General features: G+C 34.5%; 6 protein-coding genes and 3 non-coding genes across 9 annotated transcripts; 1 reads left to right on the forward strand and 8 right to left on the reverse strand.

Annotated features, from left to right (window-relative positions):
• Positions 1–4,972: 4,972 nt before the first annotated feature.
• LOC142981089 (uncharacterized) lies at positions 4,973–10,132 on the forward strand. Its single transcript, XM_076126771.1, has 2 exons — positions 4,973–5,098; positions 8,819–10,132. The coding sequence occupies exons 1-2, from the start codon at positions 5,034–5,036 to the stop codon at positions 9,093–9,095; spliced, it is 342 nt and encodes a 113-aa protein (XP_075982886.1). The 5' UTR covers positions 4,973–5,033; the 3' UTR covers positions 9,096–10,132.
• Positions 10,133–10,147: 15 nt separating this feature from the next.
• Positions 10,148–36,049, reverse strand: Gcn2 (eukaryotic translation initiation factor 2 alpha kinase Gcn2). The gene is made up of 29 exons (XM_076126770.1): positions 35,850–36,049; positions 35,021–35,187; positions 32,755–32,890; positions 31,638–31,754; positions 31,191–31,327; positions 30,710–30,855; positions 29,804–30,314; positions 29,273–29,395; positions 28,625–28,751; positions 27,697–27,819; positions 27,048–27,181; positions 26,608–26,714; positions 23,764–23,902; positions 23,114–23,332; positions 22,396–22,547; positions 22,028–22,071; positions 21,516–21,745; positions 20,805–21,066; positions 20,209–20,360; positions 19,702–19,835; positions 19,230–19,409; positions 18,432–18,655; positions 17,283–17,425; positions 16,735–16,903; positions 16,166–16,386; positions 15,682–15,767; positions 15,174–15,295; positions 14,202–14,383; positions 10,148–12,078 (listed from the first exon to the last, which is right to left on the reverse strand). The coding sequence occupies exons 1-29, from the start codon at positions 35,901–35,903 to the stop codon at positions 11,931–11,933; spliced, it is 4,689 nt and encodes a 1,562-aa protein (XP_075982885.1). The 5' UTR covers positions 35,904–36,049; the 3' UTR covers positions 10,148–11,930.
• A 262-nt stretch (positions 36,050–36,311) lies between these two features.
• On the reverse strand, positions 36,312–39,022 carry LOC142981173 (uncharacterized). The gene is made up of 5 exons (XM_076126881.1): positions 38,872–39,022; positions 38,277–38,400; positions 37,619–37,889; positions 36,949–37,071; positions 36,312–36,486 (listed from the first exon to the last, which is right to left on the reverse strand). The coding sequence occupies exons 1-5, from the start codon at positions 38,942–38,944 to the stop codon at positions 36,367–36,369; spliced, it is 711 nt and encodes a 236-aa protein (XP_075982996.1). The 5' UTR covers positions 38,945–39,022; the 3' UTR covers positions 36,312–36,366.
• A 562-nt stretch (positions 39,023–39,584) lies between these two features.
• On the reverse strand, positions 39,585–42,798 carry LOC142981116 (uncharacterized). Its single transcript, XM_076126800.1, has 5 exons — positions 42,657–42,798; positions 41,967–42,090; positions 40,737–41,001; positions 40,294–40,413; positions 39,585–39,746 (listed from the first exon to the last, which is right to left on the reverse strand). The coding sequence occupies exons 1-5, from the start codon at positions 42,721–42,723 to the stop codon at positions 39,621–39,623; spliced, it is 702 nt and encodes a 233-aa protein (XP_075982915.1). The 5' UTR covers positions 42,724–42,798; the 3' UTR covers positions 39,585–39,620.
• A 16,724-nt stretch (positions 42,799–59,522) lies between these two features.
• On the reverse strand, positions 59,523–62,566 carry LOC142981198 (carboxylic ester hydrolase-like). Its single transcript, XM_076126914.1, has 3 exons — positions 62,339–62,566; positions 60,785–62,061; positions 59,523–59,749 (listed from the first exon to the last, which is right to left on the reverse strand). Exons 1-3 carry the CDS (start codon positions 62,516–62,518, stop codon positions 59,542–59,544), a joined length of 1,665 nt encoding a protein of 554 aa, XP_075983029.1. The 5' UTR covers positions 62,519–62,566; the 3' UTR covers positions 59,523–59,541.
• A 7,845-nt stretch (positions 62,567–70,411) lies between these two features.
• Positions 70,412–75,507, reverse strand: LOC142981223 (uncharacterized). The gene is made up of 2 exons (XM_076126969.1): positions 72,555–75,507; positions 70,412–70,718 (listed from the first exon to the last, which is right to left on the reverse strand). The coding sequence occupies exons 1-2, from the start codon at positions 72,685–72,687 to the stop codon at positions 70,516–70,518; spliced, it is 336 nt and encodes a 111-aa protein (XP_075983084.1). The 5' UTR covers positions 72,688–75,507; the 3' UTR covers positions 70,412–70,515.
• Positions 75,508–97,203: 21,696 nt separating this feature from the next.
• TRNAE-UUC (transfer RNA glutamic acid (anticodon UUC)) lies at positions 97,204–97,275 on the reverse strand. The gene has a single exon. It is a non-coding gene; the product is annotated as a tRNA-Glu (tRNA).
• A 546-nt stretch (positions 97,276–97,821) lies between these two features.
• On the reverse strand, positions 97,822–97,893 carry TRNAE-UUC (transfer RNA glutamic acid (anticodon UUC)). Its single transcript has one exon. It is a non-coding gene; the product is annotated as a tRNA-Glu (tRNA).
• A 1,445-nt stretch (positions 97,894–99,338) lies between these two features.
• Positions 99,339–99,410, reverse strand: TRNAE-UUC (transfer RNA glutamic acid (anticodon UUC)). The gene has a single exon. It is a non-coding gene; the product is annotated as a tRNA-Glu (tRNA).
• Positions 99,411–136,933: the final 37,523 nt, after the last annotated feature.

The following is a 136,933-nucleotide window of genomic DNA, read 5'->3' on the forward strand; positions in this document are numbered from 1 at the left end:
GTATTGATATATTATATAATACTATCTACGAAACAATTGTGAGATTATAACATAGAAAAATATAGGAATTAACGCGTTTTACCTTAAAATACTTGCGTTTCGGCACAGGTTACACTGGTTGTGTAGTCCAGTCATTTAAGGGTTTATGTGCGGAAAAAATCTAGAAAGATGATTTTATGTGGACATTTTTTTTATGGCGGATTAGATTAGAAGTCACAAGTTAGACTAACTGGTACTATTTCAAGCCCAATAACATTTTGCCCAAACATGCAACAACATTTTTGACCGATTTTATCACTCAGAATTACAATAAATAAAATCATTGCCGTAGTTCAGAAATTATAAACATTATCACAGAAACAAAAACTTAAATTAAACGAAAACAAACCTCAAAATAAATGCAAAATACACCACGAATTTATACAAAAATATTATTTTAAAATTTCGCTGTTTTTCATCGACTGCGGTGGAAAAAGTTAAACGTATTTTGATGAGGTTTCCATTGTAACGGATGCAGTTGGTGCATTTCGTGAAAAATAGTTCTGCGGTAGACTGTTAGCAAGCAGTATTTTTTAAAATGCAAGTGATGGCTTCAAGATATTAATTAAGTAGTTTATTAATATAGAATAAGTAATAATATTGAAACGGTTGCTTAAGTTTTTTTTTAGGCTAGGTTAGGTAATCAATATTTATCCAGTAGTCACGAAACTGGCAAATTGTATGGATTAACATATTAAATAAATAAATAATGCTTAGGTATTCTTTATTACAAGTTATCTTTATAATTTCTCTCGTTTTTTTGAGCGTGATGTTTAATAGCTCACAGCCCCTCACTCGCTCTCTTGCCTATAAAAACGCGATTAAAGCGTTTTATACTATACATATCACATACATTTATCCTATACTTATGTATATAAAACATGATGACCAATTCTAAAATTCAATAACTTATACTTAATTCATACCTAAAAAATGTGTAATAACGCATCCCCAATAAGATGATTTCGTTTGTCTGTCTATCCAGCTATTCATAATTTCACCATGTTACTTCAATACTTCGCACCAATTTAGTTCAATACCCGTGTTCAACAAAGGTATGACCCAAACCCCAAACATATAGGGTACATGACAACGGGAGGCAATCTCACATAAACGCACGGACCTTTCGGGACTTTACGTTGGCAGTTAATTGACGGAAAGATTCTAATTGGAAATGGGTGTTTGGAAAGAGTTGTTACTTTTATGAAGTGAATGTGTTGACCAATTTATAGAAGTGATGAAGTTATTTAAAACTTTTGGACAAAATTATATCTCTTTATTAAAATTCCCAAGTATATTCCCACCCACGTTTGGTCATTAAAAGTGTTAGTCCTATTTTATAGGAGACGTGCCTATTGCCATTTACATAACACGTTACTAAGCTTTGGTCTACTATTAAAATACATTGTAACATAAATTAGTAAAGACCAATAGTATTTTGCCTGACTCAGGAATCTTACCAGAGATCTCATGGTCAGAAGTCCGATTCTCACCTGACCGCGCCACAGACGCAATAAATTTTAATTTTGGGTGTAAAATCTATATCTAGCGTTAGTTCCCGTAAAATATTAGATAATGAACATGCAACGCGAAAGTTTAAAAGCTATTAACCAGTAATTTAACATCCCGGGAACAAATTTATTGGTGATGTCCGATAAAACGATAAATCTTAATTAATTCGTGTTCAATCGACAGTGGCGTGTGGTAACGCCGATATAATAATTAAACTATTCATAATAATTATTATTTGGTTTGAAATAATTATTGGCCACAAATATTTGTGTGACAATTATTTTATTAGTTAATTAAGCGGTCGTTTTAATTATTTCGTTTGTGTATCTCTATTCTTTTTACTAACCCCCGGTTTCTGAGGTACATTTAGCGGTAGTTTATCTATTCAATAGTGTCAAAACTCAAATACACATAAGCGCTATTGAATACATAAACTACCGTTAAATTTACTCAGAAACCTGGGGTGAGACCTTTGGTCAACCAAGTAGGTATCGAAGTGTTTTATATTTATGAAAACTAATCAGCAGCCTAGGGTACTCTACAACAGTTATTTTAAATTGATTTTACACGTTACCGAATGTAGTAAATTGCGATACGAATTATATTTTTTATAACTTTTAAGCTTTTGCGTTGCATGTTTACCATCTAATATTACACGAATATTATGACTGTCAGTCAGCCTGTAACCTGCACTTAAACGTCAGGCAATCCAAGGAAAATAATATATGTATGATCATTTTATTATCATTAAACTATTTCAGGAAACTGAACTAATGTATGGATATTCCTGTTCCGTTGCTGTATATTGCTATAACTTATTGTATCATTGCTATGTGTGTATTGTAGGCGTTAAGCTAATTAACTACTACTTAGGTAGTCTACTCTCATATTTTTAAGGATAGGTAGCTATTATATTATTTGATCCGCAAATTTTAACAAAACATAACATACATTTATTATTACGCATATACAAGTCGTATATAGGACAAATAGCCAATTAAAACCGCATTAGTCTTATTATTTGTTTTAAAACATTCCCACCTAGTTTAAATAATAAAATCAATTAGTGGAAAGGTTAATTATATACTAAATAAATACCTATGAATTGCTTGATTTTGTTTACAAAAGATAAGTTAATGACAATACCTATCTAGATTATAGAGTTTTTGCCCTAAATATTACCGAGTACTACTATTTAATTAAGGCCAATGAGAATTTGTGTCTATATAGAGGATAATCTGCGAAATCAGTAAACGTATAAAAATGAATTGATAAAAGTGGATCCCTATTTCCCTTGGCCACGCCATCACGCGTGAACGGCTGGACCGATTTCACTATTTTTTTTTTTAATATTCCTTAAAGAACGAGGATGGTTCTAGAAAAAAATTAAAAACAGAAAAAAAAGATTTATGAAATATTTGTTTGTTTATTAAAAAAATGCTGTTAGGTGATACGAAGATTGCAGGGATCAGCTAGTAATCTATATTTATATCTACTTACATTCTTCTTCTTCTTATCGTATGGTTAGTGGTCAACCTAGTGTCAAAGTAGTTCAAGCCGCCCGAAGGCTTGACATGGCTTAACGACTGTTATCTTAGTAGACGACAGCCGGGACCGACTTTTTACGTGCCCTCTGAAGCACGGAGACGCCCAGTTCAAATACCACTATGCGGTCACCCATCTATAGAGTGACCGCGCCAAGGGTTGCTTAACCCACAGATCGTTTACCGACCGGTGAGCGCAACTGGCTATGGGCGCCTACTTACATTAAGATAGACATTGAATCTCTGCAGCAGCTAAGATTGATAAGGTTCTTTCGCTGGAAGTCTACGACACTTAATGCCATGGTGGCGATATCCCGACCACCTTATCTACTGAGCTATACTAATGTTACATAGAAGTTACAAATGTGGTGTAACTTTGTGAATGAGAAATTATAAATTGGCAATGTTATTTTAATGAAAGTGTTCATTAAATTGTAATTAAGTGATTAATTGTGTGTGAGTATTAATTTTGAGTTTTGTTCAAACAATATGCTGAATTCTAGGCTTTGATAAAATCGCCCTGCCATTTTTTTATCATAATTGTATTATAATAAAAGTTGACGGAAAGATTTTTTGCTTATAAAGCTTCTAGCTGCATCAATGCCCTTTATTGATAATAGTCTATATTTTTCCTAGAGCGTTAATCTATTACTGTGCTATTTTTAGATAAATCGGTTCAGGTAACAGACATCGTAACAGACAGACAAAGAGACAAGCTTAGTAATTTATCCCTTTAACAATATTCTGTAGTGTTTATTAAGAATTTTCGCAAGCAAGACATAATTTTATACAATATATATTAGTTCATGATAATAACACTCGCTACAATCCCTACCAATTTCTTTTGCTCCATTCACATCCATACATCTTTTCATACAGGACCAAAAGCCAATTACTTACTTTAGTAAAATACTTAGTAAATGACAACAAACTATCCTAATCCTGTGAAACTATCACGGTTAAGTTCAAAACTGATCCAATAAATTGGCCAGCGATCAAATATTGGTGAATTAGAGGCCCGGGACCCAAAACTTTGGATTGCTAATCAAACAACGTTAGCATCTGTAATCCTCTTAGTACTGGCTAGTGGCTACAGATTTTGTAGGTCTTAAGAGAGGCCTTTTAATATGATAGAATCACATGTGTGAGGGAATTCTTGGCTAGTTTATAATTTTTTCTTTATAAATATGTGTGGAGGAACGAGGTGATCGTGTTCCTCCAACACAAAGGGAGGATCCTCCGACCAGGCGAGGTGATCGTGCCTGGTGGGCCTAGGCTGCCCGACTGTTGTAGTCGGGAGCTTGGATATATAGCCAGTTGCAATGCAAACTTCGCAAGCGCGATTCAGGACTTGTGACGTCAGTCACACTGCTCGGGGTGGTGGTTGTACGCTGGTCCCAGTAGATGTCGCTGTATGTAGCGATCCGCTACATATGTATTTGGAAGTATAAGAGTATGTTTATCAGTTTTCTAGTAGAAGTACAAGCTGTGCTTTGGAATCAGATGATGTGTGTAAGTTGTCCAAGTATAACATATTATTTATATTTTTTAACGCGGACTGATGATAGGCAAACATTTTTAATTTAAAGATTTACTTTAAAATGTTATGAATAAATACTTAGTTCTTCTCACTTATTCTAATTAAAAGCACATCGATTTTTGTTATTGCAATGAAAGAAAAAACGAATCGAATGCTTGTATTAGGTATGTGTTCACGTCAATTTCGCAATGGAAATCAAACTCCAGACCTCTCAATCCACAACTCCTTAACAATCTTGCTACGAGCTAACAAATTTTCCCCAGTAATAAATCACGGCCGTCGTCCGTACATGATAAGAGCTCTCCTAATTATCTCATCGCGTTTAATGACAGTTGCTCAGTGCAATAGCGCAGTGCGGCACTGACCGTCGTAGTGTGAGTTCGATATCTGAGTGTGACATGGACCCGGAGAGACAACCATTGTTGGGACATGCGTCTGATGCAGGAAGATGCAGGAGGCTGAGGTATTTAGTTTTTGAAAATTGTTTTTTTTTTCGATATTTTGAGATTTTTCGCTCATATAAACCTTGTCTTTAGGACAATTTTACAAAGACAATAAGTTGAGTTGTTTGAGCCGATATTGAGTTTTGCGCTTAGCAACAAATTTGGCGAATCGTTTTTGTATATAAGAAGATACATAATAATATATAAATTAAAAGAGTTCAAAATAATTAGTATCTTGCAGCTTAAATAATTAATAGTTAAGTAGTAGTAAAGGTTTGTAGGTACTTTTTTAGGCAAGAGCAAAAGACCTCTAATACTTATTTTTCATTATTGTTTAAAAAACTTGTTAGAATGCATTTTTTAATACCTCGACGGAATAATATAATAATAATTATTTAATTATTTTAATGATTAGAGTTATTGTTATGCTTTTTTGTGAAAATTGAGATTTTGGTACTTAACTCTCTTTAAGACTTAAGTCTAACCCGGTCTGACAATATAATTTTTTTATTGTATTTTCCTGAAATTTTACCAATCATTAATATTACGATTAATTTACATTACGCATCTAAACCTAATAAAAACTTAATAGACTGTTTTTGTAACTCATTACTGTCCCACTGCAGGGCAAGGGTCTCCTCCCGTAACGAGGGAAGGGGTTAGCCCTTGAGTCCACCACGCTGGCCTAGTTTGGGTTGGGGAATTCACTGTTAGATAAAAAAAAAATATTCAATATTAAGTCTAGACCGCCTTATCGCATAACAACTAGCAATGTCATAGGCAGAGGTGTCAAACTTCATCATGTATAAATAAGTTATATGAATAGACTGTGTCCTTTAAATTATATGCAAATGATTACAAAAATAGATAACTTAACAGGTATTTTGAGACACGTGAGTTTCGAATTTGAATTATCAAAAAATATGCAAATTAGTAATAGAATCACGTTTTTCGGACGGTCTGTTGGGTCGTGGTTGTAGGTGAATGTGGTTTCTTTGGTTAAAATACCGGATAGGACTAAAATATACTATTATTCAAATTCTCAAATCCTTAAATTAGTTAAGACGAAAAAAATATTTATTATGACATGGCATGTGGTACAAAAATTCATATTTGTGCGTAATTTGATAATTTGATAGTAAAAACAAGTGTGTAAGACACTTGTTTTTACTATCAAATTATCATCAGGTCCATTTTAAAGTTATTTTAATAATAAAAAGTAAAGTCTCCTCGCCGCGACGCGACGGTTTGTCTGTCTGTTCGCGGTAATCTCAAGATCTACTGAACGGATTCTCATACTATTTTCACCAATAAGTAGAACGATTCCAAGGAAAAGCTTAAATGTATAATTTGCTAAGTTTTTGTGCAAAAAAAACTTTATAACGTAAGCGCAGACGAGGCGAGCCACTAGTATCTACATGATTGTATAAGACACTACCTAAGTATATTCGGACGGTACATACCTACATAATAATATAAAAATAGCACAGACACTAGACGAAGTGATAAAAAAATCTGTAAAAGAAGTAGGTAGGTCAAAAACATTAGACTCGATCGCCAGTTTGACATTTATTGATCTTAAGAGTCAAAAACAAAAAATAAATAAAGACTTTGATCCGTCTTGTAGGTATGATTACATTTTACGATATTAAAATAGCTGCGGTAGATCGCCGATGAAAAATGTGCCGGCTTCTATTCGCAGATCGATTTAGTTAGTGTTTAAAACACCTATAATAGTCAATAGTAATGAGCGGACTATTTTTAACATACGTATTAATTAACAACATGTTTCGCCATTAACAATGTTAGCCCAAGTAATAGGGGCGAGTCTGTTGCTATTTAGGTACCGGGCACGACATCACATTTCGGACTACTAATTAGAAATATTTTAACATAAATTAGAAAAGACAGAGAAATAGTAATAGTACTTTGACTTACCCGGGAATAGAACCCAGTTGTGAGCAGCAGGTAGTCCACACAGGGAATCAATTTTGTTAAATGTTCATCATTTTGTTCCCACGCAGTTACATGATAGTTAGCAATACATGCAAATTCCGTACAATATTTATCAAACAATCGTTGTCTCCTAATTGTATTATCAATGACCCGAAATTAACCCAAACATGCTCGAATTAAATTAAACGATAACTGTTCTAAGGAAACCTCGAAAATTCTATTTGTAACAACGCATTTATTCATTGAAACACAAGATAATTATTATCTTTGCCGGATACTAATCATTCAAAAAGAGATCCATTGTATGGATGTATTTAGTTGCTTGATAACACATTTTGTTAAGGAAGACATTGTTCGCTCATAAAATTCCCTATTTTTTCCGTGATGCGAAGTACCATCTTGATTCTATCTTAACCAGTAGCATTATAAAGGGAAAATAAAATCAGACAATGCGATACGCCTCTCGTTAAATAAAAGGACTTTCGTATAAGCTATAAGCTCCAAAATGGTTATATGTATTCACTATCGCTCCATAATATCGCCTCTGGTTTTCGAGGCTGTGGTTACGCTAAAGACTGAAAGCAATAGGCAATACATATAAAAATCTAAATAAATTTGAACATCTCTTCTCCACTGCTGGGCGCTGGTCACTTCCGAGATAGATACAGGGGTGAAAGTTAGGTAAATTACTGAGAACTCTGAAATATAAAGAAACTACGATGTTTTGCTAAATCATTAACCACCGGTTTCTAAAGTACATACATTTAGTGGTAGTTTATCTATTCAATAGCGTTTAAACTCATATAAAAAAAACTGTTTGAACAGATAAACGACCGCTAAATTTGCCTTACAAACCGGGCATAAGCAAGGGCTAATAAATAACCTTAAAAAGTTATATAAGTAAGTACTTTAACTGTCCTTGAGATTTCCAGTTTGTTGCGAACAGGCAGACGCGCCGAGGGATTTAATTTTGGTATATTAAGTAGTGATGGTTATCAATGATACGGATGTCTATTAAAGTTAGAATACTCTAATTAACATAACCTCTTATCTTAAAATCACAGCTGCAATTTGATCTGCGTCATACTATTATATTTTATTTTTTATTGATAAGGAAATAGATATTCAGACGTCATCAGTGTCCTTAAAAGTAATATAATAGTTGAATGAATGATGATTGATGTAGATCTTATTATATATTTATTTTCTTCCGTTATATCCAAATTGTTAAACACAATAACTTGATTAAATACAGTCGTTATGATAAATTCATCATTGGGACCGAATTACTGCTTTGTGGTACCTATCTCAAAACTGTCCGACAGCTTGACTTCTATGGGCTATGGGCTATAATTATCACCTTTGTACTCAATTTAAATTGACAGCGGCAAATACCTAGATTCTACCATTTTTTTAGGTACGAAACTGATTTAAAATAACGCCCGCGACGTGCACCCGTGCGTGTATAGGTACGTACGTGCACATGCGAAGGTACACGCGGACGGTTGCCCTGGGACCGCAACGATGCCCATGCGAGTATCCGCAACGCCGTCCGCTTTACGCAGTTTCCAGCCTTATTTGTTCTTTATGACCTTTAGAATGTAAATACGAAGCAAGAGATATAATCAATTGCTTAAATTTGATAATCTTTTTTGATAACCTACGCAAACGACTACACTGACTAAAGATCATACTACAAAATATAACAATTTTAGCGTTTTTTACTCCAAAAATACCAACGACGTATTTACTACACAATTCTTACCACAATTTTCTTTCCTCAGGCCTTTAACCCACGAAGAAGTCCTCAACGTCCGTCAAGAGGTCACTTGGCGCCGCGCCCGGTTCTTCCTAGTCCTCATGTTCTGGGCTCTCCTGGCGATGTTCCTCTCCATCATCGCCTGCATCCTGGTGACAGCTCCAAGATGTGGTTCCATAGATAGAGGCCTGGAGCAGAGCCCTAGCGTACCTCCAGTCCATATAACCTTCGCGCCCTTGATCTCTAGGCTAAGTGATCCAGTGATATCGAAAATTAATGGTGAAAGGGTTTATGCTATTTAAGCAGTGAGAACTTCGGAACAGGAATGACTGATGGGAAGCTTATGCCCTGCAATGGGTAAAAAATGCTATGTAAGGAGAATATAAGCCCAGTTGGGCCTGATGAGAATTGGAGAATTGTATGGAGCAAGAGTCAATGAAGACTGATGGAAGATCTGAAGAATCGGTGTCAGAAATTTGGCGGTGCTTTAATTCGGTTTTGTGCCGGTAGCTACAAAATGAGGGGTGGCTTTCAGAAAACTTGCGTCCTAAAAAGTGTGTGTAAAAATATTAAATTACATGGCAAGTATTTCGGATTAATGCTTTGTTACCTTAAATAAGACTGTGTTTTTGTATAATTCTCAGATTTGTAATTAAGAGAAGCTTGAAGAAGTGCTTGGTTAATTGGTCAAAATATACATTTTTGAATCATTACAGTTGATTCTGTTTTATTTATTTTGTAAACTTTTATGTCAATAAATATTAAATTTATACCTTAATTATCGCTCAACAGGAAATTAACCAAATCAACCATACTAAAATTAACAGTTCAAGATACATGACAAAAATAACTCATTATCTCTATTTAAATAAACAACACTGTTACCTAGCAAATAATTGTTCCAAATATATTATCTTAAGTGATTCTTGACCCGTTTATGTAATTAACTTCTTACTCATTGTATCATTCAGTAGTTTAGTGGGTCTAAATACTGATCATATTGTGATGCTCGTGGTGGGTTCGATACTTATGTCAGACAAAATCTATGCAAATAATAATGGGAATGCATGTTTGTCTGTTTTTATATTTCTACTCGCGTCAAAACGGCTGAGCCCATAGGAAAGAGAGTGTTAGTTCATACTTCTGACATAACCAGGGTTACTTTGTTTAATAAAAAAATGATGCTGGCAACGCCGTGGATTAGAGTGTATAAATAAAAAGTAATTTACCGTATATAAAGATCTGGCTGATAAGCTATCAGTAACTTAAGTGATGAGATGTAGATAAGAATGTATTCAATAAATATTTAAATGTTAAGACTGACTGAAATGAAAATAAAACAAAAATTACAACATAAGTATTTTTTATTTACAATTATTGTACAAAACTGTATTAAATGGCCTCAGACACATATTTTAGCTTCATAAACAATTTCTTTAGAAATATATGACGATAGTAACTTTACTTAGTAATTACATATTTTTTCTTAACTTTATTAGCAGTTAACACATAGTAAAGGAAGACTAAAACAATCACTTTTTATAATTATTATATTTTAAGTACTTAATAGACCGTTAATTTTCTTATAGATTATAACAGCTTTCTTAGGACTGGATTTTATGCGGATAATAGACCACAGATTAGGACATTTATAATCATTCAAATATCGTTTTGAATTATAAAGTTAAAGGAGGATTCTATTAGAAGACTGCAAACTGCAGACTGAAACGAAACTTATAATTTCGTAAAAGTATTGTTTTTAACTTTTTCTACTACTTTAGGAAAGAAAAGGAAAGATGAAAATGTTAATCGAAATACATCTAAATAACGAAATGGTAAGTAATTAATTTTCTATCCATTTTAATGAGAATAAATTACTGAATCTTCATTAATACTGTATATTAGGTGAAATGACACGAAATTATTATATTTTCATAACAAAATATATATTTTGGAAGAAACATTTCTCACTATAAATTAACTTTCCTATTTGACAGTACATAACACAAACGATGATAAATGGATGAACGACTGTAAATAATGTAATATATTAATTATTATTTATTCTTTCATACATTTATTATTAACCTTCCCTCAATCTGGGAGTAGACTCTCCCAGCAGTGGGACAGTAGTGAGTTAAATAAATTTATAACTGTTAACACACTTTTTAATATTAAACAACATCATTACCTACGTTTTTCAACAATCAATATTTATGAAATGAGAGTAATATTTAATGAAATTAAAATATTAAAAACATGAATAACGTATACTTTACGTATATAAGTAGTAGTTCAAGAAAACCAGTAACAGCACTAGATAGCTAAACAATGGAATTTGGCAAATATTTCATTTATTTTATCCACTGGATAGTTCATCTGTAACTTGCGATATCGGCAGTATTATCTTCATAACGGAGAATCTATTTTACATCTTATTGGCAGTGGCTCCATATTTTTGCGAAATGAATATGATTAAATATTTAACTAAAATGTGTCTTAAAACAAGATAGTACTAGTAGTTTTTTTAGCAGTTTGTCTTTTATACAAGTCTTCTCCTTCTTCTTCTTCTTCTTATTATACAAGTGATAATTATATTCACCACTATTTTTTGTTATTACATAACTCTTAGCGTAACGCGATTTTCTATCACTTTCAACTATCGGCTACAAATTTTGTATGAAAACCTGATTAGCGCTCTAGCAAGGATAGTAGAAAATACATTTTACGAGACGGTCATATCTGAATGAAGATGCATCGCATAAAATTGGTTCTGTAAGGATAGAAAATACCTTATGATCGGTAGTTGGATACACCGACCGCGCTAGAGGCAGAAAACAAATGAACTCTCGATACTTAACAGTAGCTCGATTCTCTACTACTACCGACAACCGAACTGTCATCGAGAAATTTTGTATGAAAATCTGATCAGCGCCTCTGACATGTCGTAGGAAACATTTTGGCAGTACATTCTAAATGACAAAATTTCGATAGGTAGCCGGTTGTTGGTAGTCGATAGTGGTAAAGAATCGAGGTACAGTACACACTGTAGAAAATAGCGTTACAGATACAGAAACCTTTTCTTACAATTGTCTATCTAATGTATAATTAAATAAATTATAATATACCTGAAGGGGTCAAGTGATGAGTCGACATAGTGAATCAGGTATAGAATATAACGCGTACAGTGTAGTTTCCTCTGACGATCGACTTTGACTGCTTTGACGAGCGAGGGACGCGAGCTCCTTGTGGGCATCGTCTAGTATGTTTTGGCGTTTTGGAAACCTGGAAAAATCGTTCGTGTATTAATTAAAGCCGTGCGGACGAGTCAAATCAGCTGTTGTCTATGAAATGTAATAAAATATAGGATAGAAGTACAAGCAAAGGCGTTAAACTCTCGTATTTTCGTTGGGATCAAATGAGAACCTGAAAAAAATTAGCATTTCAGATGAACGTTCTACCAGAACAAGTTATTAAATCACTAGTCACCGTATCTTAATAATCTTGCACTTCATTTATTTTATACTAGCTGACCCGCGCAACTTCGCTTGCGTCACATAAGAGAGAATGGCTCATAATTTTCCCCGTTTTTGTAACATTTTTCGTTGCTACTCCGCTCCGGCTATGGCCGTAGCGTGATGTTTTAGCCTAAAACCCTTCTCGATAAATGGTATATTACAAAAAGGTTTTTTTTTCGAACCAGTATTTCCTGAGATTAGCGCGTTCAAACAAGCAAACTCTTCAGCTTTATAATATAAGTATAGATGTGAGAAGCGCCTTAATTAATTGCAAAATTGAATGAAGACGTCCCTGCAATACTAAATTATTATATACTTCGAAGTTATTTCGAAAACCAAACAGAAGTTTGTATTGAACAAAATGTTTACTACAAACTGTAATTTTGATAATTACTTTAGTAAATTAATCACCGTTTTGTTTTGTATTTTGCGTACAAAATGTCAATGCACATTTGCCCTTTGAGCAACAAGACATTTCTTGATGTGTTTATTTATAATTTGTTTATCACTCTTTATCTTGTATTGGTTCTTGAACTAAGTCTGGGGTTAGGTTGGCAAGTTTGTAATATGTTTATATACAGGGTGGTATTTAAAAAAATACAAAGCAGAATTATTTACTTTGTTTAGAACTTCGTTGAATTGTTAAAATGCAAACATTTGTTTCGTGTGGGAACTGTACCAGTACCGTAACCGCACAGGGTAGTATTTGTCCATCGTACTGTTAATAATTTATCCTGTGTCAAAATTATTCGATTGTTTGAAAGTGCCCTGTGAAGCCCTGTGAACACACCAGAGCGGTCACTCGTCGCACCATAGAATGAGGCACAGTCATTGAATATTAAATAATAATAATTATTATTTCATTACGTGTGGCTCTAAAATTGCTATATTTAAAGCCATTGATATGGCTTTATTAGAAAAAACTTTAAACGACGTTTGTGAATTAAAACAATCAATTTTAAATTGATAGTTAATAAATTCATCCTGTATACAAAGGGCAACTGATAAGAACGTGCAAATGGTCAAACGGGACGTTTCCACGAGACCGTTACACTTTTATTAGATAAAAGAAATGTCGACTAAAACAACTGGGTGTTTGAGTTAAAAGTAGGTACTAATTTATTAATATAGAAAAGATAGAAAAACAGTGATTTTAAAAATTGACGTATTAAGCGTCTTAACGCTTAGTAAGAAACTTGAATAAATATATGCATAGAAATTGATATTTTCGTCATACTTGCCTGTATTGTGACATTTTATTTTGACAAATAATCATTATAATGAATGCAACATTAAAAGGGGTTTTCTTAAATCTTACATACATATTCAAATGTAACTATTATACACGTTATAGTAAAATGTAGCCATTCTAATAGCATCAGGAGAGACAACCGAACAAATAGAATGTGATCCATTATCTATTCTTGCTGGAGCAGCTGTTGTACCCCCGGTTTCTGAGATACATAACTGCACGTTTGGCGCAGTGGTTTAAGCGGTCACCTCGTCGCAACAACCGTGGCGCCGCGTGTGGTGGGTTCGAACCCCACCCGGGACAAATCTTTGTGTGATGAGCACGAGTATTTGTTCTGAGCCTGGATGTTAATGTATCTATATAAGTATGTATTTAGAAGTATATAAGTATGTTTATCAGTTATTTGATTACCATAGTACAAGCTCTGCTTAGTTTGGAATCAAATGACCGTGTGTGAGTTGTCCATTAATATTTATTTATTATTATTTATTTAGCGGTAGTTTATCTATTCAATTGTGTTTTTTTATAGGAGTTTAAGCGCTATTCAATACTTTTCAAGCGGGTTAAGACTAGTCTGATCCTGGAAGCGTCGTAAAGTCCATAGTCCAGTGAAAATACTGAGAATTATTGAGACTTACAGGTCCTGCACGGAGCGGAAGGCTCGCTCCAGGTCGTCGGTGTCGAGCGGCGCGGACAGCGCGGCGGCCAGCGCTCGCACGGCGGGCGCGTCGCACGCCAGCGCCAGCACCACCACGCGCACGCGCCCCAGCACCGCCTGCAGGCCCAGACCTACCAGCATCGATGTTATTTGCGTATTGATCTGAAAAGAAAACGTTATACTACATGTTTCAATGAATTATCAACACCTGTGGGAAAGTAAAAGGACCGTGTAATAGCTTCGCTACACGAAAAACGCGTATTATACTACATCTTCCAATGAATTATAAACATTGGTGTGAATGGAAAGGGACCGTGTATTAGCTTCGGCGTGAAACGGGCGAACCCAAGACTAATAGTTTAGGTCATGCGCTTTAAACACAGATTTTGCGTAATGCTATCATCACTTAAAACAAATGTCGTGAAATCTTGGACGCGAATGAGAACTCCCCACAGAATGATCACATACATACATGAAGTTATAGAGGGAAATGCACTGCAGTTGCTCGGAAAGGTCGAGATCGCATGCCCAAATGTCTCTATTCTTTGATGGGACTGATTCATGGGTCGAAACATCCGTAACCTAAATTAATGTTATAACATCTATACTAATATTATAAAGCTGAAGAGTTTGATTGTTTGTTTGTTTGAACGCGCTAATCTCAGGAACTACTGGTCCGATTTGAAAAATTCTTTCATTGTTGGATAGTCCATTTATCGAGGAAGGCTATAGGCTATATGTCATCACGCTACGACCAATATGAGCATAGTATCAATAAAAAATGTTACAAAATCGGGGAAAATTTTGACCCATTCTATCTTATGTGACGCAAGCGAAGTTGCGCGGGTCAGCTAGTAAAACATATTACACGTTTTACATAAAACGCTGTATATGGCGTTATGACTTACAACCCATACTACAAAGTAATAAGGTTCAATTTACTTCAACGTACCTGATTCTCACAGTGTCGTTTAGAGTTCTTCGTCATTCGGTCACTTGCAGTGATGAAAGTGACGGAGGTGATGCAACTGTTTGATTTCTCGCTCTCACACCAACTTAGTGAGCGATTTGCACCTGCATAATAAGAAATAAATGTGGCCATTTGGTGTGCATTTGCTGTGTGGTATCATTAGTTCAGCAATGAAGATTAAAAAATATATACAGCGTAAAGTTTACGCAATGTACATTAAAACACCCAGAATTAATCGTTGACAAAGTTAGTCCCATGTAATAGGGGCGAGTTTAATATCATATAACTGACACGTAACCATAATCCAGTCTAGTTCAGAGGAATTCTTTAATATAAATTAGAACATACCAATAGCAAAGTGCTATCTCTACTCGACCCAGGACTCGATTCGAACTTGAGACTTAGTGATCACCATTTGTTTTCACTATCACCACAGAGGCAGTTATAGTTTCTTTACATTAAAAATACTAAAAAATATAAATTAACTTACTTTCAGGGCTTCTGATGGTATCCGGATTGAGTTTTTGTTTGATGAAGTCTAGTACATCTATGTATGGCACCTTGTGTTCACGTAACCTAGAACAAACGACTTTATAGTGAAAGATGGGACTAAGCCGGTGGTTAGAAAGCATTCTAACTTGATTCATTTTGAGTTAGTTATTTTACTGGCTATAAAAAACTACAGGCTTTAATATTACTGTTCGCTAGATGGCGTTAGTTGTCCGAGTTTAGAACACTAGTTACTACTAGATTTAAAGTATTTAATTCGGTAGAGAAATAAGTTCAATTCTATCTTACGTATCGCAGGTTCAAACCATCAGGATATTGCTTGGTATGCATGAGACGTGAATGCCTGGTAAATCTTTTTATTGATCATAGATGTCACTAGTTGTATTAACTTGTTCTAAACACTTGCTCACAGATGGCATTAGTTGCACTACTTTCTTACATCTAAACACAGATGGCACTATTACCTTAGTCCATCCCAACACACGATGCGGACGCCAGCATCGTCTTGCAACAACACAAGCCCGGCTTTAGTCAGTTCGTGAGCGTCTGAGCTAGTAGATGTCCATGAACAGCAGTTGTAACCGGCGGCCCATAGATCTCGGGCGAGGTTCGCTCTACGGGCGGCTGCGAGCCCGTCCCGCCCGGTACCCGCTGTACCCCATAGGCATACGCAGATTAGCGTTGACTGAAATGAAGAGAGAGATATAAAATACGGTCGAGAGATTTTCTACACTCGGGTCTATTGACTAGCGAGCGTTTGACATCTAAAATTACTTAAAGAAATTGTTATAGCTAAATATGCTCGAAGTGAAATTTTTTTCGATAACTTGTTTTATTAAACACATTGTAAATTACTATGATCGAAAACGACTTGAATACAAAATATGAGCAAAATAATCTATTTTGATATTTTAAGAAAATCACTGCCAATATAAATTCCAAATAATCAATATAATTGTGCAATATGCCGTACTATTTATCGTCTACAGTTGGTTATAAGGCGAGCTTCAAAAATAAACTGGAATATTTTTACCTCTGGATTCTTGATAGGTTGTTGTGTCTCATTGTCCATCTTCTTCAAGATGGCCGCCATTCTTTCTAGTGACATGGAGAACCCGACGGAACATGTGCGCAGTTCACAGTTGTCGTGGTCTTTCTCTGTGCGAGCTATCTTCCAGAACTCTTCGACTAATGCGTCATATCTGTAAAATATAAATAAAATAATTTATTTAAAATGTTTGTTTTGTATGTATTTGAGCAACTAGGGAATTTAAAAGGGATCTAATGTATGGAAAACATTTGGGCAACACCAAAATTATATAAAGCATAAATTGTTTTTTTTTTTAGAAAAGCCATTACCGGTACTTTGAACAAATTAAAATTTTATACGCCATAGGCTAGTTTTACTTACAGAATTGTACATTAAAAAAATTGTCCGCTAACATTTTTATAACGATAAATATATATTTAGTTCCTGTTTTTTTATGGTTGTTAAAAATAACAGACTAACTCAAGTAATCATACCTATTACAACCCATGTATATATTTTTTAAATTTTTGATTTAAACACAATTTTCTCACCTGCCTCCAGCCGCGATAATATCCCCAGCTCTATGCTTAGCAGTGGGTCTATGATCCGTGTTCCTTACAACCGACATCTGCCAGAATACGCCATTGTGTTGTGTTGCGTTGTATGCCAGGAACGGCGCTACTGTCATTGGACACTGCAACAAAATATTATTGATATAAGACAGGGAATTATGTTTCTGAGATATTAGGTATTACTTGTTTGCTGAGCATGATGTGCTTGGTTTGATTCAAAGATCGAGTATTGTTAAGATCATGATACAGTACAGTATAGCTCTGGCATGGCTTCGATACAGTTTTTTATTTATCATTTACATATTATTATTCGTTTTGTATTTTTATATTAATGTATTTTATTGTTTTAATGGGCTTAAAATATTGAATAGCTAGTTTTGTAAACTATACATCACTATACTGTGTACAAGTAACTACATACGTAAATATAGAAAGTTTGATGCTTCGTGGTTTATCACTTACGAGTATAGTAAAGTTAAATTAGTTGCACTACAAGAGCACTTTACTTTACGGTAAACAATCAGTAGGTTGGAACCTTTAGCGGGAACATTACAAAGATGGGTGGCCGCTTAATTGTATTTGAGTTAATCATCTACGTCAAAGACACGTAAAAAGGTTGACAACGAGCCACCCGATAAATAAAAAAAACGAAAATACTTAATTTAAGTGCAAAATATTGAAAAACTCAAGTATAATTCTTACCTCACACCCAAGCGCCTTAGCATTTCTCACGAGCGCCTCGAAGCTCATAATATGCATAGACAACGCTTTGCTCCACTTAGCTTGCTTCACTAGCGGAGTGACGAGCTCTCTGACTCCGTGCACGGACACGTCCGCCTCCATCAGACGTAGCAAGTTTGATACGTCACGGTTTGTTACGCATAGTGACGTTAAGTAACAATTAACGGGGATATTTCATAGATGGATGACCGCTTGGTTGTGTCTGAGCTAAGTGTCTCCGTGCTTCGGAGGGCACGTAAAAAGTGGACCCCGGTTCTTGGTAAGTAAAGTAACTGATATTAAGGCATATTAAAAGCCTTCGGACGTATTGAATATGTTTGACACTAGACTGACTACTGACCATACGATAAGTACTAAAATATTGAAAAACTCAAGTATAATTCTTACCTCACAACCAAGCGCCTTAGCATTTCTAACGAGCGCCTCCAAGCTCATAATATGCATAGACAACGCTTTGCTCCACTTAGCTTGCTTCACTAGCGGAGTGACGAGCTCTCTGACTTCGTGCACGGACACGTCCGCCTCCATCAGACGTAGCAAGTTTGATACGTCACGGTTTGTTACGCATAGTGAAGTTAAATGAGTTTGTAGTTGGAGACTTGTGATGCGACCTGTAAAATAGATTTTTTATGACTATGTTTAAAATAAAAAATAACGACTGACAGTAGATGGAAATGAACTGAATAGATAGAAAGATATACTCGCAAATGAATATAATTTAGACCCACATAATATTATAAACCTCTCAACTTAAGACAACTTTTAAGTATCATACAGTCTTTGTCACTTTGACGGATATCGTAACGACAGAAACACTGTCAACTGTCAAAGTTTAATAAGCTACTTCAAGATTTTTTCACCAGTTGAAGTTTCAACTATGATATAAAATATTATCAGTTTGCGAAGTTAAGATGACAGACTTCCGTCCCTCAGAGAAAAGGCAAAGCCTTCGCTCATGTAACCTCGCCGATCATGAACCGTTCCATCGGGATATCAGAGTGATGGAATAGACAGAGTACCTTTATATTGTGCACACACCTCACACAACAAAGAAACTGCACAATAGCCTAGTTTCAACTAACTGCCTTAACCAAAAATTAGTTTAGACAGACATTATTACTATCGCAGTAAAACTGACTTGCGTAACCAAATATCAGCTAAAAAGACATTATTAAATGCACTTACCTAAGCTAACATCAACAAGTACAGGATACATGTCCGTATGTCTGTCCAGCGGTACTCCGCAGCACACTAACAAAGTCTTCAGCAGCTCCGTGTGGTTTAACTGTATGCTCACTTTCAGGTTGCTCTCCATTGCGGCTCTACTTGCTATTACTAGCAGTTCCGCGTCTGACCATAGGGAATCTATAGGAAAATATATTTTAGTCGATGACTGTTCATTGTAAAAGAAAGTTTTGTAATGAGTTAGAGATTTGGTTTGCACTATTTAAAACAAGGTGTCAAATTTACAAATGCTACAAAATTTTACGGCCTCTGTTGCACAGTGGTTAAGGTGGTCGCCACGCCACTACCGGTGTGGTGGGAGGTCGTGGGTTCGATTCCCACACGAAACTAATGTTTATATGATACTTGTGGTTGTATTTTGTGTCCGTTGGTATATGTCCGTAAAAATCACAAAATAACATAGATAACTCACCAGTTTTAGGCGTAACTATATCAAACGCGCACTCCACAATCTCCCTCGGATGGAAACCTTGCACGTGCTTCTCTCTATACACTCTGTCGACTACGTAGCGACGCATGTATTTTGTACCGGTGTACGCTGTGTGTCTGAGAACAGAGAACAAAATTATAATTATAAAACTTATTTACTCCTGGATCATTTTTTACATACATAACCACTTCTCCCATTTCATCTCTTCACTAATATATTCTTTTTTTTTTTACATTTCCTTGGTTGAATATTACCGTGACATAGCACAGCAGTATAACAATCATCTTTTTATTTTCAAAGTATTTTCTATAAGACATGATTCCTGCTGTTGCATGAAACATTGTAATACTGAAAAACTAAAAGGGCTAGTTTCACAGATTAAAATAAATGTAAGCCTAGGAAAAAACTGTCAAAATTCCGCCTGATAAACTATCTGATACTTATCAAGAAGTGGTGAAACTATTCTTAAATGTTATAGAATATACGCACCTTGCGAAAGGAAGTCGTAAATCATGTGGCAGGTGACATACGGAGCCCGAAGCTGTCATCACTTTGACCGCATTAGGGTATTGTTCCCAACGCTTAGCGCGTGGTATTAGTAATGGCGGGGAGAATTCTATAGCACCGTGGCTGCGGAATACCTGAAGAAAATGATTTGCACTACATAAAATAAAATAAATAAATATATTCAACTAATTACTAAACAACGAGTCCTTTTCTGGAATCAGAGAAGGATAAGGTGTCCCTGTGGTGAGGTGATCCTGTCTAAGCGCTAAACTGGGTGATAAGACTCTTAAGCAAGGAAGCGTTTGCTAATGACTTATGAGTATTTGACGACCTAATATAGACTTATACACTAATAGCTATCGTCATACAGACAATTAAACACACGCACGCAACGTACACGGACTCACCCGTGCTTGATCTTACACGCACGCCTCTTAAAACCTATACAAAATACGCTTTCTACGGATATAACCTATATATGACTATAATAAAACTATATAAAAAACAATAACTATAATACATATACGTATAACTTTCAAAAAACCCTTCTTATAGAGCTAAATTCAAAATGACCATACCTTAAGCACAGCCTGCTTAACTTCTCCCAAAAGCACAGCATTCTTATTCATATCATTATGGTAGGTATAGTCTTCAGCAGCAGACAGTCTCTGGTCGAGGCAGGCGGCCACCAGTCGCTGGTAGCCCCGCGCCCCGCGGTCGCTAAGCGTGTGCGACAGCAGGCCAGAGAGAGCTCCCTCTGGGACCGCGCGAGGTACGTGCTCTGAGGCTAGGAGGTCCGCGCAGGTCGGTCGGAGGGATGGCTCGTGGTTTAGTAGCCATCTGAATAAGAGAATTTATTCAGTCATATTAAACGTGTGATATTTCATAAGTTGTATTTTTTTTTATTTATATAATCACGCTTGTTATATTCAAAGTGTAGGCACAAGTATATGCACCGCCCATGGTTAGCCATTCACAATGTTAAAGAGGGCAACCTATTACCTATTACCAAAAATTTGTAGATATTTAAAGTTATTACTTTCATTCGTATTGGTCATTTAATTAAATTATGGGAGGCTTATAGATCTGTTACATAGTAATAAATGAAATTCCGACACTAAGGATTAATATTTTGACAGTTTTCTTTTAAGTCGTAACTGCTGAAATGATTTCAATGAAGACCATGATCAAGCACAGGTAACTTAAGAGACTGGATAAGGGAATAAAAGTTTGTGCCTACATGTGACGCAGCTTGAGTCTAGTATAATATTTATATTTAAAATACTCACTTAATAACATGAATCTGTTTCCCATTCTCCTCCTTCTCAAACCCTTTCGGCAGTAATATCTCCTTACTTCTCAGATTAGTTAGCACAAGCATTCGTTCCATGCCCGTATCGACCGGGTGGAACATTTCAAATAGAATTATACCTAAAGAATATATGTCGACTTTCTGATTGTATAGGACTTTTGTACCAGCTTGTAAGAGCTCTGGGGCTACGTAGAGTGCTGTACCAATCTGGGGAAAAAAAGAATAATTAAATTATAAGGGTTTTTGTTAAGCCTTTACTGTGTTATTGTTGATTTTTATTGACCTTGAGCCCTCCACGCTTTTCCTAGGGTGAGGACTTTGTAGTTTTCATACCTTCATGAACTGTTGAATAGGCATGGTACAACACAATGTTTTCTCCACCAAACAAATAATAATTTCTACTTCTATATTTCGTAAATGTGCTACCTAGGCTTGAAACCCTCGACTATTTTTATACAGTGTTTATTTATGAGGAGTAGTGATTTATACCTGACCAGTCAGCGAGCCGCCAATTTCTTCTTGTTTTGTTTTTTCTGCAATAATGAAAAGTTAATGAAAAAATTACTTAATTTTATTATTTACTAGTGTTTATATTACTTTATTAGACAGAATTTCTCGCGATCAATATTTGAAGGGAACGATATCCTATTGATTACCCGACGTTTTGATCGAGTTACGCCGGTCTTTGTCACGGCCAGATTGATGTAAGCTGTAAGTGTCTGTGTTTTTACGACTAATTTGATCTTTACTATGTAAATAATGTACCGTGGCTAAATATTAATCACTTGCAGCAACTGCGTATATTTGTACTATGTGTACAGATCGCAATAGATATAAAATTTTAATCGAAATCTTACCATCTACAGGTAGCGCAGTGAACGCTTTAGTAGCAAGTCCAAAGTCTCCAATCTTGACGTGGTCGTTGGAGTCCAAGAATATGTTGACCGGCTTCAGATCTCGGTGGATCATACCACGCTGGTGGACGTGGGCTAGGCCTTCTACTATTTCTCTGAAAATAATAATATGTCGTGTTTTAGATGAAAGTTGAATTCAAGACATAGGATAAAATAGTTACGCAGCTACTTTTTAATTTGTGATTAGAAATTTTTCAATAAATTCGCCTTGTTTATCGTTTGGTGGTATCGGTGGCGGTGGTCCGAATGTGTATGCCTATGATAAGGGCACCTACTATACTTCAACAGAAACGAAATTTCGCACGACATTTCGGCTGATTCTTACCACGATTTTATTAATTTCCAAATATCGTTTTCATAAAAATTTAATCTTCTAAACCTAGTTTAATTTGCGAAAGAACGAAACTATACAACTATTTAGACACATGATAGTTATTGAAATTGTAACGAAACTTCGGAATAACGAAACATAGTAGAGGCCAAGGCCTTTATTCGATTCATGGGGAGAGTAAAAAAAATTATGAGTTGTGGTACTATATTGTGGGACCTCTCCGTAAAATCCCAGATCTTCGCATTTAGACATTTCCTAGTCTGAACTGCTTTCAGACAGAAGATGCGCATACGACACTCGTTCCATATATTCAAAAACAAAATCTAATACCTGAAAAGTCTCCAAGCTCTATAACTCTCATGGTAAAGCCCAGCATCTATCGCCTGACGCAGCGTGTGTTTTTCACAGAACTCCATCTGTATATACAACACTTGTTGCAGCCGCTCGCTCCGGATGACCGCAGCATCCACTACGTCTTCTGAAGGTATCGTCTGTGACGCGTTCGAGTCCACTTCGAATTCTATGCCGCTGCTGGATTCGTCTTCTGGGCTAATAAAGAAATTGGTAAGTGGATTTTATTGAAAGGACGGTGTTAATATTTTGGTGTAAAAAGCTATGTATGGTATATTTTAGATAAGTACTTTTTAGTTTTTCATTTAGGAGGAGACCCTTGCCCTGCAGTAGGACAGTAATGGGTTAAAAAACGAAGCTGCATAAAAGTTGCTCCAACACCAATTTCTAAATGTAAGTCCCAACAAAAATAGTCTTTATCAAACTTGGCCAAACCTGAATTCATTTATAAGTGTTCTTCTTTTAATAGAAAATATTTTCCCACCAACAAAAACGTGATCAGACGAGATAATAAATATAAAAAGGGCAGACCAGCAGACATAAGAATACACATAAAAATCTTATATTAAGGCCGCGTATACGTATACATCCGTGCACGCAGTTAATAGATCGTTAAAATAAATACGTACTTCATAATAGTGAACCATGGATCCTGTTCATCATCTTCATCATCGTCTTCGCTGTCAGAAGTTGAGTTGGTCTTCTGCACCGGACCCTCGGACATTGACCATTCCACTTTTACTTCTTGGCCTAATTTGGCTACAATACCTGTTGTGAATGACAAATTGCTAAAGAGACCCGTAAAGGAAAGGGATAGCGCTACACAGATTGTTAATGCTATCTCTTTCTCCCTAGATATTTTGGATTTGATTCAAATCATGCATATTTTAATATGACCAAAATAAGTCCTTTTTTGCTTTCTACATTTATATGTACGGAGTTTTTCACACCATGACTGCAGCGGTGACGAGAGCCGCGGCCAAGACATTATATTTACATTAAGTGTATGAAGATTTTTGAAGATCAAGTATAAAAGTAGAGAATTTACGCATGCAAGTCAATGAAATCATTGATGAATATACGATACAGTGGCGAAGGCTCCCTATAACCCGATTCCTTCCGGCTTTACCTTCGAAACACTCCTAAAAATGCGTCACATAAATGTGATTTCTAATTTCTAAACTCTCAAAAAAAAATCGTTTATTTAAATTAAATTCTATATTTATTACGACATTCATAATATTTCCAATACGACTAATTTAAAATAAAAAAAATGAAAAAACGCCTGTTTTATTTGTCGTAGCAAAAGTTGTTTTACCGAAATTGCCGTCAAACAACTCGACGGCGCGCGCAGGAATCGCGTAAAGGGAAAAAGATGTCGATGACGTCACGCGGACGTACTTTTCTATGGCGCGTTTTACCGGCGAGGTAACCCGGAATTCATCGGCTTATTGGGCGACTAGTAGGTACAATAGGCGCAGCGGCGCGGGCGGCGCGGCAACTAGGGAATGTGTGAGTGAGATGCAATGATATTTAATGAGAGAGACAATGAATGCAATTGTTATTTGTTGTGATGACATTTTAGATTTAGTTTTGTTTTGTTTTCATTTTGCGCGCAATTTTAGGTTATTTTGGATTATTTTGTTTATTATATTTGGATGAGTTAAAGTGTGTTAAATTATTGATGAATGTTATTATTTTGTGTAAAATCGTGGTGATTGTGTGAATGTACTGGTCGTATCTTACGTGTATTTGTAAGTATTACTTTCATTGTTATTGTTTGTGTATTGCGATCATGGACAACAAGTAGGTAGAAGTAGAAGCAATAAATATTGTTAAATTGGTTATGAATCAGTAAATTAATGTTGTAGAGTGTAGACATTGTTTTCAAAATGCTCCTAGTGCCAACATGTAGGTACTAATTATCTACCAAAATAAATAATACAGAATGCAAAGGACATGATAAGTATTTTAAACATTCCCTTAAGTTATTCTCTACGATATAACTTTATTAATTTATCAATGGCTTATTGGTACCTAGCTGTAAAGTGTTTTTATTATTTCTCAGATTGTTTCTAGTAGATAGCATTTGGAGTCAATCAAAGTTGTATTTAAATACTAAGACACTTACCTATTAAACACGAAATTTGAAGTAATACTATTACGGTAGTACTATTACTTATTCTGTGGTAATAGGATAGAATCATTCCTCATTAATAATTTCGGTCATAGGTACTTTATAGTTCTTACCTACTAAAGTAGTTTGGTAGATCGGATCGCAATACAACGATTTATTCTGTTAACGTATGGTTAGTGGTCAACCTAGTGTCAAATTTGTTCAAGCCGCCATCGCGTCGGTCACCCACCTATGGAATGACCGCACCAAGAGTTGCTTAATTTTAGCTTAAGCAGTTTTAGCTCCGGCTTGCCTTTTAACAAAACTCACCCTTCGCCACTGATACGATACAACACAATATAGTTTTCACACAAAAGATCCCAACAGTAATAAAACAACAAACAGAAGAGTATAAAATAATTAAACCATTTATCAACATGAAACACAAATAACCTGCTGTATCTTCCATCGAGTCGAAGTCTTCATCGTCCCAAGAAAGCAATTGAAGAAAAATATTTAGTTAAATTATAATTAGGTACAATAATATATTATTATATTTTATTATATCGATTAAGTACATTTATTTTGTTTTAAAATTTGCTGGTAACCATAATTATTTTACTCAATTTTTTATCTCTCTTACCCCCGGTTTCTTAAGCACATTTAACGGTAGTTTATCTCTTCAATAGCGTCAAAACCTATTAAAAAAACCGTATTGAATAGATAAACTACCGCTAAATGTACTCATAAACCGGTGGTCAGTGTCAACTTTCCATGTAAAACTCTGAGGGCTCGTAAATAGAAGGGCTATAGAATATCTAATATCTTGTAATGGCACCTATCAAGGAAGCAATCACGTAAGAAAACCTGTGATCCATACTAACATTATAAATGCGAAAGTAACTCTGTCTGTCTGTCTGTCTGTCTGCTACTCAATCACGCCTAAACTACTGAACCAATTTGCATGAAATTTGGTATGGAGATATTTTGATACCCGAGAAAGGACATAGGCTACTTTTTACCCCGGGAAAATAACGCATTTCCCGGGAAAATTGAAACTGAAAATGAATAATCAATATTATAATGACATTGAATTAACAAAATTCCGTTGTCATGGCAACTGTTTTAATGGCGGATATGCCTTAGCGCGACTTCGTTATATTAAGAGATATAAATAATTTTGAGAATATTTTTCGTGAAAAAAAAGCATATTTTATATCATCACGCTACGACCAATAGGAGCAGAGTAAAAGTAAAAAGTGTTATAAAAACGTGGAAAATTCTGACCCATTCTCTCTTATGTGACGCAAGCGATGTTGCGCGGGTCAGCTAGTGTTCTTATAAAATTAATATTTACCTTGTAAACTATCTCCTGGCCGTTTGGCAATCGGAGCTTTGCTCTCAACACTGCTATCGACTTCGTCTTGTTGTTCGATAGTAGACTCGATCCATGCGTTGTAGTATCTGTTACATATAACGTCCTTATAAGCATTCGCTCTCTAAAAATCTTTACACATTATTTTCAAATACCTAAGGTAATTAAAAGTGTATTATGAGATCATTTAAATGAAAATATGAAGAAAAAAATGTCGCTATACATTGCCTCCTGAGCGCCTCAAAATGTAATATTAAAATTAAAATAAATTTAAGCCGTTTATATCCCACTGCTGGGCAAAGGTCTCCTCTCGTAATGAGGGAGGGGTTAGGCCTAGAATCCACCACGCTAGCCTAGTGCGGTTTGGGGTATATTTATTTGAATTGCGGTTGATTATCTAATACATATACTCAATTATTTACCTGACAACATTCTCATGGTTCAATCTGGAGAGTAGTTTGACTTCCCTAGTGATCTTCTTGTTCAACTGCACGCTCTCGGGGTTAAGCTTGATGCGTTTGATCGCGTAGAAACCACCGTCTAACTTGTTCTTAACCTGCAATGTACTGTTCATGATGTAACAGGGATACAAAGGGCGTTTTTGTGTTACATAACCGTAGTAGAGGAATACTAATTAAAACAAATTAAGTCTGATAATAGAATAAATGATAATTACAAAAAACATTTTTTGTTTTCTCAAAAAACTTAACTCAATGTATAAGTTTTGGATACGTGAAGAAAAGACTGACGAAAAGATGAAAAACTGAGTAAATAAGTTTACATTTCTTTTTTCGTTAATCGTAGATGGACACGATTTAGTAAAATATTTAGAATTTAAAAGTCAAAAATAATATACATAATAATAAAATAAACGGTAAATGTAATGTCCATGACAAATCCTGATTGAAGAAAACCCCGAATCTATTGATCATATTTGCTTTGATTACTTTGAAGTTAAAAAACTATCGACATTCACTCACAAACAAAAGTGATTCCAGCTTATCATATGTCATTTTCGCCTGTCTGCGTAGCAAAAGTCACGAGTAATAACTAGTATAAAATAAGAAATACCTTTAGCACATCACCGAAGGCGCCTTTACCGAGCCACGTGAGTACTTCAAACTCGGCGTGTAGACGTGAATGACCGTTAGTCACTGGACTCGTGTGTTGAATCTTTTTAACAGCTTCGTCGTCCTATAGGTAACAAACATACAAATATTTACTGTAGGTTATATCATTACAAATTACAAAGAGGCGTCCATAGCCAGTTGCACTCACCGGTCGGCAAACCATCTGTGGGTTAAGCAACCATTGGCGCGGTCACTCCATAGATGGGTGACCGCATAGTGGTATTTGAACTGGGTGTCTCCGTACTTCGGAGGGCACGTTAAAAGTCGGTCCCGGTTGTTGTCTACTAAGACAACAGTCGTTAAGCCACGTCAAAGGAATCTCGGGCGGCTTGAACAACTTTGACACTAGGTTAACCACTAACCATACGACAAACAAACAAACAAACATCATTACAAAGATAAGCTACTTGTTGAATAAATCATTGTTTTTAACGATACTGATCATAACCGTACCACATTGCACTGTACGTTAACATGTACCTTTTTCACGTCAAAACGGCTGAACTAACTGCGATAATATTTTACAGGGTAACAAATCCATTCTATATTTTTTGATTATTACATTACACTTGAAAAATTCCCGTTGCATGTTTATGATATAATAGCATACGGGAATTAATGCGAACTTGCGAACAGAGTAACTTGCGCCGAAACGTCAGGCATTCATGGTAAAATGCGTGTTCGCATTATATTTTATTCAACATCATGCATTATATACTCAGAGATATACGCAATGGGCGATGAAATACACTGGTGTTTCACAATTTTTAGTGTAAGTGTCATATAATATGTGGCGAGTAATATATAAAACTACAAGTTTATTATATAATAGGATCCTACAGAATAAACATAATCTTAAAATATCTTACCTCCGATCCACTACCGCCATCTTCCTTCTCTTTGCCGCCAATAACTTTGGCGGGAGCATCGACTAAGAACACGTGGTTTATTAGTTGTTCAGCCGTCCATTGAGTATGTTCGTCTTCTGTTAGACATCTGAAACGAAAATAGGTCTCTTTTCAAAATAATTACGTAACACATCACTTAAATTAACTCCGTGTTTGTCAAAGTTGTTCAAGCCGCCCAAAGGCGTCTGACGTGGCTTAACGACTGTTATTTTAATTGACAACAACCGGACCGACTTTCTACGTGTCCTCCAAAGCACAAAGAAGCTCAGTTTAAACACCAGTAGGCGGTCACCTATCTATCGAATGACCGCGCCAAGGTTAGCTTAACCCACAGATCGTTTACCGACCGGTGAGCGCAACTGGCTATGGCCGCCTAAACATCATCATTTAAAGTTAAAACTGAAAATACACCCATTTCGATATTTTCAATTTTTGTCCCACGTAACAAGGGGACTATAGCTATAGTCTCTGACTGGCTCTCCGGCTTCCCTGGGCTACTATCGAGAATAAAAAAAAATACTGCCCGACCCGGGAATCGAATCGTGTACACTATTATCCAGATATCAGAGCAGTCAATATAACGTCATTATAATATAAAAGGGTCAATACCTTGCAAAGAAATCTTTAGCAGTGGTGGGAAGATCCGGTGGTACATCCAAGTATGTTCGTTCCAATGATAGTAGTGATAATAGCAGCTGTCCTGTCGCGTATATATCTTGAGACGACGTTTGTCTGAAATATAAACATAAATAGTTATAGCAAATTTAAACTACAGCAACTTGTATTAAAATTACAACAAAAAATCTAATACGGTGTATTTTTTCTTGACATATCGGCCATGTCTTTCATCTTCATCATGGCTATCAAATAAAAGTAGTATCAACCAGGTCAACTTTTAATTTTTAATGTGTTAGACCCGTTTTCGAATAATAAATAGGTTCATATACTTTATGATGAAGATCATAAAACTGTACAAGAGAAAATTAATATTTTTATAAAAATATCTGTACAATCATAGTAGTTTCTGCAAGGATATACGCAATTTATTTTACTAACAGATAGTAGATAAAAAATTATAGTTAGTTTATAAGTATAGATAGTAGATAAGTGATAGAAAATAAATTCACATACCTATCTTACCTGTCACAAAACGATTCACCATCGAGCATTTCAGTCATCCTCATATCCAATCCGACGCCAACAAGCTTGACACTGCCGAAATCGTCCAGAAACACATTTTCACTCCTAACATCTCTATGAGCAAGACCAACAGAATGCAACTCTTTTAACGCTGAAAACAACCCTATACCCACATGCCTTAGTAGTTTTAAACCTTCGTACTGATCGCTGAAACCACTGACACGCTTTTTTATACATTTTAAAGAACTCCCTAGAACAAAATTTCTGAATAAACATATGTATTGTTTTGTTGCTTTTCTTGTCACTTCTTTGCATGTCTCCATTGCTATATATGGGATGAGTACGGAGTGGTTTATTCGAGACATTGTTTTCAAGTCGTTTTGTATGGATGTTAGTTGGCGGGTGCGCGTTTGAAAGTCGCAAGCGGGGGGTATGACCCATTTTTTTGCGATTAATCGTTCCCCTTCGTCGTCTATCGCTAGGTAGGTTGTTGAACCGTTTGACGAGTGGCCTGAAACAAAAAAAATGCTACTGTATTTTATAATACTAACTTCTCTGCCGCCTATGTTTGTCTATCTGTTCTCAAACCTCTTAAAGGACTTTCTTGAGGTTCTTTGCTTTAGATATGGTGGTTTGTACACATTACACAATAGTTTTTAGCACATGATTAATTATTTCAAGTTTTGAGTTATCAAAAAAGATTGTTCACCTAAAATTTACATCCTTGACATAAATTTTAAAAGACTACAAACAAACAACAAAAGTATTGATCCAAAAATAAATGCTATACTCGTGACGTCATATTCCAGTATTGCTATACTAAAAATTGATTTTTAACATTTTATAGAGGGTAGCTGATTTGAAACATGTAATTGTTGGTTTAGAACATAGAAAAGAAACACTTACCTAAACAATTTCCTATATAAACTTTCCTATTATTTCTTTGGGTGACTCTTATGATTTGAACTCCTTTGTTTTTACACGTGCACGGTACTTCCACTGTGCGGGTCCGGGTTACTTTCTTGGCTGGTGACATTTTATCATCGGCGTAACTGAAAATAATAACAGATATTTTTATGTAACTATTTATTTAGTAGCATTTGCCCCAGACTTTGTCCACTTAAAAGAATTTTGCGGGATAAGATGTAACCTATGACTTAATCTAGGTTATAAACAGGTTAAGTAGTTTCGGCCTCATTAAGTAACATAAAAAAAACAGTCGAATGGAGGACCTGCTCCTTTTTTAAGTCGGTTAAAATAACTTGAAGGTGTTTGAAAAGGTCAAAATAGACTCAATTGCAGCATACTTTTTTCAAAAATTCAACACCTAAGCGACTAAAGTTGGGGTAAGAGGTTGAAATTTTGTCAGTTAATTATTTTTACTTACTAGACTAGTTCAGGTGCGTCTCCCTGCCCATCAAGACAGTCATTGTCCTGACTGATGCTCGCTCTATGTGAACGTTGTCTGCCCGCACACCGCAGTATCTCTTGTCGCCTTTGTATCTCGTCCTTCATTTTTTGACGCTGGCAACATAGATAAGCATTAACTAAGGATTTGACTAGGAGAATGATGTTCTACAATAGAACTCAAGGAATTGAGGAGAGTAAATATTTAAGTTCTTCCACCTCAAAGCAGTCTAAACTGAATCCTGGGTGGCAATGTTTTAGGAATAGTTACAGTGCCACTATCATTAAATGGCATATAGGTACAGGTTTGATTCCAAAGGGAATTTACAGGGTCTTTCAAGCCAAGAGACATTTTGATCATGATGTAGGTACTATTAATTGAATAAAATAAATAGATTGTATTACAATTCATGGTTTGTTTTATTACCTCTTCATTTTCTTTAACTTTCATATCATGTAGTTTAAGCTGTTCTTGTTCAGTTTTTTGCTTAACCATCTCTTCGTAGAAGGACAGCGTTGGCTTGTTGTGGTCGTGGAGAAATTGCTGTAACATTATCCATACTAATATTATAAATGCGAAAGTAACTCTGTCCGTCTGTCTGTCTGCTACTCAATCACGCCTAAACTACTGAACCAATTTGTACGAAATTTGGTATGGAGATATTTTGATACCCGAGAAAGGACATAAGCTATATATCATCACGCTACGACCAAAAGGAGCAGAGTACCAGTAATTAATGTTACAAAAACGGGGAAGAATTTCACCCATTCTCTTTTATTGGACGCAAGTGAAGTTGCGCGGGTCAGCTAGTTTTAAATATATTCTTAGTAACTATTCAAATATTCAGTACTTATTCACCGATAGGGTAGTTGATTACCAGTAAAATCAGCCAATTTTATGAAATGTCAACAAGATTTAGTTTTAAAAATACTAACTCTTATGTCACTATGTCTTATTTTTGTTGACGTCAAATCGGTGCTCAATAAATTTAAATTTCAGCATCTAACGAAAAACTTTACATAGCATGAGCAATTTCGCTGAATCTTTTACGAAAAGTCACTGGACTTTTTACTGCTACTAAAAATACTTTTAATATAAATTTGTTATCAGTCGGGTTGCTAATGTGATTATCATATAAGTACATGCTTTTAGTCATATTGGCCACCTTTCATAAGTGCTATCATATTTATCTAATGCTGTTTACATATTATTATGGCTTAACTAGCGTGAGAGATATCAAACAACACAGATAAACGATTTGGGATACCATTGGTCAAGTCCTAAATACGCTAAGTGGGTTTTTTATCGTTTAATCAAATACTAATAACGTTTTTGTTTAATTTCTTATGTAAAATCTGTGACTGGGCAATTTTGCGAAGGGTTTTAACTCATTAAGGGCTGATATTATATCACCTCGCTACGACAAATAGGAGCGTAGTACCAGTAAAAAGTGTTAAAAAAAAACGGGGAAAATTATGATCCATTCTCTCTTATGTGACGCAAGCGAAGTTGCGCGGGTCAGCTATTTATCATTTGAAATTACCTGTGCATGCTGAGCCAGTTGGAATATACAGACTTCGCCGCAAAGCTTAGTGGCCATCTCTTCTAATTCACCAAGTAACCGAGTCCCATTGTCAGTTGAGATGCCATGCATCTTGTGTATGGCGAGGCTTGGTGGCCTGAAAATAGAATAAACATATGTTGTTCAATTTCACCTTCTGTAACATGAGATTAACATTGTAAGTTGCGAAATGTGGTTGTCTTTACTTCTATACTAATATTATAAAGAGGAAATGTTTGATTTTTTGTTTGTTTGTTTGCATTGAATAGGCTCCGAAACTACTGGACCGATTTAAAAAAAAATTCACCGTTGGCAAGCTACACTATTCCTGAGTAACATAGGCTACTTCTTATCCCGGAGTTCTCGAGGGATCAGGATATTTCATACGCCTCTGCCTTCAGCATCTATACATTCAGTTATAACAGGCGTGGTGGTGGGTAAGAAAGGTGGTAGATAACAAGACAATAACAATTTATTAATGGAAGGAATAATTATCGAAAACACTAGTTGTACAGTCACATGTCTGTCACCTCCGGTTCTTGAGGTACATTTAGCAGAAGTTTATCTATAATCCATTCTATAACATTTAAAAAAACGCTATTGAATAGATCTACCTAGAACATCTAGAACTAGAATATCTAAAACTACCACTAAATGTACTCAAAAACCGGGCACAAATAAATAGTATGGGCGCGTTCCCACTATGTCGTAACAATTAATTTATCGTTGGACGACTGTCGTCTCTGGCTGTTCCCATTATAACGATTGTTTGTTGACTGTTTAATTTTTTTATCGTTTAGTGACTGTCGTATCTAGCCGTCTTAAAATGTCGTAGACGACAGTAAGTCGTGTCGTTCTATATGTGAACACTTTCATTTAAACATATTATTATAAGGCACGACACTTAAAACTACACGATTATCTGTCGTCACGACATAGTGGGAACGCGCCCTGAGTTGACTCTTATGCCCAAACTATGTAAGCATTAAAACTATCAGATAAAAAATATTATCAGTACATATATTATTGACAGTATGATTATTAAGGTAATTCGCAGCAACTGTTTTTACATAATTATTTACAAACTAACTACAACTATTTATATTTCCCATAGAAATAATGTGACAGTATTACATCATTACACCTAAACAGATTTTTTTGGTAAAGATTGCATTATAGAATTAGTTTTGAGATTATTTTTACCGACACTGACAAGATATTGAAGTATTTATTTTGTCTTATAGAGATATAAATTGTTTTGTTTGGTACTGTCTGTTCTTTACTTATCTTAATGAATGTTTTTGGTGTGCAACAAACTCGTGATAGAAATATACATACATACGAAATAAAAATCGATTTTTTTTCCTATAGGAGTATGCAGAGACCAGAGTACATCGGTCGGTATGATCCATACAACCTTCACTCTTCATTAACATCTATACATTTTGTAATATAGGACATTTTCAGTTATTTGTAGTAGTTTATATGTACAAAAAACTTGTTTTGTATTTAAAATCTTAATACCAATATTTTAAATTAATTAGCAGTGATAGCCGAGTGGTTTAAGTTGGCACCTCCCACGCAAGTGGTCGCAGGTTCGAATCCGAGGCAACACACCAATGACTTTTCGAAGTTATGTGTGTATTAGAAATAATTATCACTTGCTCTAACGGTGAAGGAAAACATCGTGAGGAAACCTTGCATGCCTAAAATTTGTTTAATACATTTATTGAGGGCATGCAAAGTCCCCAACCCGCACTTGGCCAGCGTGGTGGACTCAAGGCCTAACCCCTCCTCCTCGTTCGGGAGGAGACCCTTGCCCTGCAGTGGGACAGATATGGGTTATTAAAAAAAAAAAAAAACTTATATAGGTATTGTAATATTACTTGTGAGTTGTGACTAATTTATTAATACTAAAAACTTCATGCATGTTATATGCAAAATTGAAATTTTGCACATAAACAAGCTGGTACTAGGTATTTTTCATTGAAAATTATATTTGTATCATATAAATAATAATAAGATTACAGTCTTATTAGATCTGATCTTTTGGAACAATTTCAGCCAAGTTGATTACTTTGACTCCTAGCATGATCAGTGCATAAAGATAGCTTAAATAATCACATTTACCTGAAAACTCCTGTGTGAAATGGGTCCTACAGTAATACATTTCGGTAGTTCGTATATTGCAAGTTTAAAGGAACATTAAAACGATATGTACCTTTAATTTTAGTTATGAGCCACTTACTTGTTTGGATAACTCGCACAGCATTTAAAATGCAACGTAACTGAGCAGTGGACTCCTTTGATATCCGAGTTGTGTAGCGGGTGCAATGTCAACATGATGTCTAACGGTCTCCATATCTTCCAAGCTACAGTTTCACGGTTGTCAATCACAGCATCACCGTAAATTGCCTGTAATTGTAAAAAAGTATTAATAACTAGAGGAATTTGTTGTGAGGCATATTTCAGTGAAGGATTATTGTTCAAGAACATAATAGAGAGCCTTGTATCCAAGGTTAGCTGCTAGCAGAGGTCCGCAAAATTCAGAATTTAGAGCGTTATCAAGCTGATGGTGGCCAACTTAATTTAAAAATTCAAAGAATTATTTATTATTATCTTAGATAAACTGTGCATGCTAAGGCTCTGTAAACTATATACTGGACTATGTGCAGAGAGAGCCAGAAACTGGCTTTTTCCTTGTATATTTATTTTAATACAATAACTATGTACCTACCAACAATCTTATCAGGAAAATATAATACTGATACTGAATAAATTAAAAAGAGCGTTTTTTTTTCTTTATTAAGCCCATGATTGCTAAATAAAATCCAAAAAGAAAAAGAAAAATAAAAAATAACCAAACTTTTTAGCAAACACTTTTTGGTAAAAGCCTGAATAACATCACCTTGGCCTAATTAGAATTCCCGCCACGACGTAATTATAAAAAAAATATAAAGAACTTATTTTAAGGCAAATGAATCATATTCCTTAGATTTTTTTTGTTTATTTCAATATTATTATATATGTGATTATCACGTTGCATTGTTGTTATTTACAAAATAAATACAACTAACCTGCAGCGCTGCTAATTCGTTGTCTTGTCGTTCCTCGTTCGTTTCATCGCCCATTTTGCTCTCATATAATTAACATACTATGAAATAAAATGCGCGTTTATCACAGTAACAAAGAAATAGAACACTGATATTTGCTGTTTGAGCAAATAATTTTCATTACATCGAGAAAATCTGATACCGCTGGAATAAGCAAAACAATGTATGACGTTGATGACATTTGTCAAAAACGGCTTACGATTTGGCTGCCACTTTGTCTTTCGTTCAGGAACTAATAGTGAGATCAATTATTTTCTTGGAAAAAGAACTGTTCATTTTGTATTATAAGTACTTATATTTATATACCATATGACTTTTCAATGTTTTTTTATCGGTAGCCAATTTACACCAGTTTAGTTTTAAATACATTACTTGTCGTTGAGCAATAGAAGAAAACAGGATTCTTGATAGAAAAATAAATCAACATTAAGTTTTTTTGATTATATTTTTATGTCTCACATTTTTTTATTATAATTTTCAGTTAACAATTATTGATACAGATTCGTGGAAATTCAATCTTTGTTGTTACAATGTCGGTTAATATCGAAACAAAAGTTTCTTGCCATGTCCGAATTCCAGCTCCGTTGCTGCCGCAATTTATCTGGAATTACAAAAAAAAAATATTTTTATTATTATATAAATAAATCGCTCAATGGTCTGTTAGATTATAGGTATAAACTGTTTATACCAACTGTTACTGATGATGATTAAAGTAATTTGTGCGTAATCATGGTTTGTTAAGCGTTTTTATTTCCATGGAACTAAAACGAAAAGACACCATCACTGTCTCAAAGGTGATTAATTTTTGGCAAAGGTCTCCAGGATGGGGGATTTTGCAACCCTCCAAAACCTGTGTTAAAGAACTATGAGGCACATTGCAATGAACGTGATTACGAGTGTGTTAGTTATTTTATTCCTTTTTTACACACATATTATTTACTTCGCACAGTCACTAGTATATTGTGTTCGAAATATATAGTATTAGACTATATCATAATATAGGGGTCTCTCTCCATATTGCTTCCATTCTATTAATAAGAATAAGACATACTTATTAACTTACATTTCGTCCTAAAACTTGTGTAATATGATTGCTGGGACTATAAACCATCCTGATGTTAGCTCCAGTTGTACCTCGCAGATTTGCTGACACAGTTATGTTTTGACTAAGGATGTCTTTTTCAATCTAAAATAGACATGGAACTGTTACTAATGTATCACGTTTATAAAATCAATTCTCAGATTAAACAGCAGTGGACCATGAAGATGATAATTAAAACGATATATTTTTACTACCCAAAGTTACGGCCCAGCTACATTAATCTCGGTCACTTAGACCGGTGTGTATTTCCTATATCTATTCATATTGTAAGCGTAGGTACTGTATGGTCAGTATATAAATAAATGTAACCCATTAATGTCCCACTGCTGGGCTAGGGTCTCCTCCCATAATGAGGGAGGGGTTAGGCCTTGAGTCCACCACGCTGGCCAAGTGCGGGTTGGGGACTTTGCATGCCCTCAATAAATGTATTCAACAAATTTTAGGCATGCAAGGTTTCCTCATGATGTTTTCCTTCACCGTTGGAGCATGTGATAATTATTTCTAATACACATAACTTCGAAAAGTCATTGGTGTGTTGCCTCGGGTTCGAGCCTGCAACCACTTGCGTGTGAAGTGTCAACTTATAAGTACCATTCGGCTATCACTGCTGTAGTTACATAAAAATACTAACAACAAACATCCAGTCCGCGTTGTTGCAGAGAATTTCTCCAGTATACCGTTGTTCACCAATGCCTTCCAGATTCGCCAAGACATCATATCCGAAGTTGACATTTCGGAAATTTAGAACTCCTGACACCGTTCCTCTGGGGTATACCACTCCACCTTCTGTACGTCTTCCAACCGAGTTACCAACGTTGCTTACGTCTAACTTCTGGATTGAGACTAGAAAACCATTTGTGTAGTTCACTGAGCCCTTTACAGCTAAGTCGGCGACAAGCAGACTGAAAAGATAGAAATTCGATGATAGTGATGATGCGTGAAAAACAACGCGTTTATAATATAATATACATAATTACCTCATGACAGCTCATGGTCAAGTTATTCCAAACTAAGTAAAGCTTGTACTATGTTAAGAATACAACGCATAAACATTTTTACTTTTATGCTAAATGTAGATAAATTTTCATATAAACTCATAGCAGATTAATAAAATTTATTTGTCTTGGGTGGGATTCGAACCCATCATACGCGCCAGTTATTGACAAAGACGAAAACCTTAAGGCAGCATTAGAGCAGCTGTACAATTCTTCTGCCATCCTACCTTCCATCGTAAATACAGCAGCGGAATAAATCTTTACAAAATAAAATAATATCATGGAACAACTTACTCTACATTCTGATTAATATCGGACAACTTCAGAGAACTCCATTCTCTTCGTTCCAGCTCGTAGGCGAACTCTTGTATGACATTTGTAAAGTATCCGACACCATCAACCAACTTCGCACGCGTCACTGAAAAGTTATACAAAAAAATATTTATTTATTAGTCGATATGGTTAGTACCGATAGCCTATTACTTTATTATTAGCCTGGCGAGGTGAGGATGTTTAAGCGAATCCTGACAATACGAGCTTTATTTTTTCTTTTTTTTACCCCATATCTGTCCCAGTGCAGGGCAAGGGTCTACTCCCAAACGAGGGGGAGAGGTTCGGCCTTGAGTCCACCAAGTGCGTGGACTTATAGCATTAAAAATATACAATGTCTTGTTCTAACAGTGAGAAAAAACATCGTGAAGAAACCTTCTTTGTTCTAACCAGTGCATAGTACCTAACCCGCAAGTTGACAAAGTTGTCTCCAGGCGGAACCCTTCTAACATTCCGAGAGAATATCAAATCTAGCAGTGAAACAGTTATGGTTTTAGTTCTCTATATTATATTAATGTCTTATATCAGTAGAAAATTAGTAAATTCATCATACACTTACCCCATTGATCAGCAGTCAATTGTGCCGTAACTTTAGCTAAGCAAAAACAAAACACCAATATAAATCTCAACATTTTGAGTCCGGTAAAACACGCGAAGATTATAAATAATTGCAATTATGTAAAAGCAAAGAATTAATTTCGTAAACGATAAGATAGTATAATGAGATTGATTATATTGATAAATTACATGCAATGTGATGTCTATAAGTGTATGAGATTGGAGATTGTTCGTCTCGGTGATTGAACTGATATCGAACTGGTCACCTTGGATAAGGTATCAAAGGTCATCAATGACTTTAGAAGATCAGTGTATAATATCACGCGTGTTTCACCAGAAGGTGTAGATAGAGCTGTATGTAATACCCAAGTTGCACTGTTAATACTATTGTGCCATGCCATAGCCTATTGCCATATACCAGGCACGTTGCTATAAGTATTCCAAGTTTTATATAAACTAATTCAACATCATTATCAACCTAGCCTTTCTTCCAACTATGTTTGAGTTTGCTCACAGTCTGAATGCTGAATACCAGTATTTTATGTGAAGCGTCTGCCTATTTTACCGACCTAGACTACGAAGCCAGCTTCCTATCGGACCTCCACAAACCAGAAATTAGTAAGACACACAGCGGCAGTCTTTCAGTTTCCTTATGAACCTTGTACTTTAAATCTCAAGTCACATTAGTTTACACAAAATGAAACAAAGATAAGGTTCTATTGATAGTTTTATTATTATCAGTTCATCCCTTTAAGCCACTAAAGCACAGTCGAAGCATATATCGGGGAACGGAACCTCCTTGGCTGCTACATACGCTATAGGCTGTAATATGTCTTCCCAAGCTTTGATCGCGGCCGATGACATGGTTGGGTCGAACTGTAAAATACAAGAAATACAAAATTTTCATCTCTGTTCGTCCTATCTATAGAAGAACGAAGGAAATATAGTCAAATAACTTGGTAGAGAGCCTTATTCCCAAGGAGGGTGGACGACAGGCAGATGGCTGCTCGTAAAAATACCACCACATCTTTCTTCAGCATGTTTTTGAGAACGAAAACATGTTGTGCCGACCCTTTTTAACGTGGGATATGGACAAGACAAGACTAAATTGAGAGCCTTGGTAAGCACGATTTATATAAATTTTAGTTTATAATTCTTTGTATTTCCAAAATTAAGTAGTTGTATCAAACAGGCCATCGCCAACTGCATCGGGTCACTGTAGTTATAAATTCTGAATTCTAGGGAATGACTTAGTTTAGCTCTAATTTTTTAGTTTTACGCATACTTAGGTACTCTTAACCGCTCTGATAACTCAGAGGGATGGTTGATGCAACACGATTGCTGTTCGGTTAATCTCGACAAGAGATGAAGATCTATTTACCTCTACTATAGCAGCACGAAAAAAAATAGCATATACAATTACCAGCGTAGTGAAGGCATCCGATGCATGGTCCATGGGCGAGAAACTTGGGAGATTCCTATTGATTGGCACCTCCCCAATCACTGTCACGGTCATGTCGTCGCCGTCAACCAGTTTTACTATCTGAAATAAATGGTATCAACGAATGTATTTCATTATTAGTATATGCAGATCGAATCTTATAAGCGTGTCTATCTGTTCAGCTACGATATATCCCTTTTCATAAAATATTGCAAGGATATAGTCGTACACATTAACAAAGACGACCTTAACAATACCTACCCAGGTTTTGTTTTTTAAGTCTCTAACTGAAAAAGAAAATGGAACTTTAAAGATTAGTCCAAGAAGTAAAATATTTTTATGTGATTAATAAAATAGAAATTACCTAAAAACAGAGACAAGTATTTACCTGCCATAACGGGTTAAAAATAAAAATATGTACTTACATTAAACCTGAACGTAACAGTATTGTGGATATGAGTAGCAGTGTAATATCGGTCGCCATCTTTCAATTCAGCATGCACATTGTACCCTATAGTCACATTATGCAGTCTCAAAGTCCCTCGGACCAGCGCCTGAGCTTTCTGTTCACTGTTCAACAAGACCTGCTGCCCTACAGAGTCTCTTAAAATATCCACTCCCTGGACAGAAGCGAGGAAACCATCTTTGTAATGAATATCCCCTTTCGCCACCCAGTCTATGATAATTTGACTGAAAATAAAAATGACTTGTTAAGAACTGTATTTATTTTTGTTATTACTAATAACAAAAATAAATAAAAGAAGGTAAAAAACGTACAGAAATAGTACCTCGATTCTCTACCACTATCGACTACCGACAACCGGCTAGCTATCGAAATTTTGACATTTAGAATGTACTGCTAAAATGTTTCCTACGACACCCGTCAGAGGCGCTGATCAGATTTTCATACAAAATTTCTCGATGACAGTTCGGTTGTCGGTAGTCGATAGTAGTAGAGAATCCAGGCAAGGCATGTACATTTTTTTACTTGTCTTGCACCCTAAGCTTCGTGATCGGCATGCGCATAAACTTATTTAAAAAATGACTGAAAGAATAGGCTTTTGGATTTTCTGAATTTGTTATTTTTTTCTGTTATAGAAAGCGAGTGATATGGGAAAACTTACCAATGACTTTTTAAAGTTGTGTGCATTACAAATAAATGTAACTTTCTTTTGACAGGAAAAGACGACAAAAGCCGTTTTCCCATGGCGTGAAGCAATTGCGAAAGATCACCATTTGCTGCACCTGCTTTTCCTTGATTCAGGAATGAAAGCTAACACGCATTTTACTTTCAAATGCCTAACTTTTCGGTGCAGGTTACATTACATTAGCCGTGGTCGTGGAATTGTTTTATGCATATATCTCTACTAGCTGACCCGCGCAACTTCGCTTGTGCCACATAAGAGAGAATGTGTCATAATTTTCTCCGTTTTTGTAACATTTTTCACTGGTACTCTGCTCCTATTGGTCGTAGCGTGATGATATATAGCCTATAGCCTTTCTCAATAAATAGGCTATCTAACACTGAAATATTTTTTCGAATCGGACCAGTAGATCCCGAGATTAGCGCGTTTAAACAAACAAACTCTTCAGCTTTGTAATATTAGTATAGATTATAATATTAGTATAGATTACTGCAGAATAGTGAAACTTACTCAATCGGAACAGTGACATCAGGCACTTTAAGATTACACCAAGGCTTGTCTTCTAGACTATTGACTATCTTGTTGATAACAGGTACGATGTAACCTGCAGGTTCTAGGACTTGGACCCGCGTGACTGTAAATAGAAACACACATAATAACACATCGATCGATCTCGATCCATCTCGGTCTGTTGGTTAAGCAACCCTTATCGCGGTCATTCCATAGATGGGTCACCGCATAGCGGTATTTAAAATGAGCGTCTCCCTAGTTCGGAGGATACGTTCTAAATGTCGGTCCCAGTTGTAGTCCATTAACATAACAGTTCCGAACGGGCGGCTTTAACTACTTTGGCATTAGGCTTGACCACTAACCGTACGATAAAAAGGCAAGAAATATTCTCAAGTGAATAGTTAATGATATGATTTCGATCTAAGCTTGGCTTGTTTTAGTCTCCCAATGCCGATCTATGGCCTTTCTCATTTTTCTTCAAAATAGCGGCTTCGACGGCAAATCCTGTATGTGTATTACGTATGTCAGTTAACAACAAGTTTAAATTGATGGTCAATATTAAGCATATAGCTGCTTTGACGTAACGTGTTAATTGCTAGAATCTAAGTGAGAAAACAATGTACAACATAGTTGCTTTCACATAGTTGTCGACTGAGATACATAAAAACCCACGAGACTGGTAAAACTTACCTACATTGGCTGTATTACACAAAACGTAACTCACAAAAAGTAAAATTAAAACACATTGCAACTTCATTTTCAATCTTTCAAAATACAAAGAAATTAATTAATTCATCAACACAGCCATATGAATAATATCACTGAATTATTTTAGGTAATATTGATAACTTGTCAAGAGATATCAATGATAAATGATTATTTCATTAAGGTGCGTAAACATTTGCAATTAGCATTTATTTACAACATGAGCTACAACCGCAAAAAAGTATAATTTTCGGAATAAGAAAAATCGCTCTTTTGGTGACTGGTCTTATTCACGCAAAATTTCATCAAAATTTGTTCACCCGTTTAGCCGTAAAGCCTCCATGTACAGACAAACAAACTATAGCATTTATAATGAACAGTTTTATCAGTAACATCCGGCAAAAAATAGGCTCTTAAAACCGTTTTCTAGTTGACATCTTTATATATATAATTCTTCTGTACGTGTGTATGTCACTGAACTTCTCTTAAACGACTGGACCGATTTTGATGAATTTTTTTGTGTGTGTTTAAGGGGATTTGAGAATGGTTTAGATTCACAATTTTGCCCGCTGGACAAAGTTATTTTATTTAATTTTTATGGCAAAACAACGTTTGCGAGGTCAGCTAGTAATTATATATTTTGCTTGATGATTGATGAGAGTGATGAGAGCTTGGTGACGCTCAGCTCAACGCTAAGGTTGCTTTGCGTAACTAGCTAACATTTTTAATTAATTAACCTTTTGCCACAAGATGGTCGGCGGCAACGGGGAAGGCCCAAACGGAGATGGCGGGACGACTTCGACGCGTTTCTGGAAGGTTGGCCGGAAGCAGCAAGCGACCGAGGGGACTGGAAGTCTAGGGGAGAGGCCTTTGCTCAGCAGTGGGACACAGAAATAGGCTAGATAAAATAAACCTTTTAGTAGCCGTATAATAAACGTAATCAAGCAATACATTTAAAACGGGACTAAATAAAGGCGATCCATTCAGATTATTCTGTCAAATTCTTCAGTCCCTCTTCCAAACTGTCACATGTCACATTTGGGCTCAGGTCAGCTGTCAAAATGTGTCGATTCCCGTGAACCTCTGTCAAGTAAACCGTGTTAAGTTAGAAGTTGGATCAAGTTATAAACTTGGTCATAACTTGGTGTTTATTTCCCTCAGGGTTAAGTAGGTGTCGCGGTATGTGTAGATTGTATCGTCTTGAGTTGAATTTGTTTGATTATGTACGGAATCTTTTGTCTTTGAAATTGATTGTGCGTTATAATTAAAACTGTTTAAAAGTTTAGTTGGCTCTAAAGTTTCTTTATAATAAGATTAAGAAGCAATAAAATATCACACTTTTTTTTTAAATTCTACATTAGCAGGTGTCCTGCGCAACTTTGTTCGTGTACAAAAATACATATTTGATAAAATTGCATTATCAAAACTACGTTGAGCGTCGTTACTTTCATTAAATTTTAATGATGCTGATTAAGTCGTTACGTCAGAGCATCAACGTATTTACACAGTGGCTATCATGATAGCACTTTGTCTGACCCGGGAATCGGACCCGGGTCTTCGAGAGCAGCAGTCGTAAATCGAATAAAAAGTATGAACGTTTTGAGAACCAAGTTACTCCCAGCGCCTATGATTTAAACCAAACAGTCTGTCACACCTGAGCCACTCGGAATTCTAATGAAGTTTTTGTTAACCCGCCCTGATGGAAGGACTTAAACGTCGGTAATACCTTCTAAGATTTTAATCGTTTCGTTTTAATTGAGTTGTTTGTTTGGCTATTTGGGGATACGTGTAACATTTGCGTGTAATTATGGAAAATAAAAGATTTAGAAGACAAAGTTTCTGTTTGACCCCGCGTCTTCAACAATTTTCATGCTGAATTGCATCAAAATCGGTTTGACAGTTTTGCTGAAAAGCGGAATAGACGTACTCATTTAGCATTTTTTATAAATATATTCTCTGCATTAAATTTCATCGCCCACCGGTGCAACGACGGACAATCTATTAAAAAAATAAATCTCAAATAATAATATCGTTTTCTAATTTCCAAATTACCATTGCAATTTATTTACCACTTTCAAAACAATTTCTCTTGCATTCTCCTCCATTTTATTATTATGAGGCAATTAAAATTTTATTCCCTCATCAATGAAACGTCCCCAAAAGTTTGGAACCTCCCATTTTGCTGTAGCATATAATAAAATCAGAAATCAACGGCCTAAACAAGCAATGTCCCTACACTTATCGTCACAAATTAAATGCTTGACTATAACATTTTAATGTTTTTAATTTAGGGCTTGTTTTCCAGTGAAATAGGATAAAATATACGCTATGTATAGCTTCAGAAAGTACAACATTTTTTTTTTAATCTTTGAAATATTTAGCTGAGGCTCCAAAACTTTATAATCAACATTTTTTTAATGAAGCAAACTATTCTTTTTTAAAGTATAGTAAATAAAACAAAAACGAGATTGGTTAATCCTTAGGAATCGCGATGGAATAGTCGTGAGATCTAAAGTCTCAGATTTCCTACAAAGATTACTTGAAGGTCAGCTTACAACTACGTTAGTGTTGCTTGCAAACATCAAGTAAACCAAAGTAAAATGTATGTTCAGGCTAGTTTCTGTAATGTACAATACGATTGCTTGCATTTTGCTTTTACAAACAAAAAAGCCATAGAATGATGTTGAGCAATATGCCTCTTGGCACCAAAATAACGTCAGTTGCCATATAACAGTCCAACTTAATGGGCCTAAGGGCTATTGATTCATTAATGAATCAGTTATACCAATCGATATTTTATCTCCCAATACTGTAGTTTCAGCTTTATAAGTATTTCTCTACAAGTACATGTTTACTACTTATTTTTACGAGCGTTTAAAAAGCTCTATAAGGCGCTTGGAATACAAATTGATGATATAAAACAGTGGGCGGTGGATGTGTTGATGTGAATTGAAAATGTTTTCACTAAAACAGCGTTTAGTGAATTGAAATTTGTGCGTTTTGATAGCTTTAGTGTGTTTTAAGAAGAGTTTTACTGGTTATTTGATTAGTTAATTGAAGTTTACGATTTTCTTGAAAAAGGTTATATGTTTTACTTATCCTATTTCTTTTTGTGTTGTTTTGCTGTTGAACCAAAGTAATGAAGATGTCAAGTAATGACTCCATTTGTACTAAGATTTTCTGTTGTCAAATATTTTTTGGAAAAAAAGCTGAAGCTGAAGCTGAAGACCACGCTAATGTGAGTTTCAGCTGGTTTTCAATGCATTGACATGCCTCAAAATCCTACGTATTCCTTAATAACTCAATATACAGGGTGTGGCGTAAATAATGGATAATCCTTTACCAGCGGATGGGCGACCACCCAACTGATCTAAATATCAAAATTTACCTCTGGCACAAGTATCATAGTTTTTGAGATTTTGGCCATTTTGTGTGTTTTTTAAAAAAGCGATTTACGCTCGTTCTTTTTGATGCTGTGATCACAATTTAAGGCTTTTTTTAAATCCGTTTTTTGCAAATAAATCCTGAATAGATGTGCTATTGAATCTACAATCTTGTTTTGTTGTTACTACTTGTTTTTTATTTAAATTATGCATTCAAAGTTGAATTTTATAATCTTTCACAACTTTTGTGCAACTTTGAGCACTTGTGGTGGAAAAAAAATGTATGGTGGCTTTACTGCCCACGCCATAAATAATTTTTAAATTTTATTAGAATTCTAAATTGGTATAACATGCAGCATTAATACCGATTATTGTCAACATATTACAACGAACTTAAATTATTAACACTTTTGCCGGTCGACTAATTTTATTTTATCAGCGCGTTTAAGCTAAGTTTGCTTTCAAATATTCACGTCTATAGGGTTATTACACTATTAAAGATTATTTAGATGATAAAAAAGCTTGGAACTGTGCTGCTTCTACCAAGTCTATTTCAAAATAATGTATTACAATTTGATGAAAAATGATTGTTTTGTCAACAGAGTAGTTTTCTTTAGATTTCTAATTATCTTTATTATTTAAATAGTATTTATGTTTTGTATTTCTTTTTTTTTTCAACACTGCACACAAGTGCTCAAAGTTGCACAAAAGTGTTGAAAAATTATAAAATTTAACTTTGAATGCATAGTTTAAATAAAAGACAAGTAGTAATAACAAAACAAGATATTAGGTTCCATAGCACATCAATTTAGGATTTATTTGCAAAAAATATTGGCCATTATGTGTGTTTAAGAAAGCGATTTACTCTCGTACTTTTTGGTGCTGTGATCACAAATTGACACTTTTTTTAAATCTGTGTTTTGCAATTAAATCCTGAATAGATGTGCTATTGAATCTAGAACGCGCTAAGCGTGAAAAAATTAAATTAGTCGACCGGCAAAAGTGTTAATAATTTAAGTTCTTTGTAATATTTTGACAATAGTCGGTATTAATGCTGCATGTTATACCAATTTAGAATTCTAATAAAATTTAGAAATTATTTATGGCGTGGGCAGTAAAGCCACCATACATTTTTTTTCCACCACAAGTGCTCAAAGTTGCACAAATGTTGTGAAAGATTATAAAATTCAACTTTGAATGCATAATTTAAATAAAAAATAAGTAGTAATAACAAAACAAGATTTTAGATTCAATAGCACATCTATTCAGGATTTATTTGCAAAAAACGGATTTAAAAAAAGCCTTAAATTGTGATCACAGCATTTAAGAGAACGAGCTTAAATCGCTTTCTTAAATAACACACAAAATGGCCAAAATCTCAAAAACTATGATACTTGTGCCAGAGGTAAATTTTGATATTTAGATCAGTTGGGTTGTCGCCCATCCGCTGGTAAAGGATTATCCATTATTTACGCCACACCCTGTATAATTATGTAATTGACAAGTAATTTGTTCCAATTCCTAGAGCATAATTATAATTTTATATTAACTTTACCCGATATTTTTCTTTTTATTATTTACATCTTCAAATAAAACTGTTAACGAGTTTCACTTAAAACGTTTGCTCTTATAAAAAGGTGCCATAATAATATTATACTTTGCATTTTAAAAGGGTGCTTAACATAATACACTGACCCTTCCACGTCAATTGGTACACTGTCGACCAAAATGAGAGGCGATTTATTGCACCAATCGACTGACGAGATTTTTCCATGGAAAATTGATTAGAAAAACTAACTTCTTTACTCGGAACTAACGAGTAACGAGCTTTTAACTTAAAATAACGCTTGGAAAAATAGTACCTTAGGAATACGCTAGGAACAATGATTTTTTTATACAAAACTAGCTGACCCGCGCAACTTCGCTTGCGTCACCTAAGAGAATGGGTCAAAATTTTCCCCGTTTTTGTAACATTTTTTGTTGCTACTCCGCTCCTAATGACCGTAGCGTGATGTTATATAGCCTATAGCCTTCCTCGATAAATGGACTATCTAACACTGAAAGAATTTTTCAAATCGGACCAGTAGTTCCTGAGATTATCGCGTTCAAACAAACAAACAAACAAACAAACAAACAAACTCTTCAGCTTTATTATATTATATAGTATAGATTAGTATAGATTTCTTGAGAGTTTAACGGCTGTCATTGTCAGTAATAGAAAATCGCTTCTTAGAACTTCTAGCGTACCTTCTTAATTAGAAGAATATAATCGCTTGTTATTTGAAAGATAGTGCAAAATTATGAGGATAATCTTAAATTACCGAAGTCTAGTATTTTTATATCTATCCATTCAGACCACTACCACTAACTGTACTAAATTTTTTGTACATCACAATAGAGTACACTCTATATCTCGTACGAACAAAACAAACTCGTTCAAACTGTGAATATGAAAAAACAAAAAGGTCTCTTCACTGTTTCCCATATATTTGGTCGACAGTATACTATAACGGTGCCAAAAGCCTAACCGGTGACTGTACCGTGATTTATACGGGTCAACGTGAAAATTTTGACGTTGAAAAAGGACCTTTAGAAAAATTGCGCGTAACGCTCAAATGTGTGGATACTGGATATAAATAATATTTTGTTTGTTCCAATAAGTTCGAGATGAAGATTAAGGGCCGAAGAGTTTGCTGAAATGCTGAAATACAATTGAATATACTGTCACATTTTCAATAGCATCTTTACCAATAAAAACAGTGAATTTTCTTCTGTATATTATCTGGGAAGTAGTGTTACAATTACTGTGTATTGTTTGCTGCTGAATAGCAATCCGTAGTTTTACATCTTCTTACAAAAAGTAAGATTGACAATGTGACTGTAGGTATAAATATTTTTCTGATGCTGGCTGTCTGCTAATTAGTCACAGCTATTATAAGTTACTTCTTATACTAGGATATATTTATCGATTGTAATTGATGCTATATCATCTTCAGCAGTTTTTTATCACCAAAAAGCTGCTAAACTAATGTTGTTAAAATTTTGGACGAATATTTAAATTTAGCCTATACTCAAGTAGGTGTAGGTAAACTGAATAGATTTGAATTTGGACACAATATTTGCTTATTCTTTTTTATAAATTTCGAGCAGAAACCCAGTAAACCACATTTATTTCAAACTCAAACAATCACAGCCTAAATAAAAGCCGTATCTTCGTCAGAATGACCACACATTGACTAGGCCACAGATGCACAATGATGGCCCCAAGCATTGTCCATGAATATTGATGCCTAACTCACTGTGGACTAAATTCCGGTCCAATCGTCACTTTAACTCGTAGTGGAGTAAACTGTATTATAACTGGCGCCTATTTGATTTTAGCACTCTCGGTTAAGTATCGACTAACTTATCAGATGGAACTTTGGTAGTTTTTTTCATATTATATTTGCCGTCCAGTTATCTATTGGATAAGTTATACAGGACTCATATGTAAGCCGTGAAACTGGCCCTTAACTAAACAATACTGTTTTTTTTTGTCATAGCCTGCTGCCAAATCTCTCTATCCGTACATAATCAACTATATAAATGAAAAAGCGTTAGCGAAAAACTTGAATAACACTCAATTTTAAGTTACACCAGTTATTTATTATTTTGATTTGCATTATTTAAATACTTTTGAGCATTACTTAAAATTGAGTGTCGTTTACTCTCCGCCGTAAGTTTGTCTGAAGTATATCTTTCTAGTGCGTCTTCTCCCGTTTTTAACTACTCATACGCACATTCATAAAATAGGGGTAAACCACGACAAACACTTCGAAAACAACCTAGTATGTGTATGAAAAGGTAATGAAAAAAATACATCATTACTTCCCATTTCATTCTCATTCAGAGGCTTACAAGCGTGATATTTTAAGCAGCTGATTTTCATTCAATATTAAATGAAACTGCATTTATTGCAAAGTAGTTATGAACATATTAAGAACGTGAAGCCTTTGATGCCTTGAAACAGCGGTTGTAAACCATTTCGTCTTGGAAACCATTCTATTTTTTTTTTGCAACATCGACAACCTTGAGAATATTATGAAAAAAATAAGGAACCGTCTTTCTTTTCTCAAAGCCATACTTTGTGGAATGCTGAAGAAACCTAAGTATGTGTGACCTGTCGAAAGATGACGATGAAGACTGTTTCCACAATTCAGAAGCATAATAGATCAAATTAACTAAAACTGATAAATAGGACGTGAACGACAAATAAAATTTGGAAATAAAAATTGTTACAGAAAAATGAGAGACAATATTTTGAAGGCTAAATTGGATTTCAAGTTAAGAATTTATCATGAAATAATAAATTATTGGAGGACTTAACAGCCACCAGGTTTAATCATCAATTTCATCTGTATGTTTAGAACTAACCACACTGTAGTTCGTGGTCTACAGTTTGAGCTCCGCAGCCTTAAAGACTACTTTTCATTAAGGCACTGGAAAACTTTTTCTTAATAAAACATTAATGTTTTTTTTTCTTGAGTGCCGGCTGCACTTGCTCTCTTTGAAACGAGGGGAGAACTGTTTAACCTGTATGTATGTTTTTTAATTGAAGAGTGTTTGCGTAGAAAGGGTAAAATGTTAATTGGTCGTTTGTTTTGTATTATTTTACCTGTTACTGTCTTTGCCACGAGATTTGGTATGTGAAAGGGGTCTGTGGTGCAAAGAGATTTAAAAGTCGTTCAAAAGATATCGCTGGTTCGATATAAATGTTTTGATGATCCTTTTCCTTCAAGTCCTTAAGATTGGTATTAATATTGGTTATTAGTTATAGTGTAATTCTGACTTAGTAGCAGTATATAGTTTACTTCACGGTCCAAGTGAGTGATTTTCTAAGAGACTTATTGCTTTCACAAACTAAAAGGTGTTTTGTTTTGGATTCGAACACAAACTTGTCTAAATTGCTTGACCCTTTGGATTTAATGCCCATAGAATATCTTACGAAGGCAGAAAAGGCGAATTGAATTTAGAGGCTGATGGATTTTTTGTTGTACTAAAAGCATCTCTTATGAAGAATATTATGAAAGATTAATCTTGCTTGGTTAGAATTAAAATAACAATCGGCAAAAAATAGGTAACCTTAAATAATAAATGGACATAGGTGGCCTACTAACTAGCCTTCCAAAAACCAGTACCTAGACTAGACATTTTCTGAGTTTAGACTTTTCGATTATAAATAATTATTTTTGCCGAAAATAATGAGTCCAACTTACCAAAACTCCTGCAGCATAAAGCAATTACGCCTAATGGTCTCAGTCATCCATCTAACCCCTCAGAAATTCAGAAAACACTAGGAGTAGTGCGAAGTGAAATAAAATAAAAGCTAGCGGAGTTGGTGCAATGCGAACGTCTAGACGCCCCTGACATCTGCTGCGAAAGTTTCTGAGGGAGCCAGTTAAGGGTGCTGGATTTGACACTGATATTTACAAGATTTTTGCTTATTTCTTTCCTAAAAAAGATATCAAAACAAATTAGAGATGCGTTTTAAAATGTGAGTGTTAACAATTCGGTTTTTCGAGTTAACTAGCGAACTTAAAGTTAACTAGAGACTTTGTCTCCCTTCAAGAATCGTTTTGAAGATCTCGAGAAAATGCATTGCTGGTTTTTCCAACATCTTTAGAACAAGTGATAATTTCGTATTGTCTGTCTAAAATTCTAATAAAAGTCTTTGTGTTGGGACCTCGAGCAGCTCCACCAAAGTAGGAGCATATTTCCACACACGGTTTCCATTGCTTCTAATACAAATAATACTAAATATAATTATATTTCCTACAATGACGTACATACTAAATTTTAGTATAACTAGCATCTATTTCTTCGTCCTCATCACGAACATCCCCGCCACCACGGGCATTCAATAACTAATAAATATTCACACAGCACGACAGAGCGACTTTTAATTGAAACGCGCCGATTATCCGCATATTCGGCTCACTGTCGCATATTCATCACGATTTTAATAAAGCCCCCGATATCCCACTCTGTTTTCTGTCTGCTATAAAGCTTTTAAAATGCTGTACATTTTTAAACAAAGGGACGGGAAGTAGAGGTTTAATCATCGATGTTTAATAAATAATTATAATATTTATATTATGAACACTAATCTATATGATAAGTTATATATTAAAATATTGTGTTTATTATAATAGCAATCTATTTAAATGAAAAAGTGCTATGTAGAACGTGTTATTTTGAGACTATCAGAATGGACATTGTGTGTCTACGCAGTTTTAAATATTGAGTTTCAAACCTTTAATCTTCATATCATGTTAAGTTGTGGATCGATTTTTTGATTCTAAGATTACATTTTTTGAGAAATAATTACTTTATGTGTTTTGCGGATTATGTTTGGAGTACTTAGTCAATTATCTCAAAACTGTTTCCCAAGTAAAGAAAAATGATGATGAAAATATTGCACGTGTCTCAAATAACATTTAAGTAACAAAATTGTATCACGTAAAACTTCTTCTTCTTATAAGAAGAAGAAGACGTAAAACTGAAATATCGTTATATTATGGACAAGCAGGAAATAAATAGGTTTACATAGTAAAACGTATACTTGCTTCCCCTCATCTCAAACTACCCCTCATATGACAAAGCGCTATAATATAAGATTTAATTTTCAATAAACTTTTCTTTGAACCCTTAACCAATACCCTTTGAGCACAACTTCGAAACGGTTTTAATATCGAGAATTCAACGAAATTAATATACCTTGTACAGAATTAATAAGAAATTGATTAGACCTGACATTATTAAATAAGGCAGGTGATATTGTATAACATAATATTATTAATATAAAAGTAGATTTCCCTCGTGTCGCTTGAATTATAAAATTAAAATTGAGTATGTTAGAGTCCCCTTGCGGTTTGAAGTGAATTTGCTACGTTTTATAAATTCTTGTATAAATATTGTGGATGGTTGGTACTCGTACTTGTCTCCCGCTTTTTGACTTGAAAATTGTTTTTGTAACATGTATTGTACTTAAATACGATATTACGGTTGTGATTCTTGAGGGATTTGTTTCACATTTCACTAGAACTCAAATTATTTTTTTAATTACACATAGCCCAAAAATACGTTTTAGGTAGATATTTTTTTAGTAAATTTTACATAATATATTATGTTTTATTTTAATTTTAACTTAGCTATGGGTTTGGAATAATAACTATCACATTTTTTTTAAAGACGTGCATAATAATAAGCTCTTTGGTCTCTGCCTACTCTTATAATAAAAAGGCTTCATATTATGTTGTAAATTAATTTTATTTAGATAATAATGAATTGTGCATAGTTATAATAATTCAAGTAATTTCTAAATGAGTTCTATATAAGACCCTTAGCCACGCAATAACACATTTCCATAATAAAGTAAAATACCTAAAAATACTAAAGCAATTCATCAATAAACCCAATAAACTCGTGAAACCCAACAATTACCCATAATAATTTCAAATTACATGGTTGACAATGATCATGAAAAAAGGTCGCATACTCCGGCGGCCATCTTTGTTGTATTTGACAGTTGATTAAATTGAAAGGTATTCGAGTGCTATTGGGCCCTCAATCAGGGACCATTGTGTATTGGTATTATTTAATTTTGAAAAGCCATTGTTATTATGATTTCTGTGTGAAGTGTTTGGTAATAATTGGATTATTTTTCGAGTGGGGTTTTTGAATTAAGTGTGCTAGTTTTTTATAAAGTTAACTTGGTTTTTGTGGGTTTAGTTAACAGAGTGATTGTTTGTAAGCGGTGCTATAAAATATTAAGATAATAATATGACAATATTTATTTGACGTAGGTATATGTGTTTTTTAAATTCATAAAGCGTAATAGTAGATGTATTTTTTACAAATACATATTATGTTGGCTTAGTTGTGTTGAACCTGCAAATTAAGACATATTATTATGAAACCAGCTCTTACTTTTACAAAAAAACATTAAGCCAAGCTTTTGCTTTCTACACCAGCACAAAGCAACCCAAAAAATAACCCCCAAAAACACAATTTTAATCTAAAAATGCCCCCTGAAAATTAAATTAACCTTCCACAGGCGAGCGTCTGTTAAAAATGCTTTTCTCAAGGCGCTATTTCCGAAGTGTTTAATCCTTATCTGTAATAGTATTCGGTAAACAACATTAAACAATGTTTACCGCCCGGCGTCGCTTCATGGCGCAGATTACGAGGGTAGCAGATTAAAAAGAATACAGCACGCCCCTTGTGCGACGGTTGGTGAGTTTGTTCCGTTTAGAACTTTGACGCATAGAGGGGAACTATTTTATGTTTTCTTTTTCTGTTAGAGAGGTTAAGCTAATGGTCATATTTTCAAGCTTTTGTATTCCAGGTTGCAAGAGATTGAACATATCCAGCGTCGGGTCTCAGAAACAATGATAGAGGTGTCGAAATTTTTCACCTAAGATTAAATTATTGTGGCCTGTGAGGATCACAGTTCTAAGCTCTGTAGAGGACCAAGACCGAAGGAGTAAGTGCTAAAACATAGGAGTCAAATACTAAAGTAAACGTGTTATGTTATTGATTCATGGTATTTTCATAATGCGTTCTTGAACTTAAACTATGAGAAAATTCAAACTAAATTCTCATCCATTGAAAATTTTGTTTAGAAGAAAGTGTAAAACTATTTCACTTTCTTAACCTAAAGTCCCAAATGAAACAACCCCCAGTCTTAAGGGGCGATACGATCGAAGGTGCCAGGGGTGTTTTAATAAACGGAAAACTGATTTATAGCAACCAAATAGGAATTTTCCGGTGGCATACCGCTATGTTGTGATATTGATAATTGCACAGTCATCCGAACTAACGTTTTGGGGGAAAGAAAACGATTTTTTAAAGAGATTTATGATCCAAAAGTTTTAAAAAGAATTTTTAGATAAACTTTGACTTTTCGTGTCGTATTTTGGTTCAAAATAATTTGGTGGGAACACTTTAATTTTTATTTTAATGAGAATTAAAATTTTGAGCGATTTTCAAATTGATTATATTCAGGCATTCTACGAACATTATATTTTTATAATAGAAAGACACATTTGTTATCAACTAGTTTGTCTGTGATAATCTATTTTACTGTGAAAAAGGGTTTTATCGGAAAATGAGGAAGAGCACATTTAACTGATTTAAAACAACATATAACACTTAACAAACTTACTATAGCACTGACAAATATATATCTATTATACATTTTTTTTAGAATTTATCAATGTATAATGTATATCTACCTAATTTAAATTGTAAAACGCATTCCAGTGATTTTCTCGTACGCAGTTTCTATGTATACTGAATACGAATATGCAGCCAGCTATACACGGCGGAACGTCTCGACCGAGTTTGCATTGCGATTGCGATACGCTGCAGGAATGCACTACAGTCACTACCACCTACAGGGTGGCGTAAATACTGAGATTGTTTTACGAACGTTTTATTCGAAGAGGACGGTAATCACTGCATTGTTTGACTGTTTAAACCATTAAGCAATTTTCGTGGTCCCAGAAGAAGTAAAAAAATCAACTCTGACATAACACAACAAAGATTTTTTAGAGTATAAAATATGTCATTGTTCAACTGTGAAAGACGCGTCACGATGAAACCTTTTATTTCATTGAAACTCTGTGAATATTTTGAAGTTAAGTACTCGCAATTTAAGAAAATTTGTGTTTACTGAATAAACTAAAATCAGGAAGAAAAATCACATGAAACAATGCAACATGCAAAGGACATAGGTTAATTTTGTATATGATTCTAACGACTGTAAACACGGGATAAAGCTTGTACGATAAAATAAGATTTTTGCGACTGAAACCATGGGTTATAACCAGTACGATATAATCATAACAGGAAAACAATAACAAGTCAATATACCTGTTACCATTCTAACCCACAAACCAAATTGATTTCGGTTACAATTCCAAGTAGCGAGACAAACGTTGTATTATTGGAATATTAATTAAATGCTTGGATTCCCATGAAACAGGTGTGACGTCATAGCTAAGTGATCCGTAATGTTAATATACCAAGTTATGACATTGAACTACTTTGATTGTAATTGGCAGTCAATAAATGTTTTGGTTTTCAGGTTAGATGGAAGTATTCTGTTGCTTTTTCGAACGCAAGATTTTTAAGCCCGAAATACCTTTTCAATTCTTGCATATTTTATGTAATAATGTAATTCGCTACTGCATCAAAACCTTAACCTATGTCTTTTCCCGAAGTTCAGTAACAGAATTCCATCGTTTGTTGTTTCCGGACATTCATTCAAGGCGTTCAGAGCATCACCATCGTCGTCAATGAATGCAGGTTGTTTTCATAGTTCTTGAGTATACATTGAGTCAAACCAAATATACTAAGACCAGCCCTAGCCCGCGATTGCGTTCGCGACAAAAGATTGTCCAGCGTAAAAGGAAGTAAGATTTTATTCAATTTTAAATCTTCACGCACCCTGTATACCAGAAGGAAGTACATCTGTATTGGATGTCGAACGACGCAGCTTCAGATGACGGCGGCGCATACCGATCGTGTTTGATGACGTCACTTCCTACTATCACGTAATTAACTGACGATATCAACTAGGGTTATGTTTTGTACTATAAAAACTAAGCTTAGTGTTTGGTTAAAATATTTTAAAGGATTAGTTGGATTTTGAGACCTGGAACTTAATTTTATATAGTCTGTACTGTTAAAGACCGAGAGATTGATATTTAAAATTTACTGCCAAAATAGTTCTTACCCGGTATAGGCGCTAAACAGATCTTCGTGTAAAATTTCTCGATAGCTAGCCGGTTGTCGGTAGTCGATAGTAGTAGAAAATCGAGCTATTGGAGCAGCAAAATAATACATACATAAAATCACACCATTTTTCCATGGAGGTAGGCATAGTCCAAGACCAATGAGCGCCACATACGATCCTTACAAACTTGACATTCGTATTATTGTCATACACTACCGCCAGTTACGAGTACTACATACCAGGAACTACTATGTTTTACATGTTATTAAACAGTGCGTATGTTTCAATTATATTATTTACAATGGCTAATGCAGCATTAGGATGGCATTTGGGGCAATAACAGCGAATTCTCATAATAATGTAATTTGATTATACTTGATTTTCCCGTAAAACATAATAATATTTTGAAAACAAATGCATATACTTAGTGCTGAAGATATCTTGTTAAATGTCTGGATTAGTTGAATTGAGACAAAACGATTAATAAGATAGGAGAAGAATAAAAAAATTAAACATTACTTGATAATCGAGGACTTCCACGACGTTGAATCTGAAAATTTTCACCAATAACGCAATACAAAGGAAAAATACAAAAGAAAATCTATTATTAACTTACAATAACATAGACAGCGAGATACAGAGTATCAAAACACGATTCCCATGGGACTTGTGACTTCGACGTTTATAAATTGACGCGACTTCTCTCCGTCACCTGGGTTGCGGAACACAAGTATACATTCATAGTCTTTGCTGAACGATTTTGAATCGTATGAGTGGGTATTAAGGTGTATTTTATGTTCAAATGTTTGGTGTTAAATTTGTTCTTTGTGTGTTTCATATTTAGAAAGTTTTTAGTTGAAGATTTTTGAGATTTGAAGGTATTATGAAGACTAGATGTTTGAGTTAAAAAACAGCTCTTGTAAGGGTCTCTTGAGTACTTTTTAATACTGGTTATAGAGTCATTATATAATTAATTCTAAGTCTTTAATGTAGGTAACCTAATAATTGTTGAATTATGTCCATAATATTTTTGTAAACCAATAATAATACGTTCGTTACTCGTTTTACATATACATACATTATGTTTGTGTCCGACGTTAATAGAATTGAAAATTCTTTGAATTATTCTTCGTATCCTGTTATTAAAAAGGGTGTAGAGGTATAGTGCAATTCGTCCCCTTCCCAAACCAATAATAGGTACCAATATTTTTCTTTTTGATTATCGGTAACTACTTCCCCTAACAGTGAACCCGGCTGTAGAGTTTATCATACCTGTAAAAAATGAAGTGCAAAATATTTTGGGTAAGCACCCCGTTGGGAATTTGGGCAAAAATTTCAATAGCACGTGCATCATTCGGAATCGTTCAAATATTTGCACAAGGCGAGGGGAGACTGCTTCGGAGGTGTCAGTCACACCGTGTGTGGTGACACAAGAGATAAGCAATGGCGATATATTAGGTCGGGGAAAAAGTCTTTTCGCATTATAGTATGTATGAACTTGTAATAAAATCTTTTCTCTACACAAAAATGCTCGATATTTGGATACTTCACGCGCTCACTGAAAGAAACCTAATGAGCCGTGTACTCATTTGTGATTCTTGAAGCCAAAGAGATTTTATTACAAGTTCATACATACTTTAATGCGAAAAGACTTTTCCCCGACCTAATATTTAAGAACGGTATATTATTATGCATTAGACTTTGATTAAGGCTAAAGTCGTTTTATAAGTAGTGGGTAATCGTATGAAACTTTTTTATGTTTCTGCTGAAACTACTACCTCAATTCAGTAAAAGTAGGAGAACAAGAATTCAGTAACAGATAACTAGTCCTTTGAAAAAGTGATATAAATCTCCGTGTTGGTAAATCAGACAATCATTCAACTCTGGTAATTTAATGTTATTATTGATACCATTAGTGGTTTCTACTTAATCATGATGAGTTCCATACCATGTTTCTGACATTCGTCTCAAGGAAGCTGCTTACATACATCGCGATGTCTTATAAACTAGACCAACCACAAACCGGCACTTGGACAGGGGTTAATATTGGTAGAAAAATGTAAGGTTTAGAATTTTTTTTTTATTCAGAAGCATCGATTCGAAGGGGAAAGTTCCAAACAGTTCGGGCGTTGAAAAATGGTGATCGTAAACCTTTGATATTAGAATTTTACAAATATTTTTTCAACGATTTTCTCTGAAGGGTAGATACAAAGGTTCAGCTGATAGGCAATTTGTTACGGAGCAGCCTGTCATGTGGTTTTGAATGCAAATGTTTTGAGTTCGATTCCCGTGAGTGCTTTGAAAAGTTAAGTACTGTCAAGGGTAGGATGAGATTTGATGTTTTAGAGATTTAACTGTCAATTTGTTTACAATATTTACTTTTGGGGGTCTTTGTTATAACAGTAGGATTATGTGGGATTTAAGTCTTGGGGTAGATAATTGTTTCATACTTTATCATCAAAATTTATAATCAAAGATAGAAATAGATATTTTATAATGTGTCCACGGTGAAATAATTTCTACATTTAAGAATCTGATTCAATGGTCTCATCATATTTATCAAACAGGTTTTTAATAAAGCGATTCAACAATTCTTTGATAAAAGCCTTAAACTCTCATATTAAGGCCGATAAACCAAACTTACCAGTCTTGCAAATTAGGAATAAATAAAGAGCAACAAAGTTTGATATACTTATACTCTATTTATTTACTTTTTAGTCTTCTTAACACTCTCACCAACAGGCAGTGGGTTCCAATAATACTTGTTATAAATCCTGTCCCAGAACAAATACCGTTTTGCAAACAAGTCCTTCTTCATTCTGAGCTTGTGACCTATCTCTAAGTAGTTTTGTTCCTCTGTCGTGTAGTTCAGCCATTTGACGTCTAATATCAAGCTTTCGTAGGCTGTTGGGTTTCTGTAATAAGAAAATAAATAATAATAATAGTTTTTTTCATATGAGACCATAGTAAAACGATTGGATATGCCATAGCATACGGCTGGTCAATAGTTTGAAAGGTATCTAATTAACTTAGAAAAATCATTAATGTGTATGGACTTTTCGAAGATAATAATAATAATACAAATTAGAAAAGACCAATGGCGCTTTTTGTCCGATCCGAAAATCGAACCTGAAACGTCGTGATCAGCAGTCGGATACTCTACTATCCGCGCTATTATAGGCACTCTTGTTTTAAAAATGAAACAAAAACCACCGTGATGGAATTTTGTGGACTCGAAAATATATGTTTATCGAATGCATATTTCGCAGTTTACAATGTTAGTTCCATGGCCAATGTAATAGACTGCGAGCTTATTATAGCGCTATACGCCGAACTAGTAACTACCTACTACAATTTTGAATATTCCAATTTAAATTGGCAAAAAATCCATTATAACTTTATTCTACCCGGGGACCAAACTAGTTCTCTAGTAGTCGTATGCACTGCCGATTGGCCCATAGGCAATCAATGGGGAAAACATTGTAATTACATAATGACTATTGTCTTGATGATAATAGTGAGCTATTAGGATGATCGCTACTTCTAATTGATTTCATTGTGACATAGAGCTCTGTTGAATACGTTTTTCCTGTTACAATGTTTCAAGTTTGTAGCCCTTGATGCATTTTTTTCGTAATTCACGGCTATAAATGCTTCTTAGTTCTGTTAAATTATTCCCTTTAGTATAAAATAGCCATGATTATATTTCTTTAAACAAGTTTTTTATGTATTATTAGCTTATGCTACCTGCGACTTCGTTCGTGTGCAAAGAGTTTTCGAAATCGAAATTATCTTCTGTATATTAGTATCTGTATATTAATTTGATGTGTGGAGTGAACAACGATAATGGCTTACTGCAACTCACGTTAATTATATCGAATTATAATCAATGAAATCAATGGCAGTGGTCACTAGAACAATAAGTATCAACTATAAAATAAGTTACTTACTCATACTTAGCAAAGTCAGTCCACATTGTCGTCATTCGGTCTCTGGTATCCATATCCTTTCTACTAGTAGTATGATCGAAGAAATCTAACAAATAAGCAGTCTGATCTCTATGAGTAGCTCCTTTCAATCTGTCCATATAATTGTGCTTCATATTCAACTTTCCAACGTAAGTGAATTCGTATACAAACACCGGCCTGTTGGACTTCAAAGAATGCAATTTCGCCGATTTCATTATAGCATACTTGAACATTGAATCCGAGAAATAATCCACATATTCTTTCAAAGTATTGTGACTCACTTCTTCTCCTTTGAAATAAGTTTTCTTTATTTCACTTATAAATTCATCTCTTGATTGCACACTATCGAATTTCAAATCAGCTGGTAGAAAATCAGCAAAATTGTCGTTCATCATATCACTCCACTCGTTAAAAAGAAGTGTCCTACTTATACCTTCCATGTTAGAGAATCCCGTCAATATAGGAATTTTCTTATAATCCCCTCTCTGAAGAATCGTCAAAGGCGACTCTGTCAGAAACGGCTCAGTATTTTCAATAACTTTCTCTATACACGGTGCTAAGCCGAACGTCGAGTTCGGCAAGAAGAAATTCTTGCTTTTAATAGCCAAACCTTTGATATCTGCGTTCAGTAAAAACTCAGTCAAATCTTTAATATCTCCCGTATTGTTAAAGCCAAGAGATATTGCTAAATTCTTGGCTGTTTTAATCGGATGTCTGTTTATTGCGAAGGGAGATAAGGCAGACCCACTTTCTAGTATAAGTTTGTCGATCAAACCATCCGTTGTTTTTGATAGAGTGAGTAGTTCAGCCATAGTGGCCCCGACACTGAATCCTGCCACAGTTATCTTTTTAGGATTTCCACCGAACTTTTTGATGTACTTTTTAATGAATTTGAGAGCAGCTACTTGGTCTTTGAGTGCGGCGTTGCCGGGAATTTCTTCTGTTCCGAGACAAGCAAAGCCTAGTGCTCCAAGCCGGTAGTTGAAACTGATGGTGATGATGTCATGCCTGGGAAGGTGATGGAACAGTGCCATGTTGCCATTGCCTCCAGAATAGGCCCCACTGTGGATATACACCAACACTGGTAATAAATTCTTCTCACTGGCGACTGTTGGGACCAAGATGTTCATTCTCAAGCAATCTTCCACTCCGTCCAAGATCTTTTCTTCCTCTTCTTCCTCTGTGAGGTAGATTTGAGGACAGTTGATGTTTTTGACCTTTGCATTTATGCTGCCAAATGGTTCTAGCGGTAGAGGTGCCTGTAAGTAATAAAATCATGTTTTTTCACATACTCCTAAGTTAATTATAAATAAGAGTATCTCTGAATTTTTGTATAAAACGACATCAAAGCATTTTTAATACTGTCAAAGGTAAACTACATTATTTAAATAACGCAAGAAAAACTTGTAAAATCTTACTTATATTAATGAATATAAGAAATTATTTTAAGTTAAATACTTTTTTGGGTGTTAAACATTTTAAAATATATATTACGAATGTCCTTATAAAAAAATACACTAAAAATATTTCACTTACCTTATACCTGTCTCTTCCCGTAGGAACAGTAGCGTACGGCACTCCATAAAACTCAAAGAAGTCTCCATTCCAGTACTTTTCACCCCTTATCACTCCGACATCTAATTCTACTATTTTTTCCTCAGTTTCCCTTGCAAAAACATTAACTAATAATATTAAAAATAATAAATATCGTAACATTCTGTGAACGTACTATCGGTATGCGCTAGTGATAATAAGTGACATGTTTTAATTATCGCTTTGATTTCGATAATTATTTATTTGTTGGTGCTAATCGTATTAAGTCGATATAAGTCGGTTCACCGTGGAGTTTTACTATTGGGTGACATCACACTTGCAGTTTATTGATTAGTTTGTTATCTTTCAAAGAATTTGGTACCATTTGGCTATATGAATACAAACTACAGTTACAGTAAACATTTGATATTGTAGAAGTGCCTTTTCATGTGCATTTCCTTGCGACTAATATTTGACTGCCTCCGTGGCGCAGTTGTTAAGGTGGTCGCCACGCCACTACCATTGCGTCGGGGGGTTGTTGGTTCGATTCCCACATGAGACAACTATTTGTGCGGTATCATTGTCACAAATAATCGCCCCGAGTCTGAAACTATCTTAAAATTAGTTTAGCTGTTTAACAATAGCGGAACAGACAAACATACTTCCATATCGTATTGCATAGATAAGAATATGTAAAGCGGTAATCGAACTCAGGATGATACAGACGGCGAGGTGATAACCCAAATCTTTGCGCAACCAGCACCGATCGCTGTAACTGATAACCAAATATGTAAACAAACCTTATATTTATATGAGCATAGATAACTTTACGTAACTAGGTTTGTTTTAGCAAGATTATTCCTGTCTATTCCTAATAAAAATGTACACGATTTAATTCTTAAATAAAGTATTAAAAGAGATGCATCTCTGTCTAAAGGCGTATCACTGTCACGGCTAAAGCGCTGAACCGATTTTCATAAAATTAATCACGAAAATAAGACCCAAGTTCAAGGTTTACAATTATTTTTTTTCCAAATCTCAAGCAGGCGAAGTCGTATCGATAAACTAGTTCTACTAGAGGCGCCCGTAGCCAGTTGCGCTCACCGGTCGGTAAACGATCCGTAGGTTAAGCAAACCTTGGCGCGGTCATTCCATAGATGCGTGACCGCATAGTGGTAATTGAGCTGGGCGTATCCGTGCTTCGGAGGGCACGTAAACAGTAGTTCCCGTTGTGATCAATTAAGATAACAGTCGTTAAGCCAGGTCTAAGGCCTTCGGGCGGCTTGAACAACTTTGACACTAGGTTGACCACTAACCATACGATAAGGAGACTAGTTTTACACTCAACCACAGTAAGTCTAACGTTATAACTTATCAAATCTAATAATATTTTCATGAACTCACAAAAGCAAGTGAATAAGTCTAAAAATAGAGTCATGATATTGCTGTATAAAGCCACCCCTAAATACATAAATAGAAATATATTAAGCAAGGAAATCGCGAAGCCATGCGGCTGCAAAATATATTATCATAAGATATCCTATACGGGCACATTTCTTGCGTCCAGTATTGTGTGAGCCTTTTATATGCTACGATATAAACACGTAACATACATACGTATATAAAATAATTAATATTTATGATAATTCGAAAATAAGGTGTTTGATTTTGATTTTAAAATAACTTATGAGGTTTCCAATTGCTGTTTTAATTAATATCGTATAACATTTTTTTTAATGACATGGTAATCGGATAAGATACTAAGTAATTGTAAAAGTACTGAATTTGGTTTATTTTTTATTTTGAGTTCGAATACGTGAGACAAATTCTAGGTTAGATATTGCTGTACCTGTAAGAAAATCATCAGCAAACATTCACTATTTAAATTTTATTATTTTAATTCATTTGGCACAGTGTGCAATACTAACAAGAAGTAGAACTGAACAAAGCGTTCAGAGAAACTCAATACACATAAAATCGTATCACAATCGTGTCGTAATCGTGTCGTGTGCTCTAAAAACCTCCGCACCACCTTTTTATGCTGAATATATTCGGTTTAGTAGGTTTCCATGTAGACCCGTGCATAAAATATGTTATCCGCTCTCGCACCTCGCCGTCTGCGATATTATTTGTGTTGCGGACGTTTAGCGATGTCTGCCCTTCTGCTTTACTGCTGTTTCACTTACGAATGTCTGAAAAGGTTTGAAGATATTATTATATACTTCTACTTCAATATTTTTAGTATACCTAACTTTAATTTGAGTACGGATCTAAGTGGTGTGCTCTGGGCCCTGCTTACCCCTATGAGGAAAAGGCATTATTTTATGTATGTATGTATGTTAAGTAGCGTTAAACCAAGAATAGTCGAGTGGTATAAGTTGGTATCTCCTATGCAAGTGGTCAATGATTCGAACCCGAGGCAACACATCAACGAATTTTCAAAGATATGTGTGAATTTAAAATAATTATCACTCGTTCTAATGGCGAAGCAAAACATCTTGATGCAACCTTGCATGCCTGAGAGTTCTTTAGAACAGTTCCTGAATGTGTACAAAGAGCCCAAACCGCACTTGGCCAGCGTGGTGGACTCAAGGCCTAACCCCTCCCTCATTCTAGGAGGAAACCATTGTCCATCAGTAGGATATTAAAGGGTTAAAATTTTATTTAAGTATCACATTCGAAAAAAACGAAGGCAGATAAAGAATTAGTTGTGTGAATTTTCGTACAACTATTTGTCACTGGCACGTTCTTGTAAAGTCTTCATTAAAAATTGCACAGGTAAACTAATTCCTTTTATATAAAACTAGAAGCAACGTGAGTTTTATCAAGCGCGACCGTTTGTGGTCTACTGTGAGAGGGTTTGTGTGTTCTCCTCAGTTTACACCAGACGGCGCTGCGGTCGCTGTACGGCGACCACGGTGGCGGTTTGTTACGGACTCCTTTGAAGTAAAGATGGAAATAAAATATAGGAAGGTTTCCTTACTTTGCATCTTGAAACATGTTTTAAAAAACCGCTTTTCTACAGGCGGTGGTGCTATTCCTATTAATATGTGAGAGGGAAGGAAACAACGCCACTGTTTTGTAACTTGGTTACCTTTAATTCGCTATGCTACTACCGATTTTCAGGTTTTGATATCCGTTTCAAGTTTACAATTTTGATTTTCTTCATTATTATCTTACTATCTAAAAACGTCTACTGCTGTAGCGGAATTCCCTAAAAATGTACTGCAAAAATAATTTCTATGACGTCCGCTAGAGACGTTGATCTAATTTAGATAGCTAGCCGGTTGTATATACTCGATACGAGGCTTGAACAACTTTGGCGTTAAGTGGACCACTAATCGGACGTTAAATAGATCAGTCAACATTACCGGAAAATCATTTGAGATTATTTTATTTCTAAAACAAGTGTTGTAAAATTCTCCTACATTAACCCATCTCTGCAAAATGTCTCAATTTCTATCCAAATAGTGAGCCACTCTATTCTAAATTGGTTTATGTAGAGAGAAACAGGCATGTGACTCGTCTAACTTTCTCCTTCCTCATCTAGTTTGTTTTTACAGCAGTTCAAAGGTATTATATGAACTAGATTGTGGTTTATATTACGCAATACATCTATACTAGAGTTGGTTTGTTTGTTTGTTTTTTGTTTGTTTGAACGCGCTAATCTCAGGAACTACTGGTCCGATTTGAAAAATTATTTTAGTGTTAGATAGCCCAGTTATCAAAGAAGGCTATAGGCTACATAACATCACGCTACAGTCATTAGGAGCGGAGTAGCAACGAAAAATGTTACAAAAATGGGGAAAATATGACTCATTCTCTTAAGTGTCGCAAGCGAAGTTGCGCGGGTCAGCTAGTGTACTTATACCGAGTAAAGACGGCAAAAAGTTAAATTAATTTAAAGTTTATTAATATTACGATAAAAGGTTACTAGAACAGCCACTATAGACTGGCAGGCATACTTAAGTTAGATGCATGATCGAGACTGAATCTTATCTAGAAAGACAACGCAAAAATACAATATATTTTAGATGTCTTTACGGTCTGCTTTAATAGAACACTGAATTTACGAGACTCTGCTATAATTATATCTTGCTTTTTTTCATAACTTTGTCCTTGACAGAATAAGAAATCTTTATTTTTATTTTAAGTGTATGCGACTTCATAACTTTGATTAAGTAATAAAAAGCTAAAAAGCGTAAATGTAAGAATAATCAGACTAATTTTCACAAAAAAAAAGATACGCAGACAAAGTTACAAAGCCGAAAAAATTAAATAGAAAAAGTGTAAGTAATTCACACCGAAAATATTTGAAAAGAATTGAAATCCTCGCACCGCCATCCCTCGAGGATCAAAGTGAATGATTACTGCAATTAAAATCAAATTGGTGCGCAGTTACAACGTATAATTAAAAAATATAACCCAATGTTAGGTCGAAATTTATCCGAGCGGTGGCTAATTGGTCGAAACTGTAATTTCCCGAAGGACAATTTGGTACAAGTCATAGGAGGTTAGCCGTAGACCGGGTCTATCTCATTAGTCCTATTATAGGATAAGTGGCGTACTTACTTTGTCCCCACAAGTCCGATAGTTTTGACTTATGATGGGACAACTGGATCGCAGGAACTCGTAAATAGCTAATAACAGATATGCTTTTATTACATAAATTAAATGTTCACTGGATTAGTTTAGTTAAGTTTATATGAACACAGGGGCTATTTCCTACTTCTTTCGACTATCGAAAATAGTTTTGTATAAAAACCTGATCAGCGACTCAAGCGGCAGCCATAGGGACTAATTGTTCAGTAAATTTCAAATGTCATATTCTCGATACTCAGCAGTATCGATTGTAAAGCGCGACTTATTACGCCACAGACACATAAATGATGAAGCTTTGTGCAAAGATCGTAGTGATAACTTTCTTAAACTAGTTACTTTTTTGCACATAAAAAAGACTGTGTAATTATGTAGCTAAATTTTACGTAATCTAGGCTCTAAAATATTAAAGCAGAGTATGCAAAGTATTAATCGAAATATCTAAATAAACTCAGTACCTAAACTTAAACAACGACCAGTGTTCATATCAACAATACTAAACCAAAACTCTTGTGTCTTGTACCACAGTATAAAAACAACCTGATGATATAATTCTGTAACCAGTTGAGTTATTCGCTAATGAGTCCCACTAATAGGGTTACTTTCGGTTACCATTAACCGTTTCTTACCCTAATTGATAAAGGATTACCTCATATTTCTCGTTATCGTCGGCTAATATTTTGGAAGGAAGGATTTTCTTATTAATAAGGGTTGGCTAATTAGGCTTTATTACACGAACATATTGACTAATTTTCTAAGGACCCAGACCCTAGAGACCTACATTACAAAGACGCTTGAGGAGCTTTCTGAATATTATCTTCTAACCGACTTCAAAGAAGAAGGAGGTTATCGATATGTCATTTTTTTATTAAAAATCGAGATAGGTATCTTATTTAAAAATGTATAACCGTCTATCTACACAGATTGTTTTGACCATGTTGAGTATTAGAGTTTTTTGCTTTAGATTTATTTTGTACTAAAAAATACCTACTATTGACTGGGCGGCTGGTAGTTGGAAGTGGTTTAGGTAGCCTGGTAGCTCATTTTATTGTTTTCTAGTCATATTATTATCAAAATTGCGTCGTTCAAATTATAAACTAATCTATATACAATATACATACCAACTTTTTACCTTATTCATTTTTCACATGGACAAAGTCGCGAGCAGAAGCTAATCACTAATAAAGGTTTTAATTACCAGTTATTCCGACTAGTTATAATAGGCTTATGACATGATCTCCGTGCGGATTACGTCGCTAACTTGTTATTGCTACACAGATGGATGCTGGCTGACATCCGTGTAAGGCGTCTGTCGCATTGAGAGCGATGAGCGGATAATTATACAATTGCGGAAATGCAACTATATAATTACAACATGATATTGCTTATAATTAAAGATTGACTTTTATTTTGATTTGTTATAAAACATATGTAATCTATACTTAATATTATAAAGCTGAAGATTTTGTTTGATTGTTTGTTTGTCTGTTTGTTTGAACGCGCTAATCTCAGGAACTACTGGTCCGATTTGAAAAATTATTTCAGTGTTAGATAGAGCATTTATCGAGAAAGGCTATAGGCTATATATCATCACGCTACGGCCAATGGGAGCAGCAAGAAACGGGGAGAAATTTCACCCATTCTCTCTAATGCAAGCAAAGTTGCGCGGGTCAGCTAGTTGCTTATAATTAAAGATTGATATTTTGATTCATTAAAAAACATATAATTATGTTTATATGCTTTCATCTGTGAGCCTGGTAAGCAAAAATGTGGCGTTTGATGATTTATGTGCTGAAATCTGTATTCATTCCTATTGTGATAAAGTTCTTTATAGTTTCATTTCATACATAATCATCGTAAATATTATATTACTAACTTTTACCCGCGACTTTGTCCGCCACCTGAATTTTCCTATAAGAATGCGTCATTTTCCCGGGATAAAAAGTAGCCTATGTCCTTTTTCGGGTATCAAAATATCTCTATACCAAATTTCATGCAAATTGGTTCAGTAGTTTAGGCGTGATTGAGTAATAGACAGACAGAGTTACTTTTGCATTTATAATATTAGCATGGATTGTAAATCAAAGTTCATCCGCTGTTAGAAACAAACCGCTTTCGTAAAATCTATCCTTTTTGGGTTACCGAAATAGAAGAATAAAAGCACGTTACGTTTTCGTGGTCTACTTATTATTTATATCCTAGAGACCAAAAAATACTACCTGCTACAATCTATAACTAAACAATTTCATAAGATATAAAATCGCTCGTTCGCTTACAATGCGACAAAAAGCTAATCCTTTGTCTTCTACTACAGCATTCACGGAATCGTACGATTATATGAATGCGACAGGTAACGTAAATAAATACTTAACTAGTAATAGAGTAATATTCACTTCCTATGATACAAATTAATATCACAATAAATAATTCTCAGAAAAATGTGTTAATTAAGATTGCTTTTTATTAAATCATTATAAACAGAGTAATCTAATATATAATATTCTCGCGTCACAGTTTTCGTCGCCATACTCCTCCGAAACGGCTTAACCGATTTTGATGAATTTTTTTGTGCTTATCCGGTATCTATGAGAATCGGCCAACATCTATTTTTCATACCCCTAAATGACACTATTTTTTTAAATTTATATGGAAAATCAACGTTTACTGAGTCGGCTAGTTAAAATGTATAAAATTCTTCAGTTATTGAGTGACCGACTGACTGACTGATAGGCAGCTCACAGTCGATACTACTGAGCGTAGAAACTTGGTAAAAATTTGTTATGAAGATCCCTTAGGCAGTGTAAAGGAGCACTAAGGGAGAGAATTTTTGGAAATTGCATTCCGATGGGGGTGAAATTCTAGGCGGGCAGAAGGCTAGTAATATTAATAAAATATTTCGTTCTTCAAACATTTAGCCGTGTTTGGCTAACAAAAACGATTTCCAATGACACCAACTTTCAGTTATAACAATACTGTTATGGAAAATATTTTGTTTAACATATTTCTAGGTATAATTATGCTTGAATCTATATTATAATGTAGTAAGTATAGATTTAACATAAATAACACAGATGGTCAACCACATTGTTGACCTAGTACTAGTTATTACTCACGTAGTCTTAAGTCTATGTGTGCTAGCTCATCGAGATACCTATCAGAAAATTACTTGCATTTAATTATCGGATTACGTCTTTGGATGTTAAAATATGACTGTCTACACATTATGTCTAGTTTTATTTATACCTGCACTAAGAATTGTTTTTTTTTACTTTTACAAACATACTTACAGCAATGGACATAAAGTACAACGAGTCCCAAAAGAATTATCACAAAAATATTTGTTCTATAATATGAGATTCGAACCAACAACATACTGCACCAACGGAAACCATTTTTAAATATAAAATTATAACATAGTAAACCAATATAAATAAACAGTTAAAAAACTAAAATACATTATAAATTAACAACAACATATACAAACAAAAACGTTTATTTTCAAAACCTTAAACATAAATTAGTGTACAATCAACCCAATTTCAAAACAACACAAGTCTTTCACAGCAAATATTCTTCAGCAATTACTTTCTAGACGGGCACTCTGACAAGGGCATACATCTTCCCGAGTCATAATCTCGGACATTCGGTTCATCGCAGAAACAAGGGGGTTTGGGACATACCCTTCCCATTTTACCCTTTAAGGGATGGTTAGTGGGGTTGGTGCACCATGGTTCATAGTACTGAGGGCAGTCTGGCCTCGGATGCTCTCCGGGAGGACATACACCTATGGAAGAAAATACAAGTTAGTAGTGCTTTAACTGTATAGTTTATATTTGATCCCCTTGAATTAAACATATTACACCGTAATTATGTGTTTCTGGCCGATATTCGGCTACGGCGGACACTTATTTTGCGCTAACAGTGCAGGTCTTTGTTTATAGTGTTCAAGTGTGTGCACAATAATACACAGATACACTCTCTTTTCTTTTACTCTCACATCCTGGTCGAATAATATATTATATTTTTATAAGTAAAAATTAAGTGGTATTCTTCAACTATACCTGAGGCCTTTCCAAATATTTGTTTCTTAAACTTATGTTTTACTATTTTAAATTAAAAATGTTTTAGCTTTGAAGTTCTCAATCCGCATTTGGCCAGTGCAGTGGACTCAAGGCCTAACCCCTCCCTTATTCCGGGATTACACCATATCCAGCAGTGGGGCATTAATAGGTTTATATCTATTTTATTTATGAACCTTGAAATGGGGTTTTGAATCCATCTTCAGAAGATGTATGTTTCCCTATTTCTGGTATGAGACCTTTATCTAACAGTGAGACATTAATAGGCTAGATTTATTTATATTTTATTTACGATCTTTGCAATACGGTTTCGAAACTATCTATGTAAATACTATGCCATCAAAAACATTCTGTAAAAAACCTCAAGTCTCGCCGTAAAAAGTTGTGAGATCTATATAATACCAAGTCGATTAATCTATTTAGTCTCTACTTAAAGGACCTTCTGTCTTAAGTTATTACGTATGTTATTATCATGCCAATTTAAAAAAAAATACCTCTAAAACAAATAGACCGACCTGGCCATCGCATGATTTGATTATTAGTATGTATCACACTACACAGCACGACGAGAAGTTAATGCTCCTGAAATGTTAATGGCGAATTTGTATTTTCTTGCGATGACCAAGTCGATCTATTTGTTTTAAAGGTATTTTTTTTTAAATTGGCATGATAATAACATACGTACCTAATAACTTAAGACAGAAGGTCCTTTAAGTAGAGACTAAATAGATTAATCGACTTGGTATTATATAGATCTCACAACTTTTTACGGCGAGACTTGAGGTTTTTTACAGAATGTTTTTGATGGCATCTCACTTCTTTTTGTAGAGCGAACATAAGTCGAATTTGTATGGAAAGACGGTTTTTTTTTCATAATTCAACATATTTTCCTATGGGAATGTTGTTCAGTTTCATGGGCTAAACACCCTTACCCACCCTATACCCCCTCCCGTTATGCCTCATATAGTAGGTACCTATTTACACCTATTTATTTTTATTTTATTTTCTACAGTAATAATAATTCATTAACTGCAAATGTAACCTTGTAATCTTATACATTTATATGGGATTACAAAGTTATTGTTGCAGTTGGTGTATTTAGAAAACTGGACCGAAATTAGAAAATATTAAATTTTTCCCATGATTAAGACACTAAACCCTATTTGCATTCTAAATTTTAAGCTTCTAAGTCTGCTAGAAGTACCTTAGACTTTTGATGATCGGTGAGTCAGTGAGTCAGTGAATCAGTGAGTGACAAAATTCAAAATTTTAACAAGTTGTCATTCTTAAACTACTGGTTCGAATTGACTGAAATTTTAAATATACCGTGTTTATACAATGACTGATTAGTTGCTGAAAATCCAGGCTTCTTGTTTTATCCACAACGAAATTATGGGGGGGTCAAAAATAGCCCGAATTGCTTCGAGAAAAGGATGTTACGGCCGTGCCGCTTTTTTTTTGCTCGACTTGCGGGGGCACTTCCGTGCCCCCAGATTTCAAGAACAACAAATAATAAAAACAAATATTAAAAAAATACTCACCACTATTTCCTTCATGACCAGCTTCCACTAAGACTAGCAGAGCCACTGATAGAACAAAGATCACGATTTTCATCTTAAAGCACGTCAGACTCACTTGCAAGCTGAGACGATCGTAAACTATCCGTCGTATCATTTTATATTATGTGCAGGGGTCAGATAGGGTAATTGGTAATGGTATAATTGATTGATGTTTATAAGATAATTGTTTAATTATAATAATACCAGATGATAAAGTGTTCATGTGTGAATTTATCGTCACTTGGATGATTGATTCTGTTCGGTAATAAGTAATGACTAAATATCATACTTTAGTATGGCAGTTTCAAATAGCATGTGAGGACTTTTAAAATCATTTATGTGAAACGTTTGTGAAGAATTTTTAGGGTCCCTAGTATATTTTAAACATTTTTTTAACTGAAAGAAGCACGAACACAAATATTATTAAAAAATAAGTGTATTTAAAGACATTGTTACGTAATATTAGGAGAGCCCAATGGATTGAATGAAATTTCTAAACATGCCTTATCTTTCAGGTAAATTTTCAATTATGACATATCTGGTAAAGTATTTTAATAGGAACATGTCAGACAGCACGAAAACTTGGCCTAAGAATAAAATTTTTCTACAACCATTTTTCACAATCATTTCAAAATCTATATTTCCTATTACCCCATTCGACTGTTCTAAGGATCAGTACAAGGAAAATGACGTACAACTTGTGAATCCCCATTACCTTGCAAGTCTTCAAGGTTCTACCTATTATCTGACGTTAATGGTAACTGGGTCAGAATTATGACAATAACTGAATTAACTACTGCTCAACCTTATGTGCTGGAGGAAATTATTATAATTTATTTGTATACAGTTAGATAATCTTTATTTACTGAAAAAATTAAGGACAAGTATGTATGGATGTGAATGAAGCAAGGGAAGTTTAAAGCCAGTAGCGTTCTTTGGTCTGAATTTACGGGAAAAAGGAGTGATTTGTTATCAAAACCGTACGATGGACTTCAAACCGTACGAAACCGTAACTTAAGGTAACGTAAGTAACCGTACGAAGGATTGTAATTAAATTGAATAATACACACATCAACACCGTCTAGGGATATTTTGTATAAAGTTCTTAAACTCAAAAAATACTGGTCAGTTTAAAAATCTTTTGATGAAAGACTATTTTTTAAACCTTTTTGGATGATTCTAAATTTGAATTTATAAAAAATAATTAAAAATAAAATAATTACGCGGCATAATGGTTGCGAAGTCCGCAAGTTTTGTTTAACTACTGTAGTATCGGGATATTTTTTTGTGCCAGATTTAGGTTTTATAACAAGTTATCGATTAATTTCGAGTTAAATCATCATGCAGCGGCGCTATATAACGAGAGAAGCAATGCTAAGGGCAGTGGGCATGCTCTACGCTGTGGCTGCTCAACGGAGTATTGCTGACGAGATTGGAACAAGACAAAACGTGATATCTAGGTTATAGTCATCCTACCGTGCTACTAGTGAAGTGGTTGAAAGGTATCCAGGGGGAAAGCGAATAACCACTTATCGACAAGACCGATTTTTGCAAATTGCCGTGAAAAGAGAACCAAATGTTACGGCCATGCAGTTGGTTCGGAGGCTCCAGTCAGAGTTGTTGCAGTCACCAGTTGCTTGTGAGTGACCAAACTGCGAGGAAAATGCTGTATGAAGATAACTTTCACGCTCGCAGACCGCTTCGTACTCCAGCGCTCTGCTGAGGAAATCGCGGACGAAGACTAGAGTGGGTTCCCTGTACTTTTGCTCTGGGATGATAACCCGTAGTCTGTATTACTGTTTACCGATGAGTCCCGGTTCAGTTTTCATTTCGATTCACGTAGAGTACGTGTTTGGCGAGTCTCTGGTCGTGATAGCCGTCTGCAATATCCTCAGGAAGTCCATTCATAGCACGGCGGGACAATGATGGTTTGGGCGGAAATTATTCTCGGTGGACGAACAGACCGCGTTTGGGTCAGAAACACCATTACGGCTAAAAAATACCGTAATGAGGTGCTAATGCCGATAATCTACCCCCTTAAACTTCAAATGGGCCAAGAATTCACCCTCATTCACGATAACACCCGTCCGCACACAGCAAGAGCGGTGACGAGATGGTTGAGGGAACACAACAAATCGGTCTTAAGCTGGCTCGCTCAATCACCTGACCTAAACCCTATAGAGCACGCGTGGAGTATGCCCCAAAGAAGAGCTTTGAGAAATTTCCCTGCGAACATTGGAACGGAAGAGCCACTTTTTTGCATCTTAGCCGGACCTGGGACAATATACCGCAGTAAGACTTGGATAACTCTATCCAAATTATGAAAAATCGCTGCAGGACTGCTATAAATGTCATAGATAGCTTTATAGACTACTGATTTTTCAGAAAACTGCTAAAAACAATAACTTTTTCTTATTTTTCACATTTTCTGAAGAAAAACATTCATTGTTAGTTTTACCAATATTTGAGTTTTTTCTTTATTTAAGTATAAAATTGTTAACGCAAAATAATTAGAGATTTTTTTTATTCTGAAGTATAGTCAGATAAATGGGCTTTATAGAAATATATACATACATGTTGCATGTTATCTTTAATAAATTTTGAGATAATTGAGTAAATACAAAATATCCCTAGACAGTGTTGATGTGTGTAGTATGGATCCAGTAGGTAGAATAAAATTAAATAGCAAAATTATTTTTAGTGATATATTGCCGTAATATTTTTTTAGTGGTACATAAAAATAATAATGAATTTCGTTATAGAATAGATAGATAATTCTATATTTTGTATAGATACAAAAAAATACATAAATACTTAAGAAAGGCGAACATAATAATATATGACAAATCAATGAAATATACATAATTCAAACTGTAAGAGTTTCGGTTTTCATATTTTCATTCTAAAACTAGTTTCAAAGATAAAATTGTTCTTTTTCACTTCTTGCATTGAGAAAGTGGCACACATTTGCCAGTCTTCGTGTTTCTCACAGTAGGTGTATTGCAAAAGCACTGAGGTACATCGCAGAGCCCAGCGTTAGGTCCTGTGAGGTCATGAACCTTTGGGTTATCACACGAAGGTTCCGCTTTTTGAGGGCAGTAGAGCACTGAGTGCTCGCCTTTTGGGCATTGTTCTGAAAAATAAGTATAACATTGTTACGTTTATATTAACGTAATTCAAATAAGTGTAAATAAAACAACGGATATTTTAGATTAGATGCTGATGAGTGTAAATTTCTTATGAAAGAATGCAAACCGAAGTATATTTTCTGTATAGCAAATTCAGTAAGTATAGCTCATGAGATGCACGATATACTCGTATCTTGGTAAGAACATAGATTTGACTTAATTATTATGACTCAATGAAAAGATTATTGCCGTGAATTACTATTTGTTGCACTAATTTAACTAATTGCTTGGTACATTTTATATAATTGAGATTATACTCACTAGTAGGAAATCCTTGACCCTGCACCATACCAACAGCCACACTCGCGAACAACAAAGCCAGCACACACTTCATTTTAATAACAATATAGTTTAAACAATAGTATAAAACACTGGTATCTTCACGACAGCTGTCTACTGTATACATAAAATATCCTATTAGCGAGTTTATATACTAAGATTTTGTTTAAAGGGGAACAACCGGTGTTAAGGAAATTCCGAAATGCAAATATGTACAACTCTTTCCTTATTTATATTATTGTTTATTTATTAAAAGACCCGGCAGATATTAGTGATTGAGCCAGAAAGCGTGACGCAATTTCACATTTTTAACAATCATTGTAACATTTCAGCCTGTTTTTACAAAACCTTTATGATTTATACACTAGATATCTTTTATAACGCGTTTCGTGAAAACAACATGAAAATATGTTCTGTAGTTCTAAGTCACGCTCTTCCTTTACACTCGGTATATTATACCTCTGCTTTCTTCCTTACCACAAACTACCGCAAAGTTGAGAAATGAATAAAAAATCACTCGCTATTCATATTTGCATAATAATATAGTTATTTTAAAGAGCGTATAATATAGATAAATAATAATTAGATTGTCTTACATCTTACACGTATATTATATCGAATAATTATTATTATGCCAGTTGGTGCACAGTCATATATTGATTGATAAAACGTGAGTCCATATAATTTATAGTTTCATAAACGTGAGTAGTACTATTCATAATAATGTGCTATAAAAGTCACGGAGGCAATCCATAAACTACGAGTAAATATAAATGCTAAAGTTGGTCTTGCTGTTACGTTTTTACGACGAAACTGGTGAGCTAAGTTTGATGAAAATTAGCATAAAGACAGTAAAAGACTCGGGAACAAACAAATAAAATCCCCATTTTATAAATAGAAATTTCATCAAATTAAATGGGCATACAACTTCTGAAGAAATGGTCACCTGTAGCGTGATTCTAGCCCACTATCGACTATCCGCAATCCGCTAACTATCGAAAAATGTTGTATGCCGATCTGATTTGCGCCTCTAGTGGGCGCGTCAAGAACTATTTTTGCAATACATTTTAAATATTAAACTCTAAATGCTCGATAGTACTGACTGCCGAGAATAGCCCTAATGTTGTCATCTGCCAACAGTGTCATTGACCCCGAAATAAAAATAAAGGCCGAATAAAAAAGGACATACAATATTCAGGTACCAAAACAGTAGGTTTGAGTAGCAAAGAAAGTTTTTACCGTGAAGGGGTAGGACAAAAGGTGGTATTAAGTTTACGACCACTCGTAAAAATGTAACGGTAGAGGAGATAACGTTTAAACTGCTTTTTTCTTGTTTAGCTTTTGTTGGTTAAAAAATGTGCTCGAAATTGAAAAAGATAGGAGTTATTCGGTGTTTCTCTTAATGATTTTGATAAGAAATGAAGGAAACATAATTAAAAATGTCGTTTAAAATATTTATTCAGCTAAATGGTATAAGTTGGTACCTCCCACGCAAGGGGTCGATGGTTCAAACTGGAGACAACACACCAATGACTTTTTGAAGTTAAGAGTGTATTATAAATAATTACCAGTTGTTCTAACGGTGAAGGGAAACATCGTGATGTAACCTTGCATGCCTGAGAGTTCTTTAGAACAGTTCTTGGAGGTATGCAAAGTCTCCAACCCGCAATAGGCCAGCGTGGTGGACTCAAAGCCTCTCTCATTACGGAAGTAGACTCTTGCATAGCATTGGGACATTAATGGGTAATTTGTTTTCCTATTTTTTCCTGAAAAAAATCTCCCTTCCTGAGAGCTTTTTGAAAATCTTTTTGACGGCATGCAATGTCCCCAATTCGCACTAGGCTAATTTGGTGCTATCTAGATACAATCAATCCACCATTTCGGGTCTCTTATCAATAAGGGGAATTGATGAAACCTAACTGTTTGCTGAGAACAGAGTCTCTACTCTTGCTCAGAAGTTAGACAGAAAGGAAGCCTACCTAAGCATTCTTCATAGAATTCCGCAACGGCCGACTTTACAATTAAATCCAATCAACATTTATAATAAACATACATAGATTTATTTGTTCCATTACCTTGGTAGCTCATTGAGGAGCACAGTTTATTAATAACGCGGGTCGCACCTGGGACCGGCCGCAACTTTGTGACGCACGTTCTGCTAGCTGCCCCTTCTGGATTTACGGGGAGCATTCCTATTAGTACACACGCATTTAATACGGTAATAATTTAATTTTGAGGTTGGTAGCTTTGAGTATTTTATGGCTATGATTATGGCTATTGACAGTCAGTTGACAGGTAACTTTAGGTGTTTGACTACTCATCATCAGCCTAGCCTTTCTTCTAACTATGTTGGAGTCGGCTTCCAGTCTCACCGGATGCAGCTGCATACCAGTATGTTATACGAAACGACTGTCAATTGTACCCACCCTGGTTTCACCTAAAGAAGTACAGGTTGGTTTATTCTGGTAGAATTTTTACACTAGGTTTCATACATTTACTGTCAGAACGAAAGAAAGATTTTTTTTCAGGTGCAATAGTTAGATGCTCACAAAAATATAACATAAATGAAACAAACACAAGATGAATGTATATCGAATGCGGCTCCATTGAAGAGAGTGAAGCAATCACAGAAAACGCGTTTAGTTAGGAACTAGGGAAACTATTATAATTGGCATTCAGTCCATAGAGGCGTGCATCGGATTTAATTACGAACAACTTGGGACGACGTTTAATGTTATTGCTATATTAAATGTTATATTGATAATGTTTGTTTAATTTGCTTATAAATAGAATAAGATTATTGTGCTTGAATTTTTTAATGCTTGTACGTAGTGTTGGCAGGCCCCCCACAAGATGGACCGACGACCTGGTAAGGGTTGCCGGAGTCCGATGGATGAGGGCGGCCCAGGACCGGTCCTATTGGCGCTCGATGGGGGAGGCCTTTGTCCAGCAGTGGACGATTCCCGGCTAAGATGATGATGATTGTGCTTGAATGGTTTTATGTCTATTTTGAAAACTATACTTCTTTGTAACTATAATGATTTTATATCTGTTAAGTACAATTCATCTACAACAAAAGTTCGACTGCCTTCGTGGCACAATGCTTTAGGTCGCCTCGCCGATACCACTGGTCGGGAGGTTGTGGGTTCGATTCCCACACGGAGCAATTATTTGTGTGATCTTCAAAAAAATGTTTCGGTTCTGGTCGTCCCTTGTATTCGTTGTTGGTATGTTTGTAAAAGTTCCCGCGACACAAGAGCAATTCTAAATGCGGGAGTTGTCTTATTTAAAACAGATAACAAAAAAAAAGTTATAAATGGATTAAGATTATTGTGCTTGAATATTTTAGACCAATTTTGGCAAGCTACTTTGTAAAAATTTCGTATCTTTTAAGTCCGATGCATATAAACAAACATTTCTCATTAAATATAACAAGTATTCGGGACTTTACTCTTAATCTGTCATTTCTAAGAAATTCATTTCTAAGCAATCAATAACTAAGAAAAGTAGTAGTCAAAGAAATAAACAGTCAATAAAAGTAGTCTAAACAATAATACCTAAATATTCATTACGTCATGATGTGTCATGTTTAGGGTCAATCAGTAAATCCCCTAGCACTATAGATGACTTGTATGACTTTATTATGTTGTCATATTCTTCATTCTTTCGTCAGTGATTAATTGTTCCTTTATAAATCAGTATACGCAAAGCAGAGGAGCTCTTGGCTTAGTAACAAGAGCCGCGCAGATCGATCTCGATTTTGTATCCCAGCTTTTATTTGCAAAGGTCTTTGACAGTCATCAACAGTAGTCAGAAACATGAAATGTACGTGTTATACCCCAGGCTACTAGGTTGTGGAGGTCCAATAGGCAGTCGTTTCATGTAAAATACTGGTAATTAGCTGCATTCCGTTAGACTGTAAGTTCACTTAAATAGTTGGAAGAAATGCTTGGCTGACAGTATAATATGCGCAACAGAATGCGTACTTAGCGTATAGCAGATCACTGCGACATGCGTACCGTAGTAGGATGCTTTGTTAAACAGTAAAATACACGTCAAGTAAAAATTTATAAATTAATCATTACTACAGATTGTTCTGGAACATTACTATCATTTTCTTTTCTATAGAAGCATCTACTGTTTAATTTTTTTTATTTCTGTTGGTAATAAGCCATTGCTATTATCTCTTAAAGGAGCTCTAAAACAAACAAAACAAGCTTTCAACACCTCCCATTAGACAGCTAGAAAGAATCCTGACAATCCACTCAGATCTACAGGTATTTGCTCGACAACTCTCTGAGGAAATAAACAAGAATACTGTCTTTGTACCGCTATAGTGCCGAAGCCAATGTAAAGTGTCTGTGTCTGTGCTTTAAATGTTAAAAAGAATAATAGTACAAATGATGGAGAATTCTTAAAAGAACATATTTTTACATTTGAGGTGTATTTTCTTGTTGATTGAAGTGCGAAGGTTTTTAATTCGTACGGCACTGTCATATTATAATATTTGCTAGGTGTAATAGATGATTACAAAAATGAGGATAAATAGGTATACCAAGTCCCTTTTTTGACAGCAGCAGGGAGATTTTCAAGAAGTGGCTTTTCATCTTAATTGGTCCACTCATTTTCACACTAAAGAAGGTAACACAAACGAACTCAATTTAAAAATAGCATTTATTATATATAATAATATTATTATGGGAAGATTTATAATACCGAAGGTTTTGTATGACGAGATGTGAATGAGGCTAGCTTTGTATGTATTTATAATACCACTAGCTGACCCGCGCAACTTCGCTTGCGTCACATAGGAGAATGGGTCAAAATTTTTCCCCGTTTTTGTAACATTTTTTACTGATGCTCTGCTCCTATTGGTCGTAGCGTGATGATAGCTCATAGCCTTCCTCAATAAATGGGCTATATAACAGTGAAAGAATTTTTCAAATCGGACCAGTAGTTCCTGAGATTAGCGCGTTCAAACAAACAAACAAACAAACTCTTCAGCTTTATAATATTAGTATAGATAAAAATCACGTATTTCAACGCAGTATGAGGCAATTTTAAAAGGTTTTTTCTATTTTTAGTAGGTACATACGTGGACACAAATCAGACGTGAAGTTGTTGTTATACGTTTAACTGGCATGCTGTCTGTACAAATAGTAGGGGTTATCGACGGCTTGCAGCCAACAAAGGATGCAATTTGTCAAATCAAACAGCTCTTGAGGAAACACACTGGTTGATATTTTGAGAATAAACACTGGTATGTTCTTAATATTTTTCTAAATATTCCAATTTAGGCAAGTTGTTGTTTGTTTGTTTGTCGTATGGTTAGTGGTCAACCTAGTGTCAAAGTTGTTCAAGCCGCTCGAAAGGCCTTTGACGTGGCTTAACGACTGTTATCATAGCAGACAACAGCCGGGACCGACTTTTTACGTGCCTTCCGAAGCACGGAGGCGCCCAGCTCAAATACCACTATGCGGTCACCCATCTATGGAATGACCGCGCCAAGGGTTGCTTAACCCACAGATCGTTTACCGACCGGTGAGCGCAACTGGCTATGGGCGCCTATTTAGGCAAGTGCAAGTAGTGTTCTTAATGCTTGGTAAATTAAGATTGAATACAACATTTTTAAAGTATGCTAAAACAGATATAGAAAGATGGAAACCGAGTTACGCGTCGTAGTATTCCTCCACACCGCTGTTTAGATAAGATTAGATACAAACATAGAACTTAAGTTTTATTAGTTAAAAAATATTGTATTAATCAATCAATTTATTACATAGCACACCATTTTTTGTGAAATCGTTTTTCTTAACAACGGTCGAAAAACGTTCAATATTTAATCTATTTGTAAAGACGGAATCTATGTATAAATGGTACGTCAGTTAAGATTGTTTTTATTAATATTTTTGCATTAATTCACAGCTGAACCGTTCAAAATACCGTCTCTTATGTTTTCGCTTGAACTAAATCGTTCTATTCTAGACACTTGAGGAGCTGATCGACTGTCGAAGGAATTCCTAAGATTACTGGACTTAGTATACATAGTTATTTACAGGTTTATTTATACAATAATGTAATAAAATCAGCCAATCGTGGGGTTGACCACCCGTATCAACAAAAAGTTTCCTCAAAATCCGTTTAGTAATTTTTACGTGATCCAAAGATCCACTCTTGCTGTTTGACAGGATATGAGAACTACTAAGGCAAATTATGATCACTCAATCAATGAATTGATGTTCAGTGGGCTAGAATTCGGTAAGTACTAAATTCTTTTTTGTTGAAGTTTTTTTAATACAAAAAAATATTTTTGGAGAGTTCACACATGGTTAGCAGATTACAAACAAATCATAGCTTAACTGTAACTTAATATTATAAAGATACTTCGAAATAAAAATATACAAGCCAGGTAAAATATCTTATACCTGTAAAAGAGAATACTTGTTACTTTCTTGACATATTTACGAGCTACGCTTAATTAAATTCTACAGTAATTATTTGTTTTGAATGTTGTTTCCTTAAAATTCTGTTTCAAGAAGGATTTGGATCATCACGTTTTTATTCTATTGTTTATAGAGGTATATATAGAAAGTTTAAGAGACGACTGAAATTTCTTCAATATTACTGTTTAAAGTACATGAAGAAACACGGTTAGTGGTATTCAAATAATACATTTATACGTCAATGGGCGTTACCAGCATGTACAAGTGATAGTTATTCCCACACAGAACTAACATTAGTGTCATCCAATCACATAAAGTTGTTTCGGGTCTCTACTATAATTATAGTTTGTATCTTCGTAAACCAATGACTAAAAATTCACAGTAGCCGCGTGTATGGTTTAAAAAAAATAAGGATCCAAAAAAATTAGAACCTTCCCCTTCTTGAAGCCGGTTAAAAAGTCGTTGTAATCTACGGAAAAGTATGAAGAAACACCTTTTTGCGTAAAAGACATACTTAATCTTTATTTTCAATATACAATGTATTTGTACATAATTTAAAACATTTCACAAAAACAATAAGTTTTTCGAAAGTAAGGGGGAACCTCTCAAAATTGTTCGTGGCTATGAAACGTTGCTTGAACTTATTTATGCCAAATCTTTTTTATTATTTTCCACTGTAGTTGGTTTTTGGCTGATTTGGGAATAAAATGATATGGCATTTTTCATCAAATCAAACGTACTCATTAGACACGATTTTCTAGAAAACTGTCTATACATTTTTCGCCACAGCCAAGCGGGTAATTATTATTGTTATTTACAAGACTTAATGAATGAAGAACGAGTATTTCTGACATTGGTCTAATGCCATTTCGCGTGTTGACTTATATTACAGTCAATATTCCACATTTCATTCTCGTTCCTCTTTTTACCATGTTAACCAACAAAACCTTTTCTCGAAGCCATTAACACAATCATTTCAGTCACCTCAACACACGAAAGGGGTCATTACACTCCATTCTGCTAAATTATATCTTCTACAAAGTGAAAAACAATGACACATCCGAGCTTCAGTCTTTCTTCAAACGTTTCTCCCCCCCTCTCCCCCCTGTACGCAGTTCACGCCCAATTTGACAGCGTCTGTGGGCGCTACAAAAAGTTTAATGCTCTTAACGCATGGTGCGCACTTAACTCGATTCAAAGTGAATTTCCTCTTCAGTGACGGGCTAGGAAAACAGCGAGAGAAGATTTCAGGATTTAGTTCTTTTATTCAAAAACTATTCTGAATAATAATCTTAAGCAAAAGAGAGCAGCGAGAGTAGAAGATTGAATTTAGTTATTTTATTAGTAAACACGACTTCGAATAATAACGACAAGTAGAATATAGCATCTACATACATAAGATCACTTCGGGTATAGGGTTAGGCAGAGACCAGAGAACCATTCACAACATCTATAAACACGACTTGCACGACTTTACAACAACGAACAAAAGTTTTAATTTGCAAATACATTTTACAATATGAATATAATATTTTTGCCTTTTTTCTACGGTGAACAGTCTTTTGTACAAAACTAAGTTTTTTTTGTAATTACTCGTAATGTACTATAATCCGCTGTTTCTTGATTCATTCAACGTCTGGCTCACCTACCTAGTGACAAACTTTTTAAGCCGCCTAATTTTTTGTTGATAAGGCGAGAAACTTTTTTTAATTGACAACTTATGGGTCCAAATATTACTGAGTAGCCGCACATTTAGAGAATGTTCATGTTAAAGTCACTTAACTCACTGATCATTAATCAACTGCAACTATCTATAAGCGTCTCAGACCGCTGTTTCAAAAGCCCTACATTGAAAACATTGTTTCCACAAGACGGTGGATCCAACATCGTTTGTGGATTATTTCGTTCGATACGTATGTTTATTTTTGTGAAATGAAAACAAAATGCGTAGCGATTACCTTCAAATCCGACCAAGTCTTAATATATCGTTGTTTCCTGTATACTCGTAAATTTTCATACAAAATCCCGTGAGGAAATACGTTTTGTTTTATTGTTTTGCTGTTTTTTAAAGGAAAACGATCAAGTTCTTCGTTAATAGTAAAAAAATATCAAATGTATGTATGTATTGAAACCACTTTTATTGTCATATTAGGCAAATGAAATGCTTATGGCAAATTAAATATTAAAATATAACGCCTTAGTGTCTCCGAACTGTAATCATTTGACGAGGAAACTATTTCTGAGAAAAATACTTATGTTGGAATATTTAAAGCCCCTGATTAATCGCGTATTTTGTATGAAAATTTATCAATTTTCTTTTATTACGCGACACGATACACATAAAATTATATTTTACTAAAAAGACTGAGTAAACAAAAGCTACGGTCTCAACCAACCCCTTTGTGAAGAAGGCGTGATTAGTAGGTATGTAGGTACGTAGAACGGCAATGTGGTTATTTACGACATCATATTTTCAATTTGCACCCTAGTCATAAACACAAATATAATGCAAACATAATAAAGTCAAAGGCGAAGAAAGAGACGACATACATCTCACAACAAATCTTATAAAGTAACAATTTATAAATAACACTCTGGAAATAACTTCTTTCATCGTAACGGTACAAATAAAGAAATATCAACCATCCATTTGATTTGTCTCACAAAAAACGAGAAAAATTCTTTTCACATATTTTTCTTAACAAAAAATCTTAATGAGCCCTCAATTCAGTGAATCAAAATGTTCGTCATGCCGACGTTAAATTTCCAACGTCTTTCCGACAATCAAATCAGCCAATCACAGGCGCCCTTGCAAATACGTCATCAATCATGGCGGACGAATTTCGGTTGGAATTCCATCGGCTTTTGAATTTATTTATTTAAAATAACTGTTACTTTTTTGTATTTTGATCAGAATTCAAGAAACGAACGAATTTGAATGACTATTTCGTTAAAGGTATTTATTTAACGAATATTTTTATTCTGACTGTTCCTATAGCTGAAGAAGGGACAGTTTTTTTTTTTGCTACTTATTTGATTAAATCGAATATAATTTTTACATATATACGAAAGAATATTAAAATTCACATTATACCAGCAATAACGTTTAACTCGAATGCATTTTATTTTCGATTGAAATAGAAAATTCTTTGACTTCTAGGAAAAGCTTTTAGATTATACAAGTAAAGGGCTTGTCATTTCTTGTTTGTCTTTTCCAATTCGACCCATTTTGATATAAAACTGTACGAATGCCATGTCATTTTTCCAAAGATTATCGTGACGTCACAAACGCCAAGGGATACGTATGTAAATGTTTAATGTACATTTTAAGAGGTCCTCGAGTTCTGTATACCTTGTGTCATTGTTCAAACATTTTATAGGTGCTTTGCTTTTTGAATATTTCAATAGTTACGCATGTTTCTTTATTTTATAAGCGTCTATAGTGACGTTGAGAATATGAAGAAAATAGGATAGAGTCGATTGACTTTTAAAAGAAGTTTTGATAAACATAGGTTAAAGGCTACTGTCGTGAATTATAAATAAGTAATATTATAATGCAACGGGTCCTAAAATGAAAATTAAAGGTTAGGATAACTTATTTAATTTTGTTCACCTGACGTTTCGATCGAATTACACTGCCGGGTTATCAGCTACCGGTAACGTGTGAAACATCGGTATCCTAACCTTTAATTTTCAATCGCGTTTAAGACCCGTTGCATTATAATATTGTATGTACAAGTTGCGAGAGCTTAAAAAAATAATTATAAATAATTGTCAGATAACCTATTCATTAGATTGAATAACAACGAATGTGAGAAAACTACTGTCAAATTCCACCGACAACTACGCAATACTTACCTGACTATGGTGTAACCGAAGGTCAAGCGCCGAAAAATGTTTGAAGTACCGTTCTTTAGCATTATATTCTAAATTTTACAAAAAATATTTATATTTTTCACCGTCTGGAATACGTTTTAGGTGTATTATTACATTGACTTACTTCGAAAGAAAAAAATCTTAAGGACACTTTGAAAATACGAGATGTTCTGAACAGTTCTTGAAGTGGTGTTGGAGTCAGCTGGAGCTGTCTACTTAAACTTTTAAAGAAACATTCTAAACATTTTGATCTTTAAATTATATTGATATTTAAATTCAAATATATGTACACATTTTTTTAGGATATGCAAAATCGCAATACACACTTCGTCAGCATGGTGGACTCAAGGCTTAACCCGTCTATCGCTCAGGAGGAGATCCTAGCCCAGCAGTGGTACATGCATAGGATATGACACTATTTGATACATACCTAAATATTTATATTCTGTTTAGGTACTAATGAATAATCAGTTATAACTTTTTTTACATACATACAAAAAATGACGCCTTTTTCTATAGAGGTAAGCAGAGACCAAATAACACCACTTGGTGCGATCCTTACCAGCTTCCCTTGTCTCATTCTCATCCATACAAATTATCATACTTGTAATACGTAGAATATAAAAATACTATATTTTTCGAGCAGAAAACTTCTTTGAATATTCCTTCAATAACCTACAGAACTTACACGAGCATAATTTCTACACAGTCGATAGCTCCACAAAATGAAAATGCACGCTTACAATTGAATTTAGTTTGCATAATGTTCGTTACCGTATTAATATGCAAAGTGAGGTGTTCGGGAATATCGTTTATTATGTTATGCGCTACAAATTGTAATAGTGTGGTTCGATTTAGTGTGTGAATGATTTTGAAGTGTGTATGAATATTTGAAGCTGATTTTTGGTAAATGTGTTGTGTCGGGCAGGTTTTGGTGACATATCTTTTGGTGATTGTAAAATTGGTTTGTCTTTTAATTCATTTATAAGTATCGTAGGTGTACAGGGTAGCTTTTTGAAGTAATATTTATTTATTGAGATAATATGACTATGAAATATATATATCTATAATTCTCCTCTCATTATATTATTGATCTGTCTCAACCCCCCTGGGAAAAAGGCCTAATTCTGTGTTTATAAAATTTCTGTATACATACATAAAATCACGCCTTCTTGTCATAGAGGCAGACAGAGACCAGAGAACGCCACTTGGTACGATCCTTACAAACTTAATTTGCTTTATTCACATCCATCCATACATGTAAAATATCTATCTAGATATTTTAAGCTTTTACAGTCCAGAAATAGAACTAATTTTCCCACTAAGATTTGAAAGTATATAATTTAGATAAGAAAACAAGCAAGTTATTAAAAACTACAGCAAAACTAGCAAAAGAAAATTAAACATAAAATTAAATTTCCAAGAACCAATCTAATTTCACACACAACACCTAGATTTGAAACGAAAGAACCTACCATTTAAGCCTCACAGTCACACGGCATGCATTTTCTAAGAAACCTTTGCAAACGGGAGACTTATGAGTGAATACCCCGAGGGAAATAAAGCAGGCGTCGGGCCTTTATTTGTTCCTTTGACCTACGTATAAATGCTGGATGAAACATCTTAGATGATCGGAAACCCGTGAACCTTAGCTACAAAGTTTGAAACTGTATTATTGTAGCATTTGGCTGTACTTTAGTAACATGTTGAACGTTCCTTTGTACTCTTTTTCGATGTGCTAGAAATCTTATTCTTGGTTGGTAGCTTGTCTTGTTTTTTCAATCATATCATGAACATGTTTGCAGACAAACAACCATTTTTTTTGTTAGTATAGTTCCGTTACTTTAGGTCAGTTTGAAAGTATTGTAGCACCTTTTCTAACACTACAGGACCAGGGCTTCATGTAACATAATAGGATCTTTTTAAGAAACAAGTATTTCTTTAATAGACAAATGAAAACCTGCGAAAGTACGATTCTTTAAAATTGAATAGATTCGAAGACAACTAGAGACCATTTCCTAATCATGTCCCAAACTTAACAAACATTGTTTAAATTAATTGCCTTGCACAAAACCGTACAAAAGCACAAAAACTTCACAAATTACGATTGGAATCAACAAACCGCATTGCTCAACTTTTCCAAACCGTCAAATTCAAAAGCATTTTAGAACGAATCTATCACTGAAACCACAACGTCACAAGTACAAGCACAAACTAACCTACCAATTGAAAATGGACCTTATGTGGTTATAATAAGAGTTGTGAAATATTTTATGGTGTGTTTGGTCGTTGGTAGAAAAACCATCTGTCAAAGACTGATGAGCTATTGAATCCATTCGGCAGTTTTGATTTATTTTCGTACAAATGATCAGTTGTAATCTAATTTAATAGAGATTTGTGATTCAATTTGATTAATTAATGATATCGTTTGATAGTTGATTAATTGAAATGGGAAATTCTAAGCAAAAAGGTTGATAGACTGTTATTGCAGCAATTGTCGTAGGTTCGATTTAGAAATATTTGCATGGCATCTCAAAAACATGCTTTGCATTATTATTATATTATCTTTACCAAATCTATACCAATATTATCTATACCAATATTATAAAGTTGAAGAGTTTGTTTGTTTGTTTGATTGTTTGTTTGTTTGATTGTTTGTTTGTTTGAACGCGCTAATCTCGGGAACTACTGGTCCGATTTGAAAAATTCAATGTTAGATAGCCCATTTATCGAGGAACGCTACGACCAATACGAGCAGGGTACCAGTAAAAATGTTTCAAAAACGGGGAAAATTATGATTCTCTAATGTGACGCAAGCGAAGTTGCGCGGATCAGCTAGTATAGTATATAAATAAATTTGTCTCATTCATGTCGAATTGCTGGGCAAGCGTCTCCTCCCGTAAAGAGGGAGGGGTTAGGCCTTAAGTCCACCAAGGTAGCCAAATGTGGGTTTCGGACTACATACGTCAACTTTAAACCTCGGCTATGACTGCTCTCTCAATAGAGTATCATATAATTTTAATTATCTCTTGTAGTTCATTTACAAAATACACATACAAAAGTTCTATTTAAAAACCAACCTATATTAACTTAGTTTTTAATTACAGAAAAACTGATACATGTTTACTTATATCTTATTAAATCTCTAACAAAAATAACGTACTTAGATTGAACCAAAATAATTCTAAAACAAAAATAGATATATAATTTGAATTCCTTGAAATAAGATTCTTTACTTTCAAGAAAACAATCATTGGAAATGTATAATTAATTAAATATATTTGAAACTAAGTGAACTAAAAATAAAAATGTGAGAGTCACTAATTACCTTGCAAATGAAACTTGTCGTTTGCAGGTTTTTCTAAGGAATCTTACACACTTGCGTTTTCCTAGCAATATTCAAGACGCAATCACACAACACCAAAACAAAGTTTCTTCGTAAGAATAAGTAAACGGATTTTTTTTATTTTAGCTTGTGACCACGATTTAAACCGCATAAAATGATTTACTAGAGTAAAATTACCTATGTAATTGTGTCAACTGCCTACGTTTAAAATTACATCAAAATACATTCAGTAGTGTTTATTCCAAAGAGTAACAAATATACAATCATCGTCAGAAACTTTTGCATTTATAATATTGATACATTAGTAACAGCAAAGCACACTTCAGACATTCACTAAGATTCTGTTACCGATAAACGCTAGTGTGTAGGAGTCCTTATTCGCGAAGTTAATTAAGTCTACATAAGCGTATCGCTTAAGAAAATTAATCTGTTATTAATGTTTTCAATATTTTTTCTTTCGAGTAATTTGTGAATCGTAGTTTTGTTAAGAGAATGGCTTTTTGTTTGGTATTATTTATTTCGGTGCAATTGTATTTTTTTTTTATTTTGTTTTGTAAAACTTTTGCTTAAGAGTAAAGAGTACCTGTATTTCTTTAATGTAATAGTTAGCTTAGCTACAGTAAAGTGTATTTTGCTGCAATAATGTTATTAGCTCGTTTTTTAAAGTTGAAATTGGGAAGAGCTAAAAAATACTAATGTATACTTCATTATTAAGGAAGCACTTTGAACAGGCTTAAGCCGTGTCTTGCTAGTTTGCGTATACCTGCTTAATACATAGTCTATGTCCTTCTAGTATTTTAAAATTTAACTCTCCAATAATGAAGAGTTTTCCAGTCAATTTTCACCATACTGTTTCACCACATTGTTCCCGAAACTACCCTCTACAAAACACAAAGTTCTCCCCCTATTCTTAATAGTAGTATATATTTTCTATTTATACTATGTCCTTTCATTCAATGTCCACGCGTCCGATACAATTTTCCAATTCATTCCTCGCTCGCAAACTTTTAAATCTTAGAGCGTCGATTTACTTCGAGACTTCTATTCTTACAAGTTTTAGAAGTTTACACCTTCTTAGCTTAGCAGTTTTGGAAACATTTTAGGGCCGTGTTTGGGAAAAAGTATTTGTGATTTTACAAATTAATAAATAGACTAAATAGAATAGTAAAAGACGACTCTTAGTGTAAATTAATTGTGTAATGATAAAAAAGAAAAACCCACTTTTTATTAGACTCTACGCATAAAACGAGGTACACGTATTAAAAAAATATTTGTTTTTAACTATTGCAAGTACTGTTATTTAATAATAATGTACAAAATAACTTTAATATTTCTTGCTTGTTACACGCTTTCTAATCTTACAAAAGTGGAAGCAAAGCAATTGTAATAAAAAATAGTGCTCATATTCGTCACTAGCTAAACCTTATTTGTTCCAACTACAAACTCAATCAAGCAATCATTCAGATTTCTCCACAAAATTCAATAATCTTGCATTATCTGCATCAGAACACTCTCATAATACCAACTTTAATCTTTTGTCGATACACATTTTTTTCGCAATGAAAAAACTGTCTAGAGAACAATTTTCCGTCGAATTAAGCAGATAGGATAAGCCGTTATACGATGACGTTGGAAAAAACACAATAATACGATATTACTAGTAGTAATGCGGTCCTTTAGTAGTTGGGGAGATTCGGGTTTATCTTATTGGGACCGAATGATGACGTCACTCAAACCATTGTAGGTTTATTTGACCTATAGAATGATGAGAAAATGGAGTTTATTGTGAGTGATAAACGCTACGAGACTAAAGAGTACTAGTCACTTACTGCCATTTGTAAAGATATCTTACGAGTGATAAAATATCTGTGTACCAAAGTTTAGCGTGAAAGTTTAGCAAACGTACATAATATATTATATGAATATCCTAAGAAAGTTTCGTATTTGTAATAGATATGATATAATACGATATACATAGTAAGATGAAGCTCTCACTGGCGTATCGTGATAGTTCTCATGACTTTGATATTCATTTTTTAAGAATATGTATGTTTGGGACAAATGCGCCATGCTTACTTAATTGGTTTCATAGCCTGCCACAAAAAATGTCTGCCAATTGTTCAGTGTTAAACTCCAGAAATTGTAACTCATTCAATTGGTCGCGAAATTCGTTTAACACGTCCAAAAAACTATCACAATCCTTTCACGCCGTCCAACTAAGATATTACCAGGCTAATCGAAATAAATCTTTACCTTCCAATAAAAAATATCTAACACATGTAAATCACGCACTAATATCCAATTTTCCATCTGGCAAGAACCCTTATATTTCAACGGGATTCCGGGAACTAGTGACAAAAACTGTCCGGGACAGGGCTGCGGATAGAGTCATAAATCTCCGGGATTGATTCCCCGGGATTCGTGTTAAGATGACTTCAGGTCAGAGGTTATTATTCATTGAGGTGTTCCTGATTTTTGGTGATAATGTTACCATTATGGAGGTGAAAATCTGAGGTAAGATGGCCTTAGACTCTAGGTCAAGTAGATTACATAATTTAAAGATGTGTAGTATTTATGTATATACCATCTGAAAGGTTTAAAAAGTATATCCGATTGATATTTAAGACTTTCGTGTACATTTAGTGACTCACCTTCACAATAATCACTGCATCACCCCACGATAGACTGGCAGAAAATGCCCCTAGCATTAAGTCCGCCTTTATATTGCTCTGTATATTAAGCTGAAAATGAGTAAATGAATAGATACATTAAATATTTCAAATATTCTCATTTAAAAGGAGGCAAGTCTACTGCTATATAGCATATTATTATACCATTTTTAACCAATATTCTACTTGAGAAAAACTCCTTCGCAAAATATCTGTACATGTCTTATTTCCTCAGTTTTTGGCTCAAAACTCCAAGAACATCGTGCAATATTAAAGGCCGCAATAATCTTAAGTGTTGCGCTTTCAGTGCACTCGAGCGGCATCAACTGACATATGCAAAAAGTATGCAATTGTGCAAATGGATATGAATGTCTGAAGAAGTTTCCTCGAAGCGGGAATGGAGAATTTATTGTTAAGTTTCTTGTACGTAACTGTTGAAAAGTATCATGACTTATTATTTAGTATAGTTTTGTCTGCTTTTTAGGCAGTGTAAGGTCAAGGGTTCGGCAGAATAATGGACAGATAAAGAATTCGTATATAGATGATACGAGAGATGAAGAATACTAAAAGAAAGAAAGAAAGAACAAAGTTTATTTAGTAGAATCAGCAGAGGCACACAAGAAAATTGACAAAACCACCACTTGGTTTATCTGTATTGTAGTAGTTAAAGATGTCTCAAACAGATTCAGATTGATCACAATGCGGATAACACTGTGTTGAAACTTAGCACGTCAGCATCTGTAAAATATTTTTGAAGAAATACAAAGACCACAACCCACAACGGTCAGCATGGTAGATCAAGGGCTAAGCAGCCTCTCATTCCGTCAATTTTGGATTTTTTGGAAGGCCCTTTCTCTTAACAAGTGATAATTAATAAGTATTTCTAATACGTACCTACATTTAACACAGAACTACAAGTAATTGCGTCATAGATGATTGCTAAAAGTACCACTTGATTATCACTTGTAATCTATACCAAAATGTTGTTTATCCCAAACATACCGATGTTTACGATCCCAGTTAATTAGCTAAACTAAAAATATCAACAAGGCCGCCATCTTGTAAGTTAGCTATAATAATATAATCTCTTGAGATAGAACAGCACACCTGGTGTTTACTTGACGTGAACTTTGTTCAGCTTTGTTCGTAAGATTTACTTGATGCCTTAGAAAATTATGTGTTAGAAAAGGAAAGTGGGCTACCAAAGCAAACCTGCTTATTACGTAGGTATCTCAGTTGACAACTAATGTAAAACAAATTGATGGTCACTATTCAATACATTGCTGCTTTGACGTAACGTGTTGATCACTATCAAGTAGCCAAAACAATGTACTTTGAAATAGTTTTCAACTGAGATGTAACGAAAATAAGTGTCACAATATAAGACCATTTCACATTCAATTTAAACTGTAACTATAAATGTACCTCTCTATTTATGTTCGCAATTAATATTGGTACACGATTTTTTTTTAATACCATATTTACTACTTACAACCAAAAATATTAGTGTTTTTGAATATTCAGAAACTATCAATGTACTAATAGTCAATACATATTGCAAACCGAACAGAACCGTTTACAACTTTGTAATAAAGTAAGTGCATCGAAGTCAAACGCCGGCCGTAAAATAGTTCTGTTTTATAATCCAGTTAAATGTTCAAGCCTTTCAGTGAAAAGGGACTTTACACAGGCTTTCTTTCAACCTATACAAATTATTCAACTGTACCTCCTATGCAAGAGGTAACAGATTCGAATCTGAGGTAACACATCAATGACTTTTCGAAGTTATGTGTGTATTAAAAATAATTATCACTTGCTTAAACAGTGAAGGAAAACATTGGGAAGCAACCTTGTTCGGCTGAAAGTTCTTTAGAACAGTTCCTGAAGGTATGTAAAGTCCCCAACACGCAATTGGTCAGCGTGATGGACTGAAGGTCAGCAGCGGGACATGAATGGGTTAATTTTTTTTTTATTTATTTAAGAAAAATAGCTATTATATTATGCTGCCAATAGTTAGTTATAATTATCACTAAATATATATTTATCTTCACAATCAGTACGCGTATTCTTTAGATACTTTGGATCAGTCTATCCATTGATTAGCGAATGTAGAAGAGTCTTAACAACATCTACAGCACGGAAAAGTTTGAACGTTTTATTACCCCAACCGTATTTTGTTTGATGCATCATGATTTTAAAATATTTTATGCTCTTATATTTGTTTATTTATATGTGTAAATTCAATAACATTTTGCTTATTTTCAATATTTCTGTATTTAAGAAGAGCTCGAAGCTAAAGCAACGACAGCTGCGCGAATCCCTCTCTGAGGTTAAGCTTCGCTTGCTTTATTTTCAGTCACTCCATGTAAAATACTGGTATTCCGCTGCATCTAGTTAGACTGAAGCTGACCCCAGCAGAGCTGAAAGAAATGCCAGGTTGATGTATTTTTGTATATTTCAATTAAGAGAGCTCAAACGAATTCCTTTGTTAAGCACTAATTAGCTAGCTACTAGAAAGATAGTTCTTTTCGTACTGTATTCAAAGTTTTTTAACTACAAATTAAGATGCGTAGATATTATTGCTCTGCAACATGTCTATCTCTCTGTAACATGTGCTTTTTGTATTTTTGTATGTATTCGCAGATAATTTACTCATGGAATTATTCGAACCTTAAACAAGTTCTTGGAAGCTAATTACAAAAACGTTGCTGTAAGTAATAATGTGCAACAAAGTACAATAAGACAGAGTATAATGTGGCGGTGTCGCGTTAATCTCAGACACCGCGAGCACAAGTTGCGAACTGAGCGACACGCGTGCCGGATTTAGACTGCTGTTGACGACGAACAATGGCGGGTCAAGTTATGAGAGCAAGAGGCTTTAGGATTTTCTTTTGTAATAACATTTTGTTTTTAGTTTAATGGAAAAATCTTCCTAGATGAAGATCAACTACGTGTCAAGTTAGAAGAGTAAGAGGCTAGAATTTTCTTTTGTAATAACATTTATTTAAGCTTAATGGAGAAATTTCTTCCCTGAAGATAGCTTAACCAGCTTTTTATAGGCTCCTGTTATTTTGATTCCATAATAATTAATGATTTGTAGGTGTTACAATATTAATTAGTATTTTGCAATCCTTGTATGTCCGTCCAGGAAAAAAGGATAATTTTGTCCATGTGATAATTTGAGGGGATACAATGTCTGTTTGTAATTGATGGCTTTTTAGTTTCAGTTCGAATACGAACTTTAATAAATTAAGCAATATAGAACAAGAATATCTCATACGGAGTTACTATTAATTTTCGGCATTAACTTTTAACCAACTAAATAAATAAAGCAATCAGCAAGCAGGATGTAATTTAAAGACTGGTTTAAAGTAAAAAAGTTTAAACTGTTTTTCTATCTATCACGATAAAAATGACATTTAACAAATTTCAAAGTAATTAATATTAGCTGTAAGCAAAACCTTGTTAGTAATAAAGCAAACTCGAACGCTTATAACTTAAACAATGTTCCCAACACACCTTGTGTTGATACGATGCAAACTTTGGGTAGCGATGTCGCTAAATTATTGGTAGGTACTGAGGGAGGCTGGAGAACTTCTGTCCCCGCGACAACTGCTGAAGTTTGTCGACAGAATTATTGTACGTCTTGCTGTTGATAGACAATTATAAATGTTGTTGTGGAGATGTGACGAGTAGTTGCTTATGCTTGTCTTTTTTTGGAGTAATTGTGTCTTTTTTTTTTGAAATTGCAAGATTCCTTTTTTTTGGGTGTGGTGTATTAGTAATTATGTGTGTTTGGCTTTTTCTGATTGCTTTTTTTTAAACGTTAAGTGGGTGACAGGTGTCTGTTGAGTGATTTTGGGAGCAGAGGTATATACCTTTTTTCCACTAAGCTCCTTTTTTTCTTGAGTTATGGATCTTTACGTGTTTGTAATAATTGTAGTAAGTATATTGATTAAATATTTTGAAAGATGTTTTACTTCCTTTTAATGTTAGCATTTGCGATACAAGCAAGGTTAATATTAATTAGATTTTCATTCATCATCATCATTTCTGTGTTCCTGTTTAGATTACTTAAACATGAGTATGAATATGTAAGTATTTGAAAGTCAACATGGAAAAACACATACTTAAATGCTGTAAGAAACAACACAAAGACACAACTACAAGACAGACGCATTTTCATCGATAGATCAGTTATCTTTATATCACTTAAACTAGAGGTAGTTACACCTTAAACTACCCTATCGTTTATCGCTAACAGAATCTCTTGTTAACCAGCGTCATTACACTTAAATCAAGCACCGAAACAACCCTTCACCAAGAGTTCAACGACCTCATATCAACCCCTAGGGTTGAATGAACTGTCACATTATACTTTCAGTTAATTAATACTATCATTCTGTCTCATATATCACGGTGCAAGTTAAGTCATTAATATTCTGCCAGCAAGTGCGTGTGTGGAAACATACAAATCATGCTTTCGTATAGGTATACGTATGGCTTTGCTTGGAATATGAAACCTTGTGATTTGTTTAAGGAAAGTTCTTACTCGGTACTATAGACCCCTTGAATTGTTCTTGCGGAATAAGCTAGGAGCGCTGATCTGGTTTTCATACAACATTTTTAGAAGCTACTCAGTTGTCAGTGGCCGTCAAAATTATTCCATTATTTTAGTTTTGTTACTTTGTTTAACACAAAAAGGAATATTACTTCATAAAAAATAGTAATGCGATATTGACTAATGGAGTTAATAAAATCTCTTTAATTATTCATGAACAAAATAAGCAACACCGCAAAATACTTTTTATTAAATCACCAAAAAGAATATTCCCGTACCGGGAATCGAACCCGAGCCTCCTGGGTGAAAGCCAGGTATCCTAGCCACTAGACCATACGGGAGATGGAGGTATGAGTTACTTTGCACAACTGTTTTCAAATTTAACATCGTGACTATAGAAATAAAAATATGACGTAATAAATATTTACTTTTAATTACTTTGAAATGACATTATTTTGCAAGCATTTTGAGTATCAATGAATCTATTTTTATTGTGTGATTTTGTTATAAACTGTACAAACAGACAATCCAACTGAATAGTCGTCACTAATAATGAGTATACATTATTCCGAAGACGTCTGTATGTGCATACAACACCCCAATCAGTGTGTTTGTCTTATGTCAAAAGTAATTATAAGATTTTATGTATCTTAGGTATTTGTAGTAAAATGGACGTTAAATAAATAAAAATATTCGCGAATAGCAAAGATTATGCATTCATACAACGTTGGGTTGCTAGTTCTTTTGAGGCAGGTAACACTGGTCGTGTACGTTAAAAAAAAGTTAAAATTTACTTTTTCTTAACAATATGGATGTTTCACGATAGCAACTAGAACATCCCTTAATTGCAGACTGCATAATTATTCAAAAGACTGCAAAATAGTACTTTCCCGTACCGGGAATCGAACCCGAGCCTCCTGGGTGAAAGCCAGGTATCCTAGCCACTAGACCATACGGGAGATGAGGTGTGAAGTCATTTTGTACACTCACTTTTGCTCATTCAGTTGTGGTACAATACAAAAGAACGAATGGAACCAATTGGGTACACAATAAAATGACGCATTACAACTTGCTTTACAATCTTTTATAATACAGTAAGAAAAAACAGTCTTTGTATTGATTTCTGAGACGACAAAAAATATAAGGTAGCATTCTTTCTATCATGAATTTTGCGATTTCTTCATTTACAGTTAGTTACTTTTACAGCTGTAAACGATTATCTTATTATTTGTAATAATCAAATAGAGTATATTAATCAATCTCTCGTGACTGTCGGCCGTCCCCTGGCGATCCGTTGGTGTCCACATCAGCCCTTTGATGTGAGCGGGTCATCACATCTTACTCAAAATTTGATTCTTTCAGACCCAATTGTTGTCCAAGAGTCTTTACCCAGTAGGTTAGCCTTGCTAGTGATCATTCATGAAGACTGGCTCCTGGACCTATTGAGTTTCAAGCAATAAAATAATTACTTTGCGTTTGTACTGCTACCAAAACGTTTTGCAAATGACGCACAGGTTTAATTTGTTCACTTGAGTAAATATTAAGATATAACCAGAACAATTGATTATGTAATATTTATTTGATGACCAACTGCTTGAGTAAAAACGTACTTTTAGGTACGGATAAGACAATATTTATTATTATGCTCTTTCTTTCATTCCAAAATGAGACTATAGTCCGACAACTTAGTAGAGAACCTTGGCATTAACGATTTATATAGATTTTAATCAATACTGCTGTTAAGGTCTTAAATAAAGCAGATGAATCAGACAGGCCACCGTCAGCTGCATGAGAACGCAGTCACTGATGTTTGTAAATTCTGTGTTTTTTTTACCTCCGACTCGGGACTCTACTAAAATGTTGGCTATATATCTGTAAATGATAAAGACAAAAGTCTGTTTAACTACTACATATACGAGTATAGGCACAGAGGCAAATATTTAAAATACTTTTCAACTGACAGTTCCCAATCCCATCAAACACCAATCAAGCCTTTTTGAATTGGAGTCGAACTTCGATTTATCCCTCCCCTAGAACAATAGGGCCCATTAACAATGAAATAAGGGTTGCTATTGTACTCACCCTCTCCCTAGGGACCCTAGGACACCCTTGCATAAAGGGTTGTGGAATAAAAGTCCATTTTGTTAGTTAATTGTCGGTCTGGTAATCAGTTTTTGTGAAAGTGCAGGGGGCTGATTCTGACTATATTTTAATTTCCACTGTTATATGCCTATAGTTCTAGACTCTACACTAATCTTAGTATTTTAAAGTTAAAAACTCAGTATCAAACGTACATTAATAGCTTAATTTTAATGACAAAACTGAATCTAAATAACTTCTAGCTAAAAATATATCTCCCAGAAAATATTCCCTGTATTTGTCAAACGAATTGTCAAAAAGTACTTTCCCGTACCGGGAATCGAACCCGAGCCTCCTGGGTGAAAGCCAGGTATCCTAGCCACTAGACCATACGGGAGATGAGGAAGCATGTCAGTTAGCATGATCACGTTCTAGTTTAGTAAGACATCGTGACTGTTTAAATAGTAATGGCGCAATAAACATTTGCACTTAAAGCATTTTAATACTTTTATTACGATTTAATTTGTTGATATCTTTCTTATATAGTCAAAAATGATGTGATGATGTTTTGAAGAATTTTAGTTACGGATACGCGAAATCCAAAATTCCTAAAATTCATACTATTATGTATCATATCAAAATACATTTGCGTTTATTGTGATGAAATATAAAGTAAATTAACTATCCCAAAGTAAAAGGAAATGGAGTAATAATTATTAATGTTTTTACTATATATTTGTTTTAAAATATATTGTCTAATAGATAATTAAGTGCTGACTCCCCTGGAAAGGCTACTTAAAGTTTTTTGAACTGTTGTCTGGTGTCATAATTTAAATTAATTATGTACTTATATCTATTTTATAAATCCATATTACCCTATGCTATTCAAAACTATTTTGCAACCTTACCCCCAAAAAACCAGTACCAAGCTCTACATAAATATCGACATATATAAATAAATAACATAAAGGGGTAGTAACAGTTTCGTGTTAATATATTAATAGTGTTACAGTGTGACACAGCAATGCTTTTAAGTTCACCTTCCTACAATAATGTTTTGAGTAGCAACTTATGTACCAAATGGCTTATCGTGTTCTCCCGTTGATTGGTTCCAAATTGTTTTAAAGGATTATGGAAAGACTAGTATTGGGTCTGATTTTGCCTATGTCGAATTTTTCATATATTCTTCTTCATTATTCAATGGCATATATTCTTTGAAATTCTATTTCAGTTTTTATTCAGCATAAATCAGTATCTTTCTACTGGACATAAGTCTCTAATCTACAATAGTATTTCGTAAAATGAATTATTCTAGAAAGTTTTATCGATAAAAGTACAGTCGCTTTGACGTAAAAGAATGTCAAACAAACGAATGAAAATCAAATATCCTGGAACTGGGCAGAGGTTTCTTTCGTAGTATTTCATAAAATGATACTAGATACAAGAAAGTTTTATAGAAAAAAGTACAGCCACTTTGTCGAATAAGAGTGTCAAACACACGAGTGCAAATTAAATTTTAGGAGTATGGATTGAATTGAAGATAATGATATTTGAAATGGATAATTTATATAATAATATTATTCCTATGACTTAATAATTTCTGAAAAAAATTGAAAACCTGAAACAAAACATGGCCCTATTAAAAAAAATTAAAAAGACCACGCGAATCCGGGAGCATTTTTATAGTTCAAAATGAAACTAACCAAATCTTCGTTCGCCATGTTCCCTATCTCTTTTGGCAGAAGACTGACGGTATAATTAAAAAGTTGAAGTTCGGTATCAAAGCCAGTATTTTTTGGTCTAATTCCTAGCACCATTATGTTCTGGACAGATAATCTCGGAGGGTGTCGACAATTTACGGTAATGTCTTCACTGCTCGCTTCTAATATGTAGCTAAGAATGTCTGTCTGTACGTTTGTTGATAAACTTTCAACAATTCATATTAGGGTTTCAATTAGGGGCATTAAACAGTAGCATTAAAATATTGTTTGTCATAAGAACATTTTTGAAGGATTCTGTAAAATTTTAGTTTTATATGTTTTCATTTATTGAATACTAGCGGACTGGCCCGACTTCGTCTGAGTACCTATAGTACCATTTTATCCCGATAATCCTATTTCTATGGGAATTTTGATCTGATCGATCTCATAATTATTATTAATCTTATCCCGACAGTTACAAACGTCTTAAAAAAAGTGTTATTCGGTGAGATTTTTATTCGACGTTGATTGACTAAGATCATGTCTATCAATAAGTTATACTTAGTCATATCCACATAATCATATATGTCAAAAGTCATATCAACATAATCCACATAATAATATATATTTGGCTTAATTAATCCCTATTTATTCCAACTTTTAAAGTCACAAGCAAACCCACACCAAACACTAGTCTCTCATAATTATCTAAGCCTCTTCATTCACAGTGAAGACGGCAGATTTGGCACTCGTTATCGACTACTACTGCCATCTACTGGCGCGTTACAGAGAATTATGTCACCGCTAGATGGCACCACTAAGGCACATTACCCCTACATTGTCATCAAATGCTGGTTTGAGGCTTCGTATTTGCGGTGTGAAAGATTTAATACGAGGAAGATTATGTGACTGTTAAGTTCTGAGGTTTTGTGGATCATTTCGTTGTTATTCGTGAAGTGGTAACTACAATCTGGGTTACTATTGAGGACATACCATTGATAGTTAAAACTGAGTTAACGCAACTAATAGTCTCGTCGAGAAAATGAATCCCAAACGTATATGTATAAATCAATCTGCAGGTAAATAGTGAAAACCAAACATACTTATGATTGTTTTACTTATTTCTCTCTCTATCTCTCTCTCTCCCATGCTATGAATTCTATTAGGTAGAAGAGGGAGAAAAGGAGAGAGGTTATTATTATTTATTTAAGTATCCCAAAAAGTACTTTAACATTATTATGTTCAGATGACATCAAAAATGTCTCTAATGGGAATTTAAGATACAACCAGTGCAAACATGGTGATTTCCTTGGGTACGAAGAAGATAGAAGCCTATTTAACAATGCGACCAACGATCTGCTAATTTTATTAAGTTAGATTATTGAACAAAATATCACTAAATGGTTCCCAGTATATCAATAACCTAACTCTAAACCACTCAACACCATTACAATCCCAATTTGCGTTCAATCCCGTTCGGATATCAAACAACTCAATCCCAAATTGCCTCCTATTACCACGCGGCGAGAAATTGCATTATTCTTCGACACAAACCCGTTTGTCACTTAGGAGTTAACGACAAGGGCAATAAATATGCAAATAACTTGGCCGATATTCGTTTCTTAGTAAAAATAACGTTTCAATATCAGTTTCAATAAGCTCCGGGCATTTTGGGATTGAAATGGATTTTGTTTCGAGATAATGGAGTCGTGTGAGGGGTTGTGTTTTCAGGTTAATTAGATTTGGGTTGTTTTTGTCATCTTTACTCGTATTTTTGAGCTGAATACTAAGAGAGGGGACAGTTTTATCTACTCTTAGATTATAAGAATGATACCCGATCTTAACTAGATTTATTTATTTGGGAATATTTTCTTGTATGTCTTAAATCCGGAAAGATCCGACAGATTTTAAGTAATTGGACCATATTCTCCAAGAAATTATTTTGACATAGGTATTATAAAACAGTTCATATCTTAGTCAGATCTTAAATAGTCAATACCAGGATGACTTGGATACGTTCGTGGCATGATAGCTTGAAAAAACGTGCCACGAGGGGTTTGGAAGTGTGCGGAAGAGATCTTTTCCCGGCACTGGGATGTTAATATAGTCTAAATATGACAAGTTAATGTTATAAGTTATCCGTGGAATGAAGCTATATGTCAGAAGAAAAAGAAAAGCTGGCCATAAAAATATTTTCTAGTCAAAATTAGCATCTTTTATTTTAAAACACCAACCCCAGACACCGCATCTAAATAAAACACTTCTACAATACAAATAGAAGTAACCAAATACTATCTCCAAAACAAAACAGTACAAGGAACAAGAGCTCGCAAAACTTCAGATACAGGCACATTAATTGGGTCTTGAAACAGTCGCCACAATAAGCGATATACTTAAAAACTACTTTACAACTCCCACGAATGACTCTCGAACTTTTCAACATTTGGGGGAGACGAGACGAGAGCGGTAAACTGCTGCGAAACGTTTTGTGAGTTACCGAGTCAATAAGGTGGGGAAAGTAAATAATGTTTCTTTTTAGAATGCCGATTAAGATGTCTTTCTATAAGTTAAATGTAGGATATTAAGGATTTTTAGTTATGGTGCAAACAGAAACGATGGGTTAAGATCCAAAAAGTCAAACGTTCGCTAGTATAATTAATCGTCTTGCATCAGTGCCTTAATAAAGGATCAATTGATAGAGATGACATTTGTATTGGTGTCCAACTGTCCAATCTCTTCGGATATACAGGCTGCTGGAAATATGTGTGTCCAAATGAAACAGGTGTATTGCAAAGTTAATTATATCTAAAAGCCAAAAAAATATGTCTGAAGTCTTTATTGTATTTCTCAAAGAAATTTTATAATTTGGTTTGGGATCATTCTACCAGCAATTGAAATCAAATGTGACTAGAAAAGCGGCGTTTATCATCTCCAACAGATAGAGGACCTTCACATGCAAATGTTTTCCGGCACACACTCGCGAACTTCATAAAGTAATGTCTTGTAAATTAGCAGAACAATGGGCAACTTCAGCAACTGTTGCTGTGTACTTTGTATCGCATTGTCTTTGTACTGTAGGGGTGTTTCCTAGGGGTTTGTTGGCATTTCCGCACCCTTGAACAAGTTTGAAGGTCTTAGGTTTAGTTTGGACATTAATGTTTTAGAGACATGATAGTCGTCAAAAGGGGATGCAGAATTATCTTGAGAAAAGAGCGAAAACTGTAAAGATTTGTATTCAACTTAGAAGTTGCCTTAGTTTCTAAATTACAGTATCTTTTAAAAATCATATTTCTTCGGATTAAGACAGTACCTGTACAGACAGTCGTCTGTAGTCGGATATCAGTACCTCGATATTCTACCACTATTGAATCGAGGTACAGGTGGTGGTAATTAATAACCTGTTTTAATTTGGAGGCTGTAAATATATTTCAATAACGAAAGAATCTAAATCATACCTATAGAAGAGCAACGTATTTCTGTTTAGTCTTTGAATTATCTACAGTAGAACCAAGAAGGAACTGTAAAATTCTCAACAGTTTTTCACAATTCATTGAGTAGAATCCTCCCTCACGTAAAGTAATCTCCCATAAAACAGGCGCCGACAATAACCATTGATCTAGCGTAAAGGAAAGGGGTGTAAAACACCTGAATGACCGCACCGTGCGATTTGTTCGACTGTAGCTTGTGTGTTGCATCCTATTCTTTTGTACTGATTAAAGTGAAAGAAGAATGTTAAAATGTGTGAGTTAAATTACTTTTTCTAAGTAAATAGAAATAATTAGTTTTTTTATTGAGATTATTGTGAGTTGCATTGTGCATAGTATGCTGATAACCTGGTTAGCACCGGATTTTGAACAAAGTACTCTTTAAACTTCTGAAATTTTATGGTACTTCTACTACTCTAATGAAAAAGGGTTTGGTCGAAAATGAGTTAAGATACAGTAATGCTCAGAAAAAATACTCTATTGATTGGTGGAAACAGATATTGATTATCTTAAAAAACGGAGAAAGTTAGCTATGTGTTAAAGGGGTAAATTACACTAAAAGTTATGCAAAAAATGGGATATAATGTGCACTCCAATTTCTTAACTCATCTTCGACAAAATCGGACTTATTTTTTTTACTTGAGGCACAAAATTTTCTTTTGGCGCTTTCTAGTCTTTACCAATGTTCATTAAAACCAGGCATAATTTCATGTATGTAAATAATCTTTTATTTTAATACCAACAAAAACAAAAATAAACCGTTTACCCGTAGCACACAACATTTATTCTCGCCACCGCTGCGGTACTTTGCACCTGCGGCGTTGCAAACATTCACTTTGTACTAGAAAGAAACGCTAAACATACTAGTTTGTTTATCTATTGACTATGGATTTACATAGAGAGAACTTTAGCTAGGAATTTTTGTTTGAAGTTTTACAAAGAATATGAAAATTTCTACCTTTCTGGACGTTGGAAGATATGTTAAGTTAGAATAATACTGAGCATAGAAGTAATCTTGTATTTGATTATTATTATTCATTAACAGTAAATAACTTTAAACATTATTGATAATTTACCAATAGAACAAATTTCTATGGGCGCCTTTTCTTCACAGAGATGTTCAACTAAAACTGGGTAAGCCGTATCAAGTAGCTTAGATGATCCAAAAAAACAATTCTGAACATTCTGTGCTAAATTTATTTAGTTAGCTTTCGCCCGCGATTTGTCCACCTGATATAATTGTCTCGACGTAAAAGCTCTCATCTTGTCTCATCAATCTATGAAGTATATGTATATTGTGTGAAAGTACAGTAAACATGCATACATCTATTCACAGATAAAAAATGTAATTAGTAGGATTTTCTCCATGCTCGGTGCACGTGCACTTAAAGTGGCCAGATTCCTTTGTTCATGAAACTAATAAACCACTCCTACAATAACCAGTTATCACACCTTTTACAATTCTCTCTGCACGAAATGAAACTTTAAAACACATTAATTATAAAATACTACCAGCTCATCCCCAGAGCGTTATATTCAACTTAAATTCCACATTTTTGTATAAAGAAATATTTCACGAGGCCAATATAAAATAGTTTGTAGTTGGTCCGATGTTGGTCCCAAAGGTGTGAAGTTTTGACAACAGTTTACTATGGTAACAAGTTTGTTCCCTGCTGTGGGAAATTATTGGCTTTGGGTTGTTTGGAGCCAATGTTGGCGGTAGTTATGGTACCATATTGGCATGGTTGTATCGTTTGAAAATAATCCCAAGAGGATAAGTGAGGAAATTTTTAGTGGCCATGACAGTGTGGAGTTTAGAATTGTATTTTTGGCAGTTATCTTCTTCAACAAACTCTTGTCCGAAAAGGGTATCGTGCTTAACATGATAATGAATTATTATTCGAGTCGGAAGTTCATTTATTGGGATGCAAAAAGGTGAAACATTACTACATGACTACAGGAATGGTATCATTAATAAGGTAATGGTAGATTAATAAAGTATAATAGATGTCTGCTCATTTATTCCTGAAAGTAGTAATTACTAGATAAAACCAAGGCACAAGCGAGTGCTTGTTCATAAATATCCTTTTTTAACGTGGAAATTATTACAAATTTGAACTAGCCATGACCAACGTGCTATCAGGGGTAAGCAAGCATATCATAATTAAAATTTAGTACTCACATATTAAAATACGATTGTCTTCCTCTCCATGCGTGGTCAGTGGTCAACGACCTTTAACACTAGTCTTTTACTCCAAAGAGGTTTACTATACTCAAAGTTTTAATCTAAAACATAGTAGAAGTAATTACAAAGACTTTTATTGCCTCTAAGTTGTAGTAATGTTTTACAACGAGTAAGTCAAAGTGCACGATTAACTGGCAACCGTAAGTGTCGTTGTGTTAGTTTGTTACAATTGTACTACACAGTCACTGGCCAGTTAGAGCACATCAGGGAGTTGGGTTTATTTGAGTTTGCAGTCGAATAAGTAACAGGTTAAGCTGCGCTTGCCGAGGTTGGTAAGTAGATGGGTGACTATTATTATGCATAACGAGATCCATTGTTGTTTCGGAAAGTTCTTTAAATTGTGGGTTTCCAAAGATTTTTGACAGGTTACCAGTAGTCAGTAGCTTGAAAATCTGATAATCGATTTATTGATGATAGCTGGGTTGTGGAGGTCCGACAGGCTATCTTTCCATCCATAAATACTGGTATTCCGCTGCATCCGATGAGACTGGAAACCGACTCCAAACTCACTTTTGTGCCATGTAATAGGGGCTAGCCTATTGCCGTTTACCGGGCATGTTACCAAACTCCGTGCTACTACGAAGAAATATTCTAATTAGTTAAGGGAATTCTACCCGAGACTTCATGATAAGCATTCGGATACACTAACGACTGCGCCACAGAGTAATTTGAAAATGTTCAGCCTATTAGTTATTTGGAAAATTCTCTCAAAAGAATAACCACATTCATAAGTGTTTGTAAGCGCTTGAAACTAGTTTATTAGTTTATAAAACTCGTGTAGTTTGAACATTGCAAGCGAAGTGTTCAGTTTATTACAAGTATGTTCCAACTTTTGTTTCTGTTAAGTTTTATGTTAAACAACTTGGGACACTTGAAATAAGTAGTTCGTATGTTTTTATTTAACGCTTGCATGTTTCAGTGGATTCCCTTGAGTATTCTCGCTGATAGGTTATAATTTCTGCAGTGTGGAAAGCAAGCTTTGGTAGTGATTGTTCAGCGGATTGGTGACCACTATTGAAGCATTTCTTCGTGCTGAGATTTTGGTCGAGGTGCATTGTTCAATTGTATCCTTGCTATTACTTATTTTGTCTGCTTGTCTGTAGCACTTTCACTTGAAATGGCTAAGCACGTAATTATATAAATTGGAACTGAAATAACTGAAGATCTGGAGCCATACATACATTACATTTTCAGGCAAGTGAAGTTGCTTGCGTACCTACATGAAATTTAAGTATCATAGTTCAAATTAGTTCAAAGATTCCTTTCACCACACAAATTTTCGTTTTCCATAAACATAGAGCCACATTTCGGAACCAAATCATCAATTTGATACAACAATACAACATTGGAACATTTCATATTAATTAGACTTGCAGTCCTTTGATACAAGTCTTAATAGTAAATATATACGAGTATATATAGCATTGCGAGCCGATAATAGGTAACGTCTGTTTGTGTCCTTTGTGCACTGTACCGATTTAACAAGCTTCGACAATACACAAGATGCATTCCCCGCCCCTGACGCTACAATGGCGTAAGTACAAATACGTCATTTAATTGCAGTTTAAAGGAAGAGTTACCATTTACGGTTTGAAAATATTCGCTTACTTATTAATAATATTTATAAGCCCTTCTGTAATTGAAGTAGCATTCTAATAGCTAACCAATTATAGAAAAAATGAATTTGTTTATCATTTGTTGTAGATCCTAATAAAAAAATAAATAGTTTAAGTCATTTTTTATTAACATTATATAAAAAACGTCTTTGTGACGTCGACGAAACAACTTTGTGACGTCACAAAACTGCAATTATGAGTGTCGATAAACCAAAATACCTATGCATGTAACCAACCAATAATTTTACTACTTTTCGTACAAAACACAAAATCAGAAAATTAAAAATATAACATACAAACCTGGTAAAACACTTTTTGAGCTTGAGAAGTAAGCGATCCTTACTTACGCCTTTGTTACCCCGGGGGTACGATTTGTACCTCTATCGAAACACGACCGTGTTGTCCAAGTTTGACATGAAAATAGCTGCTAACAGAATGTGTCTTTATGTGAAACTGTTCGAGTGATTTTGACTTGTTTGTCAAGTTGGTATGTATCAATACCTATGTGTTGATTTGAGCTGTAAATCTATTTATAAAGTCTATCTATTTACTGTTATAGTTACTTTTACTCATATTTTTTATAATTTCACGTCTCTAACGCCCGAAGCATATTTAAAATATTCCACCAGGATTCGGGGATGCTCCAGCGCTTTATCTGATTTAGGAATTGAGCCTTAATCGTCACCGTCACTTACACAGCCGCCCAGGCCACCGGCAGTTATATAATAAATAGCTGACCCGCGCAACTTCGCTTGCGTCATATAAGAGAATCATAATTTTCCCCGTTTTTGTAACATTTTTCACTGGTACTCTGCTCCTATTGGTCGTAGCGTGATGATATATAGCCTATAGCCTTCCTCGATAAATGGGCTTTCTAACACTGAATTTTTCAAATCGGACCAGTAGTTCCCGAGATTAGCGCGTTCAAACAAACAATCAAACAAACAAACTCTTCAGCTTTATAATATTAGTATAGATTAGTATAGATATCATAAAAAATAAATTTAGCCCCTATTTAATCTTACTTTCGCTTCTATCAAAGTTAGCATAAACCTAACTGTATACTAACTTTTATCATAGGCATACAGTACAATACAATAGTTCAGTTATATAATTATGTTCAGTCAGACATAATTTAATTAAAACGCCTTAACGAAATTTAACAGCAACGTGCACTACAAAGCTGCTCATAGAACACAGTTAGGCGTATTGCCGTACAATTCTGTCAGGCGCTGCTCAAAGCGCTCTTGTTCCAATCCCTTCAGAGAAATGCTATTATATTATTGTCTTTCCGTATAGCTGTTTGTTTGTGGACAGCGGTGTGAAATTGTTGGACAAACGGAACACGTAGCCTAGATTTTGAGAACGGCTCTGTGTCAGACCATTTCTATTGTGGTTATCTTAAAATTGGCTAAGTTATCAGACTATAGCTATTTTCATTACAATGTCTACAGCCTTTTTTGAGATAGTAAATTCAGTCAGTCTTTACTATTTAAGATGACCTGATTCAACCAAAATAAAAAGGAACTTTTACCAGAATCCAGTAAAATTCTTTTTCTTTAGAAATATTGCGCAAAATAAATTCGCTTTCATATTTCCATAACCCCTATTATACAGTAGATTGTGCAAAAAACTGTGTTAGCATGTCTAACGATTTTCCTTTGAAACAACCCCTTCGGCTTCTAATCCTATTCTTTGACGCTAAGGGTGGGTTATTGGGGTATTTCATCACCCCATTGTGGGGTGTCGTTAAAGGCGCTTTGAACCCTTCATGTTGTAAGGTGTTAGGGGGTGAATTCTTGTTTGTGTTTTAAGATGTTGCCTAATTGGTGTAGAGTTAATAGCTGTGTATTAGGGAAAGAATATTTTAACTGCAGTTTGAGCAGTAGTGTATCATTATGTTAGTAACGAGGGATTTGCGTATGAATACACTGAATAGGTACGCATGATGCGATCGTGTTTCAGACTGTTTGCGTCTTCGACCGCGTAGAAGGAATTCGCGAAGCTAAAGTTTTTACCTTATAATTTGAATAATCAAAGGTTTAGATCCGTGGTAAAATTTAGTGTGAAAGTAACAGAGTTATTCGTGAAGAGAAAAAAGTATGTGCCTATTATAAATAAGAAAGTAGAATTTACATCACAGTTTGTGAATAGATTTGGTATCGCGAGAGTATCCATTAAATTAAATATCTAGCCTTTATTAACCAAAGTCCCATAGTCTCAATTTTGGAAGAACTTGGTGTTATTTTAAAATGTTAGGTACACCTATACCTGAAATACGGTATTTAAGGCAGCATATTATGAAAGTGAATGTCAAAATATCAACAAAAATACTTTTTTCAAATATAATATTAATGTTAAAAAGACAATATTACAAAGTTCGTCACTCGATCTTGGAAAGTTACGCATCAGTGGTTTTTCAAGCAATTATTATTGGCTTCAGTTGACTTGACAGCTGGTCAAAGGGCGACTGCTGTTGAAGGGCTGTTCACTGGTGCGGAAGGGATACAATCATCCCTTGTGATACTGATTTTGAGAAGGAAAAATTGTTTGATATTAATAGTTCATATTTTAAGATATTTTATGTATTTTGAGATTTTTGTAAAGATCACAAGTTCTATTTTGGGAAAGTAAGATAAATGGTTTGATATTTTAAGTTTTTTTTTTGATATTTGATTATACTTTCCACTTGGAGTCATTTAGTTATTGGTTAAGGTGTCATGTTACTTCATTTTTATATAAAATGAATCTTATATTTTTGTAAACGAAAAGTGCATGACAATGCTGTGTGCAGGAATTTAATGACAAATTCAATATAATTCTGCTTTCAGTAGATCTATCTATATATAGAAACTGTAGATTAGTAACAACATAGCGCACCAAGTCAATTGCGGAGACAGTAAAAATAAAAATATTCTTTGTAAAGTTTATTTTGTTATACGCTATATCTTTGTTTAGTAGCGATTAAGAATCATCATCATTGGTCTGTAAACATCTAAAGCCATTGATTAAGGTGGCGATTAAGGAATACATATAGCAATATAGTATATTTAATTAAACAGTCTGTCTCATCAAGTACCTCATATCTTGGCGCAGAGATGTAATAAGTCAATTCAGATTAACACTCGAGCATATTCCTTCCTGCTTCCTCTTGAATAAATGAAATATTTCTACCTATAAGATTTGCAAGAATATGACGTGACGTCACAGGTACTATCACAAACAAAAGTGTCGAAAAGTTTAAGAAAAAAAGAGTGAATAAATGACACTTGATGGCGCAATGATAAAGGAGATGTCAGAGCACATACTATGAAACCAACTACGCTGGGTTCAATTCCTATACCAAACGAGCATTGCTTAAATACGTCATGCCTGTTTGTATAAATTTATTATAGAAGATTTTTGCATGTTTGTAAAATTCACGTCACTAGATTAACTGCATTTGTTAATACCTAACTAACAGCCTAGAGTACGCATAAAATAATTCTTCGATGTTTATTTTCAATCAAGCTTGAAACTAAAATCATTTACGAGTGAAAAAGACTAATCACTGTAAAAATGTAGACACGAAGCACGTAACATAGTCAATTTTTATGTTTGTCTTTAAAAAACTACGCAATATTCTAGGTATAGAACTACTAAATACTTCTACCAACTGTGCCCGTCAGTACAGACCTGACGTCACTATACACACACGCGCACAAACACGACAACGGGCATACAAATGTAAGAATTATGCAAAACAAAGACGTAGGCTTTTCGTTTCAGTTTATATCCACTTTTGCTTGCACGACTCTCGTTAATACTCGTTTAATACGGACAATTTTCTCTGTGGTACTCTTATGAGGATACGTTTTGCGGGTCTTAATATAGGGAAACGTTACCGCGATCTGTTCTAACAAAATATTTAAAGAACAGTGGCGCAGTTTTCAAGTTGGAGAGGAATAGCGAGTAGTTGATATTGACAATTACTTGAAAAAACTAGTTCTTGCGAAATACGCTAGGAGCGCTGATCAGTTTTTCGTATATAGGTAATTATTGAATATTCAATTGTTGATTATGTAAGTACCTAGTGGAAGAATATTGCCAGGATACCTTGGGTTCCTTCAAAGGTTAAACGTGCCAACTAAGTCACCACAGCGATGACTTTCTGATGTTATCTAGAAAGTCTAACTTTTACTTCTGGTAACTAAATAACACGCAAGCGGGAATGAGTGCGTCAGCTAGTATTAATACTTGCATAGGCGACCATAGCCAGTTGCGCTCACCGGTTGGTAAACGATCTGTGGGTGAATCAACCGTTGGCGCGGTCATTCCATAGGTGGGTGACCGCATAGTGGTATTTGAACTGGGCGTCTCCGTGCTTCGGAGGGCACGTAAAAAGTCGGTCCCGGTTGTTGTCGATTAAGATAACAGTCGTTAAGCCACGTCAAAGGCCTTCGGGCGGCTTGAACAACTTTGACACTAGGTTGACCACTAACCATACGATAAGAAGAAGAAGAATACTTGCATGCTCGAGAGTTTTTGAAACAGTTCTTGAAGGTCTACTCAGTCTCCAATCTACAGTTGGAAAGCGTCGTAGACACTAGGCTTTCAGTCTTGGAGGATGCCCTTGCTATCTAAGTAAGTATAGAGTAACACAGGCTAATGTGTAATCGTCTTTATATCTATCAGTTATTTTATATGTTCTGTCGAGTTCTTGAACGTGTGGTATTAAAATTAAATAGTCTTCTGAGGTTCATTAGGTCTGGGTGAAGTCGTTTAGATACGGCTTATTCTGGTACAAATATCAAAATGTTAGTATAATATTTGCTTTACTTTTCATACAAGGATTAAAGCGAATTGTTTCTTTCTTGTTAAAGATGATGTGCCCACAAAACTATACTTTTGATTGCACCTACAAAATATCTCTTTTCATTGATCGTCATCGTTTAACGAATGAAGCGCTAGTATAGTGAGATTTGCGACATTCGGTATTCACCAAACAACTAGAACACACGTAGGTCTTCTAAAAAGCAAACTGAATGTAGACTCAGTGCAGACTCTCTAACTGTTCTGCCAATCGGGCGATCAAAGCGCAATAGCCCTCGCCGTGACGTCCGGCCAATCTTTCCTAGCAAACCTGACAATAGTTTATTATGATGTATCGAAACTGTTCAATTGTATTACCTTAAGTGTTATTGAATACTCGAAATTTTTTATATTACTGACAGAAAATTGTGCAAAAATTCCTAGGGACACAAAATATATTTTATGAGAAAATTATCTGATATCTTCTTGATATAAGACAGTGGTAGGAAATCGTCACTCTGGCTACGAATATCATAATAATGTTTATTCATTTATACACAAACAAAACCTGCGACTTTGAAAGTGCCTAATACAAGTAGCCACTTAAGTAAATAGCTTAATATCAAAATATATTTACATAATTTATAATAAACTTTTGTTAAAAGTATTTCGAGACGGCTATGTCAGACGCATATTTGCATTGCAAATAGACATTTTGAAAGTTTATTTTAAGTTTTTGAATCGTTCAACACTTTAAATGACTTTAGTAATATAATGTAAATGATAGTTTGTTGTCCCGGCGTCGCCTGTGTTCAAGTTTTTAATTGGCTTTCATGTTAATTCCGTTAGGGCTTTCCTAGTTAAATAGTTTTGTGGTGAGGTAAAAAAGTGAACTGATGAAAATTGCTGACTTAAAATTCGTAGACTAAAACTAATTTTAATGGAAGGCGGTTTATAAAAATACCTGGTGTCATTGTTGCTGTTGTGTTAGGATCGACAATAGCAACGAGTAACTTTTTGTAAGACCAAACGCATAATGGCTTCATAGTTTACAGCTTAAGTACATATGTATATAGGATAGAGATGCGACACACACTACATTGTAAATAATATAAAGAAAGCCTACCTACATGAATGTATTAAACAATCTTTACATTGAGGTTACTGCAAAGCAGCGTGTACTGAACAAAATGAAGCATAACCTTTGCTTTAACTAAGACATTAACTGGTTAATATATTCTAGGAGCAGTTGAAAAAGGATTTTTTAAAGAACCTGCAATATAGAGTCTTTATCACTTTCAGTCTTGTGCTTGTCTGTTTGTCTTTTTCAGTCGTCATTAAAATAGTATTAATAAAGTAACAGGCCATTATTTAGTTAATTTGAATAGTTCATATCTATAAAAGTCTTACACAAAACTAACAAAACTTTAAGTTATTAATAATTTAAATTGAACTGCAAATACTTTGTTGAAAATACTTAAGTAATTTACATTTGAAATAAGTTTCATCAGTGATTTAGTCAAAACTATTATAAGTTATAATACTTGCAGAAGACAAGTATCAGACCTGATTAAGTATTTATATTATGAAACTATTTTAACAGTTATGTTATTCTTCTTTGTGTTCTTTTAATAAGCCTAACATTTGATAATAATTAATTGGCATGTCATAGGTAAATTAATTAATAAGTGTTTTATTTTGGACAGTAAAGGGTCAAATGGAATAAGTGAACTATCTACATAGGTCATAGGGGTTTTATACTAGAGTCCCATCCTAAAACCCTAAAAGTTTTTAGAAGCAGTTTTTTTTACAGTAAAGAAAAGCGTAATATTGTAATGAAACCTTACCTTTGCAACTTACCTTCGCTCAATGTGGTCTAATGGGTCAGCTCTCCTTTCATTCCTCGTCTTTTACATATGTTCTACATACTAACATTGAGACTGTAACGAAATAAAATATTTTATTTCTAGATCTCTCTCTTCCATGCTCTGAATCCCATATGGTAGTGGGGTCAGCCTTCCTGGTCTTTCTCCTCCATTTCGCTCTGTCCTGGACATCGTCTTCGGAAACCTCACACTCACTCATGTCTTTCTGCACTACTGTTTCCCATCTTTTTTCCCACCTTTTTTATTTCTAGATCATAGATTAGAATTCTGAATATAGTGCAGAAGCTATACAAAACGGAGACAGAACGAAATCAAACGAAAACAAAAATATCGAATCCTCTATAACTTTTCCGACTTTCCAAAACAATTCGATACGAAACTACGTTTTTCCATATCCGAACCTTGAAACTGAGGGAGGAAACTTTTAAAATAACTCCGCCGCGGCCATGTTGAATGCAAAAGACAAATAACTTATACGAGTCGCCTTTTGTGACGAGAAACATCAATTTGCACCCCTTTGTGGCGAAATACAAAGCGTATTTGATCTGCTGCAAAAGTTTTCTTTGTCGTTTTATGCCTTTTTTGTAGTTGTTTCTGTTTGTGTCTTTTTAAATATATGGCTTAGTGGTTTGTGTGGTATTAGAACATGCATTGTAATGTGATATATTTTTACAGTATGTCATGAAAATTGGTTTGCACTGTATAGCCAGTGCCGATACGTCGAGCAAATTCTCATTTTCCGTAAGAATAATCTCAGATAGTAAAATGTATGAAAAATCCCGCTGTCAATTAACAAACCTTAGGTACGTATTTCAATGTAAAATTCAACAAAATCCAAGATGTAGCATAAATTCAAAATTAGACACATAAGAGGTACTGAAAATAGCTAATTTTTTTTTTAACAAAGTCAATCCCACGACTTTTAAAAAACTTCAAATTGATTCTAAACTAAACACCAAGCCTAACAAAGACACTGTCAAATAAACTGTCTTAAAAATATGACGTTCAATATTTTATCGTAAGTACAGTCATAAGCAAAAGTACATGCACACTGTCGCAATTCAATCGTAAATTTTAGCATCAAAATGTTGCCATTAGTAGACAATAACTACTCAGTCACAGTAAAACTAATTAACAGTCCAGAAACGGTGCTATTTTTGCCATTTTCATTACCATAAATGCTGTGAAGTTTGTGACAGCGTGTATTTATTATTGCTTTCGACTGTACTTACAGGGAGAGTACAGGTGCGTCTGCAGACTGCACTATAAGCAGCTTACGTCCTATTATTTAGAGATTTGTACCTTATTTCACAGGCTTCTAGAAAATTCTGATCAGTTTTAAAGTCCACAAATTGGTGTTTACTTGTAAAGTTCATATTTAAGGTCAATTGTGTTGCAGAATAATTTGACAGTTATAGAATATGGTGTGGTTTTGTTTATTTCAGTGCATATTAAAAGTATTTGACTGCCTGACTTAACTCTAGATGGAATCGGTTCCCTTCTAATTCTGATGGTTGGTTTGACGTTACGAAATATCAGACGTATTAGTACAGTATTTAAGTATTTTAGAGCTTACCAAGGTACAGCTTGATTTAAAAAATATTGCCAGAAAAATGGAATCTCTATAGAATCTATTTATTACTGGTAGAAATCACCAAGAGTCCATTTATTGATGAAAGAAGCATTGTAATAAATTTGCCCCAACACTGAATTCGCACGTACTATCTAGTAATTGCACATAAGCATAGGACCTGCACTTTACTTAGAATTTTAACCCAAGATTTGGACCACTTGCATTTATACTACCAATAACACACCTACATTATTATATTATATCAAAACAGCTACACATAGTAATACCAGCAGTAATTACAGTGACTGCCAAATTACAAACCCAAGCATTGTACAATAACGTGTAATATGTTCTGAACAAACAAAGATAGCAATACAATACAGCTTTTAATATACGAATATGACTAACAAACGTTTGAACCGATAAATGTGTATTGTTATATTATTTGGTTAAGCAAAACTTAGTAGAGAATTGCCACGATGTATGGCAATAATATATGTTCAACGTGGCAATGCTGCCAAAATTCTGGACACGTAACATAGGGACACATAATATTATAACACTTCATATCCGTTTTACATCTTTAATAGCCTTATAGCACTTATAAACATTGTACGAAACGTTGTATGAAATTAAGACGTCTCACCTTTTGTAAAGGGAATCCTATGTTCAGGACGACGTGGCGATTCTATAATGCTATAATATGTCGGACACGTTACTGAACTATATACTTAACGCTAAGGGTTATCGAATGTAAATTAAAAAATACAGATAGAACGTCAACCAACTTGAATCGAACCCGAGACCCCGTGATAAGCAGTCGCCTACAGTGCCATCCGAACCACAAAGGCAATTAAAAAAAAAGAGTTCCAATACCTATAGACTAATAGTTATGTCCCCAAAAATCTTAAAAATCGCTTCTAATAATTTCTAACGGTCTTAACACTGAGTGGTGCCTAGATAAAGTGTCGGGACGTCAAACGAATTGCCTGCTCAGAACATTTAGGCTGCTGTGACTACTTGATTGTCTTTTATAATCGACGGAGCCAAGAAGTACTGTGATTCTTAGATGTCGTGGATATGGTAGTGCTATGGAATTAATACCGTTGTGTTTTTGCAGGCGACATGCGACAGAAAGAACGTCTTCATTTGAACTGACCTGAGCGACTCTGCACGCAGTTTATTGAAACTATGACAGAAGAATTTAGATGATTACTTATCAACTTATTTGGCGATTCAATTTAATTTAAACAAAGTTTTATTTTCTGTTTGGCTAACGATGATTTTTAGACTCAAGGTTGTTTAGCTCGTGCAAATTTAATATAAACTTCAGGAACAACGTAAAACGTGCCTTCACAAAGCTCAAATTTAAAACAAATAAATACAAATGTTTCTATAGCTTTGGCAAACTAAGGTACACAAACGCCTCTTGATCGAATTCTTGTTCCCAAAAAATGCATTCATACTTTTGAAATAGATTGAATATCTATACTAATATTATAAAGCTGAAGAGTTTGTTTGTTTGATTGTTTGTTTGTTTGTTTGAACGCGCTAATCTCAGGAACTACTGATCCGATTTGAAAAATTCTTTCAGTGTTAGATAGCCCATTTATCGAGGAAGATTATAGGCTATATATCATTACGCTACGGCCTATTGGAGCAGAGTACCATTGAAAAATGATACAAAAACGGGTAAAATTTTGACCCATTCTCTCTTACGTGACGCAAGCGAAGTTGCGCGGGTCAGCTAGTTTAATAATAAGCATCAGATCCAATGATGGAAGCTATCTATGGAATATTGCATATAAAAGGTTATTAAATCTACAAATTGTGTACCTTTGATAAGTAAAGCTTAAGCTACACTTACAAATGACTCTTCGTCGGCGATTCTTGTTCCTAAAAAATGCATTCATATTTTTGAAATAGATTTGAGATAGAATATCCTGAATAAAATACACAAAAAAGCTATTTCTTCCCACTTCCATAATTTATCTGTCAGTGAAGATCCATTGAAGCGAGCGAACGGAGGCTTTTACTGAAAATTATGACGGGCCTGTCTTCAGAGTTTTAAGTCATCTCGATGGGGAACGGAAATAGGCTTCGTATTTATAGCCGTTTAAATTTAATACGTAGATGTATATAGTAAAAGGGTTCGTGATGTACTACTTTTTGCTTTGGTCGGCTTGTGAGAGATGCTGTCGATGGTGAATTTGTAGAATTTCTTATTAATTTTCGATGTATTTATTTCAAAATAACTTTACTATTTTCATTCATTGTTTGCTCGATTGAGTACAAATCTTACTTTGAACATAAATAGTTGTCACTTACATTGATTTTGTAACTTTATTTTATTTCATTTTCGAGTAAGACTATAAAAGTAGCACTAACTAAAATAACTCAATAATTCCATCAACCTTTATTTATAACATCAAAAACCTTATTTACTTTATTCCCAAAAGATAAACAGTTCGTGTATTAAAAAACTTGTCCCGTCCAGGTGTTATATCGATCGCTTAAAACTTTCTTTACCCGAATTAACTTCTTCATAAATATTTATAGACATTTCCTTGACTTTTTCCTCAACACTTACTTATTCCTTCATTTGAATATTATCTGGATAATATGAGGAAACTCTCGCGGAATGATATTGCTGTATTTTCGGAATATTATAAGTTTGACGTCGCTGTATTTGCTTTGTTGGTAAGTTGTTAAGTGAAGGCTATTTATGTTTGTGATATGGAAGGTTGTTTTTCTAAATAATATCGGAACAGGATATTTTATTATGGATCAACTTGTTATTTGTTGTGTGTGTGAGTGCTGTGCGTATTAGATATTGCCCATATGGAAATTTTTTTTGAGTTTATCAAATGGTTAACGCAGTGATAACTTCGTGGTATGAGCTGGCACCTCCCTCGTTACTCGACAGTTGGAACCCGAGGCAACACAACGACTTTTCAAAATTATGTGTGTGTTATAAATAATCGTCACTTGTTTTAACGGTGAACATCGTGATGAATGATGAAACTCTCCGTGCCTAAAATTTGTATAATTTATTTATGAGAGCAGCCGAAGTCAGTGGCCAGCGTGCTGGACTCAAGGCCAAACCCCTCCCTCGTTCGGGAGGAGAAGTACTAGAATTTTTTTACCTCTCAGAAGCTTGAAAGAGACAGAAACTTAACCTTAAAAATAGCAAAGTGATCCCACACCCGTCTGCCAAAACACGACATAAGACTTGCAAATCTCCATTCCGAACTTGGAGATCTTGCAGGCACTTAAGTCGAGAAACAAACTGGCAACTTATTCGCAACAAATCAACGACTCATAAACAACAATTCGGCAACAAACTTTAAAAAAATCCTAAACTATTCCAAGTATATAAGTATAATATTGAATTATGTATTATAAGATGAATGATTTAACTAGGCGTCTTACTAGAGTTTGAAAATTCGTGAGAGAGACATTTGCTCAACCGTAAGACAACAATATAATTCTTGTTTAAAAAGTATATTCATATTTGGAATACAAGCATTATAAATGTGAAGTATTCAGCCAAATTGCACTCTAGTATTTATGTCCATTTTCAGTTACACAATTAGTAGAATTAGTCTTCTGACTTTTGCAACTCAACAACAACACTTCAGCAACTTAAATCGCCCGTCTGTATCTCCCATAAGTATCGCGGGAACCAAACTGAAGCGAGCACCTGTTCGCATCTTAATTAATTATACGAATATAATTACATCTTCAGTGTTATTAACGTGCAACTTTAAGAAGATTACTCACAAACTTCTCTACAAACTTGTGTTTATAAAGAGTATTAAAGGAATGCAGTAGATACTGTGAATGTTAATAGAAATGGGGACTCATAATAGTGTTAAAAGGTATTTAAATTTCAGTCTATTTTGGTGAAAATATTTTATGTCGCAAAATGTTGTCAGTTAAATATTGAGCACATTTAAATACTTAGTCCCAATATAGCTCTTGCATTATTTACGCCTTGCAATAGGGTCCCTTGTAATAGTGTAATGGTTCAAACCGTTAAAACGCTAAATATAATATTTTTTGAAGTTATGAGTGTGTGTAGTGTGTAGCTGCTGTACCATTTCTTCTAACAGGGCAAGCTTTTTTAGTTCCTGAAGGGATGCGAGGACCCAAACTCGGCTTCTTAATTACGACTTGGATAGCATAATTAACTCAAGGCCTTGCGGAAAAAGACCAAGAGGGAGACCCAAGACCATGTGGACAGAAGACGTCACGGATAGGGCGAAGTGGAGGAAAAGTGTTAGGAAGGCTAACCACACTAACCTATGGGACGAATAGCCAGGAAGAGAGAGAGAGAATAAACTCAAGGCCTAACCCCACCTTTATTTTGGGCGAAACCAGTACCCAACAATGGGACTGTATATTGAATCTTCCTAAAACCAGTAACCCTACCTGCTTCTCTAGTAGCAAAACCAATCAATAAACCGTTAAATTCCCATTAATAAACCCCATAATGGATAGAAAACAATACTTCCTTCCCATATATCTTTTGCGGCACAAAATTTAAATTATTAGTCCAATACATTATGAGACAAAGGATATCGTTGCGCGTGAGTTCGAACAATTCACTTTATAATTGATTACCGCGGTCGAATCGCCATTTGTATCGAACCTACACATTTGTGTCTCTGTGTTAGAGGTTTGTTTCACACTGTACCTTTCCGCTACCCGAAAGTAGGGAAACCTGAAGAATTTAAGCTGACTGCAAATACGGGAAAGCTTTTCGTGTATATACATTGCATAGTGATGTTTGTGGTGGGTATTTAGATTGTATTTGAACTGAAAACCAGATTTCTAAATATTGTTTGATTTTTTGCTACATATTTCAATAACGATTACTTACTAGAAGACATTACCAATATAATCTAAGTATATCCTCAGGGCTGTTTTTATTGACTTTCACTAGTGATTTTTAAATTTTCGTGGCTATTCTAGGGTCTATTCTAAATCTAGGGGAGAGGCCTTTTCTCAGCAGTGGGAAACAGAAACAGGCTAGATAAAAAAGAAACCTAGTCTAATAGATATTAAATCATTGAATACATCCTTAGACTTGTTTTAAGAATTATTATTTTCAGCTTGCCTTTTACTACAAACGTTAACACAAATAATATATCCGAGCTTATGTCAATCCAAAGGAACGTTAATTACTCTCTTATAATCAATATCAGTTCTACATAAACTCCCAGTCCCGTCATCCACACAAACTCTAACAAAGGAGGTACATCTCGGTCCAGTGTGGAGCGAACCACCGTAACCGCGTCTGGAGGCGACCGCAAGCCCAACTGAAATTAATTGCGGCCCACACCCCGCGTTAAGATATTGTCAGACGAACTTAACTAGATTCCGTTTATTCTGTGATAAATATATGGCTTTTATTGAGTTTTATGGGTTAGCTTCCTGTGTTAATAAATATGTACGTAGTTAAAGATTGCAAAAGAAAATCATTTAGAAAATCAAAAATACTGAAATTTCAAGTAACCTTCATGATAAAGATAAACCGAAGTAATAAATAATATAAATAAACTTAACCAAAAAAAATAAAATTAATGTCTCACTGTTGCAAGGGTCTCCTCCCGTAATGTGGGAGGGGTTAGGCCTTGAGTCCACCACGCTAGCCAAGTGCGGGTTGGGGTCTATAATGGGTAAAGGACACGCAGAAACTAATTTAGAATTTAACAAGAAACCTCTCTAATCAGGTATGTTATGTCCAATGTGATGCCCTAAAAATCATTAAAGGTTTTGGCATGATTTTTATTCAGAATCACATAAATAACAACGATAAAATTAAAATATTTGCAATATTATAATTATGTTTACTAAGTTTTTTGTAAAATTAGGTACTTAATAATTACAAAAATTAAGGTTGAGCCCAAAAACCTCTAATTAAATTTAATCAATCTTGAAAACTTCACGAAAACTCTCAACTAATTAGAATAATAAAAACCTTAAATTATACTAACTTTATGTTTGGTTACTTAAGATCTAATTAGGAATTCACGTTAGGCATAATAAAGAATACTTAAAGAGATAGAGAATAACAAATTTAATAAATTATTTGATATAATTTGATTAAATCGTGGCTATAAGTAAAGACGTAAGCCAGAATACTTATTACTATCTATTGATCGCGAATTCGACTGCTGAAAAAGATATGCTGAAGTAATAAGTCCTTCTCTTCAACCTATGCGTCTCTCCAGGTATAACCTCTATGAAAATATGCATATGCATATACCTACATACCACAGCAAAATCTGTCCAGTAGTGATTAAAGAAAGATTGTCGCTAACTTTTGCATTATAATATTAGTAGGATGAGTTCGGCATGGTGATAAATTATTACCCAGGAACATGAAAAGGAACACACAACCCATCTAAAGACATCAAAGTATTTAAAATCAACACGGCCAGATTTTCACGCATAAATAAAAACATTTTACAAACACAATCTCATTACATAATAACTCATTACAATAGTTATCAGTACAATAAATTGTAATCGTCAACAGCTACGAGTACATATTCCCAATACACCTGCACTACGCATATTGCTTTTAAACTCAATGAATATTGAAACAATGTGCCACATATTTTTCTACAAATATACCGTTGTTGTTGTTTAGACGTAACAGGTTTTTTGTAAAACGTCTAGTAACTAATATTTATGGAACATCGCATTCATACTGGTTTACTAAGATTTTTGCTTGGCTTTAAGAAAAAAGTTGATGTATAGTTTATAAGAAACTTAATTTGATATTTTTTGTTGGTTGCGTAATAAAACCTGAATAATGAATTTAAAAAAAAACCTTGTCTTACATACTATATTCAATACAATCTTTTACTTTCAAGTGATAATAATTTAAGCCCTGGATTAACACATGTATTGTATCCCGGGAAATTGATAACGCAATGTCCCAAGCAATCATAATTCGACATCAAACCAACACACCAAATTTCTTAACAAATCCTAACTTACCAAAACAATTTCACTTCAAAACATTCCTGCAACGTAAAACTCGATCAGAACACGCGCATAAAATAACACAGCCATAAAATATTGTTGAACGAATATTGCCAACTTCAATGGAGTTTGTTCGATGCACCGAAATGTTTTGTTTCTAACGATTCATTGGTTTCCAATAGCGTATTGTATGAAAACGCTTTGCAAAATTAATGGTACGGTTAAGTGTTGTGCAAACAATGTGGATGTTTGCGTAAAGTGATAACTGTTTAAATTAGGCCAACGTTTTGTTATGAAAATTAATTATACAACAAAGTTTTTATATTATTTTATTCAGTATCTCGATTCTCTACCACTATCGACTACCGACAACCGGCTAGCTATCGACATTTGACATTCGACGACGAGCTATTGACATCGACACCCGTCAGAGGCGCTGATCAGATTTTCATACAAAATTTCTCGATGACAGTTCGGTTGTCGGTAGTCGATAGTAGTAGACCATCGAGCTACAGTTCGACAACTATTACGGTTAAGGCTCGATATTTTATACCACTTATACTTGATATTGTTTTATCAAATAAAGCTAATTTCCTAACTCTTTACTGCCCTATTAACATGAGTCTTTACCGAAGTGAGACAATGGGTAGGTCGAGAAGCTTCCAATGTGAGTTTCTTCTTTAAACCACTGTTTTAAGAACTTCTGAGATTAGGTTTCCTTATGATCAATAACCTAATTACTTAAAAAAAAAAAGCTTTAAGTACAAACAATCTTAGTCAAAATAAAAAAAATGAAAATCTAAATAAACGTACATAGAGGCTATAGCAAAATATACCACTATAATAATAATATTTATAAATTATACATATTATATAAGTTTTACTTATATTTGCAAAATCCTTCTTATATCTACCAAAAGCTACCTTAACCATAAAACTGTCCCCCACTACGGTTATCACGTTGCAAACGGAAGGACATCTGTTCTCCTAATGCAATATGGTGAGGGGCGCTTATTTTATTTTTATAGCCCAAAATCTTCTTAGGAACGTCCCTTCTTGTCCCTGTCTCGAAGGGCGTGTTTGCCTTCAAGTGTATTGTTGTGGAACAAGGGTTCTTTTAAAGGTTGAAGTGTTGAAATTTTGATAGTTGATAACATAAGAGCTAGTGATACTGTAAAGATATGGTAAGTTTTACTTCTGATTGATGAGTAATTTTGTACAAAATGCAAGTTACGAAAAAATTTAAAACGAATACATTTTCTAAGGCGTTATTTCACGTGAATTATTAACGTATGAACGCTACGAAACGAATAAGAAATACTGGTAATGTGATGAACGCGATCAAAACAATGAAAACGTTTTTTTTTTTAGGTCTTATGCAGGTCTCAGTGATGATAGGTGATTGTTCGTCATTTTTATATGTACCTATATAACTACCTGAAAGTGACGCCACTGTGTTTTATATACATACACACAGAACAACAAATCCATAGTAATATATCGATCTCAAGCATAGAACGGTGATAACAAATCTGTCCTGTCTATCAGTAAGCGCAATCTTCAATCATATTTCACACAAACTTTGTAGTACTTTTTGAGGCCCCAAAAATCTTAGCTTCTAAAAGGCTGGCCGGTTACCGACGATCATCAAACGTTTACCAGTATTGAAAGTTCCAATAATAGAATGATTGTACGCCGGCACTCTCACTAACAAATTCACCTTTGTTCGTACTTTCCAGACGGTGTCGTTTGAACATAGCATCATGGTGAACGGTACAAGGTGTGAGATGAACGCGATAGTAAGCTCTTGGGTTTCTTCATAGTTGTCTTTTGACGTAAACCTGTATTTTAATCATAGGGACTTGAAATTTTTTGTCAAATTTTAAAGTATTTTTGTAAAAGTAATACAAATAGTAAAGATGTCTGAATATGGTAACATTATTTTTATAGTCGCTTGTAAACTATGCAAAAAGAAAAGATACATAAAATATTGTAAATGGGCAAACAGTTTAGTTTAACTTTTATATTGTCTTAGATCTTGATTAAAAAAGCAAGGAGCTATAATAATATATTATTATCCAGTACTTTACTGTCACACATTTATGGAGCCCAACGTGGGACCAAGAATTGGTCGAAATAATTTTTACACAAAATGTTGTTACCGCAAAATGTTTGCTATGCATGACCTTCTTTTTCAATTTAAAGTGTTACATAATACTGCTTTCACGAAAACAATCACAACTTCAATTGACTACAGTAACCGCTGTTTAGCCTGTTTAAACTCGCTCCCGCGGTTTCCAATGGCCCAGGCCGATCAAAGCAGCAAAGTTCATCAGTGTCTGCCGGTAACATCGTTACTGAACTCAATCAGGGACCATTGACGACACGACGTAAGCTCAACTCGATTACGTCACATTATTCTCGCCTTAACCCCCCCTCTGAAGGGGAGGGGGTGATCTTACAAGCCCTAGTAAAATGATCGTTAATGTGACGAAATGAGAAGTTGCACTATCTGATCGTTTGTTAAAAGAAATTAATTTGGACGTGATCTGCAAATTTTTTGGGGGTGAATTTTAATTTTACTTTTGGAGCATTAAAGAGAGGTGAAACGGATTACATGATATTATAGTTAGTCAAATCTTCTATGATGACTCACTAGTTTCATACAAAATGTCAGTTGCAATTTTGATACCAATTTGATGCCAATTGCAAGCATACCCAGTTAAAGTAACTAATGTACTTTTCGTAAAAAAATACCTTATTTTGTAATTAGACTAAGTCGTTAATTCTATGTTACAACTAGAAAGCACCTATTTGGGTGGAAAATTAAAATATTTCCGAACATGATTCAAACAAAATAATATACAGGTATACTCACTATTTTGGTTCACCGTCTAGTAAACAATCATCAAGTAACCCCGTCTATCAAATTAGTAACACAAACAAGAAGTGACTTCGAACCCCAAATCACTATACCTATTGTCAACGTCAAATCTCGCATTACGATTAATAATACAACGACCAAATAACAAAGACCCCTGAAGACTAAATCACTTTACACCCTAGAAGGAAAATTTAACCTTCTGCGGCAGAAGGTACAGGTCATCTTATATTGGCTTGCATTTGATACCCTGCCGGTCAATATGCAGAGATCTGAATAATTTAGTAACCACTAAATACAGATGCCTACATACTTAATATTCAGAGGGTTGGGGGACAATATTTTGGCTGCAAACAGCAAGGGTTGGAAAGGGAATGCGTGATTCAGATTGCGATGCGAGGGTCCCAGTTATGCGATTAGGGAAATACCTGGCTTAGGGGATGAATCGACTGAAATTCGAATGTGTGGAGAAACTTAGTGGGAATGTGATTGTGTTTAGCAATTATGTATGATTCAAGTAATACACAGTAACGAAGTATTTACCGTGAAATTTAATTTATATCATGTGTCAGCTTCTACATACTAACTTCAGTGGTTCTATAATGTTTAACTTTGTTGCAAGATGTAATTACATGGAACATATTAGCCATTGCCAGAACGGATTTCCGGTTACCCGCCTTCTCCGAAAAGTGTTGAAACACAAAAAAAGACCTAAACTTATAAAAGGAAAAAATGCAAATGCAAATCAAAAAGGGATTACTTAAACAAATAAATCGAAATAATTTTTTTCAGGAGGTTTCAAGAAAAGTGAAATAAATATTATTTAACCTTTAAAGTAGAACCAAAATCACCCTTCTAAAGTGCATAGTGGAAGTAAATAATAAAAAAATCTGTATGTTTATTTCTCTCAAAATCTAAAATTTAAAACAAACACGTGAAAATACACAAAAAACTTGCTTATTACCCACGTATGAACCAATTTATTATCACCTGCTCATAACAACAAACCATATTATTCATTTCCATGTAATTTTTCATACGAAATTCCGTGGACATTTTTTTCAACCCCTAATCAGTGTACGAACACATTATTGGGGGTGTAATTCAATGAAATTTGCTAAACCAGTACATGTAATGAAGACTAGCGTATGCCCGTGGCTTTCGTTTATGGACAAGCTCTATACAACTGGATTACTTGTACTGTTTCAGCAGTCATAATCATTGCTATTTAAGACTAATAATCTTCATCATCGACCGTTTCGAGATGTTTGAGATAAATGTAATTTTTAAATTGGTTTTTAATTATTTTCATGAAAACTTCGGAAAGATGAGTACAATTTTATGATCTTAAATTACTTACTAAACATTTTGGGCCGAGCGATTTATTAACAAACGTCGTACATGTATCTGTTAAGCAATTTTGGTGTAACAACTTAACAACTCATCAAAAGTAAAATATTCCTGCTTCAAGCCGATTTTTGTCGTGCTTAATAACATTCAATACACAGTCATAACTTTTAAATTCTCGCCTTGCATGTTTAATGTATAATAGAATACGGGAATTTACGCGAACACGCATTTACCTTAAAATGCCTAACGTTTCGGCGCAGGTTGCACTCGTCGTGGTCGCAGGCGGAAACGTTAGCCATTTTAAGGTAAAATGCGTGTTCGCGTTAATTCCCGTATTCTATTATACATTAAAAAATATTCAATACACAGACCCATAGGTTGACTGCAAACGTATAATAGTATTCAGTTTGTTATTGGTATATGCTCATATCGTATTCACATTGAGTAGAGCCCTGATTAGCTTTGATGAGGGACCTCGTAATTCGGTTACATTCGTACATAAGCCAACCCTTTTGTATTGAATTCTGTGTACTAAATACGCAATGTAATTAGGCGTATTTATTTCCTGATTAAAGGCTACCTAATAATGTATATAGAACTGATTGGGTGAAAAAGAGATATAAAAATCCGAAGGTAACTGAAATGAAACGTATTTTTCTGTCATACATATATTTATATGTATGACAGAAAAATACGTTTTATTTCAGTTATAGCTATATAAATCACATAAAACTATAGCGTTTTCCTAGTACGGTAGGTGGAGGCGAAAAACGCAAATTGCCATATAAATTGAATAATGTTTGTGGTTTTATAAATTTATTCCGAAAATATAGTATTGAAAAGTTACAATTTGCTTGTAATAAGATGAAAATAGTCATGAGAACAATCACAATTTTGTAAGCTAATAAAACGTTTATTTGTCGAAATACATAGTAGAAATGCATGCCTGCTAAATAAATAATCAAATAATCAATAATCAAAAAATTAGGCTGTCTTCAGTTTTAACTATTGTATTTAAACAACAAAAGTTAAAACACCAATCTCGTGCCAATAAGTTAATAAACAAAACATTGCAGCAACAATTACCCTAACAGTGTATTCCGAGATTTGTCCCATTATCTTAGTTAGAGCACTACAAAATACTCTTGAACGTACCTTTAATATCACAAAGCTCTATGAAATATTATTCGTGCTTCCAAGAGCCTCATTACTTGGAGTAACAAACAGCATTTCTGAAAGAAGAATGATAATTCAAATTCTTTTGATTCACTCAAATCTTGTGCATAGAAGGCACCCTACAAATAAAATAATGGGATGTCATGAGGGGTGTAATTTACAGAGTTTTCCCTCTCATTTTGAGATGATTTTGCTAGAGAGGGGCCGATTGGCGTGACTTGCCGAAGGGGTTTGTGTAGAGTGCGAAAAGAGTTTTAGGATAGGCGACGACATTAAAATAAATTTTCAGAAATTTGCTTAGATCGTAGTTCCTGAGATTAGCGTGTTCAAACAAACAAACAAACAAACAAACTCTTCAGCTTTATAATATTAGTATAGATACACTTAACGAATACTTTATAACATTAGTATGGATACTTAAACTGCTGCATCGGATAAATGCATGGAGGATGAAATATCGTCATAATTTTTATGTAAAAACATATAATTAATAGTAAACAAAAGCCAGTAATTTTAAATATTGCGTCTTATCTAGACATTGACTAACTCTACAAAATAGGGGAGTACGTCTAATAATATTGAAGACAAAACTGATTTATTGTCGCGCACGATATCTTAGCGGCGCTGTGTAAACTATTATAATTGTGTGATATAGTACTAATATTTGATATCCTACAACCCTTCTGTTTCGAATTATCTATGCCAAATTATACTATTTCCTACTTATATTATACACTTTGATAGAGATTCAATGTTCATCACCCTTGCATGCAATGAACTACTAAACGAATCATAATGAAACTTTAATGTGTGTAATAGCTTAAGCATTAAACACTCTTTTGCACAGCAAATATCATTAGTGAGTTTTTAATTTATTTTAGAAATAATTAGCAGTAAGGAGGTAATTAACTTTTAAGCTCAGAAATAGATTTCTATAGAGGCTAAATACTATATTCATATTGTTAAGCGTTAGCATAAAGATGCCCAAAATCCTTTTTTTTTCGTTTTTCAATTTCATACAACCTTCTTACTCCAAAGTACGCAATTCAATAAATTATTGTTCACTGTTCAACAAACTTAAAAAAAAAATACTACAAATATTTACCACAATAAACAACAATCTAATCTCGCTAAAACATCTTCTATCCCTTTCGCACTTCAACAGCAATCCATTGTGAGAGCGAGATAAACTTACAGTCCGCAATAATTCCACACTGCACTCTTGGTATGGTAGCCATGGAATTTATTGGCTAAAGACAATAGTCTGAATAACATCTGTTCTTACTTATAAGGAGATTGTACGAATATGCACAGTGGTCTGAAATAGTTCTCGTATCAGGTGCCTTTTTGAACTAAGACAAAGGTGTATTCTGTATATAAATTCAAATGCAAGGTGATAAAATAAACTATGTGTATTTTAGCGTACAACAGGGTATATAGTAAAAATTGGTTTTAATCTGGTCTCTGTCTACGCCTATGGGAAAAAGGCGTAATTTTGTGTAAGTAAGTACATACTTACTTACACAAAATTACGCCACGTACATAATTACAAAATTAAAGTTATTTTTTCGCATACACACATGTGTATGCGAAAAAATAACTTTTATCACTAATTTTGTATCGCTTAGGACCTACCGATACGATACGATAACTATTATGGGTGAAGCCACGACACTGCGTTCGCACGCATCGCAAAGACGACGTTACAAAGCAATACAAGATTCCTAAAAAAGCGTCGTAAATATTTGCGATGGGTCGACGCAGGCAGTGTTATGGTATGCCCTAATATCTTTACTCTTTGCTTGTAGCAGGTGGTGACCCGTGCCTAGCTGTGACCTAGTGGAAAGAAATGCACACTTTCCGATGCTGTAAAAGTGTCGTACCACCACAGCTAGTAAGCTACAAAAGCTGTCAGCAGCAACATTTTATCGATCTGAAAAGTAAACAAATAAATCGCAGTAAATCTACAATTGTCACTTAAACTCCGTTCGCTCACACTCGAAAACGAAATCACTCGCAAACAGATAAACACCATTCATTTAACAAAAACAGAATTAAATGAACAATGAATTGTTTTAAATAAAAACGACAAACAATCTCATTTATCACGGTAAAGTCGTGCACAGTGTTGCGATGCGTGGCGCCGTGTGGACAAAAATTCGCCCCCGGATTTAACCGATTAAATGTAAAAACATTTATCGACAGTCACCACAAGTCAATTACTGTTGGAAAACAATTACACCACGATGCGTTCCGTTGCGGTCGGTTAAACAAAAGTAAAGGATTTTTTTCCCAGTTTTTTATGTTCACGTACTGTCAGTGTTAAAGTGATTTGTTGTGATTGAGTTTTGTTTACATTGGAAAAGGTGCATTGGGCGATCTGAATGAAATTTTGATTGCAATAAGAGGCTATTTGCTGCAAAAACAAATGATATCGCAAACTCTGAAAGATACGTCTTTTACTAAATATAAATTAGTAACATATTATATATGATGATCTACTGAGTTAAAAATGTCCATACTTTTAACATTTACATTAAAAATTTGGTCCTCAAAAAGTAATTTCTTACATCTTAATACATTACAAAATAATCACCGCCCTCGTTCTTTTCAAAACAGAAAAAACCGTAACATCAAATGGACGGTCCCTAAAATTCTCACTTGCAAGGCTTTTATTCTTTTCATAGAGCCTTTGAAGACTTTCAATGCTGAGAAATGAGCTCACCTCTGAAGGATGCTGTCTTAGAAAACTCGCGACTTAAAGGACACTGCAAATAAAAAAAAAGGAACGGCAACTGTGGCCGAGATTGCTTGAAAAGAAATCTGGACGCTATGGGTACCCACTGTGCGGTAATGTGTTGGTAATCATTTTGTTTAAAGGGTGATTTTGAGATTTTTGTTTTTGGCCCAGTGTGCATTAGAGTTCAGTAATTATATGGCCTACTTCTTGTCATAATTTATCTTGGAAACAACAAAATTAATACATCTTTATTTTTGAAGAGGAAATTTCGGAAATATTGTAAGAGACAAACGTGTACTTTTTACCTGAGCGTCTGAACATATGACTTCAGAACAAACTGATAAGTAACTTAAACTAGAGTTAAGTTTTAGTTTCTACACAAATAATTTCAAACTCAAATCCTCAGCTTGAGACACCAATTTGTCAATATTGCAAGGCCGTAAAAGCCTGTCTTTTATAAGATAGCGTTTCAATGAAATGAAAATACTTCATACTTTGGTTACAAAAGGTGAATGATTTTCAAACAGCTCTCGGACTTTCGAACAAACTCATTGTTGGAACAATCAAGATGAGCTTCATGCCAATTAATTGCGCGAGAAAGTCAACATGAGCATTTGATTTTTGAATGAGTACAGATTATGGCTACTGGTAGTACCTGGTCTTTTCAAAGAACCGAAGGTTTGTGGTATGTTCGAGACTGTTGTAGGTGGCCTAGGTATATTTTTCTAGTAAATAATGATAAGTAATAAAGCATGACAGAAAGAATAGTCGTTTTTTTACTAGATACACGAGTTGACGTGGTCAACTAAGCTACTCCAAGAAGAAGAAGAAGAAGCAATGCAAGAAGAGGCTTAGAGAAAATTCGACTCCCATATGAAAATAATAGAAATAATTATTCAATTTACATATTTTTTATCGAATTCTTCATTATTAAAGCTTAGCCTTAAGTTTAGACACGTAAGACAATATCTGGACTTAGTTAAAAATTACTAACACAAGAACATTAAATTACTTCGTCTATTCGGAAAAAAAAGCAGAACAATTACTTTCACCATATTGACTTTATATGAATACACCTATTATTATATATTACCTAATATTATTATACTATACTTCCAAATAGCTATTTTATTCACATAATCCAAACCCAAACATCTAAATTTATACAGATTATAAAAATCCCATTAATATCACAAAATTCAGTCAACCTTATACGTACGAGCACTCGCTTTAAACTTTGAAAATTCAAGTTAAGTAAAGTATTTTGAAAACATGACAGGGTCTGATCGCTTCAATGGCCTCTCTGGATGGGCTATTAACAAAATACCACAAAAGTTGTCTAAACTTCTCAGTAAAATACATAATGTTGATGCTATAACCTTTTACGTATAATGGAGGAGTTTCCTCGTCAATATTTTCAAGAATAAAAGCTTAGAAATCGTTTGTTGTGAGTTTAAAATTTTAAATATATTGGAGGAAGAACCTTTTACCTTTTACTTACTTTTATTTAAAATTATCGTTAAATCAGTTGCAAGGAGAGATGTAGGAAATATAAGGTATGAATCTATTGCCATAAGCCAGGCACGAGAACTTCGAACTACTATTTAGAATTATCTTATATGACTATGCGGTCATTTAAATTAGAAAAGATCAGCCGCACTTCAAGTACTGAGGTAGAAAAGTTGCTGTTCTAGTATGGATTAAGTTATTGCTATGCTTATTTAAAAAGGCTCGCGCCGAATCTTGTGTACAAGATATGAAGAAGCGCCTGTTAAAATTATTATAGCAGTTTTCTTAGGTGAGCTTTCGATTCTTAACTATTGAACGTAAATGTAGTCCCGATTGTATTTGCTTAAGCTATAACTTTAGTTTATTTCAAACTCGGTTCTGGGTTTAGTAGTATTGTATGAGTATAAATCGTATGTTCTTAAGAGTGACTTCAACGGATACAGAATATTCACGGAATTTAAGAATTTGAATTTGCTCAATCGTTACTATTTTGCTTGAAAAAGAGTAAAAATCTATTTGTGTACTGCATAACCCACAAGACTATAAAATAATCAAGGCTTGATCGAGAGAATTGCATGTCAGTATAGAGTATTACAAAACGTTTAAAAATTAAATCATACAGACAAAAAGACGCCTCTAGAACAACTTCAGCAGAAAAGAGTCCACCTGAACTAGGTACTTAATGACAAAAAGAATAATTCGGTTCCCACTAGCCGGTCCACTTTAAACAACCACATAGTTAGTAGGTACAGTTAATTGGTGTACAGACCGATGCAACCAATATTACTACTATTGGTATTGATTGGCGTTGTAATTACCTTTAGGGCTATGAAGTAAGCGATTTGCGAGTAGATAAGCTGATTTACCACCGGTTTCTGAGATACAATTAGCGGTTGTTTATCTATTCAATAGCGTTTTAACTCGTATAAAGAAAAAGCTATCAATAATAGATAAACTACCGCTAAATGTACTCAGAATCTGGTGGTTAGGAATACATCTATCCTTATGAAAGTAAATTCATGCTATCAGTTTTTCATGATTTTTCAAATTGAGCATGCGAAAGGTAACTTTTTCTGTTTGTTTTATTTCAATTGATCTAATATATTGAGCTTGTATTTGGATGAACCTCGATATCTAGAACACAGCCATGCTGACGAAAATGCAAGCTAAAATTTATGTTTGATGATATTGTGAAATAAAAAGGGATTTTATCGTTTACTGAAACAATCATCATTTGTTCAAGTCACTGTGTGAAATATGAAATTATCCTAGATAATCAAAATGTGACATCACTTAATCACACTGGCCAAGAAAAGCGATCGCTAGGTCTATGGCAACTATTCGAGACTAATGTCTCTTACTTAACAGTAAGAAGATACGTCTATTTTTAAAACATGCGTACAAAAAAGGCCCTCTTTCGATCACAAAATAAATGCCAAGAAATTATACTCCTCATCACATAAAAGGTTTAAATATTCAAATTTATTTCCTCAGTGAAACCCACTTGCTTTATTTACTGAAATTTCAAAGAGGTCCCGAAATCATTTGACTGATGACTCAATTATAGTACTTAAGATATGCAACGAGCTGTTACCTTTAGGGTCTTTTGCGTGGTGGAGTGCCTTTGGAGAGGACACCGGCTGGCCATTAAGTCCACGAAAAATCTGCGAAATATTCACATATAATATTTTGAAATACTCATGTCGTCCGAATTTTGACTCGCGAAAGTTTTTATTAAATATGGAACATTGTACTTTGTATAATTTTACGCATATTTTTTCATGAGAGAGTCTGCATATACTGTGCTACAATTAAATACATACATTATATTATGCCTGTTATACCCGTTTATTCCATCTAGTCCTACTAGTAGTTCGATAGTCGAACGGCATACACGGCTCGGCATAAGTCTTATTTATTTCACAGAATATTTTCATCAGCTTTGAAACACTGTCAAAGTGTACACTGACAAGATGGGTCAAGCCTCTGATAATGAAGATTTTAGTTGGACTTTCAAGAAATATAAAAATTGTATAAAAAGCCACTAGACCGAGAGATCACGCAAAAGACTATGTTGAATCTTACCACATATTTTGGCATCAAACTATAATCTCAACTCCGAACAAAAGAGATTATTCTTGAAGTGCGCTCATTCCCTCTGCTTCCGTGGCCCCAACATAAGTGTTGGTTGAACGCGCAATTTGCTCGGGTTATTAAATAAAGAACTTTTTTGTTTGCGACAGAAACTCGTTTTTGTAAACGTGACGAAAGTCGAGTTACGTAAAAATTTTGTTTAATGTCACTTTTTGTGTTAAACCTGAATAATATGTCGTTTTGGGAATGTTTATTTGACTTTTTTTGGTGAAACGGTTTTTAAATAAAACTAAAATAAAGATGAAAAAATACGTTAAAATATTCTTCATACCCTTTTTTTCCTTCGTACAATTTACTTCATACACTTATACGGTTACATACATTTCTTTGTAAATACCCTTGCAGGTTTATATCAGATCCGTCAATGCTGAAGCCTTCATGTGTATCAAAATTAGTTAGCATTTAGAAAGATTAAAGTCAGATATTTTGTTATTATTTCTATTAGAGAATAAAAATAAGTATTGGCAGATTTTACATAACACACACGTATGTTGGAAAACATCCAAGAAAAGTTTAAACTTTAACATCTCTGCTAAAATCTTCAAAAACATCACTATCATCAAGTATTTTGTAACCACAAACAATGTTGCATGCCATTATACTCGTTCCCGAGATTTTTCCTTCCAAAATTCACACTGAGAACCACAGTCTAAAAACTACACCACTTCTTGCAATGGTCTTTTGTAAAATGTGATGTAATTTCTGAAGGTATTATTCTAGGCTGTGTCAAGCAATTTCACGAGGAAGTATTATACGAGGTTTTAAACGTTTAATAAACGGAACCAGTGTGTGTATGAGGTTAGCTGTCATTTCCATTTTTAGGAGCAAATTCAGGTCAAATGAACAACGAGTACCTAGCAGAGATTACATTTTGAAATCTGAGGGAGGATCAGAGCACTTTTATGTGGATTAGCAAGGATTTTTGGTTTTTGTTCCGAGTCAGTTTGTTTTGGACTTTTTTCGGGCTTTTGGGAGATTTTAGAAGTTGGTACGTGCCGTTGCACAGTATATACCATTGTGGGTTCATTTGCTTTAGATGGTATTAAGAATTGCAAAATTTTGTTAGTGTACCGTAATTTTAACATAGCTTGATAAAATTGTGTAACTTTCCGATAAAATGCATTGCAATCATTATTGGTATAAGTATCTTGAAGTTTTCGTAAACATTTTGATAAAATATCTATCCCATGGTTTAAGGCTATTTTCTTCCATAGGCTATGAAGACATTGTCAACCGCCCCAGTTTCTTCAAAGCAAAATATTTGCATTGCAGAAATTCTTTCACGGAAATCTTAAATAAAAAGCAAATTAGGTGCCTTGGGGACATTCTTCTAAGAATCTTAAGTGACACCTCCGTTACGATGAACATTAACTTCTCGAGCTCTTGAATGGCCGACCTCGTTAAGCTTTTATAATGAATATTTAGTTTTCGCTTCATTGTTAACTTTACCGAGTAATGATGGCGTTAAAATTGTGCGGCAGCCTTGATAATTTTTCTTAAAGTTTTGATGCAAATTTTTAAGTAGATATATTTTGTATCTCTTTGCTGCCAAAATGTTTAAAAGTCTCTTCTGCCACTGTCAGCAATCATAGCAGTATATACCATTTTGCAGTCAATAATATTTTTTTATGTGTGATAGGTCATCATGGTAAAATTACTGGCAGTTGCAGCAGTCTCCAAGTGATTTTTTCTTTTATAGGAAATTTCTAGGTTTCGGGTATAGACTTAAGAAATTCAATATACGTAATAAAGCGGACTTATCAGACGCAAGTGTACATTTTACATCAAAACATCTTAGGCACAGAAAAAAAAACA

This window comes from Anticarsia gemmatalis, chromosome 19, assembly GCF_050436995.1.
Source record: "Anticarsia gemmatalis isolate Benzon Research Colony breed Stoneville strain chromosome 19, ilAntGemm2 primary, whole genome shotgun sequence".
NCBI classification, from domain to species: domain Eukaryota; kingdom Metazoa; phylum Arthropoda; class Insecta; order Lepidoptera; family Erebidae; genus Anticarsia; species Anticarsia gemmatalis.

Coding starts and splice junctions, on each gene's coding strand:
- LOC142981089 (XM_076126771.1), top strand. CDS start 5,034: ATGGACCCGGAGAGACAACCATTGTTGGGACATGCGTCTGATGCAGGA. Junction 5,099..8,818: donor GGAAGATGCAGGAGGCTGAG/GTATTTAGTTTT, acceptor TTCTTTCCTCAG/GCCTTTAACCCACGAAGAAG.
- Gcn2 (XM_076126770.1), bottom strand. CDS start 35,903: ATGGGCGATGAAACGAACGAGGAACGACAAGACAACGAATTAGCAGCG. Junction 30,315..30,709: donor TTATATAGGAAATTGTTTAG/GTAAGTGTTTCT, acceptor TTTTTGTTTCAG/GCCACTCGTCAAACGGTTCA. Junction 28,752..29,272: donor GCTAAAGATTTCTTTGCAAG/GTATTGACCCTT, acceptor TTTTCGTTTCAG/ATGTCTAACAGAAGACGAAC.
- LOC142981173 (XM_076126881.1), bottom strand. CDS start 38,944: ATGTTGAGATTTATATTGGTGTTTTGTTTTTGCTTAGCTAAAGTTACG. Junction 38,401..38,871: donor ATTGACTGCTGATCAATGGG/GTAAGTGTATGA, acceptor ATAACTTTTCAG/TGACGCGTGCGAAGTTGGTT. Junction 36,487..36,948: donor CACAAGTTTTAGGACGAAAT/GTAAGTTAATAA, acceptor TTGTAATTCCAG/ATAAATTGCGGCAGCAACGG.
- LOC142981116 (XM_076126800.1), bottom strand. CDS start 42,723: ATGAAGTTGCAATGTGTTTTAATTTTACTTTTTGTGAGTTACGTTTTG. Junction 41,002..41,966: donor GATGTCACTGTTCCGATTGA/GTAAGTTTCACT, acceptor TTTTATTTTCAG/TCAAATTATCATAGACTGGG. Junction 39,747..40,293: donor CGGATGCCTTCACTACGCTG/GTAATTGTATAT, acceptor TGTATTTTACAG/TTCGACCCAACCATGTCATC.
- LOC142981198 (XM_076126914.1), bottom strand. CDS start 62,518: ATGTTACGATATTTATTATTTTTAATATTATTAGTTAATGTTTTTGCA. Junction 62,062..62,338: donor CGGGAAGAGACAGGTATAAG/GTAAGTGAAATA, acceptor TATTACTTACAG/GCACCTCTACCGCTAGAACC. Junction 59,750..60,784: donor ACTGACTTTGCTAAGTATGA/GTAAGTAACTTA, acceptor TTCTTATTACAG/AAACCCAACAGCCTACGAAA.
- LOC142981223 (XM_076126969.1), bottom strand. CDS start 72,687: ATGATACGACGGATAGTTTACGATCGTCTCAGCTTGCAAGTGAGTCTG. Junction 70,719..72,554: donor TGGTCATGAAGGAAATAGTG/GTGAGTATTTTT, acceptor TTTCTTCCATAG/GTGTATGTCCTCCCGGAGAG.